This window comes from Dermacentor silvarum, chromosome 4 (assembly GCF_013339745.2).
Source record: "Dermacentor silvarum isolate Dsil-2018 chromosome 4, BIME_Dsil_1.4, whole genome shotgun sequence".
In the NCBI taxonomy this organism is placed as follows: Eukaryota; Metazoa; Arthropoda; class Arachnida; order Ixodida; family Ixodidae; genus Dermacentor; species Dermacentor silvarum.
Window position 1 is genome coordinate 110,893,753 of NC_051157.2, and position 123,732 is coordinate 111,017,484.

General features: G+C 48.0%; 1 protein-coding gene across 1 annotated transcript; it reads right to left on the reverse strand.

Moving 5' to 3' along the window:
• Nucleotides 1-44,396: 44,396 nt before the first annotated feature.
• LOC125944755 (isatin hydrolase-like) lies at nt 44,397-104,663 on the reverse strand. Its single transcript, XM_049665924.1, has 3 exons — nt 104,426-104,663; nt 46,284-46,548; nt 44,397-44,951 (listed from the first exon to the last, which is right to left on the reverse strand). The coding sequence occupies exons 2-3, from the start codon at nt 46,434-46,436 to the stop codon at nt 44,637-44,639; spliced, it is 468 nt and encodes a 155-aa protein (XP_049521881.1). The 5' UTR covers nt 46,437-46,548; nt 104,426-104,663; the 3' UTR covers nt 44,397-44,636.
• Between the last annotated feature and the right edge of the window lie 19,069 nt (nt 104,664-123,732).

Genomic DNA, 123,732 nt, shown 5'->3' on the forward strand with positions numbered 1-123,732 from the left:
CCCCGTCAAAACATCAAGAAGAAACCTAAACGCCGACTTTGTAAAACTACGAGACGGGAAAAAATACCGGTCGTTAATGCTGTGGTGACACAACGCCCAGAATTTCCCGTTAAAGGGATACGGACACAAACGTTGGCGAGTGGTTTTTTGCGTCGGAAGAAAAGTTGAACTGTTGAAAATGACGAATACAACAAGCTGCTTTGTAAAAAATAACGAGAAACATCTTTTTTGGCGATTTTCTGTTGCGCCTTGCCTCCAAGCGGCCGCCGGCAGAAGCTGAAATTTGACGTCATAACACTCACCCGCGGCCAAGGTCGGCCACAGCTGTCGCAGTGTTTCCAGGGATGTCGGTCCCTTGCAGCGTTTGTTTAACCCCTTTCGGCGATGTTCGCGCGTGGTCCGTCTGAAACTCTATCCCCGGCTAGGCAGGTGGTGCGTCTTACATGAGGCTTCCCGCGGTCGTCGCTCGGTATTGACGCGTTCGTCGCGGCGGAAGGAAATGCCCCGACACTGCTGTTATAACAGCATCGTCGGTCGTGACACGCCGTCGCACACGTTTCCCAGTGACGAAAATGTGCATAAACTTTGGGTATACCTGTCTATTAGAGAGCTTTAGCTTGTCCGGTAATCGGGTAAACGCGGGCGTTGGGGCGTTCGGGTGGAACCGTAAACGTAAGGGGCCTGTATGGTTCTGCCACCTGGTGGCGCAGAGTTCAAAAAGACAAGAACGGCTAATATTGCAGTAAGCAAGTGCATTCTACTTCGCTGCTGGTGTAAATCTTCGGCAGCAACACGATTACGCCACTGCCGAAAATTTACACCAGGAAATGACCAATAATTCTTGCCTAAGTCTCTGGTACAGAGCGAAATCTAAGCGCTACGGTTCGCGAAAACCTGACCGGCACTTCCACGGCTGCTTGCTCTTCTTCATCGCTTGACCCGGAAGGCTTGTAACCGTAAGCGGTAATATTTCTTGCCAAGTTGGAATGGTCGTCGTCTTCAGACGTGTACTCATCACTGGTAGACGCACCAGAACTCGAATACATGCTCGCGATAGCGGCGTCGGCGCATTTCGCATGACCGTGGCCGGCCGGCTCGCTATCCGACGAGGGTGTCGTCACGTCGCACCTTCCAACTCCCGCGGGTCGGGCGGCGAGGCGCGCGCTCACAAAAACGCCAAAAATAAAGCCATCGGCTCAAAAATGAGCTAAGTGACTATACTTAATTCTTTTCGGTCTAATCACACACTGAGGATTCATTTTCAGCATTTTCGTAAAATTCTCAGATTTTATGTCCGTATCCCTTTAAGGGAATGTCTGTACTTGCCGGAAGAATGGCAGAAAAACCAATCGCGGTGTTAAAAGATACCGGCAGCAGCACAGTGATCATGCGGAGGGACTTAGTCAAAGACGAAGAGCTCACGGGCGAAACCAGTTTAGTTTACCTGGTCAATGGTACGGTTAGGAAACTTGCCGAAGCCATGATTAAGGTCGAGACCCCCTACTACAGTGTGAATGTCACTGCTCTTTGTATGGGCAGCCCAATGTATGACCTAATTCTAGGAAACATCAAGGGAGTTCGCGCCCCAGACGATCCGAAACCTTTGGAAGAAGAGTCGAAGATCGAACTATCTACGATTGAAGAGCCACGCGGAAAGCCATCAGCAGCTCACGAGAACACCGCGGCAGCTGTCTTCCGAGCTCGAGCGAAGGCTCAAGCAAGGCCTTTCCAGCCCCTTTCCATGCCCGATTGCGAAAATAAACGGACCGGGACTCATAACCACGCGAAACACTACCATCGAAAAACTAAGAAACAGGAAATTCAAATTTAAAAACTGTTGACGATTAGTGTGTGGTGCAAAGGGTTTTGATTGAGTGCACCAAATGTTTATTCATATATGAGCAGAGTGATGTTTTCTTTATAAACTACACTGTCACAGTTTTGTATACTTGTTGCACGTGTTATATTTCAAATGTTTGCCTTGTCACGCGAGATATGTGTTTTGTATAGTACAAGTGTAATTGTTACGCGAGGAATGTGTAAATTGTATAGTACAAGTGTACTTCTTACGCGAGAGATGTGTTATTGTGTAATTCAAGTGTACCTCTGTGAATTGTGTTTGTATTCGATGTATCGCGAGTGATGTGTGATTAGTGGTTGTAAGGAACGAAGCGACTGCGCGTCCGCCGGTTGTGGTTTATTGAACCAATTGGGAAAGATGGCGCTAGCGCGAGCCCTCGCCTCACGCCTTCTCTCCTCTTCGTCGTCTTCAGTTTTCATCACACTCCCGCGGCCGCGTTGCACGTGTGCGCCTCGAGGAGGTAAACCCGCTATATAGGACCTCGCACTTGCTGGACGTTCGATAGTAGTATCATGAAGGACCGCGCAATGCCATCTCTCCCTTGAAACGCTTAACGACGCGGCCCATCTTCCATGCCATAGGCGGAGTGTTTATGTCCTCGACGACGACAAGATCGTCGGGCTTTAAGTTCGATGACGGCACAGGCTTGCTGTGGTGAGCAGCGCGCAGGAAAAGAAGGTATTACTTCTTCCACTGCTTCCAATGCCTGCGAAGCAGCTGTTCCCGATGCCGAGCTCGTCGTCGAAGGTCAGGCACATCAGCATTAACAGCAGGGTTTTCTTGTTCTGTTGGCAAAGTGACTGGACGCTTGCCGACTAAGAAGTGTGAGGGCGTCAAAACTTCTGTGGATGTGACGTCATCCTCCAAGTAGGTGAGCGGATGGCAGTGAGCTGCCGTCTCTACTTCAGCAAGCATGGTGAGTAGCTTGTTGTAGCTCAAGCTGCTCCGTCCCAGGCAACGCTTTAGTGCATCCTTAATTGTGCTTATTACACGCTCCCAGAAGCCTCCCCACCACGGCGCACATTCAACAATAAAGCGCCCTTGGATTCGGTGAGAGCTGGCATAGTCCTGAAGGTTGTCTTCGAAAAGGGAGCACAAATGCTTGGCGCTGCAGCGCAATGTTTTCGCGTTGTCAGAGTGCACGATAGCAGGAATTCCACGTCGTGCTGCAACGCGTCTGAAGGCTAGCAAAAACGCCTGCGGTGTCATATCTGTGGTCAGCTGCAGGTGTACTGCCCTCGTCGCAGCACAAGAAAAAACAACGATGTACACTTTTACAGTAGATGGTAATTCAGCACGACAATAGAGTGGCCCACAGAAGTCAATTGCCACCACTTCAAACGGTGTTGCTTCACTAATTCTTTCCTTGGCAAGGGTGCTACAGGGGCAGCTTCGGGAAGTAGGCGCCTTCGGCGGCATGCTAAGCACGCTTTCAGAACGCGCTTCACTGTGCGACGCCCCTTGAGGGTCCAAAAGCATTCCCGAAGGTCCAGGAGGGTGAGCTGAACTCCTCCATGTAGGAGTCTTACGTGTGTTGCATCAACCAAGAGGTCGGTGAACCGGTGATCTGCAGGAAGCAAGATCGGATGCTTCAATTCCTCTCGGTCGTTAAGCTGCTGCAGCCGGCCTCCTACACGAAGTAGTCTGTCACGGTCGAGAAACGGCTGTAGCGTCAGCACACTGGAGGTGTTGGGAACTCGTTGTCCTTCTTCCAAGGCTGTCACTTCGATTGCGAATGCGGAATGTTGGACAAGCCTCAACCAATACATCTCCGCCTGGTGCAACTCTGACACCGTAAGTGGTTCGGTACAAGATGGCGTGTTCTGCGAAGCGTTCCGACGAAACCGCATGATCCAAGCCGTTACTTGGAGTAATCGGGAGAGGCGTCAAAAGCTTGCAACCTCAAGCAGTGGCTCGTGTGGGGGCGAAGGGGGTGCCACTACTGCGGTGGGGCAAGCGGATATCTCTTCACTGGTCTCGCTAGAAAGGGCCTCCGGTGATGGAGCAGAACAAATATTCGCGGGCCATTGCAAGTGTGGCTGTGACAACCACGTAGGACCGGTACACCAGCAAAACTTGCGCGTAAATGATTGGGCTGCTACTCCACGCGTGAGAAAATCTGCTGGGTTGTCGGTGCCTGCGCAGTGCCTCCAAGAATACCCCGAAGTCAAGCGTTAGATTTCGAGAACACGGTTTCTCACGAAAGTCTCCCATCGTTTCGCGTCAGCAGCAATCCAGTATAGGGCTATCGATGAGTCCTTCCAAAACACGCCCTGACAGCTGGATGTTTCTGGAATTCCTCGGAGGTAGTTCCAAAGCCTGGCAGCCAACAGGCACACAAGCACTAAGCGTGAGAGCCAGGTAGTTTCAGCGGTGCGACCCTGCACTTGCTCATGAGCAGCTGAACCTTAAATGTTCCTCCTTTGATCTTGTAGCGCATGTAGTGGCTACGCCGTATTCCAGTGGGCTTGCATCGCAGAACAGGTGAAGTTCAAACGGTGGAAGCTGTCGCGGAGTGTGACAGATGACGCAGCGTGGCCCTCTCTTCCGCATTTAAAACAACAGTTCTTTCCAGCAAGCCGGCGTCTGATCTCTTGGGCTGACAATGTGGCGTTGCCGTGCTTTATGGTGTGGTCACGGTTATCGCACAGTACACAGCAGGGATGCTCGTTCGATGCAGATCCTACGGCCAAGGCTAATGCTGACGGTACCGGTGGTGGTAGACAAGGTCGGCATCGCCCTTGTCCCGCGGAGGTAGTTTTCGGTAGGCTCCTTGAACGGGAGGCCTGGCTCTATTCTCTGCCCTCGACTTGTACCTGCAGGAACTTCATGACCTTTCGCACCTCCTCTTGCCGCGATCTCAAAGTAGCCCCGTCATCGGGCTCAGTCTCCATGCGTTGACGGTAGAGAATAGCGATATTTTCTGGAAGTGATCACATAAGGACGCGATGAAGGATGACCGCGTATTCTGACGCTGGAACCCCGAGGCTGTCGAGGCAGCTTGTATGAAAGTGCACCTCTTCGTAGAGTTCCCGCAGCGGCGATACCTGAGAGGAGCGATCAATGGGCGCGATGGCAAGTAAACAGTCGATGTTGTCGTCAACGAGGGCGGTATGACTGTCGAACCTCTCTCGGAGCATTTTCACTGCTACAGCGTAGTTCGCTTCCGCCAGACGCACGCCTTCGACTGCACGCTTCGCTGTTCCGATTAAGTAGGATCTTAAGTACGCAAATTTCTCGATGTCGGACAGCTCGCGGTTGTTATGGATCGTGGCCTCGAAATGTTCCCAGAAGCCCTGCCACTCGCGAAGTTCACCGGAGAAAACGGGTACCTGTAGTTTCGGTAGGGCAACTCGGTGTAATGGTGCTCGGTAACTTGCTTGAGTGGAGACGCCTTGGGTGGCGGTTTCGCTCAGAACGCTCTGTGTGGCGCTGTCTACGGCTCTTGAAGCAGAATTTAGAATGAAGCGGACCCGGCTCATGGTGTTACGGATCTTGTAGTGGTACTCCAGATCGACAGTGGCTTCCGTCTCATACCCGTCACCGTCGTCCCTGAGGTCGGCAATCGTCTCGTTGAGCGCTGCTAGCGCCGAGTCCTTGTCCTGCAGGTCGTCTAAAATAACTTGCAGGTCGATGGCAAAGGATGCTCGGCTTGTAGCGCTTCGGTAGCGGAAGAGATGAGCCTTGTAGCAGCGGCTCGAAGTACGTCTCTGCTGCGTCGCAGTCGATCCATCGTCGGTGCAGGACGCCAGTCGCCTCCCGGGTTTCACGGCACCATAAATGAAAAGAACAAAGCGACTGCGCATCCGCCGGTTGTGGTTAATTGAACCAACTGGTACGATGGCGGCTAGCGCGAGGCTTCGTCTCCCTCGTTCTAAACCTGTTCTTCTTCAGTTTTCATCAGTGGTAGACTGATTTATGGATTTACGGACTCGTGCGTAGTGGACATTTGTGCGCGCTTCTTTTGTGTTTTCTTGAATATTATTGCATAATATTCTTAAAGTGAGGGGCAGTGTCACAAAGGAGCGCGTAGTCGGGGCGCGCGCCTCGTGTCACGCAAGCCAGCGAAAGAAGCACGCCCGCACCGCGACAGTTTCAACAGAGAGGGAGAGCGCGCACGCTTCAAACGAGCGACGCGACCAACGGCGTCTAGACGTCTAGGAGAGCATAGACGAGGCGACGGTAACCTAAGAGAGAGAGAGCGAGGCACCTCTTACCACGCGAGTTGAGAGAGAAAGAGATTACTACAGCGTTAGCGTGCGCCAACGGGATGAGTGATCAACCCCCCCACTCCCCCCTCGACGACGCTCCAACGGCGGCGGTCGAAGGTGCAAGAAAAGACTAGAAGACTCCAAGGCGTTGGCCATGGTACGGAATCACGACTCTGATAGGAAAGATCGAGAACGCTTGTGGCGGCTATATAACCGCCGTGCGACAATCAGAAGGGAGACCAGACCGCTCCGGTAAAGAGATGTAACGTGAAGACTGACCGTCTGCGGAAGAAGGGGATTCCCCGGCAAACTAGTCGACGAGTTCATCGAGCGTCTGCATTTCCGGAAGATGTTCCTTCTTCGAGATTTGCCCCGAGCTACGCCGAGATCGTCTGACTCCAGGGCCAGCACGGTGAATACGATTGTAAACTTAGTGTTCCTATTCATTTTGTACTTTACATGTTGGAGTCTTAGTGCTTGTCGTTATTTCCTGTGTTTAGTGAATACCCATCTGAATTGTATTGTGTTGTGTCTAGCCTAAGTGTGCAAGTGTGTGTAACTGCCTTGTGTGAATAATATATTTTCTTGTGTTTTGACAACTCTGGGCTCTGACTCGGTCTTTGGACAGCAACCGGCGTTCGCTGGCGCACCACAGGGCCCATTCCTAATTGGCCTCGCTTTCTTGCGATTATTTTCGGAAGCTGATAAGTTGGCTTTGGAATTTGGTCCGGCGTATGCACCTCGTTCACGGGGTCTGTGACAGACTCCAACCCAAAGGTTGTGAGTTCGAGTGCGTGAATTAGCTCTATTTTAACACGATGACCACGGTGATTCGCGCACCATCAAAATTGTTGCGTGATCATTGGCATATAGGTTGGACATGACGCCGGGTTGGTATAGTAATTCCCTTACTACACCGGTCGTCATCGTGTACGATTTCACTTCGACGAAATGTTTTCGCTCAAGGACGTTGAAAGTCGACTCAACGATGCCACATATAAGAAGGCTTTCGCCTTAATAATGCAAAATTTGTGCAGTCTGTCGTCCATGAAACCTTCATAAAGCCTGTAAACCAAGTATCCAGCGATGCAGTACCGAGGAATTTTAACGCTCTTGTAATGCCTTTAACTAAATAGTTTCCGCTAAAAGCTCTACAAATATTCTTTGCATGTAAAGAATAAAACTACTTCATTCTGAAATAATTAAGTGTTACTAATCTTGACAAGAGAACAATCAGGTGACATTCAATCAAACTGAGAAATATTTATGTGACAAACAATATGGTCTAGCACCAAATATGGCTATCCAGCACCTATCAGGCGTTGAACTCAAAGCGACAGTCCCGAAATGATTGTGCGCGTTATGTTATTTCATTATGTTGGGAAGTAAATACCATAAACATATCTCCTTTTAAGTTAGGCGTTTTTTAGCTAATATAAACCGAATTTGGAAGTCGGAGGTCTGAGGATCCATTCTGGCTATGAATTTGGCAGCAACGTTCACAGTTTTCGATAGGGCAAGAACGTCTTGCACGAGTTCGATAACATGATAACTTCAAGTGGTGATTCCGTCAGAATGATCACCGACAAAGCACCCGCGGCAATATTCCGTCACACCCCAAAAAGTGCATGAAAAGAAATGGCTATATTGTAAAGAATAAAATTTCCATTAGAGAAAGCTGATTTCTTATGTGAATTTCGGTAAAATGTTACGCTAGTTTTAAATTATTTAGGGAATCTTCTAGGTAAATGACGGTTATCTTGACAAATATCCACTCGTTCTCCTGATATCAGCTACTCATTCTTAGCCTGTTCTTCAACAGTGCGGAATCTGTGCACTCTTTGAAGGCATAGCCTGACGTTATGCAAACATCGTCGTTCAGCAACCTGGTCAGTGTGTGTTATAGTGCATGAAAATTGCTTTTACTCTGTATTCTCTGCTGTAGCCTATCCACCTTCCCTTTCTTACTTTTTTCACCTGAGCCTGAGTGTTGTGCCACAAATATTATTTCAGCTTATTCGAGGTAGAATAATATATTTCGAAATAAGGTGTAGCAATATTCTGGGAACCCTGCGCGTCATCCTGCCGGATGCTGATGTCAGGGGGCTACATGTCTACAGCATTGCCGTGCATGCAGCCGGATATTCCCACAAAAAGTTGCCGCAGGTGTTTTGTCCCATGTCGACTAAGCATAGCATGCAAGCGTATGGCACGAAACGGATGTTAAGTGAGAGAAGAAAAAGGTCAAATTGCTCGTGGTTAACAACACATACCTATCGCTAAGTTAGCGACGGCTTGCAAAATATGTAAAGGAAAGATAGATTACTTAATCGACTAAGCACAGCATCTACCCGTATGGCGTAGAAATGAAGTTCACTGAGAAATGTAAAACTACAAAATGCATGTTGTTTCCCGAAAGATACGTAGGGCCGAAGTTAGTGAAGGCGTACTGCACGAGATGTGGAGGCAGAATAGAGTGTGACAGCATAAATATAAAATAACGATGACGTTGTTGCGAGTCCGGACTAAGTATAGCTGAAAATTGTTTACTCAACGGTTAATGAGCACTATTAAACGCTTTCTGCTGCGGTTATTTCACGAATTGTATGATATTCATCTAAAGACCCCAAAGGTCACCAACGGGAAAAACGCGATGTTCGTTTTTTTTTTTTGTTTTCAGTTCCAACACAAACTTTCTACATTACCAATGTCGTTTCTAGTCAAGAAATGTCAGGGGACTCGTCAGCAGAAGGCCAAAATGCAATAGGAAATTATTTCACTAACAAAATATTATAGCAAACGAATTCCACTAATGCTACAGAAATATTATTCACCGCCACACCACGAAGTGTGTGGAGGGCTGTCCTAAAATTGACAGCCACTTTAGCATACGCCAAAGATGGTGAAGGCGAAAGCCTGCGCGCTCAAGAGACATTCAATTAATTACATGACTTTCTGATTCGAATGCGTTGTTGCGACTGATTAGTTCTTTTTTCCGAGCGAAGTTCGCGGGTTCTAGTGCCTTAATTGACACTACCTAATTAACCTCGCCTTAAGTAACATCAAAGGCCGTGGGTTCAATTACCTTGATTAACTCTATGTTAATTACCTGTACCTTAATTAGCTTCGCCTTATTGCCAAAGGTGGTGTGTTTGACTCCCACATAAGCTGGAGGGTTCGACAACTACCAAAGGTCAAGAGTTCGAGTGCCTGAGTCAATTGATATAATTAACACGGTGACGACGGTTACCTGCGCATCATTAAAATTATGGATTGAGCCTTGCTTACTTACTCATAGAAGACGATGACGACGGTGACCCGCACACCACCACAATTGTTGTGTGAGCGCTTGCATATAGGTAAGACACGATGCCGGTTTGGACCGAGTCGTCATCGTGTGCAATTTCACTTCGACGACGCGGTTTTCGCTCAAGGACGTTACAGGTCAACTGAACGATGAGTCATAAGGTTTTCGGCTTAAAGGCGCCCTGAACCACTATTTATCGAAGTGGAGGAATACATTTGAACTGAGAATAGGCTATTTCAGAATCACTTTGCCGCATAAAGTACTTCAATGTGTTCAGTAATATCGGAGTTACTGTCCATTAAACACGGCGTCCGCTGTGCTCTCCTTCCTCCTTCAACGCCTTGCACTGCGAGGGCTACGGGGGAGTGGGGCGGGGCCACAACGCTCCGACTCCAGAACGTCACCGTGGCGCGAAGTTCACATTTCATTTTGGACTTGAGATTTTGGACTTAAGACCCAACCACAGGTACGCTTCGCCACGCGTCGGCACGCGCCAATGCGTCAAAAGCATCAGTCGCGAACACGGTGACGCCTGCTGACGCGCGGAGATGTTGCCGGCTGCCGATGCTATAAGATCAGCGACGCGAGCCGACGCGAAGCCGGCGTCCACCAATCATGGGCTGTAAACCGTCGCCGGTATTCACCAATCAGAGGCCGCGAAGCCTCTGGCTGCTACGCTTGATGATGGCTGCCGATGCGAAGGCGCCGACACCAATGATCGTCCAAGTGCTTCGGACGCACGACGCGCGCGACAGTGTTTCCTAAAGACCGTGTTGTGATACTAGGCCGACAACGACACGACTGATGACTGTGGGTGGTGGAAGTGCGACGAGACTTCGTCCCGCGTTCGAACGACGCCGCCGAACCCAACCTGCCGGCCCGCTTGGGTGCCGCCGATCTCAATGCGATCGTCTGCTAAAACATCCAACCGAATCACGATTGCCGCAACACCTGTGCTTGTTGTATGTATATTTTCTTGTGCTCGAAACGAATGGAAACATGCTTTCAAAGTGCGAAGTGTGGATAATCACCACTCGTCTACCGCCGATGTCGTTTACATTACGCGTAGGCCTAGCGCGTCCGTCGCGGTCGACCGGCGGGGAACAAGCCCAGCTGAGAAACTCTGCCGAAGGAAATGAAATGTCAGTAAAGTTTTGCGCTGCTGTGATTTGAAATATGGCACTCCTGACTTCGTGTGGTGTGTAGTGGGGTGTATAAATGAACCGCGTGGAACTTCAGGGGCCGTATTCTGAAACGTTCCTCGAGCCTCCTCCGGAGTTTTCCGGGGGGGGGGGGGAGGCTTCCCCCCCCCCGCTCCTACAATGTCATTATCAGAGTCCTGTTACCCAAATCATTTAGAGTTTCTTTTGAGTTGCCTCTACCTTTCCCCTTAAAATGTTAATGTGGCTAAAAGCTAATTGCATCATTGTTGACGCGGATGTGCAGGGCTTTTATTCATGCTTTCGCTTTATTTCTGAAAATCTTGACAATAGGAAAACAAGCCCATTAGAAGCACCAACGGCGGTTACCTCATACCTATTTTTTCACTTCAACAGGTTGTTTTAATTCCCAGTGTGAACACCATGCACAGACACATAATATTTCAATGTGTGCACAGGACAAAGTTTATTATATTTTTAAAGAGAAAGAGATAGCCAACTAACAAATATTTCTAATGATATGGATAGCCTATGTCTAGAAAATGAATATGTTGTTGTATGTTCAACTCACTACAAATTGCTTTGCGCGCTTTTCTGACACTGAAAAAGACCTTCAGACTTCAGTGACCCCTTCGGCAGAGTCTTTTTTCAACAATGTGTGAAATACACGTGAATGATATGTGTCTCAGCAATGCTCCTCTTTCCAGTAGGTAATGCTAGCGACTCATGAAAAAAAGCTTATAATAATTTACAACATTTATTGGGGATGGCAACATCGCAACGTGTATGCAGAGGTCATAAATATATTTAATTAACTTAATAAACAAAGTGACGCCAAGCCGGATTCATTCGAAATCAGAATCAATAGCAGTCATGCGCTGCAGAGCTTTTACTTGGACTCGGAATAAAAAAAAAGAGAGAGAGAGAGAGGCTGCAGTTTCGCCGCAAAGGCGAAGCAGTATTAGTGAGAGTGAAGCATAAGACAATTACACGAAGGAAGATTCTTCCCGTATAAATCCGTGTAAAAGCCGCATCCCCAACTTGAAAGCAAATTATTTTTTTTTATTCTAACCGAGAAGCAATCGCGTTCACCGCTGATTCCGATCGCGCTCCACTGCGAATTTCCCGCGCAGCGTACTTTCGCGCGTCGCAACTATATAAAAAAAGTCGGTTACAACTTAAGAAGACAGGAGAAGCGCCCCGCACTCATCACAGAAGCGCAGCAGCCGACTGCCACCGGGACTAAAGAACTAGTCCCGCTGACGTGACTCGGCCCATCTCGAAGCGCGGGCTGCCATATCCTCTGTCGGCTGGGTCACCGGCCGTCCAGCTCATGACGTCAGTCTAGAGTGCGCGCCCATTGGTGGATGCTCGTGTGCATCCGCCTTTGAGGGGCAAATGTCGCTGCCTTCTAAAGTGGTACACGACTATAGATGGTGAGAGGAGGTGATCGCGGAGGTTTACGGAGGATTTCATACTCGTAATTGGAAAAATTACATAAAATGGCCGTGTCCCATGTAAGGCTCGTCAAAATTGCGGCAACAAAGGGCGACCCTCACACGAGTCTGTATGTTGGTTATATCGCCTTTATGAATTGCAGTAACATTTACTTACTAATTAAAATAACAAGCATCGTGCAATGCACCAACCATGTAAGCCTGTAAATATCTGGCTGGATGACCACGAGCAGTCGCTATCACAACCCTGGCATTATGAAGAACGCCTGCAGCAGGGACGAACAGTTCGCACAGCCTTGCGATTCACCGCGACTCCGAAAATTAGATTCATCACCCTCATCTGCATATTTTTATGTCCACTACTGGACGGCCTCGGTCAACGAACTCCAATTACCCCGGTCTCTTAACTTAGGCTATGCGGTCTGTAACATTTGGGGCACGGAAAAACAGCCTATGAATGAAGACAGCGCGCATGAAGTTAGCAGCCATCCCTGATTGCCCTTGATCATTGCACCCCCCAATGATTACCAACAATTGGATACGGCACGCGGGCCGCGTAAGCGTCAACCACGCACAGTCATTCGCAGCTGCAGCAGGGCTAGATGAGAAGACGCGCACGTGCTCTCCTCCCAATGCGCGCATTGGATCACGTGACCTCCAACTAACACTAATATTGACCTCATAGGAAGGCAATGTCCATCAAGCCGCCATCCTTTTCGGTTCAGTGTTACGGGCTTTTGCTCGCACCTACAGTATATGGGTCGCAGACTCATATGACTTTTGGACTTAATGTGGAATATCACGGCGACGACGACAACGAAAATGTGCCTAGAGTGTCAATACAATTGCTGTCGCAATTATAAGAGAAATAGAAAACAGGCGTCGAGCTCGCCTCTACCATGGCTGCGGACGTTGCAATGTGTACCGGCTACAAACGCAGCATGAGCACCAGCGACTAGACCAACAGTGGGCACCTCGCTTATCGCGCGAACCCAACTTCGCCAGAACCCATCTGACGCTGAAAAGGAAGCGTATTTTTAACCGTATAAGCACCAGCAGAAACATAACACTAGGTGCGCGGGGAGACAGCGCACGCGAACGGACCATCCATCTCGGATGGCCCAAGCTTGAACTCGGCGCAGATTAACTCCAAAATAAAGCACGTCAGCCACGTATGTATGGCAGAGGCAGGAGAAGTAGGAGTTGAGGACCCGTGTGCTCTAGCAGCTAGGCGAAAGAAGACTCCGCGCCGCTATCAAGAAGGTCCGTCAGCTAACGTGTTTCCATCAGCGAGTGACACGTACCACCAGAGGTTCTATGAAGTACTTGACACAGTGCTGTCTTCGTTAAACAACAGGTATACCCACCTGATATGTGGCAGCATAAGTCCCCCATTGAGCAGCTTGCCATAGAGAAAGAAGACGAAGCATATATAATAGTTCTTCGGTGACGACCTTGAACCAGGACGCCTGATTTGTTGAACCAGGACGCACAGAGATGTGTTGATTGACATTTTAAGCCAGCAAAGGTCGGCATCATTTCACACATTCGGGGACGTCGTGCACGTGTTTACGGGGGGCAAGGGCGAACACCTGCGAAACCTTTTGCCGGAAATAGCTAAGCTAAAAAAAGATTGCGTTGGCCACACCGGTCTCGTCAACCACTGCCTAGAGCTCCTTTTCTTGCCTTCGGCGACTGAAAATGTACTTGCGTTCGAGAACTGGACAAGCCCGTTTGAACCATCTGGCAATTTTGTACGCCCACAAAGAACTCGCCCGCAAAATCAATTTGAATAAGATTGCCGACGACTTCATTTCCAGATCAAGTGCCCGTACGAACACTTCCTCACTGATCATGAAATCATTGCATCAGACAACAAACTGATGTCTTTTATAGGAGATAAAAGGGCACCAACTTACAAGTCAAAGCAAACCACCTGGCTTAGAAAACAACGCAAAAAGTTATACATAGGAGCGAAAATGGGGTACCTAATAACGCAAGCAGAGTGAGGCCATTTGGGTAAGAAAAGACGCGTGGTTGCGCTCTTTGTAAAACTCCCCAGTCTAAGCTGTGCATTCTCCTGATTAATTTTTATTCGTCATATGCTGCATTTGCCACTGACTAACACAAACCACGCTGTTCCTATATTTGTTAGCGCGTCCTTTCGCGCTTTTCAGATATTGCTGTCTTATTTAGTTGTTAATATGTTTATTTATTTGGGCACCTGATGACCTTTACTCTATAATCCTTTATTCTGCCTCCAGAAAATGAATGAAAAAAATGGCATAAGGCCTGCGTTGACAAGTAAACTATTGCGTTATGGAATTACAATTATGCTAATAATTCTAGTCATAAGTTGTGTTCAGAAAGTGTTATATATCGTTGAATTTTTGTATATGTTATGTCTTATCTTCTGAATAACTGACCTTTCGTCAGAAAAAAATTTCTTGATTGTATCTTCTGTATTAAAGCATTTACAAGGCGTTACATGGCTTTTTGCATTAATGTGGATTTGTGCGACGTAATGCACACAAAACAAATATACCTCCCTAACTGAATCCGCTTGTCACATGGCTCATCCGAGAGATGCCACTCTCTTGGTAGTGCGAGGGGACTCAGGCTGTAAAACTGAATTGTCTCTTACTGTGAGGTCTTGCAAATACTCATATAAGGTCGGCACTGTAGTGAACAATCCTTCGAGCTCACACGAAGTGTCCTGTGTAATCTTTATTAAAGGTTATATATATATATATATATATATGCATACATGGGTAGGGTTCGGAAAGCTGGTCAGGTCCCAGCCCCCCCCCCCCCCCCCCCCCCTCGGGAACATTAAACCTTTCCTCCTATGACTTCAAGTTCACAGTACTCCTTCACTCACTTCTTTCAAGTGCAGGTGTCTTATGGGCTAGTTGGGGATAAATCGCTCGTGCAGTGCTCAAGAACGCTGACATGATGAAGGAAACGTGACACAGCACTGTCATGTTTGAGTCTTTGTGTTCTTCTACTTGAGCACTTGAAAAAAAAATTGTGTTTGCAGTATGTGCACCGTGTGCAATGGATAGGAAGACTTGCATCATACAAGACTTATCCATGCTGCTGTGTATACCAGGAGTGCTTCGATGCCGGCTTGACAAGCAGCACGTACTGAGTCAGTGAAACTGTAATTGGCTTCTGATATTTTTTTGTTTAAGGAAAGAGCAGATGGTGTGAGTGCATTACAGGGAAGGGGTAAAGGTGTCCTCAGTACTTGGCGCAGTCTGTATGCTTAAGCTGCCCAAATCTCTTCAGCTTGCACTAAAATCCATCTCGTTGTGATACTATAAACTCTAGCCAGGATAAAAGATTAACTAAAAACCAAGTTCCTAATGCATCTTCGCAGAATGTGTTTAATTTACTAGTTAACACTTGCACTGCAACATTATGCCAATACGCAGCGCAGCATATGGGCTTGAAATAAATACATTTTGTAAAGGTGGGCGACTGGGCCTACAATAACAAACTTTGTGTTACCACTGAAAAATGTGCTGCCATGCACATCAGCCACACCAAATCCGCTGTGCACCCAACCTACTTCCTCGGTGGCGCCCCCATGAAGACCGTTCGGGCCCTTCCCACCCTGGGTGTAATATTCAGCCCTTCTCTCGACTTTTCCGCACAAGTCACTAGGCTCTCCGCATTCTGGGATTTGTGACCTGTCTCTCCCTTCCCTGGGACTTGAGGTTTTCTGAGCACTCTACACTTCTCTGATACCGCCACAGCTTGAGTACTGCTCAAGCTGTGGCGGTCCCCGTACAGTCCCCGTACCAAACTCACCTCGCTGACAAACTTGAGCTTGTTGAGCGCCTGACAACACGCACCCTCTACTCCCATCTTTTCGACCATCGCAAGCGCATGCCAGCCTACAAGGATCACCTCCACGCCCTTAAGTGGCGCACCTTGCAATACCATCACAACATTGCACATGTCCGTCTATTCTGCAGGGTGCTGTGTGGCTCCCTGGAAACACTTATATTTCTTCTTCTGTCCGTCTGAACAAGCCATCAGGTCAACCTGAGCCCCATCACACCTGTACGATCCAACACCGCCACTCCATGCTTATACAGAGCTTTGTCTCCACCTCTCTTGCCATTAGGACTCCCCTTCCTCGCGACCGTACTGAACCGGCACTCCTGTGCATTGTGCACCGTCTACTTCCCAGTTGTTGCATTGTATGTGCGTGTGACGTGCTCTGCAAGTGAGCAAGCGTATTTGTGTGTGTGTGTGTGTGTGTGTGTGCGTGCGTGTGCGTGTGTGCTTGCGTGCGTGCGTGTGTGTGTGTGTGTGTGTGTGTGTGTGTGTGTGTGTGTGTGAGTGTGTGTGTGTGTGTGTGTGTGTGTGTGTGTGTGTGTGTGTGTGTGTGTGTGTGTGTGTGTGTGTGTGTGTGTGTGTGTGTGTGTGTGTGTGTGTGTGTGTGTGTGTGTGTGTGTGTGTGTGCGTGCGTGCGTGCGTGCGTGCGTGCGTGCGTGCGTGCGTGCGAGCGAGCGAGCGAGCGAGCGCGACATCTAGAACAAATTCCTGTTGTAGATGGCTATCGGACGCTCTAGCATACAGGCATGAGCCTTAATCCTTTAACCTTGCGAGTTGTCTAGAGTGCCATGCTACTGCTCAGATTCATATATTATTATTATTATTATTATTATTATTATTATTATTATTATTATTATTATTATTATTATTATTATTATTATTATTATTATTATTATTATCCCTACAACCACATTGATGATGTTGAAGCCGGCCTGACACATAATTAAAAATATTTCTGGAGCTTCGTGCGCTGTCATTCTTTTAAAGAAAGAGCCAAAGAGGTGTCTTGATGAAAATGGTGATGATGTCTTGAACACTGTTGATGCCTTTGCAGAACATTTCTGTTGTGTATATGGTGTAAAGGATGCCTCAAGTAACCGTCCTTTTGAGCCTGGCACAGTGTTTATGCTATCAGTCAATGAAGACTTTGTTTTCAAGTGTATGACGTGCCTCAAACCTTCCTTTTATTGTGGTGTTGATGGTATTTCTCCCACGCTGCTTAAGACGTATGGAAGCGTCCCTGTTGTCCCAAGCATCTTCCTTAGTTCCCTAAAGTCTAGCATATTTTCTAGCATTTGGAAGGTAGCACAGATATTGCCCGTGCCCAAATGGGGTGCTAGGAGTGCAATTACTAACTACTGGCCTTTATCTATCTGCTGAGTAGAGTCAATATTGTTTGAATTGGTATTGCATTCCCTGCTTTCTGTTAGTGCTAAGAACATTTTAATAGATGGACAGCATGACTTTGTATGCAGACGACTTAAAGATATTTAAGACTGTGAACAGTGTTCACGACTGCAATGAACTCCAAAAAGACACTTTATCACTCTCAAGCTGGTGCAGAAACAATAATGGTACTCTTAAATGCTTCCAAAACTATGGTATTAAGTTACACGTTCAAAACACACCACGTTCAATTTTCTTACGCCCTTCGTAGAGCATCCCGAAAGGCGTATGAAAATCTAGGGTCGATTAAACCCAAGATCTTGGTGTGTACTTCGACAAAACACAAAGCTTCTCTTCACACATTAAATATGCACAACTTGCCCTTCACGCTCTTGGAATTGTATGTCGTATATTGCATGATGACCACTCACCTGTTCTGTTTCGGAAATTGTATGCTGCTGTGTGGTTTCCACTACTAGAGTATGTCTGCAGATTGAGGTGCAACGTGCAAATCTAATTCTGACCTCATTGAAGGCGTCCAGAATAAATTGATATCTGTCTTCAAACACCCCTTTTGCCATTCTGGCGACCATAGTCGAGCCCTCCCAAACGTTGCTCAACTCACACCTCTAGACTCACACCTCTAGTTTTGGAGACCACGTCATTCGAGTTCCAGAGCCGCGGTACAGTAGAATAGTAAATGAAGCGGTTGCACAGAACGTTTGCTTTAGGAAATTCACACGCGCTCACCGCTGCTAGCGCTCCTCGCGCCAGCGTTTTGATCACGATGGCCATCGCAAGCACTCGCGCACAGCCTTGCGCGCAGCCCTCAGCAGTTGTGCATGCTTCGCCGACAGCCGTTTTCGTGACACAGGCGTCCAATACCAAGTCCTCACCTTAGCCTATGGCATAAGATCACATGATCTACACAAGCAGGGACTGCATAAATATTATTTGCTAAAAGTACTTTTTCTAATACTCATCAATCCACATAGTGTAAATTGTGCACGTGTGGTCTGTCTTTTTCGCGCAGTCCATGCGCGAAAACTTTTGTCTGCTGAATTCGGAGACTTTCGAGCGCATGTGAGACTGTATTTTTTGTGCACACTGTTGTGCATGCAATGGTGGAAAATAAATGGCAGAAAACTCTGCTCGGTCGGCTGCCATGCACCACAACAAGCAAACTGCAGTCACTACAGTGATTTTGAAGGGTACCATGTTCACTCAAAAAAGTAAGTGCGAGTGCGATGATTACGCGGATAAATACGATATATATTTCAACGAGAAAAGCACCTACTGGAAATCACGTGTTTCAAAACTTCACTGGGCGTCGGAACACGTGACACTTGCTTAGTAGCACGCAGCTTGAAATGCAGCAGGTCACGCACCCATCAGCACTTTTCGCTGCAGTCTGTAAGGCTCGCTCATTGTTTGCTGCTAATCCTATCGCTCCACCGGCGTCGCGTACAATAGTCAAACACAGTACCCTGCCACACACGTCGCACCTCATCGCATGGGGAAACCAAGTTTCCCGATATCGTCGTACAAGCCTCCAAAATAGAGGGGGCGAGGGAAATTTGCGATTCTCCATGGCACAATGGCACAATAGCCTAACCTGCTGGCTGTCTGGCATGCACTCATGATGTACCGTGCACGGCGCTTTCTTTCTTTATTTCTTTCTTTCTTTCTTTCTTTCTTTCTTTATTTATTTATTTTTCTCCCCGCAGCCACAAGTTAGTGAACTCATGTAGGACTACTTTGAAGGCGTGGTTGCAGAGACGTGTGCTTGAAGGAAGTGGGGGAGGCGCCGTGACTAGACTGAGCCAAACACTCAAACCTGGAGAAAGAATTCCCTCCGCGTTTTGCCCGCTTTGTAATGTTTAGTGGCGCCACACTTGACAAACGTAGGAACTGACGTGAAACAGCTTGATATCTTTTTGCACTGATGGCGCCATTTATTATTTATTTAAAATCTTCTGTTTCAAGCACTGCTTAGTAAAACTCGTGAGTGCTAGTAATTACATGACACTGTATGGTTATAGTAATGTGCAAAAATTGTTGTGAATTAGCTTGTACATGAAAAATAATGTCAATTTGCACGGACCTGGTAAGCAGATAAATTAGCTAAATGCACTACTTCCCTGTAGATTTCCTAATTAACATAAGCCAATTTTCTCTTCATAGAATTGAGATAAGGGCTTGCTGCTTCATTATTGAAAATTTCAGAGTTTCAGCTCGAATAGTTTTGTCCCGTCGCTGTTCATGCGTGACCAAGTATAGTCAAAAATTGCCAAATATAAGTAATAATACCTCACGAACTGTTCATTAGGACACAAAACAACTTTGCCTAGATGATAAGTACACTGCAGGCTAGAAAACCACTAAATATTGTTGTCCTGAGTTTAAAAGAAAAAAAGATATTCATTGATAAACCTTTGTAGTTTTGCCCATTCTTATTGGCGCGTATGTAAATTTCTAATTGCTTTACAGGCAATTTCTCTTCATAGAAACCTTGTATAACATTTCATTTAAAGACACACCAAATTTCACTTTGTTATGTAAAACATTTTAGTCGGAATGACAGTACAGCGGAGGCTAGTACAGCAAAAACGCCGTTTTTTGCTCCCACTGTTTTGACAGCCGTTAGGTAACGCTTCAGGCTAGGCGATAATACTAGGCATCATTGGAAATCGCAGGAAGTACGCTTTCTAACGCAATAAAGTTCACATTTGTCCAATGAGCTCAGGAAGCACAGTGCGTCCGCAAACAATGACTAAAATGCCAAGCGTGTGCCGCCGGACTGGGACCGCCACCTTAAAGTTGTTACTCACTCATTCAAGACTTATTAAATCAGACATTTTCGTTCCTGTATAAGGCGCTCCATGGCATTATACTTTCCCAAAGCTGCGCAATTTTGCCGGCTGCAACAGTATACCAGGTAACATTCCGCATTCTCTGCCTGGCCTTGTTCCATTAAAGACTGTCGTATATATTGCTCGACTCCAAAAAAACATAATAAGAATTGTGCCTGCATTGACATATTTCATAGTTCATTTCCTATGTATTGTATATATTTAGATAATTATGTTGTATGATTAACTGCAGTTTACGCTTCCTTGTTTTCTTTTTCTCTATTTGTTTCTCTATCTCGCATTGTTTTGTCTTCCACATTTGTGTTCTCTGTACATTTTCTCTCGCAAATTGCTTTTTAAGTGCACCAGTACGAAGGCCCTCTAGCTGTTCCTGGGCCCTATAATAAACATTTGATTGATTCGTTATTGTTATTGTTGTATGAAATTAACTTTTAAATATGTACTAGTAATTAGTTTATTACAGTAGCTTTTGTGTAATATTGTTATAGTGTGACAGTTTTTAAAGCATCAATTAAGTGTAAAAAAAGGCTGTTTGCTTCATCATATGCATTGTGCCATTAATTTCTTCTGAGGTTTAATAACGGTTGGCTACGATGTCCAGTGTTGTGCAATAAAATAATATGCCACAGCAATTCATACATGTATCGTTGCGTCCAGGAAGCCAGACATGTTGCGTCGAGGCAGTGGGGAAAACAACCACGGTTTATTGAACACTTGTACATATATAGGATCTCAAAGGGGGCGTTGTCTTTCTGCCGATAACAGATAAGTAATCCTAATACATGACGCTTGCGGTTTGACATGCGATGCGCTTGCGCGGTACACGTGTAGCGCTCGGCGCCCAACATACGATACAATACATGCCTCACAGAACAACTATAATGTCTTTCTCAATCAAAACATCATTGTAGGCTGAAAACAATAAACAAACTGGTATTTATTTTTTGTGTGGTGATCTTGAAGTGTATAAATTTTAAAAATACCATGTTTAGAAACATTTTTGCATATTATGCATATTTTGCATTTTTGCAAATGAGCTGTCCCATACATTTGGATAAATGCTTCAATAGTGCGACTTGCCAAAGGGCAGCAAAAGACACCTATTAGAACCCTGCGATTCTCTGTTTGTAGTATTTGACGACAAGTTAATTCATTAATATCGAGAAGACAGAATTCACATGTTGAAACCAGTTACAACAGAACATGGCCTTAACACAGTGAAAACATTTCTAGCAATACACTCAATGCCGCTCAATGTGAAGGCCTCCCGATGCGGTGTTGATGCTTTCAAAACAACCTAGAAAAATGAAATAAATGTTCCATGGGAAATATTCGACAGAAACAAGAGTCGGGAGACAAGCTACGAAATTGGTAAATTTTAGCTGTTCTAAACGTCTCTTTGTGAGCGCCACAAGTGTGGCAATTCTTTTTTTTTTTTGCTGGTTTTCTCAGAACCCACTTACGCGTTTCTTTCATGCACCGAAAAGCATAATTATATTTAAAATACAGATTTTTCAATGATACTTTGCAAACCTAATTCTTACGTATTTGGCTGTGCAACGAATTACAAAAAAATGTGATCGTACGAGAGCTATTGATGTGGCATGCCATGCTCGTGCAGGTGTGCAGTAGCACGGCCTTTTAATATTATTTTTATTTCATTTTTATTTGTTCTTTGTAGTAACCACCTACGGGCACTATGAAGTGCAACTCCGTCTCGCCTACGCGCTTCGGGAAATGCAGTAGTTTTGGAATGCGGTGTGCAGTGTTTCGCTTCGCAGCCGCTGTGTAATGCTTGCTTCGCGTGTGCTTTTTGCATAGGCGGTCAAGAAATGAGGCTGAAAAGTCCGGCGTAGAAAGGGCATTACTGCCCTTCGGTTTCTACCTCAACGCAATCAGTTGTACAAAGCGCTTACTTACCCACATTTGTTATTTCCTGTCGCACGCTGCCGTAACAACTGCAAAGCGCGTTGCATGACATCAGTCACCCTGAGACTGAATATTCCAGCGTGGCTCTATAATAATAGGCTCAAAAAAATATCTTGTCGTTTTTTTTTGTTTTTTTTTTATGGAGTACCACATCTGTGCATATATCTTGCTGGAACTTTCTTTTTCTTCTTTCGGGGTTTTACCTGCCAAAACCAGTTCTGAATATGAACTGGTTCATATTCATCCGGAATATTCATCCGGAAAAATTAATCCGGAAAAGGGCTCCGGATTAATTTTGGCCACCTGGGGTTCTTTAACGTACACTACAACGCAAACACACAGGCGTTTTTGCATTTCGCCTCCATTGAAAAGCGGCCGCCGCGGCCGGGATTCGATCCGACGACCTAATGGAAAGGCTCCTATTAACACAAACGAGGAAATAATGACGCAGCCACTGTTTCTGCCATCTGACTGAATGTGTAGAGTGTAGCTTGTCCTACAACAAAGAGAATTATTTCCCAAACTTGAGAATATTTCGCGAAGTAGTCAGTAAATCTAACTTTTTCGCCAAATTCTTTGTCCGAAGTGATTCGCCATCGTTTGTATGACGACCACGTGCACACCGATTACGCCGAGCCTGCATTCCTGCAAAGCCAGTGTCTTCTTCCCTTTTCTAAAGTGTTATCAGAGTCCGTTATCATCGTACAGTTGGGCGTATAAGACATTTCATGACATGAATATATTTTGTGACGAAGTAACACGTTCAAAATTCTCCTGCATAGGTTTAAAACCTTATTAATTTCCATAGAAACATCGCCCTTTGACCAGCTTTCACAACATGTTTCTTCTGCAAATAAACAGCACAGAAAAAAATCTATTCATCCAGTCAGGGAGTGGAATGCAAGAGAACAAAATTTCTACATTTTTTTCTGGTAACTTGACAGCTCTTCTATTGTGCATTAGTGTTACGCATATCCAGTCTATGGTAGACTTAAAGTCATGAGAGATTCTATGTAGATGCCATGCTATTTATTGATTATGATTATGACCCCTGCCTCACGAACGATGCTAGTCCGACATACCTGCGGGGTCCTACGTGTAGCAGCTGCCTGGACTTGACTTTAGTGTCCGGGAGCTTCACATCACACGTTAAATGATTTTGCGACATCGAGAACCATGGGAGCGATCACATTCCCACCTAACTAAAGATTAATGGACTTACTCGTTCTTTCTCTCGTGGTGTCTTGAAGAGCACTGACTCTAGCATGTTTACGTTGCTTATGGAAGAAGAGTGTCGGAGAGATTTCGCCGGCAATGTCGACGACACCATCGCAGAGGCAATGAAAGCTGTTCTCATACCGAACGGATTTCGACATTGAACTTGACAGACTGCGTGCGATTCGACGGCGTGCAGGACGACGATACAGATGCACTTATTCAATTGATGATCTCAGAGAAGCACGACACATTCAGAAGTTCAGCGTCACGTAGCCATACTAGAGAGTGAACGATGGCAGACATTTTTTGAATCACTGGACCCTCGCAAGCCGCTTTCACAGATCTGGAGGGCAGTGCGTCGTTTTCGTTCATCCCACAACAACGACACCGATTTGCAGGTTTGGCCCGTCATCTTGGCCGAACTGAGCTTGATGGGGCGGAGGAATTCTGTGCGAGAGTCACTGCCGAGCCTGTCATCACCGACGGTGATGTAGGTGACCTCCCTGCGGCTTGGGTACCAGAAGTCGACGTGTCCTTTATCATGTAAGAACTCGAAGCTGCCCTGGTGGTCTCTAATCGACCATCCTCTCCAGGCCCCGACGGCGTCACCTATGCTGCCCTGGGACACCTTGGACAAGAAGAGTCTTCTGAACTCATGGCAAAGACGTACAGTTCCCCGGCAATGCAAGTTAAGAAGGCTGGTACCATTGCTAAAGCTGGGAAAATCTCAATCGGACGTGGCGGCATATCGCCCTATCACTCTGGCCAGCTGCATCGGAAAGGTGATGGAAAGGATGGTCCTTGCACGTGTTGAATGGTATATCGAGTGCTACAATATCTACCCTGCTTCCATGGCTGACTCTCGTCGGAGTCGCTCCACGATTGATAGCGTCATTGACATCACAACGTTAGTGCAACAGGAGAAACGCGGTAAGCGCATATGAATTGCGCTCTTCCTCGGCATGAAAGGCGCGTATGGCAACGTTGCACATGACTCTAACATCAACTCCCTCAATACTATTGGAATCGGCGGCCGCATGCTTCCTTGGTTATCCGACTACATAACTTGCCGGTAGTTCTTTATTCAAACAGAAGATGGCCCCACAGTTGAACATTACACCTACTGCGGCGTACCTCAGGGTGGAGCATTGTATCACACGTTGTTCAATGTGACGCTCATTGAACTAGCTGAAGTTTTACCTGAAACAATCTACTTCTGAATATACGCAGATGACATTTGCCTTTGGACTTCTGAGGTTACTCGCCTTGAGGTGCGCGCGCGATTGCAGCGGGCAGCGACCTTGACATCGGCATACCTTTATCGATACAGTCAGACTTGACTGTGTCGATGGAGAAATGCGCCTTGATTGCCTTCACACGTAAACCTATGACTCCATACCCAGTCTCCATTAATGGACACACTATCACCTATGGAAAGACCCACCGATCCCTGGGTGTAATAATCGACCTAAATCTTTCCTGGAACCCTGAATGCACGTACCTGGAAAAAAATCACCAGCCCTTCTCCGGTCGAGTAAATGGGGGTAATCGAAACTTGTCGTGCGTGTATCTGACTGTAGTCAGGGTTACGTAAAGTTCACGATATGTCACGGTCTCTCTGTTTCTCTCTCTCCTTCTCTCTCCCTTTCTTTCTCTCTCTGTCTCTCTATTTATTTATTTCTGTCTTTTTTTCTGTCTTTCTTTCTGTCTTTCTTTCTCTCTTTCTTTCTCTATTCCTCTCTTTCTTTCTTTCTTTCTCTCTTCCTTACTCTCTTTCTTTCTTGATCCTGGTATGTGCCATTGAGCTTGGAGCCTTTCTGCACTATCTCCTGGATCGGCCAACTTTTGAGCGTGACACCACCACCACCACCACCGCCGGCGAAACTTGTGAGCCTATAATGCTTTGCTTAAAAACTGCCATCGATTGCACAGGTACTAAGATTCATGTGCGGGAATACATGCGGCACATTTGTGCGCTCCGTGATTCGATTGTACAGAGCTCTATTTCTTGGATATATACGCTACAGGCCTCCCAGTGGTGTCCATTACGTACAAGTCAAATGTTCGCTCATTGGCGAGCTTACAGGGTCAAGCATGGCACACGTGCTTTGCAATTTCTCGCTGGGCGTCAACACTTGCAGCAATAGTACTCGCCAAAGATCATCGCATCCAAACATACGTTGCTGTAGATTGTCTCAGGGTGCATATCCGTCATCTTTCCCGCGTTCCCGATCGTCACTTGTCGTTCTTGCCTCGGCAGAGATCTCGTGCCACGTTTTCTGAAGTAATTGTCTCCAACCTAGATTCTCTTCCTACAGGATACAAACCAGCATCAAGGCCTTCGTTAGCCTTGTCGTGTCTCCAACCACCTCAGATGCGCCTGAGCATTCCGGGTGTAAAGAAGGAAGCCAATCACCGAAAATAGCTCTGAAACAGTTGACGGCGCAATTAATAGATGAGACATACGGGGACCGAATACACATCTATACCGATAGTACGGTCTCCTGTACCAGCTGTTCAGGTGCCGTTGTCATTCCGGCTGTCACACAAGACAACATCAATGGCGGCAGAAGTTGCGGCCCTGTGTTCTGCTGTAAAATACCTCCTGCAAGAGACACCTTAGAAATGGGTTATATTTGGCGACTCTGAGGCATCATTTAAGAGCCTGCATTTTGCCCTATATAACATGAGCCGTGTACAGCTGGCATATGAGATAAGAGAAGACCACCATCAAGCTATGGCTAAAGGGAATGAAACTATGTGGCTATACTGGACATACCCTCATTGCTGGTAATGACCTCGCCGACGAAGCCGCTCGGTCTGCCCATCTGGAAGCCCTGCCCGTTCCAATCCCCTTATGCAGAACCGACGCAGCAAGAAAGCTTCAAATATCGTGGCTAAAGGTAATACACACAAATATTGGTCTTTTCTCAACCTCCCCAAGTGTCATCTTCATAGACTTGATCTATCCCTAAAGGTATAAGTGCCATCAAAAGTTCCCTACTCTGAAATGACAATATAGTGCCACCTCTGGCTCTGGGTGGAATTTACAAAGGCATACTCGCAGCGCATTGGAATGGAGGGTACACCGATGTGCGGCTCTTGTGGAACTATAGAAACAATTTAACATATCTTATGGTCTATGTCTCCAGTACGACATCGAGCGTGAAACTCTCCGGACAGCATTGAAGCGGCTGGACTCTAGACCATTTTACCAAATAAATATCCTTGGACCATGGTCGTGCGCGTCGATGGCACAGAAAGCGACGAAAGCGTTGTTGAACTACTTGAAGTCGACAAGTCTTGGCGACCGTGTGTAGACTTGGTGCGAACCTTCAAATGTGCATGAACGTACTTGTCTATTATTAATAGACAAGTACGTTCCACGGCGTAGTGTTCGTTGTTATTTCCGTTCCCCCTGGTATACGTCTACGCTTAACCGCCTTCGCAAGAAGAAAGAGAGGTTGTATCGTAGTGCGTCACTCTATGATAGCAGTGAAAGGTGGGCAGTGTACCACTGCACGTGTTTGAGTATAAACAGGCACTTAGGGTAGCCAAAGACAATTTTTTTGCCTGTAAACTTCCATCTTTGTTACAATCCAACCCACAGAAGTTTTGGAGTATTGTGAATGGACCAAAAAAAATGTCACAGTTTCGCCCTAAGGGCGAAGCAATGAATGCGATAGCAACACAGCAATGTGACATGAAGTAAGGTGAGCGGCTTTGGTAGCAATATGAATTGTAGTAAACATGAGCTGATTAAGTAAGCAGGTGTGCTTACTTAGCAAGTAGACCGACATGAAGAGAGACTCGATGACCACGAGAAGGCGCGTGTGAAACAGGTGGTGTTGATGAGAAGCGCTTCCCGTGGGCAGCGCGTGCGAAGGGACACACCTGTACCGCTGCACTGCCGATCCGGGCAGCATTGCATGTGTAGCGTGCGTTGGAAAATGTGGCCCGACTATTACTAACTGAATGAACAAGCGTGGTGTGAGCGCGCACAAGCAAACATAAATAGATCACACTGAATGACCGCAGACAACGACTGTCAAAACGCTGGCAGCAAGCGCATATACGTCGCAGCGGGCGAAGGTACGTGCGGGCTATCGCTTCAACGGAAACTGAGCGGCGAATGCACAGCGCATAGAAAAGGACAGAACCGTGTGGAGATAAGAGACAGTGCGGCCGGCGAGCGACGAGCGCGGTTGTTGGCAGAGTAGAAGTGCGCCCCCCCCCCCCCCCCCCGCTCCCTCCGGCGCTGCCGTCCCGCTTCCTTGCTTGCGCGTGGGAGATTGAGTGGAAAGTTGCCCTTGCGCCCGGTTGCAAGATAGGCCTTTGGTGCCGGAGCGCACCGTGGCCCCGCCTCCCTCCCTTCCCTCCCATAGCCCCACGCGCGACGGTCGCGTTTGCTTTCCGCCGTGCGTTCGCTCTCCGTGGTAGCGCGCGTCCCCCGCACGCTACCGCTCGGGCATACGGCGCGCGGCGATGATGTTATCTATACGGAACCTCACGGCGACGGCGATGCCGACGGCAGAAATCCAGTTTAAGTGTCCATATAATTGCTATCGCAATAAAAAACAGGAAATTCAGCTATGCGATGAGCAAGGTGATATCATACCAAGCAATCAGTGTTCTGTTGTTCTTCAAAACCACTTTGTAGCCTCATTCTCGAATGATGTATCGTGCATTGCCCCCAAGCCTGCAGTGACTTCTTTTCCTACGATGGATCCAATGTCGGTTGACTGGGCTGGTATTGCTAAACTAATACAGGCACTGAAGCCATCTTCTTGACCTGGTACCGATGAAATCACCGCGGTGTTTCTGAAGCACACTGAGACATATTCATCAATAATCCTGTCACAAATATTTACTCAGTCTTTGCAGTGTTCCCGGCTTCCTCATGACTGGAAGGCGGGGAGGGTGGTACCAGTTCCCAAGCAAGGTAATTTATCCAGCCCTCTATACTATACACCCATCACATTAACCAGCATTGCTTGTAAGCTTCTAGAACATGTAATGTACTCCGATCTGGTAACTTTCCTTGAAAGTAACAACTTCTTCTGTATGCATCAACACGGCTTCAGGAAACATTACATTGTGAAACCCAGCTCCTTCTTTTTACTAACGACCTCTTTAACATCCTCGATCGCAACTGTTTCGTAGATTGCATTTTTCTTGACTTTCAAAAAGCATTTGACACCGTCTCTCACGGCCTTCTTCTTCTAAAATTGAAAACCTTTAACATCGACCCCAACGTGCTCCAGTGGATTGAGTGCTTTCTATTAAATCGAAAACAGTACGTCACGGCAAACAGCTATGACTCTCCTAATTCTACTGTAACTTCCGGTGTACCGCAAGGAACCGTTCTCGGGCCGTTACTCTTCTTAATTTATATTAACGATCTTCCTAACCACGTTACCTCACAGATTAGACTTTTTGCCGATGATTGTGTAAATTACAGGGAGGTAACTAAACCAGACGACGCACTGCTGCTTCAAGCTGATCTGAACGATGTTCAAGAATGGTGTACTCAATGGCTAATGAAACTGAACGTAAATAAATGCAAAGTAATCAGAGTGTGTCGTAACAGTAACGCTCCTACCCTTTATCCTTACTTTCTGAATAATGCTATCTTAGAAGCTGTTAGCTCATATAGATACCTTGGCGTTCATATATCTAATACCTTGACATGGCAAACTCACATAGATTTCGTGGCTAACAATACTAATCGCCTGTTAGGTTTCCTTCGCCGAAACTTTTCATTGGCTCCTATCTCTTTAAAACAGTTTTTGTACAAAACACTTGTAAGGTCGAAACTCGAATATGCCGCCTGTATCTGTTATCCTCACTCTGCCTCGCTTACCTCCTCTCTCGAAGCTATTCAAAACCGAGCCGCCCGTTTCATCCTTTCTAATTACTCTCGCACCGCAAGTGTTACTGCAATGAAAATTTTCCTGGACCTCCCTGACCTTACGACACGAAGAAAAATGGCGCGGCTTGGGCTATTCCACAAAATATACTATACCAATCATCACCTCAAGAATGCACTACTCGCTGCTCCTCATTATATTTCAGCACGCACCGATCACAACTTCAAGGTCCCCGTCCCAAGTTCACGTACAAACCTACACGCTTATTCCTTCATTCCAAGGACATCGACCAGCTGGAACCGCCTCCCCGCCTCCATTGTCAGCATCACCGTTCCATCATCTTTCAAAACCGCGATTTCCAATTATTGTATTTAGACCCACTCCTCTCTGTAACGCCCCACGTGGCATTGAGAGTATTGAAATAAAATAAATAAAAATAAACTGTGCTCTCTCTACCTCCTCTCTCTCTGCATTTTCATCCCTATAACCCCTTCCCCCAGTGTAGGGTAGCAAACCGGACGTGCGTCTGGTTAACCTCGCTGCCTTCCCTTCCTTATATTTATCTTTCTCTCTCTCGTGTTACGGGCAGGTAGTGCAGTCTGTCACCATTACCGCGAATTGCGTCTACACGTCACACGTGTAGCTCACCATCCACCGAGCTTATTGTCACTTTCCATGAAGCCGGTATAATCACCAGGAACTATGCAGTGAATGTTATTTTTGCACTGTTTTCGCTCAACCTGCATGATGCCCTTTATAGCGTATGCAAGACTACATTTAAAATAGGTGTCAAAGAAATGTACCCAATATATGCTCCAATGACGTTCCCCAAACAAACATAATGACGTAGTTTATATGCCGATTGAAAATTGAAAAGAAGATGCCCACATTTTGTTTTCAAACTGAAGGCCAAAGTACCCGTTTTGAATTCAATGCGTAGTACCTATCGACCAAACCGACTTAATACGGCCGGTTTACGCAAGGAATATTGTAACATTTACATATAATATGACCATTGTAAGCAAAAAATAGCGATATTCCAAATGGTTTTCAATATGCGTATTCTGCGGTTTTCCCTTGCAATGTAGTCTATTTTTATTTATGCACATAACAAGCATTCAGAAGAGGCCTGAAAGGTCGGTCAAGTCCGCCGGAGTTGGGACGAGATTGCCAAGTTTATGTCGCAAAATTCTTCTTCTATATTCGTTCATTTAAAATTTTTTATATATTTCCGGAAAATCATGGGTTATCAAGCTTGGGCTGAAGCCCCGCGGTATGGATCTTTCCTTTGCAATCCCAGAAGTGTTATCCAGCAGCATTAGCTCAGCTTTTTAACCAGTAATCTATACGCGTAACATGACATAATATTTATGCTATACTGTTCTCGAAAACAACAGGTACATCCGGTTTCTTCGAATTTCATTTATCATGGCCTTTATTCAGGAAAACGTTCCGATGGTATTTTTCGTGAACGCAGGTGCCAGCCATTTGGTATATTGAACATATTGCTAGCGTAGGAGGCCAGCAATTTCCAACATATTTGGAAACAAAACACATTGTGAATTTGGCACCAGAGACCGAATACAGAAAATATTTCACGAGATCTTTAGACGCCTATAGCACAAGGCGATGAAAGTGTCAGGTTGTCGGCATCACGGTATTGTCGCCACAACGCGGGTGGGAGCCCCACTGGCACCAGGTATTCTCATGGGAAGTACGACGCCCAGTGCCCCCATGGCAGGCACCAAAGATAGATCGGCCATATTTTCGATGCTGTACACGCTAGCGGCACCCAGTATCTGGTGCACGCTGGCTTCCGGGTAATGATCCAGCCGCATCCACGCCGATTGCGTACGGACTTCGCTGTGTCGTCAGAAACGTGGCTGCCTCAGCTCCGAGTGAAGGAAAGTGTCGGTCTCCGTTCTCATCCAGTCCCATGTAAGCCGTTCGATTGGGCCAGAACTGAAAGTTGTCCACAACGAAGTAAGAGCACAGTTTGACTGGTCACTTGATTTTTATACGCTTTAATTTCTTTTATCACGAATGTCTTACTTGCGTGTCACTTTTCTGCGTGTTTTCGCCTTTCGACTTCTTAACTGTGATTTTTTCTTGTTTTTTTTCCCTCTCTCGTTCGTATTTCTCTGCGCCTTATTTCGTGGATAGTCACAAGGATACAAGGTGCTACCGAACAATACCAAAAAAAAAACGGGTAATGTGCAGACTCGGCATCGTTCAAAACAATTTTGGTTTAAAATGGCGATTAGTAATCGGTAATAGCACACAGTATAGCAACCATAATCAGTAATATAAAAAGAAGTAGAACTTCATAAGAAAGATAAGAGTGGACACAGCGGTGCAGACTAGCCACAAAACATTGATTGAATGAGCACAATGTCACATCGATGATACCGAGGAAAATGAAAAGGCACGTAACTACCTACCGCACATAAAAAAAGCATAATAACACCTTGGAGCATGAAATCAGTAAGAAGAAAACTTGGCATAAGACAAGGCAAGATGTGTGCACTGAAAGATAAGAAGGGTGATATCATCAGCAATTGCTATGACATAGTAAAACCAGCGGAATAATTCTATACTGAACTGTATAGTTCCCAAAACAGCCAAGCTACTTTCATTCGAAGTAGTGATGAACCGGATACAAAGGCTGCTTCTATTACTAGCGATGAAGTTAGAAGGGCCTTGAAAGACATGACCAGGGGAAAAACTGCTGGAGAAGATGAAATAACAGTCGATTTAATCAAAGATGGAGGAGATGTGATGCTTGAAAAGCTTGCGGCGCTTTATACGCAATGCCTCACAACTTCAAGTGTACCAGAGAGCAGGAATAACGCCAACGTTATACTAATACATAAGAAGGGAGACGTTAAAGAATTGAAGAATTATAGACCACTTAGCTTGCTCTGAATATTGTATAAAATATTCACCAAGATAATTTTCAAGAGAATCAGGGCAACACTTCGCTTCAGCCAATCAAGAGAACAGGCTGGCTTCAGGAACGGATGTTCTACGATGGATCATATCTATGTCAGCAATCAGGTAATCGAGAAATCTGCGGAGTACAATCAACGTCTCTATATGGCTTTCATAGGTTATGAAAATGCATTTGATTCAGTAGAGATACCAGCAGTCATACAGGCATTACTTAATGAAGGAGTACAGAAGGCATACATGAGTATCTTAGCAAACATCTGCAATTCTTCCACAGCAACCTTGGTTCTCCACAAGTAGAAAGTTAACTATCCAGAAAGGGGTAACGCAAGGAGACACAATCTGTCGAATGTTATTCACTCCATGCGAAGTATTCAAGCTTTTAGACTGGGAAGGCTTAGGAGTGAGAATCAATGGCGAATATCTCAGCAACCTTCATTTGCAGATGCCATTGTCCTATTCAGCAAAAATGGAGACGAATTACAACAAATGATTCAGGACCTTAATAGAAAAAGTGCAAGTGTAATATGCAGAAGACAAAGATAATGTTCAATAGCCTGGCAAGAGAACAAGAATTCAGCATCGCCAGCCAGCCTCTAGAGTCTGTAAAGGAGTACGTTATCTAGGTCAATTACTCACAGGGGACCCTGATCATGAGTAAGAAATTTACAGAAGAATAAAATTCGATTGGAGTGCTTACGGTACACACTATGAAATCCTGACTAGGACCTTACCACAGTTGTTGCACAAAGACATCTTCAATCAGTGCATTCTACCGGTGCTAACATATGGGGCTGAAGCTCGGAGGTTAACAAAGAAGCTCGAGAACAAGTTAAGGACCGCACAAAGAGCGATGGAACGAAAAATGTAAAGCCTAACATTGAGACAGGAAGAGGGTGGTGTGAATCGGAGAGCAAACAGGCATAGCCGATATTCTAGTTAACATTAAGAGAAAAAAATGGAGCTGGGCAGGCCATGTAATGCGTAGGATGGATAACCGGTGGACCATTAGAGTTACAGAATGGACACCAAGAGAAAGGAAGCGCAGTCGAGGACAGCAAAAACCCAGGTGGGGTGATGACGTTAGGAAATTTAGACGGCGCAAGTTGGAATCAGCTGGCGCAAGACAGAGGTAATTGAAGATCGCAGGGAGAGGCCTTCGTCCTGCAGTGAACATAAACATAGGCTGATGATGATGATGATAAATATTGGAGCACGTAAATCTAAATCGGGTTACCAAGATTTCTAACTTGGAGCTTTCTTTCTTTCTTAAGAAAGTAATCCAGCGTTCCTTTTTTTTTTATGACGAGACCACAGAAAGACATGACAGGACGGGCGCTGACTGCAAGTGTGTTTGTTCGAACAGAAACACGTTACATTTATCAAGAATGAAGGCACTCGTCAGTGCGCGTCCTGTCGTGTTTTTCTGCGTTCTCGTCAAAAAAGTAGCGCTGGATTACTTTCTTAAGAAAGCAATATAGTATCACCAGATTAGCCCCGCAAAATATATTGTTAGCTTGAAGCTATTATTCTTTTTGTACAGAAAGCATGCACACTGCATTAAAATCACCTTAGCACGTCGCCTTCACCTGATAGTTTGCTCATCTCATCGAATGCCTTGACAACCTGATGTACAAAAACAGTAGCACACGTTTTTTTTTTTTTTTTTTTTGCCACGGTCCTACCTAAGCGCTTCAGAGTGGCACTAGCGCTCATCACTAGCACGTATCAACAAGCAAATAATATGGTGGCCATTGCGAAGCTAAATTCTATGGAAGAAAATAGAATCATCTATAGTAAAACCCTGTTATATCAACCCATAGGTACAGTAAGACATGCTCTTTATCGAGCAGGCTAAACATATTACTTATAATATTGACGCGAAATAAGTTGGCACGTGGTGACACTGGCCCCTTGAGGCGAGAACGACGAAGTTCGTGGTTGCGCGCGCGCTCTCCGAGGTCCAGCCATGATTAAAGGCTGACGTGTTTTTTTGCCTATCTGTTGCTGGTGAACTATTCTAGCTGCACTAGCTGGGGGACATTTCTGGTGGAAGTGCTGGGTACGGTCGATGTTAAGATCTCCGGAGCGTACCCCAGACCTAAGCCCGGCGAGTAGTTCGGACGAGCTTACCCCTGTGCACGTACGTACCAGCCGGCGTCTCCAGGGACTCCAGCCACAGCACGGTCTGCTACCCGAACGAAGTAGAATGACGAACCAACCACCTCCTGCCGCTACTGCAGCATCGCACGTGGTCGTCAATCAATCCGGACGCCGAATCATTTCCACGGGAGTGCTTCAGAGGACGCCGACGACTGGCTTGATCATTTTGACCGGGTCGCCAACGTCAACGACTGGACCCACGAGCGTAAGCTTCGCTACGTGTACTTCGCTCTTGAAGATTCCGCTAAAATATGGTTTGAGAACCACGAGGTGACACTGACGTCATGGGAAGAATTTCGTCGGCAGTTCCTCAATGCCTTCGCCAGGGTGGACAGGAAGGAGAGGGCGGAGTTAGCACTGGAGTCGAGAATTCAAGGCCCGAATGAGCGAGTGACGGCGTACGTAGAAGACATGAATCGGCTCTTCAGACGTGCGGACCCCTCTATGACTGAAGCAAAGAAGGTGCGCCACCTAATGCGCGGCGTCAAAGAGGACATCTTTGCTGGCCTCATTCGAAATCCGCCGACGACAGTGGCAGAGTTCCACGACGAAGCCACCACCATGGAAAAGGCCCTTCAACAGTGGGCCAGGCAATACAACCGCGACGCCGTGATTTCAAGGGAGCTCTCTGCCGTTACCCTCGGCAACGACGTCGGAGCCTTGCGAGAACTCATCAGGGCTGTCATCAAGGAGGAACTGCAGCAGATGCAGGCGACCGCTGCCTCTGTGGGACAACTTTCCATTGCGGAAATGGTGCGCGCCGAGGTCCGACAGGCCGTCCATGTTCCTGAACAGTACGAGGCACCACAGCAGAGACCGCGTCCTGAAATGAGTTACGCAGAAGCAGTACGCCATCCACCACCCTCAAGTGCGTATAGCATGGTACACCCCGCTCAGCAATTGGACGTTAGCTTCAGGCCTCGCAGCACACCGCACATCGGTGAAGCAAGAACTAGGAAGAGCGACGTCTGGCGCACCGCAGACTACAAGCCCCTTTGTTACCATTGTGGCGAAGACGGGCACATCTACATAATGTGTCCTTATCGTCATGTGGGGCTCCAGGATTCGCACCAAATGCACCTCGTCCACGACCTGGTGAGCGGCCGCCGGAAATAGAGAGTTTCGTCGCGAATAGTCGCAATGGTGATCAACGATGGCAGGAGCCCCGTTCGTCGTCTCCTGCTCGTTACAGGTCACCATCACCAAGCCAAGCCTTCTCTCGCGGCGCTCTCAGACGCCGCTCGCCAAGCCCGGCGGCTCGGGAAAACTGAGTTCAGCAACCTCCGGAGGTGAGGCCGCTGACGTCGACTGTGCGCAAGATCCTCCACTACTACGACAACGACGAAAACAGAACGACGCAGACGTACAGACGCCGTCAAACACCGTACGAGAGGTAATAACGTCGAACATTCCCGTCACCGTAGACGACGAAGACATAACAGCATTAATCTACACTGGAGCGGACACCTCAGTTGTGAGCATGGACCTTGCCTGCAAGCTGAAGAAAGTTTCTACCGAGTGGACTGGGTCGCAGATTCGCACTGCAGGAGGCCATCTGCTAACCTCGGTAGGAAGATGCACATCGCGAGTGAGCATTCGTGGGTTTACGTACCTCGGAGATTTCGTTATCCTCCCAAGCTGTTCGAGGGACCTAATTCTGGGAATGGACTTTCTGCAGGCTAATGGAGCCGTGATAAACCTACAAAAGTCGCTGGTAACGTTTTCAACGGCGCACGCCTTAGCAGGGAGCAGCACTGACGACACGTATGTCAACGCCTTGAGGATTGTCGACGAGAACATCACGGTGCCGCCAAGGAGCAGCGTATTGACCCTCGTAACCGGTGATGCATTCGACGACTATGAGGGTATTGCCGAGGCAAATATCCCGCTGTTGCTCGAACGACACATCTGCATCGCCCGGGGCTTTGTTCGAATACAGAATAAGTGCTCGCAAGTTTTGCTGACAAACTTCAGCCATGAGTATCAGCACGTCCCTCAAGGTACAGTTGTGGCCTTTCTGAACGGCATTGCTGACTTCTCCAACGTCGGCACGTTACAAGTGACTTCACCGGATGCAACAACTCACGCCAGCCTGAGTGCCCGCGTCCACATTAATGCTGACTTAGCATATGTACAGAAGGATCAGCTACTGGGCCTAGTGACAGAATTCTCTGGCTGTTTTTCCACAGAATCTAGAGTCCAGCGCACCTCCATTACGCGACACCACCGGATAGTTACAGAGGAGTCGGCGCGGCTTGTTCGTCAGCACCCGTACCGCGTGTCACCTATGGAGCGGGAGGCGATTAAGTGTCAAGTTGAAGAAATGCTCAATGATGACGTCATCCAACCTTCGACAAGTCCGTGGGCGTCCCATGTCGTGCTAGTAAACATACGAAGTAAGGTGAGCGGCTTTGGTAGCAATATGAATTGTAGTAAACATGACCTGATTAAGTAAGCAGGTGTGCTGCGGCGTAAGTAGACCGACATGAAGAGAGACTCGATGACCACGAGAAGGCGCATGTGAAACGGTGGTGTTGATGAGAAGCGCTTCCCGTGGGCAGCGCGTGCGAAGGGACACACCTGTAGCGCTGCACTGCCGATCCGGGCAGCATTGCGTGTGTAGCGTGCGTTGGAAAATGTGGCCCGACTATTACGAACTGAATGAACAAGCGTGGTGTGAGCGCGCACAAACACGAAGAGATCACACTGAATGACAGCAGACAACGACTGTCAAAACGCTGGCAGCAAGCATACGCCGCAACGGGCGAAGGTACGTGCGGTCTATCGCTTCAACGGAAACTGAGCGGCGAATGCACTTAAAGGTCAGAGCCGTGTGGAGATAAGAGACGGTGCGAGCGAGCGACGAGCGCGGTTGTTGGCAGAGAAGTGCGCCCCCCCCCCCCCCTGCTCCCTCCGGCGCTGGCTTCCTGCTTCCTTGCTTGCGCGTGGGAGATTGAGTGCGTTCGCTCTCCGTGATAGCGCGCGTCTCCGCACGCTTCCTCTCGGGCATACGGCGCGCGGCGAAGATTTTATCTATAGGGAACGTCACGGCGACGGCGACGGCGACGACGACGGCGACGGCGACGACGACGCCGACGGCAGAAATCCGGTTCAAGTGTCCATATAATTGCTATCGCAATAAAAAGAAAGACAACACGCTCCGCTTCTGCGTTGACTACAGACGGCTTAACCGACTCACGAAACGCGACGTTTACCCCCTGCCACGGATCGATGACGCTTTGGACCGTCTGCGTCATGCTGAGTTCTTTACTTCGTTAGACCTAAAGTCAGGGTACTGGCAAATCGAAGTGGACGAGCGTGACCGTGAAAAAACCACCTTCGTGACTCCCGGCGGGCTATACGAATTTAAAGTCCTACCTTTCGGTCTCTGTTCCACTCCTGCTACGTTTCAACGAATGATGGACACTGTACTCGTCGGACTAAAGTGGCAGACGTGCCTAGTGTACCTTGACGACGTTGTTGTGTTTTCCAACACGTTCGATGAACATCTCACCCGACTACGAAGTGTCCTTACCGCAATACGCAAGGCAAACCTCACCATCAAGCCTGCAAAATGTTACTTTGGCTTCCGGGAACTCAAGTTTTAGGCCACGTGGTCAGCTCCCAAGGAGTACGACCAGACCCAGAAAAGCTCGCTGCCGTTGCCGAGTTTCCTCACCCTAAAGACAAGAAGGCTGTTCAGCGGTTCCTGGGCCTCTGCGCTTACTACCGCCGTTTCGTTGAGGGCTTCTCGAGGATTGCTGAACCTCTCACGAGACTGACGCGACAAGATGTGCCCTTTGCGTGGACGGAAGACCAAGAGCAGGCCTCCACCAAATTGCGCAAATGCCTTCAATCCGCTCCAGTGCTGGCGCATTTTGATGACACCGCGGCAACTGAAATTCACACAGACGCAAGCAACGTACGTAGGACTCGGGACTATTCTGGTTCAATGGCAAGACTGCGCAGAATTGTGTAATTGCGTACGCGAGTCGTAGTCTCACAAAAGCAGAAGCTAATTATTCAACCACCGAAAAAGAATGTTTAGCAGTCGTGTGGGCCATCAGCAAGTTCCGACCTTACTTATACGGCCGGCCATTTCGAGCGATCAGTGACCACCATTCACTCTGCTGGCTTGCCAATCTGAGAGACCCGTCAGGTCGCCTCGCTCGTTGTGGCCTCCGCCTCCAGGAATACAACATGACTGTTGTTTACAGATCGGGCCGTAAGCATAGCGACGCTGACTGCTTGTCACGTTCTCCTATTCCCTTGACATCCTCCGACTTGGAGCTAGATTTGCCGTTTCTAGGTGTCGTCGACGTGGTGCGCATGGCTGACTACCAACGTGCAGACTCTGAACTGCTTCCAGTCATCCGATATCTCGAGGGAGCTGACGTTGTTGTCCCACGCCCACTTTCACGAGGATTGACATCGTACTGCCTGCGGAACGATGTCCTGTACAAGAAAAAAAATCGCAGCATATCCACGGGGTGAATGATGATGAGTGGGCGAAGCTCCGGAGGTGATCATCGGATCTCCCGCTTAAGGGGACGCTAGCACAAACGCGTTAGAGACGTACAGTACTCTCTAGTAAGGGGGAGCGGCCATAGCGTCTTACGCAGCCATTTACACATGCCGGAACGTGCACCGCGTTTGCCGTCGCCATCACATGACTGCTGAGAGAGTATACCCCCCGTATTCATAAACGCTCCTCGACTTGAACTTGACTTGCCACCGCCTTGGGCAGCGCGTTCGAAACGCGTTGAAGGTAAGGCGGAGAGGCCACAGCGTCTTACACCAGCTTCTTACACGGGCCGTAACGCGCTAGCACAAACGCGTTAGAAACGCGCTAGAAACGCGGCCTTTCGTTAATGTTGGGTATTTATTGCCATCGTGGTGCTTGTGTCTATGTGTTCTTCGTGGCGTATGGGTTAACGCCGCGCGCTCGGAAGCGAGGGGTCCCTGGTTCGATTCCGCGCTACGGACACAACTTCGGAATTTTTTTTCTAATTTTTCTCAGACTGGTTACACACTACTACTACGACGAGGGACGAACGGGTGCCGCTTCAAGGAGCTTCGCCCCTAAAATTTCGAGAACAGCCAAGAAACGTTCCTTCTCGTCGTTCCGACGGCGCTGCGCGAGGAAGTTTTACAGGCGTGTCACGACGATCCCTTTGCCGGCCACTTAGGCTTCGCGAGGACATTAGCGCGCATACAGCAGAAATACTATTGGCCACACCTATTTTCGTCGGTTCAGTGCTATGTGCGAACATGCCGTGACTGTCAGAGGCGTAAAGTCCCACCCGTCAAGCCTGCCGGCCTCCTTCAGCCTTTGGATCCGCCTCCGGCGCCGTTCCAGCAAGTGGGAATGGACCTTCTTGGTCCGTTCCCCACGTCTTCCTTGCAAAACAAGTGGATAATCGTGGCAACCGATTATTTAACTCGCTATGCGGAGACAAAAGCTGTGCCGCGGGGAACTGCTGCTGAAGTAGCCAGCTTCTTCGTCCACTACCTCGTGCTTCGTCACGGTGCACCCGCTGTGCTCATTACTGATCGCGGTGCAGCGTTTACAGCGGAGTTGTTGCAACAAGTCGTCACGCTGACGCATACTGACCACCGAAGGACCACAGCCTATCATCCCCAGACTAACGGCTTAACAGAGTGCCTGAACAGAACATTGGCCGACATGCTATCCATGTACATTGATGTGGAACACAAGACATGGGATGAAATTTTGCCATCCGTGACGTTTGCTTACAATACCGCTGTACAGGAGACCACCGAGTTTACACTATTCGAGCTCGTTTACGGATGTCGCGTTACAACCCCCTTAGACGCCATGCTCCCGGTAGACCACGGAACCACAAGGAATGACACCACTGAAGAGTTCGTCGAGAAAGCAGAGGAAGCTCGCCAGCTTGCTCGGAATCGCATCCGCACCCAGCAGAATACCGACGCCTGCCGTTACAACCGGACCCGACGGAACGTCCAGTACTCACCAGGCGACCGCGTGTGGGTGTGGACACCTATCCGACACCGTGGTCTCTCGGAGAAATTGTTGCGCCGCTATTTCGGCCCCTACGAAGTTGTACGCCGCCTCAGTGATGTGAATTATGAGGTGGTGCCTCAAAGCTCTGATCCTAGTTCGAACCGACGCCGTCCCCGTGCTGAAGTCGTCCACGTAGTACGGATGAAGCCGTACTACGCACGCGAGGGATAAGCAACCCTCACAAACCGCTTCAGCACTGTTTACATTCCTGTATGATTTTTTTTTCTTTCCATGTTGGCACTCTTGCCCATATTGCTCGCCCCGTGCCCTTGAAGCGACCGGGTCGGTCGCTTTTGAGAGGGGAGCAATGACGCGAAATAAGTTGGCACGTGGAGACACTGGCCCCTTGAGGCGAGAACTGACGAAGTTCGTGGTTGCGCGCGCGCTCTCCGATGTCCAGCCATTATTAAAGGCTGACGTTTTTTTTTTTTTTTTTGCCTATCTGTTGCTGGTGAAATATTCTAGCTCCACTAGCTAGGGTGACAATATGCGAAATATGTTTGCTAAAACAATATATACAAGTTGGCAGAAAATTACTCTGCACTGTCCCGTCTGCAGAAGAAAAAAGCTGCCAGCGGGAACTTTTCCGTAGCGTCTTTCCCAGTCCTTTATGTCGGACACGGCGGTGATGTAGTAGGGATCAGCTTCCGCCTGTCGACGAATGTCTAGCTTCACGATGGGCACGTACATAAGCCGTTCAATGGGTATGTCTGCCACCGACCAGCCGCCTTTGTGGAAGTGTAATGGCGCATCTATGTGTGTACCGCCATGGGTTGCCTCCGCGATGTTGTCAACCTGGACCCTGTAAAAACGAAAAATCAGTAGGTGAACAAAGCACAAAAAAAGAAAGCGAGTACCCTCGCGATGTTCCAAACTCCATAAACTTAGATCTATAATATGCGCTACAGGCAAACGTCTGCTTTATACCATTATTCTTACGCCTGTCCTTATTGCAGACACAGCTCTTAACAACGCCCACAATGGTGGTCGCATTCTTAAGAGATTATAGGCAACCAGAGATGGAAACTTCGTGTACGCACAGCAGTGTGACATACCCTAGTGAGCGGAAGAAACAGTTTTCAGCAGCGCATGCTGCAATTTGGCGTCGGCAATTCCAGTGATCATCTAGAGGCACATGGACCCATCTTCTGACTCGACTGGGACTCAACTGGACGCCAGCGTGCTAGCACATAGGAGCGTATGCGCACCTAGGAACCTGCATGGTCATGCACAGAGCTTGGGGGCGGGCATTGGGCTCAAGCAAACATTGATACAAGTGCGCGTCTGTTATCGCGTGAACCTTCGTTACAACTTGTAGCCTTGCGACGGGACAGCGGCAGAACATTTCAGCTGCACACACGAATTGCCTTAGCGCCTCCTGGACAACGCTGGTTCAACACATAACAGTGCACATGAACGCACGTGAGGCTAGAGGTGCGTACAAAGCGACGTTTGATGACAAGCTGTCGACTAGAAAGTGGTTACAGAACAGTCAGCGCAACGCGAGTTTCTCTTTATAACACGCTTCTTTTAGATCTTACTATCGCGGACATCTGTACTGGACGTACCAGCGACTGCTGCCTGACATTGCTTAAACAATTAAAGCCAAGCAAACATTTTTACAACGAAGCCAGCAGTGCGTGTGGAACCGCTTAACAGCTCTTGATGGCAGTTTTTGGGATGACCGGAAAGAACTTAGTCATTTATCTTGTATACAAAGAGGAAATAAGAAGACAGAGGGAGTGTTAGGGCTGGCAATACAGGCAAATTTCTATGTATGTACGTCAAAAAAATATGGGCAGCTTGCTCTAGTGCTGCAAGGCTGGAGTAAACAGCGGAGCTGGTGATCGACCTAGCTTCTTCCAGGTTTTACTAGGCTTGGCTAAGTTTTGCTAGGATATGCCAAGTGGCTGCTAGGCACGGTATTCCGAATCGGCTCGCTGCCAACGCGAAGATTCTCGCTTGACGGCGCGAGGCGCTTCAAGATGAGCGACTTCTTCGGGTCTCCGGATCTTCTTTGATCGTCCCATGTACTCGCCACAGAGTCGACGAGAGTTCCGCCGCCGTCGCGGCGGCTCCGACGTTTTATGTCCCGGTGACGTTATGACTAATCTCGCCTGCACACTTGCTGGGCACGGCTAGACAAAGCCCACACAGCCACCTAACCGTGTTCGCGTGCAGTGACGTCACGGTTTCCGGCTCCCCCTACCCGATGGAGCGAGGAGGTTTTCTAGGGGGACGGAGTACTGGTGAGGTCACGTGATCCCTCGGCGTGCGCGTGGTTACGGTGGCTAGAAGGGGAAGGTGAGAGCAACGGCGGCGGCGGAGTGTTGCAAGCAATCATGACAGCACCGGCGGCGCTGAAGTCGCCAGCAAGATCGCTCCCCGGGCGCGGAGGCACGGCGGATGGTACCGCGGGTTTCGAAGTGGGCGTTTTTGTTCGCAATTAGCAGTCGAATATTTGACATAACTCACGTTAAGCTTGTGCGTATCGTACGTTGTTAGTAGAGGAGACAATAAATGACTAGCAGTTATCCTCTGATGAGAGCTTAAGTGTTAAAGATGCATTCGCTTTTGGCACGTCACGGCCGGCGTAAAGATTTTTCGCTGGTCTCGGTCGCACGCATGCTACGTGCTTTCCGAATCGTCGGGAGTGAAAAAAAAAATGACTTCAGCTAATGCGAAGAATATTATGCTGGTGGTGTGGGTAAAGAAAGCTGCACCGACTTCTAGGCTCGCAGCGAAGAGCTCCTTAGGTCATATTACTGCGACGCACTGTATCCTGATGGTCAAATTGATTATTACCAATATATTATGCTTTAGAAATTATTCCATATCGGAATTAAGTAAACAAACTTATTTTAGTCGCCAGTGTGAAGAAATAGAATGGTGGTCACCATGAAGAATACTCCAGAGTACGGCAGACAGCACTTGATTATATGATTCAATATACAGGTTGTCCCAACTATCGTGCACCAAGATTTAAAAATATACAAATGCCGCGTAGCTGGACCGAACCAAGGTAATATTGGTTGCCGTCGCTTGGAGATACTGAGATTATGTTTTTTTTTTTTTGCATTCCGCCTTATTGCATAATCAGTCGCGAGCTCCGCACTCGCGAGCTCCGTCAGCAGCCAAGGTATACAGTGGAGTGGTTGACGCGCGCCACCACTCGGCATCATGAATCACTGCAACACGCGCCGCGCTCTCGACGGTTGCGTTGCTCCCACCTGCCCCTTTTAGCCACCGTAACGTGGTGTCGGTGTGGCTAGGCGAAGCATGTGTGCGGTAGCTGGGAAGGGCGAAGCGATGGCATGCCTAGGCGAAGCGGGGGAGCAGCTATGCCAGGTGGCTGCTAGGCGACGCGAAGTGGCGTCATGGCGTCATGGCGCGGTTATAGCAGCTGGCGCAGCAGCGAATGAGCGTTGCCGACGCTAGGCGAAGGGAGGCGCAGCTTCGCCAAACTTCACGTAACATATTTATTCTAGGCAACGCGCGGTGACGTCATCGTCAGGCAAAGTTTCTGGTCTATGCTACGCGGCGCAACGAAGAGATTAAAAGGCGAAGAGATTAAAATTGAAAAGAAGATGCCCACAATTTGTTTTCAAACTGAAGGCCAAAGTACCCGTTCTGAATTCAATGCTTAGTACCTATCGACTTAATACGGCCGGTTTACGCAAGAAATATTGAAACATCTACATATAATATAACCACTGTAAGCAAAAAAAATAATGATATCCCAAACGGTTTCCAATATGCGTATTCTGTGGTTTTCCCTTGTAATGCAATATATGTTTATTTATGCATATAACAAGCATTGAGAAGAGGCCTGAAAGGTCCGTGACGTCAGCCGCAGTTGGGGCGAGATTGCCAAGTTTATGTCGAAAAATGCCTCTTCTTTATTCGTTCATTTTAACTTTTTTATATATTTCCGGAAATTCATGGGTTAGCAAGATTGGGCTATAGCCCCGCGGTATGGATTTCCCTTTGCAATCCCAGAAGTGTTATCCAGCAACCTTAGCTCAGCCTTTTAACCAGTAATCTATACACGCGTAACATGACCTAACATTTATGCTATAGTGTTCTCGAAAACAACAGGTACATCCGGTTTCTTCGAATTTCATTTATCATGGCCTTTATTCAGGAAAACGTTCCGATGCTTTTTTTCGTAAACGCAGGTGCAAGCCATTTGCTATATTGGACATATTGCTAGCGTAGGAGGCCAGCCATCGCCAACATAATTTGCAAGCAAAACACATTGTGAATTCGGCACCAGGGACCGAATACAGAAACTATTTCACCAGATCTTTAGACGAGCATAGGACAAGGCGATGAAAGTGTCAGGTTGTCGGCATCACGGTAATGTCGCCACAACGCGGGTGGGAGCCCCACTGGCACCAGGTATTCTCATGGGAAGTACGATGCCCAGTGCCCCCGTGGCGGGCACCAAAGATAGATCGGCCATATTTTCGATGCTGTACACGCTAGCGACAGCGAGTATCAGGTGCACGCTGGTTTCCGGGTAATGATCCAGCGACGCCGAATCCACGCCGATTGCATACGGACTTCGCTCTGTCGTCAGAAACGTGGCTGCCTCAGCTCCGAGTGAAGGAAAGTGTCGGTCTCCGTTCTCATCCAGTCCCATGTAAGCCGTTCGATTGGGCCAGAACTGAAAGTTGTCCACAACGAAGTAAGAGCACAGTTTAATTGGTCACTTGAGTATTACAGGCTTTAATTTCTTTTATCGCGAATGTCTTAATTACGTGTCACTTTTCTGCGTGTTTCCGCCTTTCTACTCCTTAACTGTGATTTTGTTTTCTTAGCTTTTTCTCTCTCTCGTTCATATTTCTCTACGCCTTATTTCGTGGACCTGTGCGCAGATGTAATGTCCCGGTTCCTTCCACAGCCCCACCTGACGCTGGCGCAGTACGTACAAACAAATTATAAATATCTATCCACATCATTATTCGAATCAAATAGACACAAGAATACAAGGTACTACAAAAGAACGCCAAAATAAAACGGGTAATGTGTAGACTCGGCACCATTTAAAACAATTTTGGTTTAAAATGGCGATTAGTAATCGCTAGTAGCACACAGCATAGCAAACATTATAAGTCATATAAAAAGAAGTAGAACTGCATAAGAAAGATAAGAGATGACACAGCAGTGCAGACTGTCCACAAAAAAAATGATTGGATGAGCACAATGTCTAATCGATCATACCGAGGAAAATGAAAAAGCACATAACCACCTACTGCAAAGAAAAAAAGCCAAGTAACACCTGCCTATAAATCTTGGAGCACGGAAATGTAGTACGGGTTACCAAGATTTCTAACTTGGAGCTTTTTCTTTCTTAAGACAGTAATCCAGCGCTACTTTTTTTTTTTTTTTTGACGAGGCCACAGATAGACAGGACAGGATGGGCGCTGAGTGCAAGTGTGTTTGCTGAAGCAGACACACGTTACATTTATCAAGAATCAAGGCACCCGTCAGCGTGCGTCCTGCCATGTTTTTCTGCGTTCTCGTCAAAAAAAGTAGCGCTGGTTTACTTTTTTAAGAAAGCAAGAAATGCATCACCAACTAGCCCCGCAATGTGTTTTGGTAAATTGGAGGTACTTTTTTGTTAGTACAGAATGCAAGCATACTGCATTGAAATCACCTTAGCATGTCGCCTTCACCTGATGTTATGCTCATCTCATCGAACGCCTTGACAACCTGATGTACAAAAACAGTGCAAGACGTTTTTCAGCGACGGCCCTACCTATACGCTTGAGAGTGGCACTAGCGCTCATCACTAGCACGTATCAACAAGCAAATTATATGGTGGAGCTTACAAAGCTAAATTATATGGCGGAAAATAGAATCATCGATAGTAAAACCTGATTATACCAACTCACATGTACAGTAAAACATGCTCTTTATCAACCAGGCTTAACATATTACTTGTATTATCCAAAATGCGTTCCCTAAAACAATCTACGAGTTGGAAAGAAATTACTTTTGACTGTCCCGTCTGCAGAAGAAAGAAGCTGCCAGCTGGAACTTTTCCGTAGCGTCTTTCCCAGTCCTGTATGTCGGACACGGCGGTGATGTAGTTAGGATCAGCTTCCGCCTGTCGACGAATGTCTAGCTTCACGATGGGCACGTACATAAGCCGTTCGATGGGTATGTCTGCCACCGACCAGCCACCTTCGTGGAAGTGTAACGGCGCATCTATGTGGGTACCGCCATGGGTTGCCTCCGCGATGTTGTCAACCTGGACCCTGTCAAAACGAAAAATCAGTACATCGACAAAGCACAAAAAAACAAAGCGAGTACCCTCGCGATGTTCGAAACTCTATAGATATACTTAGTTCGGCAATATGCGCTACAGGCAAACGTCTGCTTCATACCAGTATTCTTACGTCTGTCCTTGTTGCAGACACAGCTCTTAACAACGTCCACAATGGTGGTCACCTTCGCAAGAGATTATAGGCAACCAGCGATGAATTTTTGAAACAGCAACATGACATACCCTAGTGAGCGGAAGAAACAGTTTTCAGCAGCGCATGTGGCAATTCGGCGTCAACAATTCCAGCGTTCATCTAGAGGCACATGTGCCCATCTTATGACCCGACTGGGAACTAGCGTGCTAGCACATAGGAGCGTTTTCGCGCCTAGAAACCTGCATGGTCATGTACAGAGCTTGGGGGCGCGCATTGGGCTAAAGGAAACATTGATACAGGTGCGCGTCTGTTATCGTGTGAACATTCGTTACAACTTGTAGCCTTCTGACCGGACAGCGGCAGAAATTTTAGCTTCACACTCGAATTGCCTTCGCGCCTCCTGGACAGCGCTGGTTGAACATATAACAGTGCGCATGAACGCACGTGAGGTCATAGGTGCGTACAGTGAGGCATTTGATGACAAGCTGTCGACTAGATGGCGGTTACAGAACAGTCGGCGCAACGCGAGTTTCTCTTTATAAAGGACTGCTGAGCTTCGTTTTGTTCCTCACCAAGTTCCTCAGATAAGTTTCCGTTTTTTTTTTCTTCGAAACCTTGCCGCCTAAGTGATGCGTGTTCAATCTTCTTTCGAGTTATCGCACCTGAACTGACGTACCCGACAGTCAGAATGGCTTTAGATCTTACGTGAATGTCTGAAGCTGCACTGAAGTAGGCAAGTCCCAGTAGTAGTGTACTGCGATGGCATTGTGGTCTCGGTGTGAACCTTGTACTTCTATTTTTGTAGTTATTTTCACTTAAATTTGTCACTTCAAGGTCTCCACCGAAATTACATAGAAACTCAGCACACGCAATGCGCCAAAGTTCTTACATTTGGCACCTAATAGAAACGGTTATCTTAATTTATAACCAATACTTAACCAATACTAAAAAGGATATTATAGTTGTGTGATAGTAAAGAAGAAATAGGTTAGAAAAATAAATTCTCGAACCTTCTTCTTTGTAGTTTACTGGGAATATTACTATTTCATGCTTTCTACGTGAAATAGTAATATTCAGGTTGGAATTCAAACTTTGTGCATGGATAGACATTATCACTCTCAGACTCTCCGTGTCTAAGTAGGCTAGATTTATTTAACAGAAATTTATAGCCTTATAGAACTCTTTATTGGCAGCAGTTTAGTGACAGCATAGTATAAGTCCTTTTCTTATAATTTGAGGTGGTTCGTTCGATTATTTGAACATATTTGATTCCGAAAGTATTGGTGCATCATGTTTATGTTCATTTTTTGTGTATTATCAAGGGGAGCTTGCGTTGTGGTCGGTGTCGCAAGTTTCGAGAACTTGATAAAACAGTTACATTTTCTTCCGTGGTACAGTAAAACAACATCCGAGCACCTACAGGCCCGACGTTACTGCAGCGCAGCATCTGAGATGACCTTCAAATTTGGAGTCTCTATACACTATTTGTTTAATTCAGCTTTTATGTAATTCAATACCTTAGCCACAGCCGAGGAGGCAATAGTTGTGTTAAAGATTTCCTGCTTGTCCGGCTCGATTACTCGTTTTGAAGGGCTATGGATTATTTATTTTCGAGGCCAGAACGGCTACTACAAGTGATGTCACAAGCGAAAGGACGCAGTGGAACATACGAGGTTTGAGCAATTTCACTTTCCATGTACATTTGCATTGCTGCAAAGAGGCATGCAGGAATCCCCCGGTGCTCACATCAGGCGGGCGCTTTGCACCATTCGCGGCTGGCCGTCGCTACCATCAACCAGCTGCGTCACACCCGGCATTCCAGTCTCCCGCCACTGTGGAGGCCGCCGTTGCAACCCTGCGCTGGCTGCGCCTACACTTGCTGCGACACGAGGCCATGGCGCCTCAGCCCGACCAGGGGCACCATCGCCGTCACTACCTCAGGACATCGTCCTGGACACAATTCCCTTTCATCGTCCTGGGCTATTCCCTCTCATTTCGCCGAGAGTGGAGGGGCAGCATGGGGCGCTGCCATCAACAGCGGCCATCACCATCATGATGCCCGCTCCGGGGAATGCACCCACGTCACATAGTCGATCTTGCCTGAGGAGCTGGAAAGCAGCCGCGGCAGTTGGTCCCTGGATACGGCCAAGTAAAAGTGCTGCTCCATGATTGTCTGCCTGTGTCTGTCTCTGAGAGCCTCAGCTGGCAGTTGTGGCGAGTATATATATATATGCGTCTGTGTGTGTGTGTTTGTGTGTCAGTTGCGAGTCCGCGCCTGTGTGTTACTTTTACCTTGTATCCTCGTTTCCTGTGTGTTCGCTACAGTCTCATGATACAACCATTGTTTTCTGCTTCGAACTGAGTGTGCCTTTCCATTCATTTCAACAATCTGCAGCTCTTAGCAGGTATTAACTTACTGTGGGAAAGGGCATAGAAAGCACGTAGTGCAACACGACGTGAGCGCCGTCATTTGGCAAAGGCAACCAAATGTATGGTAATAAACAAAACGTATACACGCCAGTCGGGGGAAAAAAAGTACCATTCTCAGCCAGTCTCTGTAACGAGGTCAGTCTTTCTGCTAAAAGGTGCTGGAACCGACTGCGTCGTTAGAAAGCCGGCGAACGGGGGAAACGTTGGTGGCCCCTGAAAAAATAATTCCTTATGTGAGCAATGTAGATATGAACAAGCACCACGGGCAAAGAAGTTGAGCAAAGCGCAATGCACGAGCTGAAACACAGGAAGGTAAAAAGCCTGGCGACAAGCGATGGCTCTCCAGCATTGGAAAAAACAGGATGGCGGTGTCGATGTACCACTGCGTGCGAGAGCTCAAAGTCAGAAGAAGCAGTTTACGATGTAATCCGACATCCGCGTGCCGCTTTTAGCACGGATGTCTGTCGAGAGGAGGTTCTATAAACCGTCAGTGTTGCAGTGTATTGTACACGTGTTCCTGCTAGAGAACGTGTCGCGACAAAGTTGAATGTGTTGCAGCTTCCTGCTGCCCCCCAAAAGCGCATCTTTCACTGTTCACGTCATTGTTGCTTCGGCGAAACAAGGAACGTTGATTGGAACCGCCTTACTTCAGAAATCGAGGCCATTTCTGACAATAAAAGTTTACGCGGAGCCTTAGCTAACATTGTATAAGTAGTATCAGTTTTGTTGCGTGTAATAACGAGGCTCAGTGCATGTATTTTGTTTATATTTGTCGGAATGCCTTGTTGTATAGTTCCACTCAGTAATGTTGTATGGCCCGGAGGGTACACTAAATAACATTAATATAATTATTAAACAAAAAACGGCTCTCGCGCTGTGTGAAGAGATACTGTCCTGGAGATGGTGGTTTTGCACTGTCGCACATGAAAATGCATCGTTAGCGTGTATGGCACCGCTGGGTGAGACGAGCCAACTCTTACCATGACGTATGACGATAAACATACCAATAATTAATCATCATCATGGCCGCCCTGCCTGACATACCGCAATAATGTTATGTTCCTTGCACCTTCTCTTAGCGAGAGCACGGTAGCCGCATGAACCGTCACCACAGTGAAATTTGTCTATCTTTTTTAAATGCGTAAAAATGCGTAAGCATTTATATTCCTATACCCAACGAGGAAACCTGTCCGTCTGTCACGTAAGATGAACGTAATGGCTCATACTCCCGTGAACAATGGCTCACACTGCCGTGAGCAATGGCTCATACACCCGTAGCCAAGCAAAAATGCAATGGCTCATACCCCCGTAAGGCTGAGGCTACAAGTGCTCAGAAACGTGAAGCGAACAGTGCATACATTCATTGAAATCACCCATCCAACGCACAGAATAACATACGTTTCCATAAATAACACGCTCAAAACGAGTATCCCAGCCATAAATAGAGCATTGCATACCCCCCTCAGCAGTTATAGTTGTGGTTTTGCAACAGCTTCGCTGGACATACACACTCGGAGGTTGATAGCCGATGAAGGTTGCTAAGGAACAGATCTAGTCCGATAAATGTGATAAAATCAGACAAGGGTTAATAAGGGTCGCATGGTATTTCGTTAAGTTTGATAACGACCATATAAAGCTTGATACGTGTTTATGCTGGTCGGATCAAGTTTGATAATATTGATAATGACACCGCGCGGCGTGGACATGAGCAAGCACGTGGCACAAGGCTTACGCATACTTAGACAACTCCATTGTAGTTTGTGCTCGAATTTTTTTCGGTTCATTTTTTTCTGTTTCATTTTTGCTTACGGCCGAGACTTCTTACTCTGCCGGTACTCGCACAGGTTATATTCATACATGCGTGGATGCTTCGAAATCAGAAGGTGCATTCTCGATCGATCACCTTCGGGTTTATCAGTTTCACCCAGCATCATTGCGTAAGTGACAACCCAACAAAAAGAAACAGTTGCACCCGAAAGGCGAAGCATCAATTGCGATAGCAAATTAGTAGTGAGCTACACGAAGTAAGGATAGTAGTTTTATCGGCTGTATAAAGTTGGACACATTCGCTTACTAACTGAATTAACAAGCATGGTGTCAGTGCGCCCTAGCAAACATAAACAGATCACACTCAATCCGCATACAATCGCTGTCAAAACGCTGGCGTGAGCAAGCGCGGTGTAGCAGCGAGAGAAGGTTCGTGTGGTCTATCGCTTCAACGGAAACTGAGCAGCTGAAACACAGTGCATAGAAAGGTAGGAGCCGTGTTGCAGATCACTTTCAAGATATGGTGCGCGCTACCGCCCGACGCCGCGCAATGTACAAGTACGCAGTTGCTCGCAGAGCAGAAGCCGCTACCCCTCCCTCCCGCCCTGCCTTCCCGCTTTCCTCCTTTCGCGTGGGAAATTGAGTCGCCAGTTCTCATTGTGCCCGGTCGCAAGATACGTATTTAGTGCCGCAGCTAAACGTCGCCTCCCCTCCTTCCTTCCTGTTCCCTCACGGCCTTTCGCGCGACGGAAGAAGTCGCGTTTGCTCTCCGCCGTGCGTTCGCTCCCTGTGAAAAGCGCGCCTCATTCGCACGCCTTCACTCGCATGCAGCAATAGGCACGCTGCGACGATTTTATCACTATTGGATTTTATATGGAACCTCACAGAGACGGCGACAGCGATGGCAGCGACGACGCTGATGGCAGAAAGCCGCTTGGAGTGTCCATACAATTGCTATCGCAATTATAAATAATTAAAAGGCACGTATTCGTAGCTCTTTGAACTCGAAGTTAGTATATTGTGGAGCTACTTCTTAGGATCATTCCTCACGTCCAGAAACGTGTCAACTGAGGAGCTTTATAAATAAGAAACAACAGCTTTCAATTTTATCTCGAACAGTATGGCAATGGCAGTAATGGAGCAATGGAACCGCCCGTAATGCGATGCACGTAGAGAGCTGTGTTCACTGAAGGCGAGAAGTGTGTTAACAGGAACCGTACAATATTTTTGAAAGAATGTAAATGTGCTGAGACCAAGAAGGTTGAAAGAAGTTCGTTTTTAAACTCCTTGGCTAAGACTCATGAAGTATTAAACAGCTTTCCATAAACCAATACAACCGACTGGTATATAACCTGCCCTAAAGCTCGAAGCTCTTAGTGAAATCAATTTTTCAAGCAAAGCTTGTATTGCTTCACTCGTGTCGGCGTCGGAGTTGATGCTGGCGTTGATGTTGGCGTACGAAAACACCCAAGCCGCGCAAAAATAAAAATTTCTCGTCCGGCTGCAAGACCACCACGTTAACCGATTCAGCCACTGTCGGCTCATTTATACGCGCCGTTTCAAGCGGAGTTTTATATGCATGAAGAAGTAGACGAGGGGCCCGCCGCTGGTGCGCGCGATCACACCATACCCCGAGCCAATTACAGACGTCCCCTCCCTCTGGAGGAGGAAAAAGCCGGCAGATCCCACGCCCTGTGGGAATCGATATTATGCGAAGCAGTGTGCGGGGAACCTACCAAGTTAACGAAATGACCATGAGAACACCAACACGTAGGCCGATCTTTCATGACCTACATGACACGCATGTAATGACATTCATGTCATGAGCCCTCAGGAGTTCCTTTAGCTACACCTAAGAGACCTTAGGGTGAAAACCTTAGTCATACTCGTGGCTATGACTTCTGCCACCATACTTTAGTGTTTCCTTCACATAGTACCCACGTCCGGACCCATTTCAGTATTTTTGTGTGTTAATGTTTTTTTCGCTGAGTCATTATCATTTTTGCTCCGTCATGGTCATGACAATGACTTCTACCACCATCCTTTTAGTGTTTCCTTCATTTAGTACCGAAGTCCTAACCCATTTCAGTGATTTTTTAGTGTTAATATTTTTTCGATGAGTCATTATCTTTTTTGCACTGTCACGGTCATGACTATGATTTCGAGCAACAACTTTAGCCTTTTCCTTCACCTGACAGTTGACAAGAACTTTATGCAAAGGTCCTGAGGAAAAAGATTGGGGGAGCCGAAGACACCCCAATCAAGTGGCTCCGCCCATGACGGAACCGGGAGCTGGTGGCTCTCGGCGACGTCACGGGCCCTCTGGACGGCATTTCGTTGATGCGTAAAGTACGCGCTTTGCAGTAGGGCGTCCCACTTGGATATGTCGTGATGATCAGAGCCCGCGTTGAACGGGCACAGCCAGAGCATATGGTCGAAAGAACAGTACTCGTGCCCACATTTGGAGCACGATTGCGGGAAGTTGCAATCTATCCGATTGAGCGCTCTGGGGGTGAGGTACGATCTCGTCTGTAAGAGCCAGCACATGACAGACTAAGCCCTGTTCAATTTTTGGTGAGGGGGAGGGAATTTCCTCCTGCTCAGTCTTTAGTGGGTTGTGATCTCGTTAAAGGTGGTAAGAGGGTCTTTAGGGGAGCAATCTTGTGAGAGAGCTGGACCGTTACCCGGCCGCGGTTCTTGAATTCACGCGCTAGGCTGTGGGCCTGCTCGTTGGGGTTGCGACCCGTTTGATTAACTACTCCTTTAACGTGGGCCGGGAACCAGGCGATGTGGTGACCGGCTGTCTTCTTGTCCGCAGTATTTTGAAGAGATTTGTTTACTAGGCTAGCCGTGTGCTTAGACACTAGGGTTGACGAGAAGGCCCTGACGGAAGTGCGGGAGTCGGAGAAAACAGTCGTTGGGCCTTTGGCAGTGTAAAGGGCCAAGGCTATCACGGTTTCCTCCACCTCGTTTGCGTGCTTAGTGCAAACGGGCGCAGCGATAATCAGCGTTCCTCGCACGTCTACGACCGAGATTGCAAACCTGTTTTCGCTGCCGTATTTGGCCGCGTCAACGAAGAGGGTATCTGCCCCATACGGATTAACTCTTTCAAGGATGGCTTTAGCCCGTGCGATTCTTCGGCCCTCGTTATATACCGGATGAATGTTTCTCGGTACGGGATCGACCGTTATACCTTCACCTAGTACCGCATCCTAACACAATCCAGTAGTTTTTGAGCGTTAATATTTTTTCACTGAGTCATTGTCACATTTGCTATGTCAAGCTCATGACTATGATTTCTACCATCATCGTTCAGTGTTTCCTTCACTTAGTGCCCACGTCTGAACCCATTCCAGTGGTTTTTGAGTGTTAATCCTTTTTCGCTGAGTCATTGTCATTTTTGCTCAGTCATGACTATGACTTCTACCACCATCCTTTAGTGTTTCCTTCACTTAGTACCGACGTCCGAACCAATTTCAGTTGTTTCTGGTGTTAATCTTTTTTCGCTGAGTAACTGTCATTTTTCCTCAGTCATGCTCATGACTATGACTTCTACCATCCTTCTTTAGTGTTTCCTGCACTTAGTACCCATGTCTTCATCATCCCATCTGGTTTTCTGCCGACCTCGACTGTGCTTCCCTTCTCTTGGTATCCATTCTGTAACCCTAATGGTCCACCAGTTATCCATCCTACGCATTACATGGCCTGCCCAGCTCCATTTCTTCCGCTTAATGTCAACTAGAATATCGGCTATCACCGTTTGTTCTCTGATCCACACCACTCTCTTCCTGTCTCTTAACATTAGTCCTAAGATTTTTCGTTCCATCGCTCTTTGGGCGGTCCTTAACTTGTTCTCGAGCTTCTTTGTTAACCTCCAAGTCTCTGCCTCATATGTTAGCACCGGTAGAATGCAATGATTCTACACTTTTCTTTTCAACGACAATGGTAAGCTCCCAGTCAGGATTTGGCAAAGCCTGCCGTATGCACCCCAACCCAATTTTATTCTTCTGTAAATTTCTTTCTCGTGATCAGGGTCCCCTGTGAGTAATTTACCTAGATAAACCTACTCCTTTACAGACTGTAGAGGCTAACTGGCGATCCTGAATTCTTGTTGCCTTGCCAGGCTATTGAACATTATCTTTGTCTTCTGCATATTCATCTTCAACCCAATTCTTACACTTTCTCGATTAAGCGTCTCAATCATTTGCTGTAATTCCTCTGCATTGTTGCTGAATAGGACAATGTCATCTGCAAACCGAAGGTTGCTGAGATATTCGCCATTGATCCTCACTCCTAAACCTTCCCAGTCTAAGAGCTTGAATACTTCTAAGCATGCAGTGAATACTTCTTCTAAGCATGCATTGGAGAGTTGTGTCTCATGGCCTGACCCCTTTCTTGATAGGTAACTTTCTACTTTCTTGTGGAGAACCAAGGTAGCTGTGGAATCCTTGCAGACGTTTGCTAAGATATTCACGTATGCCTCCTGCACTCCTTGATTACGCAATGCCTCTATGACTGCTGGTATCTCTACTGAATCAAATGCTTTTTCATAATCTATGAAGGCCATTTACAGAGGTTTATTGTACTCCGCAAATTTCTCGATTACCTGAATGATGACATGGATATGATCCATCGTAGAATATCCCTTCCTGAAGCCAGCCTGTTCTCTTAGTTGGCTGAAGTCAAGTGTCGCCCTGATTCTATTGGAAATTATCTTGGTGAATATTTTATACAATACTGAAAGCAAGCTAATTGGTCTATAATTCTTCAATTCTTTAACGTCTCCCTTCTTATGGATTAGTATAATGTTGGCGTTCTTCCAGCTCTCTGGTACACTTGAAATTGTGAGGCACTGCGTGTAAAGGGCCGCAAGCTTTTCAAGCATGATATCGCCTCCATCTTTCATTAAATCTACTGTTATTCCATCTTTCCCAGCAGCTTTTCCCCTGGTCGTGTCTTTCAAGGCCTTTCTAACTTCATCGCTAGTTATAGAAGGAGCCTCTGTATCCGGTTCATCACTATTTCGAATGAAAGTAGCTTGGCTGTTTTGGGCACTGTACAGGTCAGTGTAGAAGTCTTCCACTGCTTTTACTATGTCATCGAAATTGCTGATGATATTACCATGCTTACCTTTCAGTGCATACATCTGGCCTTGGCCTATGCCAAGCTTTCTTCTTACTGATATAATGCTGCGTCCATATTTTGCGGCTTCCTCAATCTTTCCCACGTTATAATTTCGAATATCCCTTACTTTCTTGTTGTTGATCAGTTTTAACAGTTCAGCGAATTCTATCCTATCTCTTGAGTTGGACATTTTCATATTTTGTATTTATTAGGTCCTTTGTTTCTTGGGAGAGGTTAGCTACTGGTTGCCTTGGTGCCTTACCTCCTACTTCAATTGCTGCTTCTGAGATCAACCTAGTTACGGTTTCATTCATTACCTTTGTGTTGTCTTTATCTTCATTTTCTAAAGCTGCATATTTGTTTGCGAGCACCAGCCTGAATTGGTCTGCTTCTACCCTTACTGCCTCTAGGTTGGCCTGTTTCCTCTTGACATTTATCTATCTATCTATCTATCTATCTATCTATCTATCCATCTATCTATCTATCTATCTTGATAGATAGATGCTGTCAAAGTAGCAAATGTTCGCGAAGAAATGCTTCGCATTTAAAAGGTGTAATCGCGTGCTCACTCGCCTCGCGCCCGCCGTATCCCGTCAGTTGAAGCCCGGCAATCACATGGGGAGGCCATGTTTCGTTCGTTCTGCCGAAGAGCACGCTGCATTGAAGGAATGGCATCGGCAGCGGGTCGGTGGACATCTCAAATGCTCGGCGTCCTCTCCCTATGGAGGAGGGAAATGGTGTGATCGCGTGTTCGCTCGCCTCGCGCTCTCTGTTTCCCGCCAGTTCAGGTCCGGCAGTCAGATGGGGAGGTCGCGTTTGGTTCGTTCTGCTGAAGAGCACGCTGCGTTTAAGGAACGGCATCGGTAGAGTGACCTAGAATAATAGGGGAGTGTCCAAAGCGCCGGCTCCGGCGAGGGCCTTTTTCTGTGAACTGCCGCGCCGCGCCGCTGCTGCTCCGGAACCGTGGGCTTTTCGCACTCGCCAAGCGCGCGGGTAGCGAGGGTCGTCTGCTACGCGCTGTAGTTTTTTTTTTTTTTTTGCATTCGGTTTCCACGCAAAGCACTTAAAGTCTATTTAACTTCAACAGTGTGGTGCTGCATGGAGCTTACCCATCTTTGAGTTTTGTTTTTGTGATTGGGCAGCAAGAGAATGCAAAAACTAACATGTCAAACACCTCAGCGCGGACTAGCTCCGGTGCTAGAGTTCGGGAACGGGAATGCGCTAACTGTGCGTGCGTAGAAACGCACTAAATGAGCCCGCGCAAGGAAAGAACGTAAAAAATGGCACTCGCATGGGTACTCGGCCAATAGCGCCATGCTTGCAAGAATAAGAGTAGCGAAAAAAGTAAATTACTCGCGAAGTTAAGCGAAATACTTACGCGCGTGCCGTGACCGCTTCGCTCACCACTACGCGCTTTTCACTCACGGCCAGTAGTGGTTTAGTGCCATATGCATATGTATTTATTCCTGAATTTTTTAGCCACGACATTACTTTGTTATGAACAGAGCGCAGTGAGAAGGTGTAAGGGAAACAAGAGAAGGTGCAGAGACGGCCCTAACGTCGCAATATTGTTGGCCTATTTCGCTTCAGAGATAGCGTACACAAACAATCCTTGCTGGATAGCGTACACAAACAATCCTTCAATGGAAACTTCGCGCACGATGTACAGTCTGTTTCACACTGAGGGGAAAACTCGGAGCGCCTTGCTAGGCGCTCCGAGTTTTCCCCTAAGTGTGAAACAGACTGTACATTAAGGTTCACCTTGAGCGTAGCTTGTTTCAAATTCAGCCATTCGAAAAAAAAGCTATATTAGCCACTAGATAAGCAAACATAAAAAAAGGTGAACAAATATATTTTCTTCTACATTGAAATGAATAGATAGCTACTACTGGCCTAGCCATTTACTCATTTGTTATGCAAAAGTCATTGCTGCAATAACCTTGTTTTAATAATCCGTGAATCCTCTCTGAAATTACCAACATGTAACTTCTCATGATATCATCGTTATTGCTTAACGTGTGATTTTTTACGTAAACTAACAAGCATTCATGGAGCATGACAGTGTTTTTGCTTGCATTATATTGAGTTGAAATCGTATTGAAAATTACTGTATTTGATGCACTACAAATATCGCTATTGATTCTACATATCCCTAAAATAGCGACCTTCAATCAGTAAAACATGAAAAGTTAATGTTCTGGTGATTAGTTGCCTCTTTCATTACGTACCTACAAGTACGTAATTATTTATCAGTAGGTATACTTGCTGTGTACGAACCAGCGAGCATACGCAATAAATATTCCTAAGTTACTTCCATGTTAAAATTCGCTTAGTGCTTGCGCTCTTGCAACACAAGAAGGCGAAAGACGAGTTGCACATCCGTAAAGCAGCACGTTTGTTTCCTGACGTTCGCTCGTAATTGTGAAATGAGGCGTACGTACACAATGTTTCACTGTGAACGATTCATTTATTTTGGCTTGTCTTGTTTTTTGTCGTGCATATTTCTCGCGTATTCTTTACCTGCATGCCGTGGTAGCTTAGTGGCTTTGGTAGGTTGGACTACTAAGCTCGAGGACACGGGCTCGATTCCCGGCCACGGCGGCTTACATTTCGATGGAGGCGAAATGCATAAAACACCCGTGTACATAGATATTATAGGTGCACGTTAAAGAACCCCAGGCCGTCGAAATTACCGGAGCCCTCCAATGCGGCGTCTCTCATAGCCATATTGTGATTTTTTTATGTAAAACCCCAGAAATTATCATTACTATTATTACCCTTTACCTGTGCTCTCAGTTCGATCTTCATGATATATATATATATATATATATATATATATATATATATATATATATATATGGGTAAGTTCGACACGTTGAGATCGAGATTGACATTCAACACATTCTTATCGTCACATCCACACCATCAGGGGGATTTCTGGCCGAAAAATGCGCGTTTGCACCACACGTCATATTGTTGTCGTTAATCGCGACGTGAATGCAAGTAGTTCAAGTTACTAAAGCCATGACCCATCAGTCATCTTATACCCCTGTCACACGGGCACTCGAAAGTCTTTTGAGCAAAAAGACTTCTCCCGAAAAAGAGTTTCGCCCGCAGACACACGACGGGGAGCGATCTCTTTTTCAGAAGCGGTCTTTTCTGGAAGAGGAGTTCGCCGATCTCCTTTACGGCCGAAAAAGAGTAGCCTCGAAACCAGTGGGTACCAGCAATTATCATATAATAGAGAAAGTAATCGAACGCGTACTTTTCTGTTGCCTAGACTCATCATAAAAAATAATTTTATGTCTCACAGAAGGTGTAGTAAACCCAGTAATGCTCATTTTCTTCTGTACTCTCGTAAGCAGGTCGAACGGGCTGGGGATGTCACGTGATGCCGCTCTTTAAACTACTAGAATAAATCTTTATATTACCGTTTCTTATGTCAAATTTATTTGAAAAACGTGTAAACGATATGTTTTCACTTCATATTTCGAGATACATCAATTTCTTTTTTTTTTTTTTTGGCCGATATTGTTTCGAATGCTAGCGCCACGCTTTCGGTAGCGTATCCAGAGGGAAACAATAAAAGGAGGTCGTCGGCGCCGTGTGTCTACTGCGCAACATCTCTTCATTCAAAAGTCTTTCAACTTGGTAAAAGACCGCTGGCGGAAAAGAGTTTTTGCGTGCTCGTGTGACAGAGGTATTAGTCACACATTTGTGCCTTTCCACGCTATACTTTGGTATATATACCAGGGGAACGAGAGGCGAGAGTTACGCGATTTGTATTTATTTTTGGTGCCGAGGCCCCGCCGACGGACACATTGCGATTCCCAAGAGCCAGTTAAGGATTTCACCTTAATACAGACACAGCAGAGCGCGGAACCTTAAAACAGCAGAACCCTTAAAACCGCAGAACTTGAATTAAAATAAATGAATTCAAAAACTAAAATGACAATCAGTCTAGCATGGTAATCGATTGGATTTAATCCTATAATTTTGGATTACCAAGCAAGCATTTCTGTGGCTGAACCCAATAATAGAGGCTCCAAAAAATAGGATCACAGGCTCCGTTAAATGTATGTCAATATTGCGACGCGGGATTTCCAGTAGTCTTTTTCTTATTGCTGAAAAACGCCTACAAGCCAACATGAAATGGTCTATTGTCTCCGCTTCGCCACAGAATGAGCATAATGGTGAGGGGACCAGACCAGACCTGTGTAAGTACAAGATTAACCTATCTATACGGCAGCGCAACTTCGTGTTGGTGACTTCAATTTTCCGTGTTTGGCAAAAATCTCTGAGACAAGGGTACAGAAGACGTCCTCAATTGATAGAGTTAGAGCACAGCCTGACACTGCCTGCAGAATGACACTCCTGCAAATTATCACCACGTACAAAAATGACTGTTGATTTTCTATTGACGTATTGTTGGGGTATTGTTGAATCAACGGACTTTCAACAAAGTCTCTAAAGTCTTTGAGTTCGCTCAACAGTTGCACAATGATATTACCATTGAGAGCTTCTCAATAAATAATTTATTGAGTAATTTGTGTTGATTTTCGTAGTTGTTTTTTGTTGTGTAGCAGTTGAGTTTATCATATACTAATTAGGACTCGCATATGAAGGCGACATTTCAAAACTTTATTAAGAAGCAATCTTTGCCTCATTCCTGTCACTTTGCGGTAGGTAGGTTCTTGTTTGGGCTCGCTTTCGTAAAACGAAAACAGTGTGTGACCGATTTTGGCACCGAATGTTGACCTTCGAGCGCAGCAGCCCGGTGCTCTAACCTTTAGGCCACGAGCGCACGCGTACGTCTCTCGTTCCGAAACCAGTCAGCGCTTTGATTGCTCGGCGCGCGCGCGCCCCATGTAACTTCCTCGTCTTCTTGCGACAGCTCGCGCTTTGAGGCGCCATGTTAGACTGTACTATGTCCGCGACCAGCCCGCTTTCGTAGCCGTTTACGCTACGTAGAAACTGCGACGTTGAACCATCTTCATGATCGCCCACGAGTGACTTGCTCGCCGGCGTACAAATGCCATCGTCGTTTTAACATACAACATATGGCATAGCCATAGGTGCGATCCAAAATGCGCATGTTTTAGGGAGCAAAAGAATGTGAAATTCACTTGCAAACACGGTGACTGCGTGCATGGGGAGTTCCCCAAAAGTAGACACGGCGGCAGCGCGGATGGTGGCGATAAGGCAGGCGCCGACAAGCGACGACGCTACCTTTGAGCATCGGACGCGCTGTGCGAGCCGTAGGATGCAAGCGCGCACAGGCTGTAAACATACACTGCAGAGGTCTTAGAATTTCCTGTGCCACACCCTGTGTCTCGAAAGCATAATACATTTTTTTTTATCCAACGGCCGTGGTACTAGATATCAAACAACGAACGCGCTTTGAGAGCACAGCGCGTTGAAAGAGTTTCGGATTCAGCAACAGCCGCAACATTACGCCAGCTAATCGCTGTCTCAGCGGCTGCTCCCGACACTCGCCTTGCAGAAGCATGCGATAAAATTCTTGCCATGGAAGCCTCCCAAGCCTGCAGCTCTCCTATGTTCAGTGAAACAAACGAAGGCCAAAGAGAAATGAAAGAAATCAAACAACAGTTACGCGCCCACGTTATACCCTACTTTCTACCGCGTCATCTGCAAAAATGCTGCAAACTACTTAAACAAGTTGTTGTTCATAAAAATAAAGATATTAATAATAACTTTTAAGCATAGGTGTCGCAATAAACGCCAAACCAGTGTTTGAGCATGAGTGTGTGCGTGCGTGCGTGACTTTATTGTGAGCAGTCTTTTGCTAACGGTATCCAGTGTGCCGTTAGTTTCGTAGTCGCAATTTTGTTAATCGTACTATTTATTTTTACGCTACAAATTAAGTTTTCCTTCAAAATTTATTATGTTTTTATGAACAAAAATTATCAATCATTACTTATGGATTTTAGTGGTTATTTTTAGTAGGAACGATTTTATTAACTTAATACGATACTGAGGCTGTGGCCGCTTTTCGACTCCGTCACTCGTCTGAACTTGTGCGGTGGTTCGTGCCGCGCGCGCTTTGTTGGAAGCATTTTTCTTTTGTTTTTGGACATTATGACGCAAGTTTTAGTGAAATCGGATTATGATGATGAGTGGGATGTTTATCCCTTGAAGACGTTTGCTGACGCAGCTACTGGTCTTCGGGTGATGTTATAGCCTGGCAGTTTTGATGAGTTGCGCGGCAGAATTCATGATGGAAGGAAGGCGAACAAAGCCGCAGCCTGACTTCTGCACACAGGTAAGTGATTTCGTGTTCTTGAGCACATAGCCGCGTTTTTTTTTTTTTTTTCACTTGGACGATCGTCAGATGTTAAGCACACCGTTCACTTTCTGCAGGCAAACCGCATGCCCTGGAGCGAAAGCGCGCGAAGCTGGCGCTTGCTGCCGCCGCTGCTTCGATTGAAATGTTCGTAGTATTATCTACTAATTTGCTATCGCAATCGATGCTTCGCCTTTGGAGCGACACTGCGATATTAAAAAAATATTCTTAATCTGTAGTGGCTCATCGTATACCTTAAGGCTAGTGTGCACATTTTCTCGCGTAGTCGTTAACTGCGCTTCTATTTGCGTTGTGGCTAATGTCGCGGTGTGCTGCAAAATATATTTCGCCTTTTCGGTATGTGCGGAGAACAGCCTACCGATAAGTCCTGCATCGGCGCGATGATTACACGGATACACATCGTAAATGAACAGAGGCGTGGTGGCGACGTCGGCAAAGCCGCCGACGGGCTTGCCTTATCACACATCGCCACCCCAACCGCAGTAAGCATATTTATCAAACGTGACGTGTTGCCGTTTAAGGCGTACTGCACGCTTTTAATAGGCGATAACTCAAGCGCGCCGCCGTTCTCTGATACCTCTTTGAGCTGGGCCGACTCGAATGTGCGTTGCTTGCAGAAACGAAAGGAACGCCAGACGGCTCATCGGCGCCTCAAGCTAAGCGCCGCACTCGAGCACCGTTAGCGCGGCGAGGAATGGCACGGTCATGGAGATAGCTCACTGCATAGACGCAAGCGTGCAATGCGCACAGGACGCGTACGCAACGCGCGGCACACAAATCGCGCGGAATGTTCTTAGCCACGCAGCAGTGGATACTAAGCTTCAAAGAAGCGGTGCCGGTTCTCACTAGCACGCTCGCGCGCGCATTGCTCTCGGCGAATTTTTAGGTCTGCCCTGCTGCTCCCGAAGATTCGGGCTGCTGCTTGGTATCGGCTGTGTACTATAGCATGGTCTTTCGTGTTGTGAGAGAGCCGGGAATATATTTCACCGGTGTGAAACAAACATCGCTGTGCGTATCTTTGGTAACATTTACTGTAACGATCCATTTCATCATTTTCGCGACGGCCCTCTAGAAAGAGACGCAAATTTTTAATTGCCCGTGTAGTGCGTACTAATATTTAGTGCGTGGTTATGTATATTGTGTGACAGATTTTTAATTTGCATTATCTAATTCTCTCTACATTCCCTCCTCTACAGGTTACACATGCACCAAATGCCCAGGTGCTAACGTGTCGTTCGTCAAGAACAGCTTGGCGTCGTTTCTTGCAAGAGACATCCATTGATCTGCGGCTGATTCACCAGGAAGCTCGCATCTCTGTTGCCACTCTGCGTCAAGTGGGATTTTTAACTATTTTTTATTCTGCCCTGTGGTGTATGCTGTGACGCTGTGAAGACTTACTTTCATGGACGCTCTGAAGGCTTGCTTTCGATGTGTTCTGCCTTTTAGTTGTAAAGAATTGGCTACCTTGTGAGTGGAGGTAGTTCCTTTTTCTTGTGAGAATGTTTATCAGCCTAACCAAGTGGTACATGCGTACTTGAAACAGCAGCACAGACGAGGATAATGAAATAAGTAGGAACACATACAAGCGCCGACTCAACTAGAAGTTTATTCTTGAAGACAGGTTGTAAACACATTGGAACTTGACAAAGATAAGAAACCATGTATGCGTGACCTTTGTGATTAAACAAAATTGTGTTTTCTGCTGTAAGGGGTAGAACGAACAATTGTTTCATCACAAAGACCAGAACACAAGAGAAATTATGGAAGCCTTATTTATTGATTGCAAAGAAGACAAATGCATAAGCTATCTGTTGCTCCTAATGGGAAAGAGTTGGGATTTTTAAAAGAGCTCTCCTTGTTTGGTGGTATCACTTATAGGACATCTTTCACTGTTTTTTTTACCTGCATATTTATACTACAAAACACGTCTTTCGTTCCTTTTTTTTTGTTGCACCGGGCTGTCTGCCACGCATGCATGGCTATTTCTTTGTCAAGTTGGCCAGTGTGCTTAATATCTTTGTCGTCATGAACAACTTCTAGTTGAGTCAGCATTATTGTGTGTTCCTACCTTATTTCACCGTTCTCATTTTTGTTTGAGCTGTTTGTAAAGTATGTACACACACCAAATTACCAAAGTATCCGTAACATTGAGATACATAAAGTTATTTGCACTATTCATTTCTGCAAGAATGGTATAGCTTCTCATCTCGTTTGTTCTTAACGTTGTTGTGCAGTTTTTGTAATATATAGCTTGGAAAGACGTTTTCTGTCAGATTAAATATGCATGTATGTCACTTTCGATATTTTTTTTTCAACATGGGTAGTGCACCCGCCGGGGTGGCTCAGTCAGCTAAGGCGTTGCGCTGCTGAGCACGAGGTCGCGGGATCGAATCCCGGCCCCGGCGGCCGCATTTCGATGGAGGCGAAATGCGAAAACGCCCGTGTGCTTGCGTTGTAGTGCACGCTAAAGAACCCCAGGTGGTCAAAATTAATCCGGAGCCCTCCACTACGGCGTGCCTCATAATCAGAACTGGTTTTGGCACGTAAAACCCCAGAAAGAAGAAGAAGAACATGGGTAGTGCAGCTCCTTCCGTCTTTCAGTTACTGCTTTGTCACAACTTTGATATATCTTATGCAGCGAAATGCTGGTGGAATTATATATATTTATGTGCGCAAGTGTGGTAAATTATTTGCGTTTTTTACTAGCTCTCCAATCTGGCTGTACAGTTATTGAAACCTTTTCTCATGCTTTATAATGAGTCGTTCTAGGCTCTTTGATGATGCAGGTGACCATTTATTTCACTGTTGGGAATTGCGTTACTGTGTGTCAATCCAGTTGTCTGTGTATTTTATGTCACTTCATTATATCATTGAAACTATTAGCCTTGCATTAGCTTTTTATTGACCGAGGTACCAGTTAGTTGCTGTGTAGGGTGAAAAAGGCCCAAAGAAATGATTTCATTAGCTTTGTTCAAGTCCAGAAAAAGTTCACTGATGAGCTCACTAAATTAGAAAATGCCACCAGGAAACTCTTCCGCACCCAAAAGTAACACAAGAAATTAAATACTGTTCACACTCGAGAGGGAAACAGCGCGAAAAAACTCGACAAGAAGGGAGAGTTTTTTCCCTCTCAAGTATGCACCGACTAGCCCAAGCCTCTACTGTCTTGAAATACTGTGCAGTTCTTGACTTATGCCAGGGAGGTAAGCTGCTTTTACAGCACAAATATTTTAGAAGTTTACCTCTGAAAAACACGATTCAGGTGTTTTGCATATATATACATGAAGTCATTTGTTTCCAGTTTACTTGTTATTTTGCCTACTCACAGGCAGCCGTAAACCCTTCTGTGAGTGTTTACTGGGTGTGTGAAGCATTTTACTGTAAGGTATCCAGTGGTCTTCATTTTTGTATTTATGCATGCAAGCCAAGAGTTCATGTGTTCAAAGTTAGTTACAAGGGTATGCTTAAGGTCTGCCTTTGAGTCACTTGACTGTTGTTTTTACAAAATAAATTTTTTTCTGCTGTAATTGTGAAATATAATTCTTTCTGCTGTAATAAACTTCAAGTTGAGTGAGCATTCGTGTGTATTCTTATCTTAATTCAGCATTCGCATCTCTGTTTGAGCTGCTGTTTGTCAAGTCTGTACATACACCAAATTGCCAAAGTGCTCGTAAAATTGTGACACATAAGGCTATTTGCATTGTTTATTCCTGCAAGAAGGCTTCCATTTTCTGTTTGTTTTTAACATTGCTGTACATCTTTTTAGGTCAAGTTCAAGGAGTCCCTTAGGTAGCTAATAAGAGTGATAACTTTGTAAAATTTATCAAATTCATCCATCATCATCGTAGTTTTAAACCCACTAAGTTCTACTTTTCAGTTCTCATGACCCTGCTTTGTGCTGTGCTGTACAGGCACAGGAAGCTTTTTTTATGCTGTAAGTGCAGGTGGTGTTGTATATCTTCCAGAAAAAATTGTGCGAGTATAACTAGGCATGTGTCAGTGGCGCACCGACGGGGGGGGGGGATTCGGGGGTTGTAACCCCCCCCCCTGAGGCCGACTTAACCCCCCCTTTTGTTTAACCCCTTTTCTTTCCTTACGCATTTGAGTACTGCAACTTAGATGTAAGACGCGCAATCGTCTGCACACTCGCAAAAAGCGCATTTTTTGACAATTTCCCGTTAATCGAAATTAGTGCTGTTTAGATGGTATTGGCAAACTGTCAACCCCCCCCCCCTGGCAGAGATCCTGGGTGCGCTACTGGCATGTGTACACTTTTGCTACATTTTTTCAGCATGTGTGCTATAGTTCTGCTTCCTTACACTTAATAGCACTGTAGGCACTAGCGTATGTCTTCAGGTTTCATACAGTTGTGCCTTATATACTGTAATAATGTGTCAAGTGCACGCTATATTACATATTAGGGTACATGAAATATGTCAGTTGCTCCTTTGCTTCCGTTCGGATTAGGGAAAGTTATGTGAAGAGGCACCGGGGCATGCAAGTGCAAATAGCAAAGGAATTTCAAAATTAAGTGCACTAAAATGCCACAAGCCCAACAAAATATCAATGATATTTCAGTGGCAATTTTCGAAATATCAATGCCATCTCAACAGGCGCACAATGTACTTTTCAATGCTGTGTCAATAATCAATCAACAAATGGTCAACAGAACAATCCCAACAGCATTTCAAGACTGCATCAATGGAAACCCAACAGAAATTCAACAGAAATTACACAATGATATGTCTAAGCACAATGTGCTTTCAATACTTACTCAACAACTATTCAACATTGACTTGCCCAATTGTGTTTCAATAAAATTTCAGTGGCCAATATTCAAGAGCCCTCAACACTTTGCTCAATGATATCCCAACAAACTCCCAATGAATGCTCAATACGATACTCAACATTGACCAATGATATTTCAATGCATTCTCAACAAAAATTTTTATAAGGTACGTACCGAGAAGCTGAAAGATGCTATAATTTATACTGATTCGTTAAGTGCACTGAGAGCTGTAAATTTAAATTCCGCCTGCGAACCCCTACTTGGTGATATCTTAAACATGGTCTTTTGTAACAAATACGGAAGAACCATACGATTCTGCTGGGTCCCAAGCCATGTTGGGATACCAGGGAATGAAGCAGCAGAGAGATGTGCGTCCATGGCAGCTCTCAAAAGCATAACTCGCGCAACACTTCCATACAAAGACAGTCTCAAAGCGACTCGTAAGGCCCTTGCGTCAAAATGGCAACAGGAATAGAACTCGTGCATAAATAACAAGTTAGATGTGACTAAACCCCTGCTTGGCGACTGGAAATTATGCACTCACCAAGATCGGTTCTATTAGGTAATCTTATGTCGACTTCGAATTGGGCACACACATCTAACACACAATTTTCTACTTCGAAAAGAAAACCCACCAACTTGCGAGAAGTGCCATGAACCACTTACAGTAATGCACATTATTTTGACATCTCCACATAGCGAAACACAGAGACGGAAACTTTTACAAAATCTAGATAACTTGCACCTTTACATCCCACCTTACTATTAGGAGACGACCCGCTAGTGCCATTCAGGGAGCTGCTCAACTTTTTAGGTGAAACTGGTTATTTACATCAACTATAAAGTAACACAGCTTTTACTGCCCTAACATTGTTTTTGTATTGTCTTGTGACTGGCGCAGCATGGCCTTAGTCGCTTTTGCGCCATTAAACCAGAATTAACTAACTACACTCCTGCGAAATCTAGTAGCAGTGACTAAGCAGCCAAAGGACACTACGGAAAAATCGGTCCGGTTATCGATGCCTTGGCTAGATCATCTTCAATTTTTTTAATGTTGAGTATTTTATGGCCAGGCACTCAAATTAAACACAGACTCCTCAAGTAACCAGGTACCGCCGAATGAAACGTCATCATTCCGTGAGAGAGAGAGATAGAAAATGATTTAATGAAAGGCAGGGAGGTTAACCAGGACTGAACCCGGTTGGCTACCCTAGACTGGGAGAAGGGAAAAGGGGAGAGATATATTAAGAGAATAATTGGAAGTCCGCTGTGGATATTGCCAACGTAGCAACAGATCTTGCGTCACTGGCACGAGGAACATGACCGAGAACATACTGTCAAACAAAACAGTACAAGTCATGCCAGTAGTACCGAAGCCTAATACGAGAATACGTCTTCAGGAAACCTGCGTGGTCACATTGTGGGTCGTCATGGAAAGTGGAGCAGATTTAGGAGCGCAGGTGGCGGGGAATGACGAGGAGCCACTTTCAGCCGCCGGGGTGTAATTATGGCGGTACAGCACGACTTCCCGAGGGGTAAAGTGCTCAGCTTGCCGATGCAACGTGCGAGAAATTGGGGCAGGATTCTGACCAGCCAGAAAGTCTAGACTGGAAACAACCCACGGGTCCTTGCGCTGCTCAGATGGCATGTCAGAGATGGCGAGAGCGGTGGTATCGCAGGTAGTATTTGTGAAGCAGACAGGGTTGGGAGGCAGGGGCAAACGGGAGAGGGCGTCTGCATCCGAATGTTCCCGACCAGCGCGATACACGACATGGATGTCGTGTATCGTAACACCCATCAAGCGATGCGACCACATGGATCTTTCAGTGAAGACAACCAGCACAGGGCATGGTGGTCGGTCACTACGTCAAATGGGTGCCTCTCTATTTCCCAAATAATAATGAATTTCTCTGGCAAGACATTCTTTTTCTGTGACAGAATTGCCTTCGGCTTTGTTAAGAGTTCGGCTTGCATAGGTAACGACTTACTCTTCAAACCCATCTTTCCGTTGAGCAAGAATAGCGCCTAACCCGACACTGCTGGCGTCACTGTGTGGATCTCAGTGGGTGCAGAGGGGTCAAAGTGTCGTAGCATAGGAGGTTACGTAAGGACACGGCGCAATTCGTTGAAAGCGTCGTCGCAAGCAGGAGACCATGCCAGTAGGTTATAACTGCCATCGAAGAACTTGCTCGAAGGGCAACTTGATCACAGCGAAATTGCGGATAAAGCAGCGGAAATAAGAAAATAGACCGATAAAGCTGCGGAGCTCTTTCATGGTACTTGGTTTGGGAAACGCTTAAACGGCTGTAGGTTTGGCAGGGACAGGGAGAATACCGTCCTTCGAAACAACGTGCCCTAGAATCGTAAGCTTTCGAGCGGCGAAGTGACATTTCTTCAAGTTCAGTTGCAGTCCTGCGGCTGAGAAGCAAGCAAGCACTTGTTCGAGGTGGTTTAGATGGGACGCAATATCAGTGGGAAATACCACAGATGTCTAAATATCAAAGGCAAATATTCCACTTGAGGCCTCAAAGGATCGTGTCCATCATGTGCTCGAAAGTATAACAGGCGTGTTGCAGAGGCCGAAGAGCATGACTGTGAAATCAAACAGATCGTCGGGCGTCACTAAAGCCGTTTTTTCGCGATCAGCCTCCGCCATGGGTACCTACCAGGACCCCGAGCGCAAATCTGAGGAAAAGAAGAATTCGGATCCTTGTAGGTAGCCCAGGGCATCGTCGATGCGTGGTAGACGATATACATCCTTGTGCGTCATTCGATTAAGACATCGGTAATCCACGCAGAACCTGAAGCATCCATCCTCTTGCTTCACAAGCACGACTGGCGAGGTTCAGTAACTGCAGGAGGGCTGGATTATTCCTTGTTTGAGCATATCGTCTACCTGCTGATCGATGACACACGGTATGGGCGCTCGCGCAATGGAGCTTGTTGACCGGTATCGATGCAATGAACTGCTGACGTTCGACCTGAGGAAGACTGAACAAGAACTCACTCGTTCATAATCTACGATATAATCATCTACGTCCTGGTCGTCGGTAGCACTATATAACGCGCACCTGTCACAATGCGCCTGTCATTCGCCTTCAGTACAATAGTTTTTCGAAAATGCCGACCATTGAGTTACTCTGGTACACTCTTAATCTGGGATACGAGTTCAAGAACGAACCTTGAATGTTTAATAGCAGTACAAAAGGCAGCTGTTCGCTGCATAGAAAATCTGGAACCAACTGAGCATACGGCGCTATATTAACAAGCCTAATTAAATTACTTACTTTTAACCAACTTTACAACCTTATAATCGCCTAGTATATTCGCAAGGAAATTGGAAATGACGCGAGGAGTTATATGACTCAGTGCTACCCTACTAATGTTGCCTATGATATCCGACACGAACGATTTAGATTACCGTTATTCATAACTATTTACAAAAATCAAACATTGCTCTAGCTAATACCAAACCTTATTCGCAACAATAGTTATATCCACGAACTGTAGTTCGATACATAGTTTTAAAAAATGTTCCAATATATGTACTTATTCTCTGGTACTATGTCCTAAATAACCTATTGAGTTATAAAAAATCTTTTTTATTGTTCTATAACCTTTCTACTCTGTTACACATTGCTAGAAATGGTTATGTTAGATTTTGGATAACGCTTGCATGATCTTGTACTTTTTATATGTTGCCGGTTATATACGCGTTTGTCTTTGTTATGGGTTATTGCTGTTGCATCATTGCGTGATTATGTTACACAATTTAGGATGCCTGCTCGCGATGTTACTTCTGCTTTTGAAGAAGTGTTTTTGTCATGTTCTAATGTACAAAGCCATTGTTTTTTTTTTTTGCATTCTCACTGCTTCTGAGCAAATGTATGGGTGGAGAGACCGTAGTCAGGAAGAGTTCATCTTTCTATAGTCCTTTCAACCCAGGCAATGTATGTCTGAATAAACTTAAACTGAAACTGAAATATAGGTGGGTCGCGTTGTCGGGGCACGCCCGCACAGAGGATTGTCGTTGGTACCGGACCACGGAGGTTTCTTGCTCCGTGGTAACGGAGCTGCTTCCGATTGGCCAGGATCAGTCATGGTGAAAGCTGATGGCAGCGTCCGGCTGCGAAGTTCCACTATCAACATAACCCCGCACCTCCGCCACTTAAAACGTTGGTTTTCAAGCAGGCCTGGGCGTCGCATTGCAGAAGGCTTTTCGAAAGGCAGGTCTGGCTACCGGCGAGCTCGAGCTAGAGCTTCAACATCAACCACCCATCATCGTCGTCTTCTTTTCCCGGACATAGAAGCGCCTGGCATTCGCCTTCAGTACAATAGTTTTTCGAAAATGCTGCCCATTGAGTTGCGCTGGTACACTGTTGACAAGTTCAGATACAGTCGAAGGGGCAATGTCCAAAATTTCTTAGCACGATAGTGCACCTCGCTACTGGTTTCCATTCAATTTATGCATTATTCGTTCAAGATGCATATACTTCCCTAGTTCATTGCATAATTAGTCCAACTAATTCCAGTTAGATTTTTCAAATGTACATGGTTCTTAGATAAATATTTTGAGCCAACGCGGATTCTTCAAAGCTTTGTAACGTTGGTGGAAGGGATTTACAAAAAATTAACAACGCATAAAAAATTCATCTTGCAGTGCAGCTTTACTTTGTTTGATATTTTCACAACAGAAGTGATTCAAACCTCGTGTTCCTGGCTTGTACTTATTTTTTTAATACAACGTGAGTTTCGTGGTAATTAACGGGAACATATAAGCAACCATATCCCAACTTGATTGGGGAGAAGGACTACGTTGTCCAGGCTGAACACTCTGCTTCACAGCCTACACAATGAAACAAAAGCAGAAAGACTAAAAATTGTCTCTTAATACGAAACACGGATGCCTAAATGGTGACTGAGAAATTGACGCCATTAAATTGAACCTGAAAAAGCAATCACGTTTTGTGAAACAGCACGATTACACTAAGTGCTTGTATGTCAGCAATTTCAATCTAATGGAGCGAAAATAGTTTATAACGGCAATGTATTCTGGAATCCTGAAAGCTAATAAACTAGCGTATATAAATTTATATTCCTGCATGATTGTTGGCTCGAACTCTAATTTTGTACAATGCAATGGTTATTTCATATTCACGAGTGAGATGAAAAGGCTAGCGGTGTGCACGGGAGTGTTCACCTATGCGTTGGCTATATTGCCGCACAGCTATTTGAAAAGTGCAACGTGGGCGTTCATATCACATTTTAACGCATGGGGAACAATGCATATTTTTTGTCTGTGTCTTTTAACCTGGCTTTATTTTTCAGCAGCAATCCTAGTAGAAATTCTGGTTGCAGTGAAATCTGCCATCGCAAATAATGTGTGTGAAGATTATCCCAAAATAGCCAAAATCTCGACCATGCTCCATTTTTGCACAAGGAATAATTGGTAGAACCAAACTAGGCCAAGCCGGGCGGGGCCCGAACTTTTTGGGCCCGGATCCGGGAAGGGGCACGTTTGATAACACCTGGCCGAGCTTGAGCGGGCAAGCACATGGCACTTTTGGGCTCGGGCCGGGCCCGGGCCAGCAAAAGCGGCCCATTCAGTGCTCTAGTTTGTGTTTTAACATTCAAAGGTACTTTCCTGGAAATACCAAAAATTATTTTGAACTTCGCATTCAAGAGAAAGGAGTAGTGGCACTTAAGAAAAAAACTGCGTTTTTGTGTTTTCCAGGACAAGTCGCTCGTCCTCTGGGACAAATCGTTTATGCACAGAGACACGCGAGTCCTTAGACAGTTCTTTTGAAAAGTGTTGCCCGCTTCAACATTGCGCATCCCAGCATTCCGCAGCACTCATCACGACATTGTGCTGCTCTAAACTAAAACCCGACAAGTAAAACGGGTCGGATTACTAACGACTATGGGAGATATATTGCGTTTTGTGTATCACATGACCACCTCATCTTGGCATGGTAGTCGAAAACACATCCATTGTCAATACAAAATAAACACACTGCCACATATAAAACAATGGAGCACTTCGTTACTTACGAAATGTTATGTTGCCACTTCCTACCAAAAGAGTTCAGCCATCTGCTAAGAAGCAGCCGCGGGGAAGAACGATGGTGGCAGTGAACAATATGTCACCAAACCAGACGAAATTATGTTACTGTACTTTTTGACAAGATGTGCCTGCGACTGTCAAATGACCACAAGCTGCTAAATCAACTCGTTGACGTTGGTTCAATATTTAGCGTTGTAAATGAAGCAGCTGTGGATGAGCACAGCTTCACAGTGTAAATTCTCAAAATGGGCAGGTAAGAAAATTTTAATTCAGGTACAAGGTAATATGGTAAAATGCTAGACATTGCTTGATGTCCAATATCTGATATAAATCTCCTCGATTCAAACAACGCAGTGGTTTTTAAAGGCGAAGTATCGATTGCGATAGCCATTTATTGGACAGCTATACGAAGTAACTGTAGTAGTTGTGTCTGCCGTAAAATTTTGTAAACATAAGCATACTAACTACAATAACAAGCATGGTGTCACGCGCGCACAAGCTAACGCGAACATATGTTATTCGGAAACTGCGGAAACTCGCTGCAACACGCTGGAGTGAGCAAGTGCGGCAGCAGCAACCGAAGTAACCTTCGTGCTGTCTGTGGCTTCAATGCAAACTGAGCGGCGAAAACAGCGCACGGCGCACTCGGCCCCGTTCGCAAATGGCTGTCAAGATACCGTGGCCTGGGCGGGTGCGCGCGCTCACCCTAGCCGCCCTGAGTAAAATGCCCCCCCCCCCCCACCTCCCTCCCTACCCTTCCCCCGGAGCCTTGCCGAATCATGCGGCCCGGGCGGACGCGCGCGCCCGTAACGGTCGCCCGATGTAGAATCCCCCTCCCCCATCCCTACGCTGCCGCCGAGCCTTGCGTGCGACGCAAGGCGGCGCGCTTGTTCCCCGCTTTCCGATCTTGCGTGCGCGAGATTGAGTCGCAATCGCCAGATCACCCACGTACGCTTTTACTCGAACATGCAGTATACGGCGCGCGACGATGATTTTATCGCCCTTGAACTTTATACGGAACCTCACGGCAACACCGATGACGACAGCGACGCTGACGGCAGAAATGCGCCTTGAGTGCCCATATAATTGATATCACAATTAAATTACGGCAGAACTTATCTCTCGATGCCTTTCAACGGTTACGCGATAGCATTCGAGCACTGTCGCGACTTGCAGCATTTCTGAAACCACGTTTCGTTGCACATTTAGTGGTGATTGTGACAGTTCCGTTACCTCGGCTGAATGCGATATCCTCCGCCATCGTCCCACTGTACTAATGCACCCGCTTGTCAAGGATGCCCGTTGTGCGTGGCGGTACGGTGAAAACTGTAAGACGCCACCGCAACGACGACGACGGAATCAGGAAGAAACAAAGCCAAAGGCGGTATGACGACCAAACCATGACGACATTGAGACAAAGATTCCTAAACGATGAGATGGTATAATAACGGCAGCGTGATGACGACGACATGATGACAATGAAATGACGAGGTGCACGCTGACACTCTCATGGCGATGATAGTGTCACGTAGTAGTGACGCTGAAGAAAACAGTCGTAAAACAGTGTACGACGAAACGGGTTGTTTATTGGGCGAACCTGTGCCCACAAAAGCAAGGTACACTCAAAGCACAACGATAGCGGCGATCACAGTCGGCGATCGTCGAAAATCTGATCAGCGGCGAAACGCGTCGGCTTTTATACCTGAGTCATCGAAGGTTCTAGATTAATCCCTGATGCCCGCATGTCTTCCAGAAAGTTCTAGACAATTCGCCTCAGTCATGCAATCAGATAACAGAAGCGTCGGTGAAAACAGGCAATGGGAAGAAGCATCGATAACGTTCTAGAAACTTCCGATACAGGCGCGTCCTGCGCCGAGCGATAACGTTTAACATTTGTTAGCCGGTGGAAAGCGGCCACCAGTGAAAGATAAACATGTATACGTGTCAATACCCTCCTCCCCTTAAAAATCATCGTCCCGATGCTACAAACACGAAAGCGAAAACAAAACAATGCGTAATAAACAACAAACAAACAAACAAACAAAAAATAACAAAGTAACGAAGTACATAAGGTCGTCAGCGGGCGTAGAAAGGTTTAAGACGCACCACATGGATGACTTCAGGTCGTGCCCGGCGCCGCTGTGATTGCGAAATGCCGTCTGGCACGACCTCATAGTCCAGTGCGCCAATACGTCGGATTATCTTATATGGTCCGAAATAGCGACGCAACAGTTTCTCGCTAAGTCCTCGTCGGCGTATCGGAGTCCAGACCCAAACACGGTCGCCGGGCTGGTACTCGACGTAACGTCGTCGTAGATTGTAGTGTCGGCTGTCATTCCTCTGCTGGTTCTTGATGCGCAGGCGGGCGAGCTGTCGACCTTCTTCGGCACGCTGCAAATAAGTGGCAACGTCGAGATTTTCTTCGTCAGTGACGTCTGGTAGCATGGCGTCAAGCGTCGTTGTCGGGTTCCTTCCGTAGACCAGGTTGAACGGTGCCATGTGCGTCGTTTCTTGCACGGCCGTGTTGTATGCGAAGGTCACGTACGGAAGGATGGCATCCCACGTCTTGTGTTCGACGTCGACGTACATTGCTAGCATGTCGGCGATGGTCTTATTTAGGCGCTCGGTAAGGCCATTCGTCTGCGGGTGGTAGGCGGTGGTGCGGCGATGGCTTGTCTGGCTGTACCGCAGAATGGCTTGAGTTAGTTCTGCCGTAAAGGCCGTGCCTCTGTCGGTGATGAGGACTTCTGGGGCGCCGTGACGCAGGAGGATGTTCTCAACGAAGAATCGGGCTACCTCGGCGGCACTGCCTTTGGGCAAGGCTTTTGTTTCAGCGTAGCGGGTGAGGTAGTCCGTAGCGACGACGATCCATTTATTCCCGGACGTCGACGTCGGAAAAGGCCCCAGTAAGTCCATCCCGATCTGCTGGAACGGTCGGCGAGGTGGCTCGATTGGCTGTAGAAGTCCGGCTGGCCTTGACGGCGGTGTTTTGCGTCGCTGACAGTCTCGGCATGTCCTTACGTAATGGGCGACGTCGGCAGAGAGGTGAGGCCAGTAGTATTTTTCTTGTATCCTCGCGAGAGTGCGTGAAAAACCGAGATGTCCAGCCGTTGGGTCGTCATGGAGAGCTTGCAGAACCTCTGAACGCAATGCTGAGGGTACCACGAGGAGGTAGTTGGCTCGGAGAGGCGAGAAGTTCTTCTTTAGGAGAATGTCGTTTTGCAAGAAAAACGACGCCAATCCTCGCCTGAACACCTTCGGCACAATGACGGTCTTGCCTTCCAGGTAGTCTACAAGGCTCCTTAGTTCCGGGTCGGCTCGTTGTTGTTCGGCGAATTCGTCGGCACTGATGGGTCCCAAGAAAGTGTCGTCATCCTGGTCGTCTTGTGGCGGCGGTTCGACGGGGGCGCGAGACAAACAATCGGCGTCAGAGTGCTTTCGCCCGGACTTGTAAACGACGGTGATGTCGAATGCTTGAAGTCTCAGGCTCCAGCGTGCGAGGCGACCTGAAGGATCCTTCAAGTTAGCTAGCCAACACAAGGCGTGGTGGTCGCTCACAACTTTAAAGGGCCTGCCATAGAGGTAGGGGCGAAACTTTGATGTAGCCCAGATGATGGCGAGGCACTCCTTTTCTGTTGTGGAATAATTTGCTTCCGCCTTCGATAGCGACCGGCTAGCGTAACTTACAACCCTTTCTAGTCCGTCAGTCCTCTGCACAAGCACGGCGCCGAGTCCTACGCTGCTTGCGTCGGTGTGGACTTCCGTATCGGCGTTTTCGTCGAAATGCGCAAGTATTGGCGGCGATTGCAGGCGTCGCTTCAGTTCTTCGAATGCTTCGACTTGCGGCGTCTCCCACTTGAACTCGACGTCGGCCTTCGTGAGATACGTCAGTGGCTCAGCGATCCGTGAGAAATTCTTGACGAAGCGCCTGTAATAGGCGCACAGTCCAAGAAACCTACGCACTGCCTTCTTGTCAGCGGGCGGAGGAAAGTTGGAGATGGCCGCAGTTTTCTGAGGGTCGGGGCGCACTCCAGACTTGTTGATGACGTGGCCCAAAAACAAGAGCTCCTCATATGCGAAGCGGCACTTTTCGGGCTTTAACGTGAGTCCGGAGGTTTTGATTGCTTGAAGAACTGTTTCAAGGCGCCGCAGGTGTTCTTCGAAGCTTGAGGCAAACACAACGACGTCGTCCAAATAGACGAGGCAAGTCTGCCACTTCAAGCCTGCCAGTACTGTATCCATGACGCGTTGGAAAGTCGCAGGTGCCGAGCAAAGACCAAACGGCATGACCTTGAACTCGAACAGTCCGTCTGGTGTTATAAAGGCAGTCTTCTCCCGGTCCCTCTGGTCGACTTCGATTTGCCAGTAGCCGGTTTTGAGGTCCATCGACGAAAAATACTTTGCGTTGTAGAGTCGATCCAAGGCGTCGTCAATCCGTGGGAGGGGGTATACGTCCTTCTTCGTGATCTTGTTGAGCCGACGATAATCGACGCAGAAACGTAGGGTTCCATCCTTCTTCTTCACTAACACCACGGGGGACGCCCACGGACTCTTGGACGGCTGGATGATGTCGTCGCGTAGCATTTCGTCGACTTGGTGCCTTATCGCTTCACGTTCGCGCGCCGAAACACGGTACGGGCTCTGACGGAGTGGGCGGACATTTTCGTCGGTGATGATGCGGTGCTTGGCGACAGGGGTTTGTCGAACTTTTGACGACGACGAGAAGCAGTCCTTGTATTGCAGGAGCAGAGCTTTTAGTTGTTCTTTCTTATGCCTGGGAAGGTTCTGATTGACGTCGAAAGTTGGCTCAGGTATTATAGTCGTCGTTGCAGGTGCACTGGAATCCGTGAAGGCGAAAGCACTGCTGGCTTGTACTATTTCGTCGATGTAGGCGACCGTGGTGCCTTTGTTAATGTGCTTATATTCGGGGCTGAAGTTCGTGAGCATCACCCTTGCTTTCCCTGCACGTAGCTCAGCTATGCCTCTAGCGACGCAAATTTCACGGTCGAGCAGTAAGTGATGATCGCCCTCGATGACGCCTTCCATGTCTGCAGGCACTTCGGTACCGACGGAAATCATTACGCTGGAGCGCGGCGGAACGGTGACTTGTTCTTCAAGCACATTCAAGGCATGGTAACTGATGATTGTATCCGGCGGTATCGCTTTGTGTGTTGAAAGCGTTATCGACTTGGACCTTAAGTCGATGACTGCACCATGTTGGTTTAGAAAGTCCATGCCTAGGATGACGTCCCTGGAGCAGTGCGGCAGGATTACGAAGCTCGCCGGGTAAGTGCGGTTGTTTACCGTGACTCGCGCTGTGCAGATTCCAGCCGGCGTTATTAGGTGACCTCCCGCTGTCCGTATATCGGGTCCTTGCCAGGCCGTCTTCACCTTCTTTAACTTGGCGGCGAACGCGCCACTGAAAACTGAATAGTCGGCGCCAGTGTCGACGAGAGCGGTGACGTTATGACCATCGATGAGCACGTCTAGATCGGTAGACCGGCGTCTGGCGTTGCGGTTGATTCGTGGCGTCGGATCACGGCTGCGTCGGCTTGCTCTGGTGCTGCTACGTCGCGTCGGAAGGTCTTCGTTCGGCGGCGATGTGTTGTCAAGGCTGTTGCTAGGTGGCGTGCTGATATCTCGTCGTGATGATTCGCGAATCGTCGTCGTCGTCGGCGGCGGAGGATCTTCGGCATTGCGTCGTACAGCAACCGCACCTCCATCGGTTGCTGCTTTTAGTTTCCCGGGTATGGGCTGGGAGATCGGCCCCGGGTTGGGCCGGCATACAGGCGGCGATGCGGCGAGATGTAGCGGCCTGGTGACGGCGAGCGTGAGGGTCGTCGTGGTTGCCACTGGGCTCCGGCAAGGTAGTCGGCGATGTCACGTGGTCGCTCGCCAAGCTGTGGACGTGGCGCGTTGACGGCGAACCCTCGTAGGCCCATCTCGCGGTATGGGGATCGGCGGTAGACATGGCCGGCTTCCCCGCAGTGATAGCAGAGCGGGCGGTGGTCGGGGGCGCGCCAAATGTCCGTCTTCCGCTGGTAGCTGCGCTGGGCGACGGGCGGGCGTGCTGGCGGCGGCGGCGGTGGACGACGGAACTGCGGCGTTATGGGGCCCTGGTGCGAGCATGAAGGAGGGCCTTGACGACGGGCAACGGCGGCGTAAGTCAGCGCTTCCGGCTGGGGTTGCGGCGATTGCGGCTGCACATCAGGAACTCCAAGTGAGCGCTGAACTTCTTCTTTGACGACGTCGGCGATAGATGCCACTTGAGGCTGCGACCTGGGAAAGAGGTTCTGCAGCTCCTCGCGAACGACTGCTCTGATGGTGTCGCGCAGGTCGTCGGCGCCTAGCGCTTGAGCATCGGCGTAATTGGTCAGGGCACGGCGGTTGTATTGCTTGGCGCGCATTTCAAGCGTCTTCTCGATCGTTGTGGCCTCGGAAAGAAATTCGGCGACAGTCTTGGGCGGGTTGCGCATCAATCCGGTGAATAGTTGCTCTTTGACACCCCGCATCAAGAACCGAACTTTCTTTTCCTCGGACATATCGGGGTCGGCGTGGCGGAAGAGGCGAGTCATCTCCTCCGTGAAGATTGCGATGTTCTCGTTGGGCAATTGCACTCTGGTTTCTAATAAAACTTCGGCCCTTTCTTTTCGCACGACATTCGTGAAGGTCCTCACGAAGTTCTCGCGAAATAGGTCCCAAGTCACCAGGGTGGTCTCTCTGTTCTCAAACCATGTCCGAGCAGCGTCATCCAACGAAAAATAGACATGGCGCAGCTTGTCATCGTCGCTCCATTTGTTGAATGTCGCGGTCCTCTCGTACGTCTCCAGCCATGTTTCAGGGTCTTCAGCTGATGATCCACGGAAGGTCGGTGGCTCCCGAGGTTGCTGCAGCAGGATGGGGGACGCTGGGGCTGCCATTGTGGTCGTTGACTTGGCCTTGATCGATGTGGTCTTCTCGGGAAGAAGTCCGTATTCTGGCAAAAGTCCTTGCTGCCTACGGCTAGCTCGCTGGTCCTTGGCGACGTTGGTCTCGTCCTCCGGTTTCGGGCTTGGGTCGCGGCTTTGCGGGGGCGTCCGCTGCATGGACACAAAAGCACCTCCACCAGATGTCACGTAGTAGTGACGCTGAAGAAAACAGTCGTAAAACAGTGTACGACGAAACGGGTTGTTTATTGGGCGAACCTGTGCCCACAAAAGCAAGGTACACTCAAAGCACAACGATAGCGGCGAACACAGTCGGCGATCGTCGAAAATCTGATCAGCGGCGAAACGCGTCGGCTTTTATACCTGAGTCATCGAAGGTTCTAGATTAATCCCTGATGCCCGCGTGTCTTCCAGAAAGTTCTAGACAATTCGCCTCAGTCATGCAATCAGGTAACAGAAGCGTCGGTGAAAACAGGCAATGGGAAGAAGCATCGATAACGTTCTAGAAACTTCCGATACAGGCGCGTCCTGCGCCGAGCGATAACGTTTAACATTTGTTAGCCGGTGGAAAGCGGCCACCGGTGAAAGATAAACATGTATACGTGTCAATAGTAACGATGATGGGAAGACGACGATGGCGTCCAGAACATGTCGTGACAACGAATGCATGACGACTGCATGATGACGATGGCGTGACCACGATGGCATGACAAGAGTCGGATGACTAAGCTGGAATGACAACGATGCAGTGACCACGTCTACGTCATGACCATGATCAGATTATTAGTGGCCCACGATATTCGGGAACTTCGACCACTGGCCGAAGGCGGAGCGGCTTCAAGTGATTCAGTGCCACGCTGTAGAGTGCACAGCACGGACTCCTGACAAGAGAGAGATTGCAAGGAGATGAAATGCAGGGAGGTCAATCAGATGAGCGTTTCGTTTGCTACCCGGCACTAGGGGTAGATATCATGCTTGAAAAGCTTGCGGCCCTTTATACGTAATGCCTCACGACTTCAAGTGTACCAGAGAGCTGGAAGAACGCCAACGTTATACTCATTCATAAGAAGCTAGGGAGATGTTAAAGAATTGAAGAATTATAGACCCATTAGCTTTCTTTCAGTATTTGATAAAATATTCACCAAGATAATTTCCAATAGAATCAGGGCAACACTTGACTTCAGCGAACCAAGAGAACAGGCTGGCTTCAGGAAGGGATATTCTACGTTGGATCATATCCATGTCACAAATCAGGTAATAGGGAAATCTGCGGAGTACAACCAACCTCTCTATATGGGTTTCATAGATTATGAAAAAGCATTTGATTCAGTAGAGATACCAGCCGTCATAGACGCAATGCGTAATCAAGGAGTACAGGAGGCATACGGGAATATATTGGCAAATATCTACAAAGGTTCCACAGCTACCTTGGTTCTCCACAAGAAAAGTAGAAAGTTACCTATCACGAAAGGGGTCAGGCAAGGAGACACAATCTCTCCAATGCTATTCACTGCATGCTTAGAAGAAGTATTCAAGCTCTTAGACTGGGAAGGCTTAGGAGTGAGGATCAACGGCGAATATCTCAGCAACCTTCGGTTTGCAGATGACATTGTCCTATTCAGCAACAATGGAGACGAATTACAGCAAATGATGGAGGACCTTAATCGAGAAAGTGTATGAATTGGGTTGAAGATAAATATGCAGAAGACAAAGATAATGTTCAATAGCCTGGCAAGGGAACAAGAATTAAGGATCGCCATTCAGCCTCTAGAGTCTGTAAAGGAGTACGTTTATCTGTGTCAGTTACTCACAGGGGACCCTGATCATGAGAAAGAAATTTAAAGAAGAATGAAATTGGGTGGGAATGCATATGGCAGGCATTGCCATATCCTGACTGGGAGCTTGCCACTGTTTTTGAAAAGAAAAGTGTACAATCATTGCATTCTACCGGTGCTAACATATGGGGCAGAAACTAGGAGGTTAAAAAAGAAGCTCGAGAACAAGTTAAAGGGATACAAACAAAAAAGTTGGCGGGTGGTTTCTTGTGTCGGAACAAAAGTTAAACTGTTAAAGATAACGACTAAACAAGCTGCTTTGAAAAAAAGAACGAAAAACATCTTTTTTTGCGATTTTCTGTTGTACGTTGGCTCCAAGCGGCCGCCGGCAAAAGCTGACATTTGTAATCATAACACCCACCCGCGCGCGCCCGCGGCCAAGGTCGGCCACAGCCTTCGCATTGCTTCCAGGGGTTTCGGTCCCTTGCAGCGTTTGTTTAACCCCTTTCGGCGATCTTCGCACGTGGTCCGTCTCAAACATTATCCCCTACGGCACTCCATGCAGGTGGTGCCTCTTACATGATCCTTCCCGCTATCGTTGCTTGGTATTGACGCGTTCGTCGCGGCGGAAGGAAATGCCCAGACATTGGTGCCATAACAGCATCGTCGGTCGTGACACGCCGTCGCACACGTTTCCCAGAGACGAGAAGGTGTGTAAACTTTGGATACCTGCCTGTCAGCCATCACGCCCAGCCTGGAGATCTCTAAAAAATGACTTCATTTGCGCGGACCACTTCGTCGACGATGATTATGTCACCAGCCCGGCTGTGCTGAAAAGCCTCGGCATGCCACTCAGAAGGGAACGCCTAAAGCCTGACGCTGTGCCATCGGTCTTCTCACGAGAACGTAAGGCAGAAATTATCAGCGGCTCGTTTGAAAAGAGGAGGCGAAAACATGTCAGTACTGTTCTTGCAGCCTTCTAGAGCAGTGTGAGGGCAAGGCTGGAGCGAGATGCCCGAGGATGGGCACGAAGGCAGTAATGTCTTTTAAAATGTTGGCAAAGCATAGTAAAAGAATACAAGGCTAGCGAGCGCGACTCACGAGATCAATCCTACATTGCAGCGGGGCAGACACACACGCAGCTCTGCTTCTCCACAGGATAAAAGCAGGAAAAACTAGGGAGAACGCCAGACAGGTGCTGCCATCTGCCGGGCGGCTGGCGAAGTGGACGTGAGAGTCTCGGAGGTACTAATACCTCGCAGCAGTTGCTCACGCCGACGGCATAAACTACTATTCAGTCATCCACGCAGTGCTGAAGTACCTCGCAGCTGCCTCGCCTGCGTGCGCTTTTGAAAAAGCAAGTTTACAGAGGAAATGACAAATAATTCTTGCACAAGTAAGTGTCTGGTGCAGAGCGAAATGTTCGCGCTATGGTTCGCGAAAACCTGACTGGCACTTCCACGGCCGCCTGCTCTTCTTCATCGCTTGACGCGGAAGGTTCGTAACCATAAGCGGTAACATTTCTTGCCAAGTTGGAATGGTCCTCGTCTTCAGACGCGCACTCATCGCTGGTAGAAGCACCAGAACTGGAATCCATGCTCACGATGGCGGCATCAGCGCGCTTCGAATGATCACGGCTATCTGACGAGGCTGGCTGGCTATCCAACGAGGGTGTCGTGACGTCATGCCTTCCAACTCCCGTGGGTCAGGCGACGAGGCGCGCGCTCACAAAAACGCCAAAAATGAAGCCATCGGCTCAAAAATAAGCAAGGTGACTACTCTTTTTTCGGTGTTATCACACACTGAGGATTCCTTTTCAGCATTTTCGTAAAATTTTCAGATTTTGTGCCCGTATCCTTTTAAGGACCGCACAAAGAGCGATGGAACGAAAAATGTTAGGCCTAACGTTATGAGACAGGAAGAAAGCGGTGTGGATCAGAGAGCTAACGGGGATAGCCGATATTCTAGTTGACATTAAGCGGAAAAAATGGAGCTGGGCAGGCCACGTAATGCGTAGGATGGATAACCAGTGGACCATTAGAGTTACAGAATGGATACCAAGAGAAGCGAAGCGCAGTCGAGGACGGCAGAAAACTAGGTGGGGCGATGAAGTTAAGAAATTTGCAGGCGCAAGTTGGAATCGGCTAGCGCAAGACAGGTGTAATTGGAGATCGCAGGCAGAGGCCTTTGTACTGCAGTGGACATAAATATAGGCTGATGATGACTAGGGGTAAGAGAAAGGGGGATATAAATAGAAAAACAGAGAGAGAGAGAGAGAGAGAGTGAGTACTGAGTACACATGGGACGATGTACAATGACACTACAAACGGTCTCTTAAACCGGTGCACTTCAAGTAGTGTACTAGTGTCCGAATCGCCTTTTGTGCCAATGACGGGTGTAGCCACGGTATGAATATCTTTGACTCAGAGAACGGTCTCGAGTCAAGGCAGTTTAAAGTTGTGCTGAGAGAGAGGCGTTGTACGTTGTGGAGAGGACATGTACACAATACGTGCTAAATGGTTTAATCGCACCTATAGGAGTCGCACATCGGTCTCTGGGTCATTCCCATATACGATATGAGTAAGCGTTCGTGAACGCCACTCCCAGCTGGAAGCGGCACAGCAAGGTTGTTCCGCCGCGGGAAAGGCTAGATCGCAGTTGTAGCCGTAGCAAGGGGTCCAGCTTACACGTACAATCGGCAATTGATGTCACTTGAACTCCAGAAAGCTTGTGACTTTATGTGTGCAAGCAGACGAAGTTCCCTGGCAGTGTCCGTCCTCGCCAAAGGTATTGGACGCGTCTGGGTGTCTTCGTGGGCTTACCGGGCAGCGCTGTCAGCAAAGTCGATGCCAACGATGCCACAGTGAGTCGGAATCCACTGAAATATTATGTTTTGGCCTGTTTCCAGAGCATGCTGCTGTACTTCCCTGATGTCGGATATCACCTGCTCGTAAGTTCTGTGATGTAAGGTAGACTTGATACTAAGAAGAGCTACCTTAGAGTCACAAAATATGACCCATTTCTGTGCCGGCTCTTCGGTGACGTAGGTCACAGCTGCATGGGGGGCTGCAAGTTCTGTGACGTAGATGTAGTCATATGTGGCAATTTGAATTTAAATCTGACCTGCTTGGCTGGAACGACGAATGCGGCAGTTGAGCTGCATACTTCGTCAGCGCGAAGTTCAGTGCGAGTGCTGGATGCTCTCAATTCAGGGCCTACAAGTCCCCAGTAAGCAGCATAGCTCACGCGCAGCATTCTATTCGCACTGAAGTAAAAAAGGTCGTGGTATATTTTAACGGTATACTGCCACGTACTACGACGTACTGCTAATGACCACTGGTCCCTTGAAAAGAACATATATGCTGTATCATAAGAGCACATGCGATGACAAGGCAGCGTTTATATTCTCCGAGCTATGTTCTTAGCCTGGCCTTGCAGCCACAAGTTGCTGACGGCGCATTGCCGCCAGGGTGTCAGCAACCTCCCCTTGAATATCATTGGGCAGAGTGGGTGCCAAAGGAATAGTAGGCTCCTGGGCGAACGGCATTCGGGGCAGTTGGGCAATTTCGCGAACAATTGGGCCACGTCTCCCTGTTCAAATGTATCCCTGCAAACGAACAATTTCGTTGAGAGGAAGACAACGTACATGTAAGGGCGCCACTTCAAAGCCAACTACTTGTGTAACTTGTCCTCGCTCTGGCACAATGTAATAAGGTCGGCAAAGTAACACAGCCCAAATTAATTCGAAAAGTGTCGTCAATAGCTTTTGTAATGTGCTTAATTTCTTCCCTTATCTGCATGGTATTATTCACGCCTTTTCACAGATCGACGAGGTCTTCTGTATAATTGGTAAATGTTTCACCCGTGAGCTGGACGCATTCACGCAAACGCAGCTAGACTCACATTTTGCGGACAGCAGGGCGATTTAAGCGTTCCGTGAATGATAGCATGAACGTCGATCACGTTCGGAAATACGCACCATGATTTTTTACCGATACTTTGCGGACACATTCGCCAGGTATACTATAACGTTGTTAAGATCTATAAAGTTCTGCCGGTGATTTTAAGCGCTCAGCCGCTCGTAGGACTGCAGCCAATTTTCAACGTAGTTCTCATTCGTTCCGCTGAACATGGCAGTTTCCTGCTAGCGAAGAGCGCCAGCGCTGACAACAGATGGCGACGGGAACATCTGCTGGTTGGCGTCTTGCATCGTTACAGGTAGCCTCGAGAGGAGTTCCAGGCTGGTAGAGTTGAAGAAACTCCCGCATATTGTCACGTAGTAGTGACGCTGAAGTAAACAGTCGTAAAACTGTGTATGACGAAACGGGTTGTTTATTGGGCGAACCTGTGCCCACAAAAGCAAGCTACACTCAAAACACAACGATAGCGGCGAACACAGTCGGCGATCGTCGAAAATCTGATCAGCGGCGAAGCGCGTCGGCTTTTATACCTGAGTCATCGAAGGTTCGAGATTAATCCCTGATGCCCGCGTGTCTTCCAGAAAGTTTGACAATTCGCGTCGGTCATACAATCAGATAACATAAGCGTCGGTGAAAACAGGCAACGGAAAGAAGCATCGATAACGTTCTAGAAACTTCCGATACAGGCGCGTCCTGCGCCGAGCGATAACGTTTAACATTTGTTAGCCGGTGGAAAGCGGCCACCGGTGAAAAATAAACATGTATACGTGTCAATATAAACCAAATCTCAAATAGGGGCTATATTCTGAGGCTCAAATACAGTCCTGTAATCACTCTTATCAGCTTTGCGCCGCGACACACATGAACAATTGGTGGTAGAGATACGACTATACTTGCATCAAGCAGTGGACAGAGGCCACAACATAGTATTTCAGTGGCTGTCTGGGCACTGTAACATTACTGGCAATGAAAGTGGTGCCGTTAAAGCTGCCCGTGAGGCACAAATGGAGGACGTAAAAGCACCCCGATACCAATGTCTAGAACGGATGCAGAGCAACACCTCAGCGGTCTTGCCCATCCATATTACTCTAAGAAAATGGAATGCACCAACCTTCGCCAACCGGTGCCTATATTCCATGGATCCACATATGAGGTTACAACTTTTACGTGGTTTTATTCGACCGGAAGAAACGTTACTGTGCCGCCTGCGACCAGTCGTTTCTTTCACAAACCTCTACTCATTCCCAATTGTAATAGAGTGCCAATTGCAGCCCATGTTACCACATGTGCTACAATTAAAGAGACGATCAAACACCTACTGTGTGACTGCCCAGCCTACGAAGATGGCAGCATTGCCCTTCGGGCAGCTTTAGGACACTTTGGTGACAGGTCTTTCGCAGAAGGGAACATTGTGAGGCCCTGGTCGCGTACGTCTGCTACGCACAAATCCAGAAACATGAGGCTGCGTTTCCTCAAATGTACCGGCCTGTATGACCACTTGTGACTGACTCAGCGATGAACGCTCGATCATGCGTGTACCAGTGCAAAGTGCGAACTTATCTCTTCCTTCCCTTTCAATGCCCTTCCCCCCTTCCCATGTGCAGGATAGCCTACCGCACTCAGCCTGGTTAACCTCCCTGACTTTGCTTATGACTTCGCTCTCTCTCTTTCTCTCTTGCTTTGAACACTGAACAAAGGATGCGCAAAGCAATCCACCAATCGCAGTCTCTAAGCTCGAGCATTAGCACACAATGCCTCTGCTTGTGCACAGTTGCTGGTCATCTTCTTTACTATATGCTGTACATTAATTAAGTGTTCTCATGGTACCGCTTGCCACTCCCTTTACTATGCCAACTCATCAGCAGATCGCACCTCACAAGACACCGTGGGTGCGAAAGTAGACTTATGATGCTGCAGTACCATTCATAGGTTCTGATGAATGCACGTGGAACTCTTTTCTACCATAATGGTGAGGGTAGAAGTACTCATGAACAAGGAATATTGTTGGTTCTCAGATCTTGGATCCGCCCCTCTATGTAGGCTATGATCATGGTTTAAATAAATTACTTCCACCACGTGACTACCGTTGTTTCATCCCGACAGCCAGCCTTACCTTTATTTTTGAATGGCGAATGCAATATTTCATACATTAAATGTAGCTGTGACCCCCCCCCCCCCCAGCTCTACAGCAGTTTTCGACTTTGGCCAACGAATTCCTTGATTTCTGCATATTTGTTTTTCCATCTTACAGCTTATCAAAGAGCCTACGAGAACGATTTCATCCGCCGCCAACGCTCTGGACCTCATTTGAAGAATTAGCCCAGACTTAACTTCAACAATCACCCACAAGCCTGCTTTCAGCGATGACAGTCTATTGTCATTTAATATCGAACCTCTGACGTTTAAAAGCTACAAAACAACAAAAAAATCGTTCGCAACTAAACGCGCTAAGTTAAAAGTAATAAACAATGAGCTGTGCAAATTTCTTGAAGTGTTTTTCAAGAGATCTTGACCACAGCAATTTACTGGTAAACATGAACATGTTGCTTTCTAAACCTAATGAAATAATAAATAAATACATCGCCATTTATTATCGAGCCTATCACATTTAAGAAGTACAAACAAATAAATAAACCATTCCTAACATAGTGCACTGATTTCAAAGCAATAAACAATGAACTGCTGCGCAAATTTCTTGAAGTGTTTTTGGAAAGAGTTGAGCCACAGCAATTTAAGTATAAACTTTAATGTGTTCGTTGTTAAACTTAATGAATTAACAAATAAATGCATTCCCGTTACCCCTGTGGCCCCTAATCTAAACACGCCGTGCTGCTGCACCGAATTCAAACGTCTCTCACGCAAAAAAAAAAAAAATGCCTGTGAAAAACACGTAAAGCTAGTTGGAACCCCACTCGCTGACTAATCGAGCAAGTTGCCTCGGAAGATTACGTTAGTGCGCTCAAAAATGCAAAACGCAATTTTCTTCGTAACACTTTGCCATCGATACTAAAAAGAGACACTAAGGAATTTTGGTGCATTATAAACCCCAGCGATAAGCTCGCCAGAATGCACAAAGAGCGTTGTTCTATCTGCCAAATGGGCATTGGTTTTAAATAAAGTTTTTGTGCAGAACTTTTCTGGAATGTCCAGCATTTCCTTGCTTGACTCACAGTCTTCCAACTATCCTTTAATAGCAAGTGAGTCAATTGGTGTCACCAGAGTCAAAAAAAAAAAAAATCAACGCTTCCTCCTCGCCAGGCTGTGAGTCTATTAGCCCCAAGTTCTTGAAGGGCACCACTGTCATATCTGCTATACCACTAACCAAGATATCTGAACAGTTTTTACACACAGGTATTCTGCCAGCCGAGTGGAAAGTTGGTAAGGGGATTGCACTCTACAAATCGAGTAACAAGCATTCCCCACTTAACTACCACACGATTTGATTTTCCAGTATCTCTTGCGAAATCTAAGAGCACATCTTATTCTCGTATCTCGCTAACTTTCTTGCATTCAACTTTTTTTAAGCAATGTCCAGCACGGCTTCAGAAATACTCATGTGAGACAAAACTAGTATCATTTAAGCAGTCTCATACTCGAGCATCCCTCCTAGCAGGTAGCATATCTTTAAATTTTGCAATGGCATTTGACAAATTAACAACCTACTAATGCATAAACTTCATTAGTTAACGCTGACACTAAGTTACGTGCATGAAATGACTGTCACAACGAAGCTGTTAGGGGTTACTCTTCGATGGTCGCGTCCGGATATAGAAAAAAATGGACGCTTAAGCTTCGCCTTTAAGAGTAGAACGCGATAGCGTTATCGGAACCCGTTCGCATCGCATTGTTCGCATGCGGCAAGTAGGCTTCATTCACTGCTACACTGAACATGGGAAAACCAGCTTACAAAGACCAAGCTTACACCGATCCCCTTAAAGTCGGCTTCAATTTTAAACAGAAATGCATTGATGAAATAACGTTTTTTCAGGGGCAATATAAGTGTTCTTACATTAAAATGTCAAGGCCCTAGCGCCTTTTTTGATTATTTTAATTGTATGCTATTTCCCCGATGCGCGCTGGTCTGGTAGAAATGCAGGAAAAGGGGTTTGTGTTTGAGTTTTCTCGAAGCAGAATTAGGTTTTCTCGTACATTTAAATTACAATCCGACGCCGATTGGTAAACAATCCGACGGCGAATACGAAGCCGAATAGTAAAGTCGTACTTTACGATTTTTCTGACGGATTTTGCTGCGAGTAATTCAATTTTTGTTCACCACCACCTTGCACCACGTGGAGGGCCTGCTCCGTTGGGGTGGTTGGGGATGATTTTCTAAGCCACCGAGCCGTCATCGCAAGTCGACGCCGGTTGCCGACGCCGGATTTTCTGCTACACGGGGCCCTTAAGTGTTAAAACTCTGTGTAAGTGGTTCTTGAGGGAAAGGGAAAGGTTGGCGCTATCTTCTGCAGCCCTTGAGGGAGCACGGCTCAGCGCCAGTGTTAAAACTCTCACTGGCCGTATGCTGTATATGCGAATGAATTAAAGAGCGCGAGGGCGAGAGGCGCGTGCTTTCACTGGGAGCAAGCGCACGACCGAAATCAAACGCGACTTCATAAAGGAAGGGGAGCGGTGGGCGAGGAGGGCATCGAGGCACCCGAGACTGTGCGTGTGCGTGCCCGCTTTCCCACTGCGGCGCATGCGCGCAGCCCTGCCAGCCACTGCCGACGACTCTCCCGGGGTTCTCGCCCGCCTCTCCCCTAACAGTGTCGACAACGGCATTTAGCCGTTCCGCCACGTAGACATTGCGCTAGCGCTCTTATCAGTTGCCCTGACGACTCGCCATGGCCCGGACGCGTGCCGTTCGTTCGGAAGAACAACGCAACGACTGGCGGGGAACTGGCGACTCAATCTCCCACGCGAAAGGAAGACAGCGCGGAGGCAAACTGTATCTTGAAAGCGATCTGCAACACGGTTCCTACCTTTGTATGCACTGTGCTTTCGCCGCTCAGTTTCCGTTGAAGCGATAGACCACATGAACCTTCGCCCGCTGCTGCTGGCACGCTTACTCACGCCAGCGTTTTGAAAGCGGTTGTGTGCGGTCACACAAACAACGCGCAGAATTGTTTTTGACGGCGACGGCGTTTTTCCCGCGTTCGCATCGAACGCGCGCGGCGTTGGTGACGTGTTTATGAAGAACGTGCCAACCTTTGTCATACACTCTATGGCGGTGTACCGTAGCGACCATAAGACCAGGGTTCCTGTGGTCACGAAATAAATGAAAGCCACCGGATCATATATATTTATCATTGATTAGGAGTTCAAATAACCAATTACACCATCACATCTTAATAGTCATAATTGGTAATATGTACATAATTCCCACCATAGTACAGCTTTGCTGGTCTTCCATCTCCACCCCAGTGGAAGGGCTGACAGTTTTTAATTTATTTTATTTAGTCTCTCTAACTGCGTTTCGAGTAACACTTTGACTCGGAGGCAAGCCGTGCTCTCTGGTGCACCACAAGGGTCCGTACATGGCCCTCTTTTCTTTCGTACGTAAATTAATGACCTACCGTCTAGCGTTTCCTCACATATTCATTTCCTTTCTGGTGATTGTGTAATTTTTGGTGAAGTAACATATTTAAATGATATTGCAACAAGGAAAGCGAGAGGTAAAATATGTATTTACAGGAGCCTATATATATGCGCGCACAACAGGCAATATGGCGAAGTCCACACCCGAGCCGAGGCGCGCCTTCATCGTCTTCCTTTCCCTGTGTTCTCGTGCGCGCGCTTGGGTAACGGTCCCATGACACAACCCCCCGGCGGAACCGACTCGGTGTTGTTCAGGGACACGAGAAGCAAGTAACAAGGGGACGACGGCTAATGTTCGCGGACATAGTACGGTTTGAGCCGAACGACGTGCACAATTTCGCATTGTGGGCGGCGAGTCGACGATTTCGGGGTTTGATGGGTGCAATTTCATAAGGTGAGGTCGGTGACTTGTCGAAGAACACGGTAAGGGCCTGTGTAAAGTGACAGACGCTTTTCTGAGAGCCCGACTCGGCGCGTTGGAGTCCAAAGGAGAACGACGGAACCTGGCGGAAAATGGTTGGTCCGGCAATGCCTGACGTGCAAAGCTGTCTGTCTTGCTTTCGATGTGGCTAATCGGTGGCGAGCAAGTTGACGGCTGTGATCAGCTCGAGCAATGGCATCGAGGGCATACTCAGTGGTGGTAGACGTATCAGAAGGCAGCAGGGTATCCATGTACAAAGCTGGATCACGGGCGAAGAGCAAATTAAATGGAGAGAAACCGGTGACATCGTGGCGTGATGAATTGTAGGCGAACGTCACGAATGGAAGGCTAACGTCCCAATAGTGGTGATCCGAGGACACGTACATCGACAACATGTCCATGAGCGTGCGATTTAAGCGTTCTGTGAGTCCATTAGTCTGGGTATGATAAGCGGTGGTGAGCTTGTGCCACGATGTTAAGAACGATGTTAAGAATGTCGGCGATTACTTGTGACAGGAACTGCGGACCTCTGTCCGTAAGAAGTTGTTTAGGGGCACCGTGGTAGACTATAACATCGCGCAACAAAATATCGGCGACGTCAGCTGCACAGCTTGTAAGGAGGGCGCGCGTGATCGCGCACTGTGTGGCGTAATCTGTCGCGACGGCGATCCTTTGTTCCTCAAGTAAGACACTGGGAAAGGGCCAAGCAAGCCGACACCGACGCGTAAGAAAGGCGCGTTCGGGATGTCCAGGGGTGGAAGGGGACATGGTGAGCTTCTTTCGGCGTTGGCAGAGCCCGCACGAAGAGACGTACTGGCGCACTGACCGATACATGCCGGGCTAGTAAAATCGGCGGCGCGAGCGGTCATATGTACGAGCAACGCTGAGGTGACCTGAGGGGACAGGCACAGTCTCGAGCCGGCTCGAGACTGTGCCTGTCCGGTGGCTGCTTCGCTCCTGCCCGTTTTCATCTAAAGGTCAGGTTTTTCTTGCTTCTGACACTAGCCGCTTGTTGGGCGACCTTCGCGAACGCCTCCTGCTCCCGGACAGGCCGGAATTTTGCTCAGGGAGGTCGTCTTTTCGCTTAAATCTTCCAATTTGTGGCAGGCCCTTGGCCGCCCGATTGGTTGATGGCCCTTACCCACTAGCTGGGCATGGCGGATGTTGGGCCTCCGGCTGCTGGCCTGCCGCCGGGGAGCGGCCTCCCTTCGGCGGACGCCTCGCCACGTTCCGACGACTCAGTTTTTTCATCTGACGGAGACCGCGTGATTGCCGGTGTGAGTGCTGGGCTCCGGACCGGGGGAGTACCTACAGTACCTACGGATGCTGTAGCCGATTGTGGGGCGCGGCCTGATAGGGTCGCAGTGCCCTCCTCTTCAGTTCGTAGTGCGGTCGATGACGAATTGTCCGCGTCTTTTCATCGAGCTGTGGAGTGCCAGAAGCTTATCACAGACATCTTATTTGACACAAATTGTAAGGTCACCAATCACCACCGCTCCCAGATCCTTGGTCAACTTCGTCAGCTTGTCCAGGAATGTGCTGACATGCGGGCGGTGGCGGCGCGACAGTGTGGCCGAGCTGACGAACTGCGTGACCAGTTGGCGACGCGGACGGCCGGCGCCGTGCCCGGTCCTGGAGCCTTTCCACCTGCGGCTCCTCCGCTCTCCTATGCTGCGGTGGTTCGTGGCGGCGCGGCGGAGGGCGTGACTGCTGCGGAGTCCGGTGTCGGGGCCGTCGACGTTGGTACCAGGCGAGAGCACGCTCACATTATGTTTCTCACGCCACTGGTACCTACCGCCACTGCAGCTCAGGACTTGTCCGCCGTTATGAAAACCAATGTCGATCTGGTTCGAGAGCGTATTGGCGACATTTCTATCAGGAAAACGCCGCATAGCCTAACCATCTTGTCGGACGACAAGGACTCTATGGACCGGTTAAAGACGGCAATTGAAACTAACGTCGTAACAAAAACTTCGATGTCGGTTCGCTTCGCCCAACGGCGTAAACCGCATGTAAAGTTAACCGGGGTAGACCCCGATATTCCGGCGGTTAATCTGCTTGCGCAGATTAATGCTCGAAACCCTGACTTGACGCTTGATCCCTCTACGTGCTCGGTGCGGACGACAATAAAAGAACGTTCGGGAAATCATACGCACGTTTTAGAGGTAGACCCGGCAACGTTTCGTACGCTTATGCTTCGCGGCCGTGTTGCGATTGGGTGGACTTCTGCCGCGGTGGTGGAGGATATCCACGTGCCAATGTGTACTCATTGTGCCACATACGGACATCCCCACCGTGCTTGCCCGGTGCGCCAGGAGCCTGAGCGGGCGGTGTGTACTCGGTGTGCTGGAAATCACCTCGTGGCGCAGTGTACGGTGAGACTGGGACATGCGGCGGTTTGCTGCAATGAATGCCGCAAAGCGGGACTCGTGGAGTCGCACCCGACGGGGGACAAATCGTGCCCCCTGCTTGCTACTCGTATCGCCCGCTTGAGGGCGCTTACGGATTATGGATAGCCTCTCTAGTTATCACCCTGAGGGGCCGCGCGGCGACACCGGTGCGCTCGTGGCGGCGGGCGCGCCTCGTGGTAAAACGAGGCGGGTCATCCATTCGCCGCTTTTACGTAAGCGCCTGGGGTCGCCGTGCGCGTCTCTCCAGCCTGCCTTCTACTGCCTTCTACTGTTCGTTCTGTTTTTTGCTGTCTTCAACATGCCCGTGCTTTCATCTTTGTTCCGTGCCGTGCTGTTCATTAGCATTCACGTACCGCTCTGTCGGCTCGCGCGGACGGGGCACGTTTGCTCCCTTTTTCATGGTTTGACACGGGGGTTTCCTCCACTGGCCCGCGGGGGGCCTTTATGGAGCGCGTCGCGTCGCGAGTGGCTTCCCTTTCCTCGTTGGCCTTCTCACTGTCATGGCGCAGCCCTTCGTCATGGCTAGTGCGCCTAACATTAAGTTTCTCCAGGCCAATATGGATCACACTCGCGACGCTACCAAGCTACTGGTCGACTACATGACGCGCGGGGGCTTTGCCTTCGCGATTGTGTCCGATCCTTATACGCGCGATGACAGTATCCCTAACGTGCCACATTCGCTGACCACCTTTCACGCCCCGGTTGCCCCGCGCGTGGTGCTGTTGGCCCGGGCTCCCGGTTTCGACCTGTTCCCGCTTTACGTGTCGCAGCACGTTGTGGCCGTCGGCTGTGAGTGCGTGGGACAGGCCTTTATCGTCATCGCAACTTATGCGCCGCCTCATCGGCCGATCGACCCCATCCTGGACGAGCTTAATCAATGCTTCTCGCGCTACTCGTCGAGCAACGTCATCCTAGCCGGTGATTTTAACGCGAAGCATGCGCTCTGGGGACCTCCTCCGGGCGATCCCCGTGGCGTTCAGCTCGTTCAGTTTGCGTGCGCCAATGACCTTTGCATTCTCAACTCCCCTGACTCCCCCCCAACGTTTGAGACGCCTTATGCACACTCCTGGATAGACGTCACGCTTGCCTCCGTCCCTTTGACGAGGAACGGGTACCTGTGGTCGGTGTCGGATGCGGACACGCTATCTGATCATAGGTACCTCGTCTTTTCGTTTTTGGGCACGACATGCGCTCCGTCTAAGCGCCTCACCAACTTTGCGCGATGTCAAATCCTCGAGTCCCTGCGGCGTTCTGTATGGTTTGCTCATATCGCGCACTGCGAATTTTCATCGGGTCTAGTGCTTGATCTGATCGTAAACAAGTTTTACAACTTGTACGACGCTCTTCATAGGGCTAACTTGCGCACGGTGAAGGCGCGCGGCCCCCGTGCGAATGCCTGGTGGACGCCGGAACTGGCTGTCGAACGTTCGAGGGTGCGTGCCTTGCGACGACGGATGCAGGGCACGCGGGACCCTGGTCTTCGCGGTGTGTTCCGGCAACACTATGCCCGCGCCTCGGCTATTTATAAGCGTAACATCCGGAGTGCCAAAGCGTCGTTCGACAAAACACTCTGTGACGAGCTCACGCGCAAACACCTCTTTGGCCAACCTTTCAAGCTTGCTTTTGATAAACTGCGGCCGGCGACGCATCTCCCGCCACTGGAGGGTGAGGATGGCGTTGCCACCTCGTCCGTGCTCGGTTCTGCGGCGCTGCTGTTGCGAACGCACGTCGCCACGGATAATCCGGCTGGTGACAGCGATCTTCACCGGTGTATCCGACGCGTGGTGGGGGCTGCGTATCCCGTGTCCCTGACGATCTGCCTTTTACGCCAACTGAGATAGAGCACGCGGTGTTCTTGGGCAACCCTCGCGCTGCGCCGGGGCTGGACGGGCTCACCGCCATGTTCATACGAAATCTCTTCCGTCTTCATCCCCATTTCTTCTTTTCCATTTTCAATGCCGCGCTGAAATTAGGTCATTTCCCTTCTCGATGGAAAGCGGGCAAAATTATATTCATCCCAAAACCCGGTCGTCCGCCTAACCAACCTTCCGCATACCGTCCGATTGTTATGAATTCTTTATTCGGCAAAATTCTCGAGCGCCTTCTAAATTCCCGCTTGTACTACTTTTTACACTCTCGAAAACTTCTTCATCCCCGACAATTCGGCTTTACACATGCGCGGAGTGCCCCTCTGGCCCTGTACGCCTTGCGACAACGGTTGTTCGCCCTCAAGGGGAACAGGACCCCCGCGGTGCTCATCTCTCTAGATTTTACCGGGGCGTTTGACAGCGTATGGCATGATGCCGTTCTCTTCTTCTTGAGGAAACATCAGTGCCCCTCTAATGTCTACTTTCTTCTCCAGTCCTTCCTCACGGGCCGTAGTGTTGTTTTTCGCTCCTGTGCGGGGGAGGTGTCGGCTCGACCCACAATAGGCAGCCCTCAGGGCTCGCCTATTAGCCCCCTACTTTGGAATATTATAATTTCCTCTTTACTGGAGCTCCCTTCCCTGACGGGGTTCATGCACAAGCATATGCGGACGACACCGTCATTCTAGTCACCGGCGGGTCGCGACTGCAACTGCAGGCTGTGGCAGAGGGCGTCCTCACCTTGGTCTGTAATTGGGCAACACAGAACAAGGTCCAAATTAATTCTTCAAAATCTTACTTCGTCTTCTTTAACAACGGGCACATTGGTACATCAAAAAGGCGCCCGTCCATCCGCTTGAACGGGGCCTTCCTACAGCACAAAGACCAAATTAAATTGCTCGGCGTGGTCTTTGACGAAAAACTTAATTTCTTTGCCCATGTAGACTACATTAAAACTAAAGCCGAGATATTGGCAGCCCGATTACTCAATTTCCTCCGCTTACATCATACGTTAAATTCAGCCATTATTCGCCGGCTGTACAGACAGGTTCTGCTGCCTGCAGTTGCATACGCTTCGCCCGTCTGGTGGCCTGCTTTTCCCAGTGTCCACCTCACCAACCGCGTGCTCTCTGCACAGAGATCACTTCTTATTGCCATTACGGGTGCCTACCACACTACCCGCACGTCAGCGCTCCATATTCTCGCCAACTGCCCACCTCTCACGGTGGAGCTTGACCGCCTGGCCGCTGAATTCTCCCTCTTTACCCTGCGTCAGGTGACCTACTTTGGCCCTAGCTCCTTTTTTCCGACTCAAATCGAGTACCCTTGCGACCCCTGGTTGGACCATCCACGGGACCGCCTCCGGTTTGCATTCACGCGCCTGTCCCCTGCACAAGCGGAGTCCCTATCGCGTGAACAGGCGTATCATATTTATACGGACGGGTCATTTGCTAACGGTGTGGCCGGAGCTGCATTCGTGGTGTTTGACCCGTCCGGTCGTCTTCATCAGGTTCGACGCTTTTGCCTTCTGAACGCCACCGGTGCGTACGCTGCGGAGGCGTGTGCCGTTTCGGAGGCCGTGAATTATGCGGCGTCTTTGCGTGGCGCCGCTCCTGTCCATGTATACAGTGACTGCTTATCGCTTCTGTCTTCTCTAGCAAGCTTGCGGGGTGCAGACGCGCGCGTGCGTCTCATACAACGCGCCCTTCATGCCCTCGCGGTTGGCGGGCGGCGGGTGTTCCTTCACCATGTTCCGGGACACCGGGGTGTGGTGGGGAATGAGCTGGCTGACGGAGCCGCGTCGTCGGCGCGTTCCCGTGGCATGCTGCGGCCGTGTGCCGCGTCTATACGAACAATTCGCGGGCGCCTTTATGCCATCTCACAGAACCTGTGGCATGGCTACTGGCGACGCGAAGGGGAGGGTACAAGCCTATATCACTGGGTAAATAGTGTGCACGCGATCCCGCCCTGGTTTCCTCCCGGCCGGCATCTCGTGCGCCTGTTCAGCGGCCATGGCCATTACCCATTTTATTTGCACCGCTTTCACTTGCTTGACTCTAACCTGTGCGCATGTGGCGTGGTATGCGAGGGGGTAGCTCATTACCTCACTTCGTGCCCGCGCACTGCGCACATTGCGGCCCGGTTGGGGGCGATTTGCGGGGTTGCTGCAGTGACTCCCGCAGTCCATCCCAAGTTATTGGACTCGCGGCGCGCCAGAGCCCTGCTCCTGCAGCTGGCACATGCCATAGTCCAGTCTGTTCCACTAGCCCCCCAACTTGACCCCCTCCCGGATGCGCATTAAAGCTCTCCTCAGTACACCCTCCCTTCTCTGCTCTGCCTCTCTCATTATTCTCACGATATTTTTGCATGTGTGTTATGTGTCATCTGCACAGTTTGCCGTCCATGGCGGGGTCTTCCCCGTGCTACATGGCCCTAACTACATGCCTCATCCCTCTCATCCTCCCGTTTCTTTGCTTTTTCATGTATTCTTTGCCCTGCATAATTGTATGGCCCGCATTCAGCTTTTCCCTACAGGCTGGCTAGACACGTGTCGGGCGCTTGTCTCTGGGCTCAGCGTCCTTGCAGTGCCTTGGAGTCCTGCAGTGTGCCGGCCACCAGCCATCGCTACAACTACGAACACATTATTTCTTTCGTTTTTCTTGTTTTTAATAAAGTCTGCGACACCTCGGATCACTGCCGTCAGCATCTAACCTTTTAATGGAGCCTTGGTATGCCTAACTTTCCGCAGACGACTTCCTTCATTGTCAGGTCTCTTTTCCTTTAGAACACCGTTATTCCTATTTTACCTTGTGGGCTTGGCCTCCGTTTTTTTTTTCTTCTCCTAATTGGCTTTCTACAAAGTTATTTTGGGTTGCCGGTAACGTCAACCCCATTTCATTTATGTTTTATTAGTTTTTATGCCCGTTATACCTTCGGGTGGTGCGGGCTTTCCCCCACTTTCTTTTTCGGGTATTTTTCTCTGCGGGGGACAAACTAAGCCATGGGTACGTCATGAAGTGGAGCAATGGCGGTCGGCCGCAGCTGTTCCCGAATAGCAAGCAGCAGCTCGGGGCCATCAGAGAACATACTGCGACAGTACAGTACTCCGCCCCTGAGTAAAAACATGCGGAAGTCGGCCTCTGAAGGCGAAGACTCCAGCCGTGCAATAAGTTGTTGCAGTGCGACATCACGCATTTGTTCAGCTCCAATATGAGTGAGATTCGAGATCTGCATGACACAGGCTGTTGTAGTGTCGCCGGAATCACAGTCGGGAGGGTCTGCCGGGTGACGGGATAGACAATCCGCATCCTGATGTAATCGACCACACTTGTCGATGACGAAATAGGAGTACTCCTGCAGCCGCGAAGCCCAGCGACCGAAGCCGCCAGTTGGATCTTTCAGGGATGAAAGCCAACATGGTGCATGGTGGTCAGTGACAACAGAGAACTGTCGGCCGTAGAGGTAGGGTCGCAATATTGCGACGGCCCCGACAAGAGTGAGACATTCCGTCTCGGTGATGGAGTAGTTCTGCCCGGATCTCGAACGATAACCGCTGGCGTAAGCTGTCACTCGGTTGTGTTCATGCTGCTGTTGTGCTAAAACAGCGCCTATGCCACGACCGCTTGCATCGGTGCGAACCTCCGTATGGGCGGCTTCATCAAAGTGAGCCAGAATAGGGGGTGTCAGAATAGGGTTATTGGCGTGATAAAAGCTGAAGCTTGTGAAGGACTCCCGGAGAAATGGTGATCTTTCTTAAGAAGTTCGGTAAGTGGCCAGGCGATAGTTGCAAAATCTCTCACGAAACGTCGAAAATAAGAGCAGAGGCTAGCAAAGCTGCGAACGTCATGGATGGAACGTGGTACGAGGAAAAATACCACTGCACGAACCTTGTCGGGGTCTGGCGTGATACATGCAGCGTCAACAAGGTACCTAGGGATTGCAATTTCATAAGAATGGATAGTTGGGCGAGTTGGTACGGTAACATATTCTTGATATAAGCGCGAAGAAGACACGGAAGCGCTCGTCCTGTCTTCTTCCGCCTCCGTCCGTGTCTTCTTCGCACTTATATCAAGAATATGTAATTTCATGGCGACCGAAATTGCATTTGGAGGAATTCAACTGCAGGTCAGCTCGCCCGAACACATCGAGAAACACTGACTGACGCTGCAAGTGACTTGAAAAAGTAGATGAAAACACGACAAGATCGCCGAGGTTGCATAGGCAAGTGGACCATTTTGAGTCCCGAAGAAGGAAGTCCATCATACGTTCGAATGTCGCACAGACCAAACGGCATGGCCTTGAATTCATAAAGACCGTCCGGTGTTATAAACACTGTCTTTATACGATCATTGTCGTCCACTGCAATTTCCCAATAGCTCGAACGGAGGTAGATCGAGCAAAAATACGTAGCTCCTTGGAGAAAGTCAAGCAGGTTGTCAATTCGCAGCTGTGAAGAAACATCCTTTTTAGTGACCTTGGGCGCTATAACGTAAAATGATTCCAAACTCTTTTGATTCCGATTTCTAAAATCAGCCTCCACGATTGGCCAAACATTTTCGGGCCACTCCCAACTTCGCCTGTCTCACGCGACGTCACGAAAACCGCGATAGCTCGCCATCTGATATAACGTGTACACACTGATTATGCATGATTAAACCGCACAAAAGAAAAATAATTATTCCTGATTCGACGCCTTTTCACCATTAGCCCTCTGCTATTGGTCCAATGTTTTCTGGCTACGCCCACTTCGCCTGTCTGCCACGCGACCTCACAAAACCGCGAAAACTCACCACGTCAAAGTGACGTGACCGCGAAACAAATGCATTAATATGCCTAACAAAACCGAAAATATTTCTGAATAGCCACAGACTGCCCCGTTCAGAAGGAATAGAAGATGGCTGCCCGCCGATCGCTCAGGCCCTCGCTACTCGCACCTGCCGGTGAGCATGTATTCATTTGCGCATGATAAATCTTTTTGCGTGGCATTAAGACGTTATCGATCCCTTTCGGCATGCATACGACATCGCTCTGCCAACTCTTCCTTGCTCAGGATTCTTATCCTTCCGTTGCACGCCGCCGCGATTTTCGACCTGCCACCGCAAGCTAAGTAAGGCGAAGCGGACCAATCCGAGAAGCCCGCACCACCCTCTTCATGCGGTTATATATTTTCATTGTGCTGGCTCGGCCCCATCGATACCCTCTCCACTAGAGCGTGCTCCTCGCCTCCTGTCAGTGAATTAGGTAAGAAAAACTGCTTAGTGTAGCCAATGTTATTGGTTTTGAAAGCGAACAAAGGTGACCTACTATAAACGAGGACAGTGTTTGATTGGGTTGTTCAGACAACGCTGCGGGTCACCGCCCGATGCTTGCGTCGGTGGTTACGTAAATTTGACGTCAGAAGTTTGGAATCAAAACAGTTTGGAATCATTTTGCGTTATAGCTTTCCTGCAAGATTAACTCCGTGGCTTGTTTCGCCGATGTGTTTAGTTTGCTATGTTCCTGAGGACTTGCAGCAGTGATTTATATAACTACAGTCGATATTCGTCGCGCAGAAAATCTCTGAACGCTGCGTCACATTTGTACAACGGCTCTCAACCTCAAACTTCGAGACATTCGTGGCGCGTGCAGAAAGACTGATTGCGCATTGCGTGCGACGAAGACGCTTCTAATATTTTGGATAACTATACGGGTCTTAATGAGGCTTTATGAGCGAGATCGCGGATTCGATTCCCGGTCGCATTCCGAAGGGAGTCAGAATGTGTACACGATCGTGCACTTGGATTCAGGTGAGCGTTAAAGAACCCGATGTGATTAAAATTATTCCGAGGCCAACCCATTACGGCGTCCTTCATAGTCCACGTGTTGCCTCGGGACGTTAAGCTAGTCCATGCATCGTAGTCTCCTGCAGTATAATGACATTCTGAATGGTGTTTGGTGAACAGTGGCAACCGGCCACTTCAAGAACACCCTTACACTGTACGCTGTTATTTGTCAGTCTTGGATTCATCGATGACACCCGGGACGTATACACGACTACAAAGTCGTTACTTATGCGAACAGAAGATTGGGCATCACGCCACCCTTAAGAGAACTTTGCCTCAAGATGCGGTTAGGTAACGCGTAGACTGCGGCGAAGGAGCTCGGCTTCACCCAGTTCAAACAGCAGGATAACCCCATACTTTCGCCCGTAACTTGCGGGGCGTGTTCGCGGCCGAACGCCAATTGATTAGAACTCTTTGAGACGTACGTGCTTGCACGTACACCTGTGCTACCGCTATAGATGTACCAGTTAACAGTTCTGTTCTCTATGGAATTACGCAATGAAACGACAAACTCTACACAAATATCCTCACTGCAAAAAATTCATGCCGTAAAGCGCCCAATTCTTTAATGAATCGAAAAGCTTTTTTAGAAGCGTTCGACTGTTCCCTATTTTCGTGTAGTTTCGGACGCGTAATTTGCAAGATTTTGTTGGTTATTGCTTTCATCATCATCAGCCTATTTTTTTTTATGTCCACTGCAGGCCGAAGGGCTCTCCCTGCCATCTCTAATTACCCCTTTCTCGCGCTAGTTGATTCCAACTTGCAGCTGCAAATTTTCTAACTTCAACACTCCACCTAGTTTTCTGCCGTCCTCGACTGCGCTTCCCTTCTCTTGGTATCCATTCTGTAACTCTAATTGTCCACTGGTTATCCATTCTACGCATTACGTGGCCTGCCCAGATCCACTTTTTCCGTTTAATGTCAACTAGAATACCGGCTATCCCGGTTTGTTCTCTGATCCACACCGCTCTCTTCCTGTTTCTTAACGTTAGGCCTAACATTTTTCGTTCCATCACTCTTTGTGCGGCCCTTAACTTGTTCTCGAGTTAACCTACAAATTTCTGCCCCATATGTTAGCACCGGAAGAATGCAATGATTGTATGCTTTTCTTTTCAACAACAGTAGTAATCTCTCAGTCAGGATTTGGTAATGCCTGCCGTATGCACTGCAGCCCAATTTTATTCTTCTATAAATTTCTTTCTCATGATCAGGGTCCCCTGTGAGTAATTGACCTAGATAAACGTACTCCTTTACAGACTCTGGAGGCTCGCTGGCGATCCTGAATTCTTGTTCTCTTGCCAGGCTATTGAACATTATCTTTGTCTTCTGCATATTCATTGTCAACCACACACTTGCACTTTTTCGATTAAGGTCCTCAATCATTTGTTGTAATTCGCCTCCATTGTTGCTGAATAGGACAATGTCATCTGCAAATGAAGGTTGCTGAGATATTCGCCGTTGATTCTCACTCCTAAGCCTTCCCTGTCTAAAAGCTTGAATACTTCTTCTAAGCATGCAGTGAATAACATTGGACTGATTGTGTCTCCTTGCCTGACCCCTTTCTTGATAGGTGTCTTTCTACTTTTCTTGTAGAGAACCAGAGTTGCTGTGCAATCGTTGTAGATATTTGCCAAGATATTCAAGTATGCCTCATATACTCCTTGATTACGCAATGACTATGACTTCTGGTATCTCTACTGAATCAAATGCTTTTTCATAATCTATGAAAGCCATATAGAGAGGTTGATTGTACTCCACAAATTTCTCTATAACTTGATTTATGACTGGATATGATCAATCGTAGAATATCTCTTCCTGAAGCCAGCCTGTTCTCATCTTAATAACCTCCTTCATACCCCAGTGTGTTACTTCATCTGTCAGGCCCTATCTTGATTTTGTATTTCTGTGTGCAATATTAGCAACACATAAAGGCAATTCTAAACTCTTTTATCGTAAAAGCGAGCCCTCGGCCACGATGGCACTGACTGCCATCCAAGCGACCTACTGTAAGCAGATTCTCCCTCTTGTTCGCACTGAATGCCACCTAGTATATATGAAGGCATTGCAGTATGCATGTATGATGGACATTTATCTACGCATTCTAACCACTGTACTCTAAAGGAAGTCGAAGTTTCGCCGGATGCGGCTTCGAGGAAGAGCTTGTCTTAATGGATCCTTCGTATGTTTAACATCAACCACATACGTCCGACTTACCTGGAAAGAAATATTAAGGAATACGTTGCGCATATTTTCATTGAATAGTCGCCCGTACGCCAGATGTATTTTTAAACATTCGGAATGCAAAAAAATGCCCTGTTGGGTATATTTACGCGTTTGTTTAACATCCAAAAATAACAAAGTTGCACTGGCGTCCAATATTCTCACACCTTCTCTAGATGCATAACCTGGAGTTGTGATTTTCTGGCGATAATTCCTACCAATCAATATTGCTGACAATAATTATAATTAGGCGGATTGTCTTACCATGGAACACCCGGGCTCGGGTTTTTATAGATTTCTTTTTGCAGAAAAAATGTTTTGCCGTCCGTCCAATATATGGTCTCATTGGTATAATTCTGTGTCAAGTCAACGATCTTGGCATGTTTCAGTCGTTCAATCAAAGACTCAGACTTTCCTTGCGTGCAGGTGATCTTCCCACATACTTCGCCAAAAACACACGACGTCCAGACGGCCAAGAACAGAAAGTACCAGTCGAAGAAGGGCATCTGCAACACAGAGACGGGGCATACTCTGTGAACACGTTTATGTAAAACCTATCGCATGTACTTAACCTTGAAGAAGTGTTTCAAAGCGTCTCTCGCGGAAAAACTAGCGATAAGGAATAAATGGGAAACGGAATGCAAAATTCAAGAGCATTCTTCTGTAACAGCGGTTCCTTGCGACAACATACCATCATAACATGAGATAAGAAATGAGCTAAGATAGCGCAGTTTGGTTATTATCTGTGGCCCTTTCTTTATTGCATTGATGGCCAACAAAGACGGAAGACAATGAGCACTCAAACAATCAGACATCAGCCTTCTATCAATATCCACCATAAAAGTCCGGCTCCCCTCAAGCAGGGCCGATATATAACGCTATGGTCCTTGGAATACAATTAATTACAATGTAAGAACTTACGTGACTTGTCGTCTTTATCTGATTACCATGATAACGAACATAGAAAGAAAAAAGTTTCTTACATAACGATCATTTTCATCCACCGATCAGGGAAATGTCTTGGTTGTCGCAACTAACTTCAAATCAATGATTGTATGCAGATCCCTCAAAGCAGGTTGCGACTATAGCTTCGAGAACTAGAATTGGCGATAGTCTTGGAGTACATTTTTCTCAAATGGGAGGCCTCGAGGCCAGGCAGCAGTAAAGTGTGAACAACTTCACAGGGCCTTAACGAGGGATTCAGTGTTACTTAGTCGGGGAAGAAAATTGTGGCATAATTGGAATAATTTTGACCACTTGGTTTTTTTTAATATGCACCCACTGCACGGTCAACTGGCGTTCTTGCATTTCGCGCTCATCGAAATGCGGCCACGGTGGCTGGGATTTGATCCCACGACCTCGAGCTTAATGCAGCACGGCACCAAAGCCGCAAAGCAACCACGGCAACTAATGTGACACTAGAGTTCGTGATAGGAGGCATCAGTATGTTTGCGAAGCATGGTAGAACTTTTTGTTTTTGTTTTCTTCACCAAATCCACAAAATTCACATTTCTAATGCTAAATTGAATACTCCGTCCTGAAAGATTTCCTCCTATTGTCAAAGACTTTAGCGCAATTCAAAAAAGACAGGGAGGTGACGGAGCCTTGTCCTGTGTCTCTGTCACGTCCCTGTCTTTGTTGAATTGCGCTAAAGGCTTTGCCAATATGAGGAAACCGTACCAACTAGGCCCAAGAATAAGCCTTGTTGAAAGATTTAATGATTATTGGATTGGACATGAAGATTATCTACCAAACATTATAGTTGCAGAGAGGGTATCACAAGACAAGCGCCGATCTTCCACGCTGACTCTTTAACTGCAACTCAGTAGCAGTCACTGCACTCTTCACAGGCACATACGCTTCCGCGGTCCGTTCGTCGCTGGTGGCCCCGAGTCTTGAGGAACCCCTCTGAGTGCAGTCAAGCAACAAGCTCACGAGGGGCAACACAGAAGGTTTATTTCTTTATTTTTTGCCGCATGACGTAACGAAATGGTGTAGGCGAGGTACTCTTCACCTCAATCTCTCCACAGCAGTCCATGTACATAAGAACCTAACACAAGGCAGTTGTGTGTCCAGAGCGCTACTCGCAAAATTTGGCGTGAGTCCAGCCTGTAACCCTTTCGACAGCTTCTAGTCCAGCCCATGCATTTGGTATAACCCACTGTGCACTCATCCGACCCGTAGGCGGTCTCTTAAATGTAGGCGAGTCGATTTGCATTTACAGGTGACCGAAAAAAATGAAAAGATAAAATGTAGCAACACAAACACTAATTCCTAATTTATGTTAACCACATATATACTAGCATATCTCTATCTGGCTGCTACCAACACAGAGCTAGTTTCGTGGGGCCAATGCAGGCCTTGCCTTTCTTCGCCTTTTATCTGTTCACTTGAAAAGCAAACCTTTCTCACCGTGTTCGTCAACTAATGGCGGTGCGAATGCAGGAACTCCGCGTTGAAATGTGCGTAGTCGTCTCGGAGCTAGAATCTTATATATTTGTCACTGCGGGAAAACTGGGAAACCAGCTGGAACAAAGTGCGTCGGAGTTGTAGGCATGGAGCATTCGTCTCTGTCCTTTCCTTTTTTTATGTGTGCCATGTTCACGGCGCTATAATTTCCCTGTAGGGTAGATACAATGTAGCTCATGGGCATCTATGAGCGCACTTTTTTTATTTTGTTTTTTCTCCAGTGAAACAAATATGGAAAACGTCAGAGATGTGATAAATGGTCCTCACTCCTCCTATTACAATTATTTCACCTTTCCCTGTAAATAAGCTGTCAGTAATAAAGCATGAAATTCACTTTCCTACAACTTTACCCCAATAACTGGTAGCCGACAGCGAATTACAAAATCTGCCAATAAATTCACAAAGCTTCGTGTGCCTATAAAATTTCTCGGCATTAGTTGGTCGCGTTTACTAATATTCCGATCCACATCCCACTAGCCGGCGTCTCGATCCTTTCATGAAGCTTTTCTAGCTTATAGATAAGAATGCTTTGTTCTCTTATATTCTGCTTACAGCTCATGCAAGGATGAGAACACAGAAAAGATTGCACAAGCTAATAGCGCTGACGCGCAACTCGATTATTTATTGGCCCTACAGGTGACTTCAACGCCTGTGAACTCACATTTGAAAGAAAAACAAAGAACCAAGCGAGGAATGGCAATCAAGAGTAATATAGAAGTCACTTCGGTTAAAAATGATGATGCTGGCAGATGAAATAGGGAAAGGCAGTCCAAAAATCCTGAACTTAAACTTACAGCGCAAACACCTAAGACGGACCACAAAAGGAAGATACGGCACACACTGGCACTCGCATTTCGTATGTAGTGTGTCGTATCGCCTTTTGTTGTTGGTCTTAGGTGCTTGCGCTGTAAGTTTAAGTTCAGAATTATGTACCAACTAGGCCCCATGAAGATTTACTGCAGTCCAAAAAGGCAAATAAAGATTAACCAAGGCCTGCCAGTAGAGTGCAATGACAATCAAACAAGCAGCACAACCATTTTAAGAAGGCGGGACAGCTCGGCACCAAGAAAGACCGTTATTTACGATTAGCTTTGCTATAGTGTTTTATTGCGATAGCAATTATATGGACACTCAAAAGCAGATTTCTGCCGTCGGCGTCGCCGTCGCCGTAGCCGTCGCCGTCGCCGTGAGGTTCCGTATGACGTCATTTGGAGAAGAAATCGTCGCCGCGCACCGAACGCTGTATGTGCGAGTGAAAGGGCGCGAGGGGCGCGTCTTTCACGGGGAGTGAACGCACGGCGGAGAACAAACGCGCGTTCTGCGCCGTGCTCGCTTAAGGGCTGCAGAAGTAGGCGTCTCTTTTTCCTTTACAATCACCATATATGTAGAGCAAACGCGCCTTCTTCCGACGCGCGAGAAGCCGTGGGGGAGGGGGAGGGAAGGGAGGCGACGTTTAGCTGCGGCACCAAGTGCCTATTTATATCAGAGGCTCCGGCAACAGTCACCAACGCCGCACGCATTTTGAGCGAACGCGGGCAAAACGCCGATGGCGTCGACAACAGTTCGGCGTGTTGCCGATGCTGCTGCATGTCCAAGTTTATACAGCTGATAAAGCTAATATCATTACTCCGTATGGACGCCTACGAGCGGTACCGGAGCTCCGGTGTCACCCCTTACGAACAATAAAAGTTTACTCACTCACTCATACTCCGTATAGCTCTCTACAAACTTGCTATCGCAATTGATGCTTCGCCTTTCAGGTGAAACTGCGACCACTTTTTATGTTGTACTGGAGGGCTCCACGGGTGGCCCCTAGTTTGTATTGCCACCAGTAGTAGTGGGTACAGTGCTAACAGGCAGGCACGGACAACAAGAAGTGCGCGTGCTTCTCGCCCGCTCGATAGCCAGCTCCCATAGCCTTAGCAAATTCAAAAAGTAATGTCACAAAATCACAATTATATTATTATTATTATTATTATTATTATTATTATTATTATTATTATTATTATTATTATTATTATTATTATTATTATTATTATTATTATTATTATTCAAAATCTACGTATTTCCTTTGCTGTATTTATTATTAAATTCACATTACTATTGCTATTCAGGCAAGGCTGACTAACTTAGTATAGACTACTTAATTCTTTTATTATTGCTTTATTTCTCATTTTCAATTAGTCATTTATTTTTATTCTTATACTTATGTATTTATAAATTAATTTATTTTAAATTTCTATCATAATACCACCCGGTTCTTGGCCTATCCCCCTCAGTGGGTTGTGCCAAGTGTTGAGGCATCATCATCAGCAGCAGCAGCCAGCTCCCAGCGCTGTGCTTTTCAGGAGCCGCTGCCCTCAATAAACGTCGCGTCGCCCGTTCTCTCACAAGGCACGTGACAAAGTAAAGGCCGTCGGGAGTCACAAAGGCAGTTTTCTCGCGGTCTCGTTCGTCGACCTCGGTCTGCCAGTATCCACTTTTCAAGTCGAGTGACGAAAAGTACTGGGCACGCCGCAGTCTATCTAACGAGTCGTCGATACGTGGCAGTGGGTACACGTCCTTTTTAGTTACGTTGTTGAGCTTCCGGTAGTCGACGCAAAAGCGTAGTGTTCCGTCTTTCTTTTTGACAAGAACGACCGGGGACGACCATGAGCTGTTAGAAGGTTCGATCACGCCGTCTTCAAGCATCTCTTGTACTTGCGTACGAATCGCTTCACGTTCCTTTGCCGACACGCGGTAGGGCTGCTGGCGTATCGGGCGTGCGTCGTCGCATGTGATGATCCTCTGCCTTGTAACTTAAGTCTGGCGTAGCGTAGACAAGCTTGCGAAGCATGTCCTGAATTCAAGCAAGAGCTCGTGCAGTGCTGCCTCTTTGTCTTGAAATAAATCTGAATAGCCCGCACCGGTGCCTACTAAAGCGCTAATCGCGCAACCGTCGACCACCACCGGTATGTCGAGCGAAAGCCGGTCATTCCGTTCATCTGTGGTTGACGTCGGATCGGTGTCCTCGCTCGTTCGCGTCAATCGGAGGTCTTCAGCGTGTCGACTGCCAGCGGCTTCGCCTCCAAAGGTCGCTGTGGTTAGTATTCCCGGCGGGGACTTGGAGATCGTGTGCCGGAATATCGCTGGGGCAGTGGTGAAAATCGCCGTGGTGACGGTGAGCGTGACTGTCGCCCGGTAGACGGTGGCATGCGCTGTTGAGCATGATAATCTGCTATCTCCCGAGGTCGTTGGCCAAGTAGGGGTGGCGGTGAGTAGGCGGAAAAGCCCCGCAACCCGAGACGTCGGTATGGGCACTGGTGGTACAAATGATCTGCCCCACCGCAGTGGAAGCACAGAGACCGGCGGTCCGGTGTGCGCCAAACATCCGACTTCCGAGGGGTCATGCGTCGATCATCGGTGTAACATACCGGTTGCTCCTGCGGAAACACAGCGGGAGGAGCGGTGGAGGGAATCGCTCGAGGCGCGCGTCGTTCTGCGATGTATTGTACCGGTTGGGCAGATGAAAGTGTAACCGGATGAGCCGCGTGAAATAACAGCGGGGGTGGTGCAGGGAGTCTCAGGGCTTCCGCGTAGGTCGCACGGCGGTGTTCAGTCGGTGCAGGCGCGGTGTAAGCAAGAGGACAGGTGGACCGGAGCGCTTGGTGAACTTGATATTTTACGACACTCTCAATAGAGCTCACCGCCGCTTCTGACGTGCCGAAAGCCTTCTGTATTTCTTCGCGCCCGACAGTGCGGATTAGTTCGCGGAGGTGGTCATTGTTTCTTCTGGTGGCCGTGAAAATATCGGTAGCGGAGGACACGTTCACTTGCCGCTCGTAGAAATTCGATCGTTGCTGAAGCATCTTCTCCATACTTACAGCCTCAGATAAAAATTCGGCGACAGTCTTCGGAGGGCTCCGCACAAGACCAGCGAAGAGCTGCTCCTTCACTCCGCGCTTCAGGTGCTTAACTTCTTGTCCTCGGTCATTCCCGAGTCTGCTCGTCTGAAGAGGCGCGTCATATCTTCGACGAACGTGGTAACACTTTCGTTGCGAAGCTGAACGCGGACCTGGATTGCTCGTTCGGCTCGTTCGCGGCGATCATCACTGGCGTAGGTGTCCAGTAACTGACGGCGGAACTCACGCCACGACGCCAGTTGCTGCTCACGGTTTTAGAACAAAGTCAGCGCGCCTTTTTCCAGGCAAAAGTAGACACTTCGAAGTTTAGCTGCGTGGTCACATTCGTTGTATTCGGCCACGCGCTCGAAGTCAGACATCCAGTCTTCGACGTCTTCGAAGTCCTTGCCATGGCCCGACTTCGGAACGCATGGATTCTGAAGTGTGTACCGGTTCGTCATTGCGGCGCTTTCCATACCGGTTGAGATGGTCTGAAGCATTGCGGGGTCTTCAGGAGGCAGTCCCCGGATACTGCGGCTGGTCCGGTGGACCGGCATATCGATTGGCACGGGGGTAGTGGTTCCACTGCCAGAAGGGGTCTGCGACATGCGTGAGGAATACCCAGCACCTCCACCACTTTGTCACGTGCCTTGTGAGAGAACGGGCGACGCGACGTTTATTGAGGGTAGCGGCTCCTGAAAAGCACGGCGCTGGGAGAAGGCTATCGAGCGGGCGGAGAAGCACGCGCACTTCTTCTTGTCCGTGCCTGCCTCTTAGCACTGTACCCACTACTACTGCATGGTGGCAGTATATATTCCCGCCACTAATCGAGTAAAGTGATCGAGTAAAGTAATCGAGTAAAGACTACTTTACCAGAAGTCTGCTGCACAGTGAAAGTCACATCTTCTAACGTTCTATCATTTTTTCACAGTGTATTCAGCAGAGAGGGCTACCCCGAAGAACTTGTGAGCGACCATGGGCCTCAATTTACATCAGTCGAGCTTGAACAATTCCTGCAAGATAGAGGGATAAAGCATACTTTTTCCGCTATGTACCATCCTCAAGCGAATTGACAGATCGAGCGATTTAACCGTGTACTTAAGGATTACGTCAAAGTGTGCTTGCAGGAAAGGCGGTCCTTAAGGGATGCCATCACGGAGTACCTTGGAGTATACCGGTGCATCCCACACGCGACCACAGGTCTAAAACCTGCTTTGCTTCTGCATGGTCATCACCCAAGAACTAAACTGGATTTAGTCGGAGCTCCAGGTGTTCATTTCTTCCAGAGGCCAGACATAGAGTTGCAAGCGCTGCGTCACAGAGGGGCCCTCACACAGGCAAGCAAGCAGTACGTGGATAGGCGACGAGTTGCCAAGCATGCGGCGCTTCATCCGGGCCAGCGGGTACGAGTCAAGTTGCCAGGGAACGTTCCCAAAGGTGCTGTAAGATATTCCCAGCCCTTGACCGTGGTTAGGCAACGGCACCAAGACACCTACGAACTGGAAGATGGCCGCATGTGTAACAGGGAACAGTTAATGCCATACCCTGGGGAGCACGATATTGAGTTTCTTCCCGCTGCCACCGCAAACTTTCAGTTCGACGACACACGCAACTCCCTTGAACCACCTCAGACCACAACAGGACTGTCACGAACAGAAAGCGCAGGTCAAGGATCACCACCAAGAAACGAACCACCAGCAACCCTGCGATGATCAGCGCGAGAGAGAAGGCAACCTTCACGGTTCGAGACTATGAAATGTGATTTGTCATTTTGAAGGTAGTTTAATGAGCCGTCATTCTGGCTCATTTTCTTTAGGGGGGAGGATGTTATAGTGTTATTATGTTGTACTGGATGGCCCCACGGGTGGCTATTCCCGCCACTAATCGATTAAAGGGATCTTCGTTCGGCTACAGTCGTCGTGCTTGCTTGCGCTTTGTGCCACTCCGCATGGCCAGTCGGAGATACAGCAATCTTATAGGACTTCATCATCAGCCTATTTTATTATGTCCACTGCAGGATGAAGGGCTCTCCCTGCGATCTCCAATTACCCCTGTTTCACGCTAGTTGATTCCAACTTGCACCTGCAAATTTTTTAACTTCATCACCTCACGTACTTCTCTGCTGTCCTCGACTGCACTTCCCTTCTCTTGGTACCCTTTCCAAAGATCTAATGGTGGACCGGGTATCCATCCTACGCATTACATGGCCTGCCCAGCACCATTTTTTTCTCCTAATGTCAACTAGAATATCGGTTATCCCCATTTGCTCTCTGATCCACACTGCTTTCTTCCGCTCTCTTAACTTTAGGCCTAACATTTTTTTGTTTCATTGCTCTTGGTACGGTCCTTAACTTGTTATCAAACTTCTTCGTTAACCTCCAAGTCTCTGCCGCATATGTTAGCACTAATAGAATGAAATGATTGTACACTTTTCTTTTCAACGACAGTGGTAAGCTCCCACTCATGATTTGGCAATGCCTGCCGTATGTACTCCAACCCAATTTTATTCTGTAAATTTCCTTCTCAAAATCAGGGTCCCCTGTCCTAGATAAACGTACTCCTCCTGAATTCTTGGTACCTTGCCAGGCTATTGAACATTATCTTTGTCTTTTGCATATTCATCTTCAGCCCAATTCTTACACTTTCTAGGTTAAGATTCTCAATCATTGGTTGTAATTCGTCCTCATTGTTCCTGAACCGGACAATGTCATCCGCATACCGAATGTGGCTGAGATGTTCGCCGTTTATCCTCGTTCCTAAGCCTTGCCCAGTCTAAGAGCTTGAATGCTTCTTCTAAGCATGCAGTGAATAACATTGCAGAGATGGTGTCTCTTTGCCTGACCTCTTTCTTGATAGGTAATTTTCTACTTTTCGTGGGGGGAACCAATGTAGCTATAGAATCTTTGTAGATATTTCCCAAGATATTATCGTATGCCCCCGGTACTCCTTCATTACCCAGTGCCTCTATGACTGCTGTTACCTATACCGAATCAAACGCCTTCCCATAATTTATGAATTATAGGACTTATTTTCCCCTAAAACGGGATATCGTTCAAATTCACGTGGACCGGACTTACTTCTTTTTCTTTTTCCGAGGCTATAGTAAGTACAGTACAAACTATATGAATGTCGCATATGGTGTTTTGATGTATACAAGCACATCTGTATATATGTCCTCATTCATGCTAGTCGGCCCTGATCTCATTTTTCCATCTTTTACTTTATACGCACAATATGTTTTTGATGTCAGCGCCTGTAAAAGGGGTTTTATTGCGATAGCAATTATGTGGACACTTCAACCGGATTTCTGCCGTCGGTGTCGTCGTCGCCGTCGTCGTCGCCGTCGCCGTCGCCGTGAGGTTCGGTATAGATAAAATCTTCGCCGCACGCCGTATGCCCCAGAGGCAGCGTGCGGGGACGCGCGCTATCACGGAGAGCGAACGCGCTCAATCTCCCACGCGCAAGCAAGGAAGCGGAAAGCCAGCGCCGGAGGGAGCGGGGGGGGGGGGGGGGGGACTTCTCTGCCAACAACCGCGCTCGTCGCTCGTCCGCACAGTCTCTTATCTCTCCCACGCGCAAGCAAGGAAGCGGGAAGCCAGCGCCGGAAGGAGCGGGGGGGGGGGGGGGGGCACTTCTACGCTGCCAACAACCGCGCTCGTCGTTCGTTCGACCGCACCGTCTCTTATCTCCACACGGCTCTGACCTTTATGCGCCGTCCATTCGCCGCTCAGTTTCCGTTGAAGCGATAGACCGCACGTACCTTCGCCCGCTGCTGCGGCGTATATATGCGCTTGCTGCCAGCGTTTTGACAGTCGTTGTCTGCAGTCATTCAGTGTGATCTATTCATGTTTGTTTGTGCGCGCTCACACCACGCTTGTTCATTCAGTTAGTAATAGTCGGGCCACATTTTCCAACGCACGCTACACATGCAATGCTGCCCGGGTCGGCAGTGCAGCGCTACAGGTGTGTCCCTTCGCACGCGCTGCCCAAGGGAAGCGCTTCTCATCAACACCACCGTTTCACACGCGCCTTCTCGTGGTCATCGAGTCTCTCTTCATGTCGGTCTACTTGCGCCGCAGCACACCTGCTTACTTAATCAGCTCATGTTTACTACAATTCATATTGCTACCAAAGCCGCTCACCTTACTTCGTATGACATTGCTGTGTTGCTATCGCATTCATCGCTTCGCCCTTAGGGCGAAACTGTGACATTTTTAGAAAAGCAGTTGCGTGTGAAATATATTTTCTTTTCCTCTTGCACTTACGCATTCAAATATGGTTTCTTTTCCCTGGCATGATTGAAACACTTGCTCTTTTTAATCCTGCAAAAAGTACTTGAAGCCCGTTTGAGTGTCCATGATTTATTCTTAGGTTAAAATATTCTTACTCACAATTAAGCTTTGGCCATAGGCGTTTTGTGTGTTAGCAATGTATGGCGTGTGTTTTAGATTTTGCTGTTAGCCCTCTGCTGCAATAGCCAATAACTCATGTGAACATCCATACGCGAAAATTAACATGTTTATTACAAGTGCGGTCATTTCGGTCTGTTTTGGAAAGCAGCAATAGAGATGGTACCATAGATCTCCCGGTGGATGCCTATATCCAGGTCGAAACGCCATAGTGACAGGAGCAAGGCTCGAGCCGTCGCCGCTGGCAGAGCCGTTCGGCCATTCGGCACACGCTTACCAGGCTAGAGTATGTCCAGAGCAGGCGTCGAGCCTTGGGCGCCGTTTCCGTGCTGTCAGAGATGGAGATGCAAGTTGCAACATAGCCATCCTTAAAAGCTGTCTGCTCGGTGCCGGCGCCAGAATCTAACCAAGAAGTGAGAGTTTGTGAGTATTCTGAAACTCGGAAAACCCCGGGAATGAGCCAGCAGACATCTTGGTGAGCGCGATCACAGCAAGCCGCTCTCAAAACGGTTCCCATCTTCATCCACACCTTTCCTTCTTCTCTGCTACGCCAAGCATCAAATTCGACAAGTGAGAGACAATAACGTAAGCAAGAACTACGCAAACAACTGCCGTCAAAGACACCCATCACCAAATCCCCGTGGTCGAAAGGGGCGCATAAAACCTTTGGGCACAAACCGAGCAACACATTCGCTCTCACGGCAAACATACGCCGAAAAAACCGAAAATTTAGCAAAAAGCGAACAAATGACAGCAATGCTGATGATGATCAGTGTAGGGGGGGGGGGGAGAGCGCACAGAGTTGTACGCGGCCTGAACCCCCCCCCCCCTACACTGATGAGTTATCCCACCCACGCCATCGGCCATTAGAGCACGGATTCCGTCTGCGACAGTTTTGGCGTCTGACATGCTCAGCCACGAGACTTCAACTACAGCCTCTTAATTAGCTGCACTTCGGGCAGCTCTTCTTTAGACTGCGGGCCAGAGGGCTGAGTCTCGGGTCCCATTTTAGGGGCGAAGCTCCTTAGGGTCGGAGCCTTGTCCCTCGTCGCGCCGTCGTAGCCACGCTATAGTGCTCGCCGCTCCCGCTAGAGGCGCAGCTGTGCTCTCTTTCTCTCTCGTTCCCGACGCGCGATCTCTCTCTCTCTCTCGTCCGTAGCTAGGGGCGCTGCGGTGCACAACGGCTATATAAGCGCTGTATATACTGTGCACATGTACAGTATATATATATATATATATATATATATATATATATGTGTGTGTGTGTGTGTGTGTGTGTGTGTGTGCAAAGTATATGTACGCCACGCTCCGTCTTCCGGAAGCCAGAAGCCGGCTTCCAGCTTCCGAAGAACGCTACTGGCGTTTTGCCAGAATGATCCTCCGGCCGGTGCTTCGCCCCCTCATCATCATTCACTTCGTGGATATGCAGTGTTTTTTTTTAACACGAAAGTGTTTTATGCCGGGGTCCACCATGACTTCACTGACGTATTTCCGTCACGGAAATACGTCATAGAACATAATACAAAGAAAGAAACCAGAAGAAAAAGTTCCACAAACATGCAAAATTTGGAAATCGAACCCACGACCTCTCGGTCCGCGACGACAGATCGCCGAGCGTTTAACCCATTGCGCCACAAACGCATTTGCAGAGAGCTACACAGACGCGCCTTATATATCTAACACTCCTCCGTGTACCCGCGCTCTTGCTCGGGGCGGTGCCGCCGCCTACGAGCAGAAAAGAGAAGTACTGCATTATGACACTAACGCGCACCGACAGTGAACGCTTCGGTGGTCTCAGCACTACGACGCCTCGATGCCAGCATTCGAAGGGACGCTGGCATCAAGAAGCACTACCAACGCCACCTAGGTGGCGTTCACCGTACTCAGCACAGCGGAGCGCGGCCTCCGCAATTAGCTCTGAAAATGTTTCTGAAGTTGATCGCGGAGGCTGCAATTACGACGCGCTGTACGCGCTGATTTGACTCGGTGACGATTCAGTTACGTGCTTTGTCTTGCGCGTTGTATTAGTGTGTCAGTTACGTGCTTCGTCTTTCGCGTTGTGCTAGCGTGTGCAGCGTAGTGCAGCTTCCATATGCACGACGGTTGCTCATGGTCATCGACGTTGGTAGTCGTGATGGAGGAGACGTGCCACCAGGCGTCAGCGTGGGTGCATCAACGCCTAAGGGCGCTTTAGCCACAAAACACCAATAGACATTATATATCAATGTGCAATAAACATTACACTACTTCTGTGAAGACACGTTTCACTTTCGTGTTCTATACCGATTCCTATATAAGAGGGATCAACCACATTTTTTTCGACTCAAGAACGGCCTTTCAGACTTTCAAATGAGCGCGCACTCGGAAACAAATTTTCGTGGGCATGAGAAGCCTGTGAACCAAAGCCTCTCATATGCATCACATCGTTATGTTGAAATGGTTACCTGCCCCCTGTGGCATACAAGGCAAGGTTCAGGCTCATCGCGCTGCCACAGTGGCTTGCTTCAACAACGCTTCAACAGAATCTATCTAGATACCGCCCTCGTGAAAATATACGGCTATGGAACCCACAGTTTCTTGGCGTTCGTAGCAGTCCCTCCCCTCTGGTGTAACACCTTACATTATTGCAAACACCTCTACGAAGTCGATCCGCATTGTGGCGTACACATGGCGAGAGCCTTGAATAGGCAGGAACAAGCATGGCTTCGGCGCATCACCGGACCTGTGAGAGCTTACAAAACCAATGCGACTGCTGGCGTTATACGTCACAGAGACAAGTAACGCCACGCCAAGTGCTCGAGGTTTGAAAAGCTATGCTAGAATAATTAAATAGCCTGCACCATGAATCAGTTAAATCACCTTAGTGCGTTTATATGCACGCAACTTCTTCCACGCTTGTGAGTGGGGCTTAACGATAAGCTTGAAGCTTATGCAGGTGTATCGAGCGTAATGCACACAGTGATCACCACAAGAAGAAGCGTTTATTGAAGACCACGGGAACGCATATATAGCCGCGCTTGCGCACAGCGTTGCTCTCCTTGTTCGCCCAGTGTTGCTGCCTTGGCTGGCCGTTGCATCCTCCTTTCTTTGAAGAATGAAAACACTGAAAACACAGATAGGACTGAAAGCACTGAAAGCACTGAAAGCACTCAACATCGATGCGTAGCAGTCGGCACTCCTAGGCTGTTTCAGTCTGCTGGAACCCGTGCGTGTAGGCCAGGCGGTCTGGGGGTCTTCGCGGTCTGGTAGATCGTCGCAGTGAATCTGCAATGTTGGGCACTTCTTGTGCGCCTGCTGGTGGTCGGTCCTGTGTGGCCTGCGGAGGTTCTTGCCTCTGCTGTGTGACAGCGCTCGGAGATGAATCAGGGGCGTCGTCGCAGTCGTCCGCCTGGTAATGGATGGTTCGACAGAACGCTTCTGGTGTTTTGCGAAGGTGCTGTCTATTTCGACGGAAAATCCGGCCATCCTCAGTCAGAACGGTGTACGATCTCGGGGCCACGAGATCTTGGACTTGCGCTTTGATATCCCATCTACCATTTCGGAGGATCCGGACGACGTCTCCCTTCTGTAGTGGAGCTAGTGGTCTTCCTGAGGTCCTTGCCTGAACATGTTTTTGAACGAGACCTGAGGATGACGCTGAAAAATTTGGAAGTAGCGTTCTTAGACTTCGTCCCATTAGCAGTTCCGATGGTGAACGGCCATCTTCGAGAGGACACACCCTGTAGTTGAGAAGGCCCAAATAGAAGTCCTCTTTCTTGGTCTCAGTCTTGCCCAGAAGCCGCTTGACCACTTGTACGCCCTTCTCGGCGAGCCCATTGGACCTGGGAAAACGTGGACTTGAAATCGTATGCACAAAGTCATAACGAGCCGCAAAATCTTTAAACTCTTTTGACGCAAACTGCGGGCCGCCATCACTGCAAACTTCTAGTGGTATTCCATGCCTTGCAAAGGTCTGACGTAGTTTATGAATGACAGTTGTTGCAGAGGTCTCCTTCAGGTGCTCGACTTCTGGAAAATTAGAGTAGGCATCATAGACAACCAAAAAATGCTTTCCGGCGTGTTGAAAAAGATCTGTACCAACTCTGGCCCATGGCATGTCTGGAACGGTGCGCTGGCACAGGGGCTCGTCAGGCTGTCGATAAGCAAACTTCTTGCAAACGTCACACCTGTCAATGAACTGGGCAATATCTGTTGACATTCCTGGCCAATACATCAACTTGCGAGCCCTCGATTTGCATTTTCCTAAGCCGAGATGCCCTTGGTGCACTCGTCGCAGCATCTCTGTTCGCATGCTTGCAGGCACGACTACTTTGGTTCCCTTGAGGAGTACTCCGTTGACTACAGAAAGTTCTTGTGTGAAGGACTTTAGCTCACCTTCTATAGGCATTGATGACTGCAGCCTGGAGATGACGTCTTGCGCCGTTGCATCACTGGCAGTTGCTACCTGCAGACGGGATAGGGTGGCTGGTCCGACGACGGCAGTCAGGGCGCCCACGGCATGAACTTCAACGTCCGTTGTGCCTTTTTCTGGTTGTTCCCGTGATGGGATTCGTGACAATGTGTCAGCAACAACCAATTTGCTGCCTGGAACATACTGCAACTCAAACTCGTACTTCAGCAGTCGAAGAAATAGTCGTTGCAGACGCGGTGGCATGTCGCCTATTTCCTTCTTTGAAATTGCCAATAATGGGTTGTGGTCGGTTTCGATAACGATATGTCTTCCTATGACATAATCATTGAACTTTTCACAGCCGAATGTTATGCCCAGGGCCTCTTTTTCTATTTGGGCGTACCTTCGCTCGGTTTCTGTGAGTGCCCGCGACGCGTAGCCTACCGGGCGCCAGTCTCCTCCATGTTGTTGGAAAAGCACTGCTCCGAGTGCAAATGCTGACGCATCCGTCGACAGTTTTGTGGGAAGCTCGGGATTAAAGATAGCCAGGACGGGCGCTTCCGTCAGCATCATCTTGAGCTGCGCCCACTCACGCTCGTGAACATGCGTCCATTCGAAAACTGTATCCTTTCTAATCAGGCTGCGCAAGGCCTCAGTATGGGCTGACAACAGTGGCAAGTACTTGCCGAAATAGTTCACGGTACCAAGCAAGCGTTGAACGTCTTTCTTGGTCGTTGGCGGAGGGTGGTTTAAAACGCACTTTATAAGGTCGGGATCGGGCTCAATACCTTTGGAACTAATCTTATCACCCAAGAAGCTGATTTCAGTGCGTCCGAAAATGCACTTTTCTGCATTCAAAGTTAGGCCCTCTGCCTGTGCCCTTTCCAGCGCTTTGAACAGGCGTTCATCATGTTCCTTTTGCGTAGAACCCCACACTAGCACATCGTCAATGTACACACGTGTTCCCGGGAGGTCGTCAAATATCTGGCTCATTGTACGCTGGAAAACTTCGGGTGCAGATGCAATACCGAACGGCAGTCTGAGATACCGATACCGGTCAAACGGCGAACTGAATGTGCAGATTTCTGATGTCTTTTTGTCGAGAGGAATTTGATGAAAACCACTGTTGGCATCGAGTCTGCTGAAATACTTTGCATGCGCTAGATCCCCTTCGATTTCTTCCCGACATGGCAACTGAAAGTGCTCTCTCTTCACCGCCCTATTAATTGCTCGCGGGTCCATGCATACTCTTAAGTCCCCATTTTTCTTCCTCACGATAACCAGGGGACTTACCCAGTCTGACGGTTCTTCCACCTTCTCGATGATGTTCGCAGCATTCATCCGGTCAAGTTCTTTCTTAAGTGGCTTCTTGAGGGCGAAAGGTACACGCCGGGTTGGCTGTACCACAGGGACAGCGTCCTCTCGAAGCACCATTTTGTACTCGCACCGCGTCCTGCCAATGCCAGTGAATAACCTCGGGAATGCCTGCTTTAGGCTTCCATATGCCTCGCTGCTGTCCACCGCGTTCACTCTGTTGACCAGACCAAGTTGCTCACTTGCCCCGAGGCCGAGAATGGCTTGCTTCTTCTTTACTATGAAGAACTCAAGTAGCACACGCCGTTTGTCTAACTGCACGGCGAGGCGAACCTTTCCACTGTGTGGTATTTCGCCACCCCCATAATGGCGCAGGATGCTCCTCGTGGGGTACGGCTGCTGCTTAGTTCCGAGCCTTTTGAACAGCGAACGCGGCAACAAGTTAGCCTGCGCTCCCGTATCGACCTTCAGCTGCACATCAGTTCCTTCAATGTTCGTTGTTATAATCCAGTCGCGACTTTCGGGGCCACGCTTACTTTCCGTCGTGCTGATCTCCAGAACGTCGAAGTCACTGTCACTCTCCGCTCCTTCGAACACGTCATCAACGGCTGCTCGCTTGCTTGTACAGCAGGCGGCGAAGTGATTAGGCTTCGTGCACTTGTTGCATGTCTTGCCGAACGCCGGACACTTCCTTGGCGCGTGCGAGAAGTTGCAGTACCGGCATTTTTGGCGTCCGCGTTTCGCTTGCGTTCGTGAAACAGGTTCAATCTTGTTTTCCTCCATCCACGCCCTATTTTGCGATTCGGCAAGTTCCTCGGCTTTGCAGCATTCTACTGCTGTAACCAGCGTCAGGTCTTTCTTTCGAAGAAGTTTTTCTCGCAGGGAAGTGCTGGAAATGCCATACACGATTTGGTCCCGCAGCATGGAATCTCGCAAATCCCCAAAGTTGCACGTTCTTGCTTTTAGTTGCAGATCCCGAAAGAACTGTTCAAATGGCTCTCCATGTGCCTGACGACGCGAGCGGAACACATAGCGTTCGTAAGTCTCATTACGCTTAGGCAAGCAGTAGTTTTCAAACGCTTTAACCAACGCGTCGTAGTCATTAGCTTCCTCCGGTGATAGGTTCAGGGTATTAAACACGTCAATAGCTTCTTGACCCGCAACATGCAAAAAAATTGCAGCTTTCTGCTCCTTACTGCGTGGCTTCGTGGGCTCCGTTGCTATCAGGTACAGCTCGATGCGTTGCTTGAATGTCTGCCAGGACGCCGCTGCGTTGTCGCCCACTTGCAGTGGCTCAGGCGGGGGTAGGTCGGTCATGGTCCCGTGAGCGAGCTACACTTCTGACACCATGTATCGAGCGTAATGCACACAGTGATCACCACAAGAAGAAGCGTTTATTGAAGACCACGGGAACGCATATATAGCCGCGCTTGCGCACAGCGTTGCTCTCCTTGTTCGCCCAGTGTTGCTGCCTTGGCTGGCCGTTGCAGCAGGGTTTCAAATATTGTCGGTGTTCCTATGTTAAATGCAATGTGACGCGGTTTGCCGGAATGTAAATTTTGAAGGTAGAGGTTCGAAGCCGGTTGCGGCACATCGCTTATAACAATTGTGAATATAGATACTTTCGATCCAGCAACAAAAACATGTGCACAGGTACTGGAGTGCTTCAAGAAACAAGCAGTTTAGTGTGTATCAGGCCATTACGACTTGATAAAAGGTCTTCAAATGTAGTCAAGGCATTCTGATGGTCCGTGGTCTCACAAAAACGCAAATAACTGCCACTTTCATTGTTAAAGTGAATGTTTCTTTGCCTATTTTCCCAGGTTTGATGTGACTCCTGGGTGCTGCTTGGTCGATCGGTATCTCGGCGGATAAGTTTGTAGATATTGATACGGAACAGACGCCACAGTGTGGCTGCACTGAGGAGAACGAAAGAAGAATGGGAACCGAGGGGCTCGATTTTATTAGTCATAACCACAGAATGCCAACAGACAACGAAGCCAAGGAGAGCATCGGGGAAATCAGGTATAGTTGAAATTGGAATGTAGAAAATAATGAAGAAAAGGGAAATGAAAGTGGACGAAAAGATAACTTGTCGCCGGCGGGAGCCGAACCCGCAACCTCCGCGTTACGCGTGCGTTGCACTACCAATTGTGCTACAGCGACGGCCATCAATCAATTCGTCCACTAACTTGGGTATTTAAGTTTACTAGATCTAGCCCTAGGAGTGTTAGCCAGCGCCACTCAGAACCATGGTGTGCGGATGTGGAACATCCTTTTTAGCCCGATGGCGTCACGATACACGTGAGGCCATTTCGCACACGCACTGCCGGGCGTGGCAGTGCGTGTGCGAAATGACCGCCCCTCCCCTTCTCTTTCCTGTCTGCGCCGTTGTCTGCACCGGTGGCTTGATCTTTGATGCACTTAAACTTAGACCCCGCTTGACCGTTATATATGCACCCGATGCCCGGACATCTGGATGAACCTGGAAGTAGTAGGTCTTTCACTCACAGTACACTGTACTAACATGGCTATGCTCAGGAAGGGAGAGCCATAACATAGGGTCGGTGCTGTCGGGCGATCGTGGCGCTGACATGAAAGAAGGGAAGCACGGGTGGATGACACGCTCCAGTGTGTTCATGGCCACGTTTTCTGGGTGAAGTATCGCGCCGGGCACAGCTTTCGACCTACTCCACGTTTCTCGCGCGAAGCTTTACTGCCATTTTCCTTCTTCTGCTAGATGATTTTTTTTCGTGCTTACATTAGAGATTCATTTCGATCGGTTGGACATAAGATCGGATCCTCCTCTGAGAGCAGAATTCAAACAAGGGGAAGTAGGTCAAATATGCGAGAACGTATAAAAAAGAAGGGGAGCAAGACCCTGAGCCAAAGGTGGGATCTGGTGATTTTACTTCTAGATGGTTTGCCCGTAACGTCACGGATGCAGATACTAATTCTGCTAATATCGAAACATGTTTGCCATGATGACATCAGTCCACCACGTCACACGAAATTCACCCACCGTGTTAGCTTAACTTGTGAGGTGTCACACTGCTAGCTCGAGGACGCGGGTTGATTCCCGGCCACGGCGGCCGCATTTCGATCACG

Coding starts and splice junctions, on each gene's coding strand:
- LOC125944755 (XM_049665924.1), bottom strand. CDS start 46,436: ATGTACGTGCCCATCGTGAAGCTAGACATTCGTCGACAGGCGGAAGCT. Junction 44,952..46,283: donor TGCAGACGGGACAGTCAAAA/GTAATTTCTTTC, acceptor GACAACTTTCAG/TTCTGGCCCAATCGAACGGC.